This window comes from Haliotis cracherodii, unplaced genomic scaffold, assembly GCF_022045235.1.
Source record: "Haliotis cracherodii isolate W230 unplaced genomic scaffold, xgHalCrac1.p SCAF_2, whole genome shotgun sequence".
Lineage (NCBI taxonomy): Eukaryota > Metazoa > Mollusca > Gastropoda > Lepetellida > Haliotidae > Haliotis > Haliotis cracherodii.
The window spans coordinates 13,227,430-13,371,246 of NW_027266275.1; the positions used below are offsets into that span (position 1 = coordinate 13,227,430).

Below are 143,817 nucleotides of genomic sequence, written 5' to 3' on the forward strand. Positions count from 1 at the left end.
CGAGCACGGGTATGGTGCTGACAAACCTAGAAACATAATCGGGGCCAACCGAGATTCGAACCCACAATCATAGGTTTCTGGCGTGCCCAAGGGACGCAACTCTGCACAGTGAATCGCGGCGAATTAGACGATTGGGCCACCCGTGCCCCCTGTGTATAGCAGAGGGTAAAATGTAACAGCGCCAAGTCAATTACTCGAAATCCATTGCACAACCAGGGCCATGATTCACTCTGCAAAGTTGCCTCCCTTAGTCGTACCAGAAACCTATGACCGGGGGCTGGAATCCCAGAATAGCCCTGATTTCTTGGGTTGTAAGCAGCACCATGCTTGTGGGTTTCACCAAAGTGGTTAAGTCTAAGACCTTCATCACCTACACATTTGGGTCTCTCCTCCCGCATCTATTGCCACGCTGACATACCCTTTTATGTTGTTTGCTTGTTTGTTGTTTAACGTCGCACTCCGCAATATTCCAGCCATACGACGGTGGTCCGTAAGTAATCGAGTCTGGACCAGACAATCCAGTTATTCACATCATAAGCATCGATCCATGCAATTGGGATACGATGACATGCCTCAACCAAGTCAACGACCCAGACCACCCGATCCCGTTAGTCGCCTCTTAAGACAAGTATAATCGCCTTTTACGGCAAGCAAGGGTTGCTGAAGACCTATACTACCCCGGATCTTCACGGTTTTGATAACATCGTTAAACATAGCCAAAGATGGATGCCGACACCACAAACAGGTATTTTCATTCGCAAGTTCGTCTTGGGGTTCACATGAAAATATACAACAATTTAATGATGCTCGGCTGACAAAACTATTCGACCATTTAAGTTGATTTTCCAGCTGCCCCCCAAATATGTGCCACTAGTTATCATATCGTGGTCCAGTGGATTGATCCCGTACCCCGGCCTTTACACTACTTCTTTCCTTTATAGATACCCAACCAGCTTCTTAATACTGGAGGCTGGTGGGGTAGCCTAGTGGCTAACACGTCCACTCGTCAAGCCGAAGACCCAGGTTCGATTACCCAAACGGGTACAATGTGAGTCCAAGGGTACAAGGCGGCAAAGACCCGGGTTAGAAGTAGTCTTCAGCAATCCGTGCTTGTCGTAAAAGGCGATAAACGGGATCGGGTGGTCAGAATTGTTGACTCGGTGAATACATGTCATCGAATCCCAGTTGCGAAGCTCGATGCTCATGAAGTCTGTCACTGGATTGTTTAGTCCAGACTCGATTAATTACAGACCGCAGTCATATAGCTGGAATATTGCTGACATAACAGTGGTTTAAAAATGAAACCTTTTGGAACCAGAAAGTAGACAATGGAATGTAATCCGTATGAGCCCCACCTCGCTGTATTAAGGAACAGGGGCGGTCGGGTAGCTCGCTCACTCAATCACTCACTCACTCACTCACTCACTCAATCAAGCACCCACCCACCCACCCCCCACTCACTCACTCACTCACTCCAGCATTTTCGTGAACAGAATATGTTTTCATAAAGTTCCAGGACCTGTCCCACGAATATGAAATGGCCGCTAAAATGGGTATTAAAGCAATACAGAAAGTCTCATCTAACATTTCCTCTCACTTTAATATTGCTGTATCTCCAATAAAGGGGAAGGGAAATTACACGACCTTTCACCACACTTAAAGAACAGTTTAAAAGATGCTAGTTAGAATTTGAAAATTAAAAATAAGTTCTGAAAGTCTCTGGCGTCAGTCTTCAGCCCAATTAAACACCGTTTCACTTATAATCACCCAAGGCATCAACAGTTATGTGCTTCGGAAACACATTATATGATAAATACACAAATTATCACTGTTATACTTTTGCCTCTGGGATATATATAGAATACTAAACGAGCTCCCGTGTAATACCAATTTTATGAAACGAGTGAATAGTTGTGGTATCTGACGAGCGAAAGCGAGTCAGATACCATAACTATTCACGAGTTTCATAAAATTGGTTTTACACGGGAGCGAGTTTAGTATTTTATTTATTACTGGCCATTTATAACGTTTTTAGAATTATACTGTTGAGTGTGAATAGGCTGACACATACACGATCCACGGCATAATCCAACTGAGTTTAACACAGTAATACTTCAAATACGTCAAAAGTTGAAACGTATGAATTTAATACCACCCAACGGTCCACCTTTAGAATTCAGGCGTCCGTTCCACAAACATATCGTAGCGTTAAGGTTATCGCAACTCATATACTTTAACTTAGACCAACGACTGTCGTCGCGCTACCGCACGATCGCCTTGTGGAACGGGGCCTTGCGCCTCAAAGTTTACAATCACGTCACAATACCCGATGACGTAATTTGTGGAATTTTGTTGCAAGATCCTTCGGCGAAACAATGCCATGTGACGTCAACCTAGCAACAAGGTTGCTGGGGTCATCGAGTGTGCATAAGCTCCTATCAGTGATCTATCATCTCCACACGCAATGTTGTTGAATAAGCCAAGGGATGTTGAGAGCTTTCAATATTTGTTCGTGAAACGTGTTCCGAGAGTACATAAGCACGCATTTTGGTATTACACAATGTGTAATACAGCTGTATGTTTATTAAACGGGTGATCTCTTCACGGGCAAGTAATAAAAATATATATGAGGTGCACTAAATTAACCACGTGGAAGACAGCTCTGAGTGGGAAAGATACAGCGGGTACCGTATTCGACGTAATAAGCGCCCAGGGCGCTCTCAAAATTAGAAATAGCGGGCTCTTATTAGAGTATTATTTTAGTGAAAGAAACAAGTTAAAAGAAAAATTCTGTGGTTTATACTATATGCTGACAGCCTGAAATATTTATGTACGACAGATATATTTTTCCAGAATTTAATTGTCCATAATTAAGTATGTATATAACACATGAGTGCGTATTATACGCGAATAAATAAGTCGTGTGTACATTGATCAATCGGAAGGGGTGCTAATTAGGATTGTTCGTGGGCGCTTATTAGAGCGGGGCGCTTATTACGTCGAATACGGTATTTATATTTCTTTCGTCCTCTGTGGATATACATACTCCTACAAGGTTCTTGTTTGTTTGTTTGTTGTTTAACGCCGCAGGCAATATTTCAGCTACATGACGGCGGTCTGTAAATAATCGCGTGTTGACCAGACAATCCAGTGATTATTTTCATGAGCATGGGATACACGCAATTTGGATACGATGATATGCATCAACCAAGTCAGCGTGCCTGGCCACCCGATCCCGTTAGTCGCTTCTATATATATATGATTATCATTAATTACAGTACATGAATGTGTGGACTATTCTAAAAGGTGTATATTTGTTCCATGAACTACTTTGGTGAGCATCGTATGTGCATGCTTATTGTTTTGTTTGTTTATTTGTTGTTTATATATGTGATACCTCTGGCATCATGCACCCTCAAGTATCCATGGTGCCCAGTATTCCAATGCTGGTGTAAGATGCGACGAGATGCGACTAGATTGGATCGGCTGACTGTGTCAGTATACCCTGCTGACGTGGAATCACCGATTGACTCGATTCTTTATAGGCCGTTGTGGCATAGCATGAATATTGCGGACTGTGTCACTCACTCACTCACTCATGTTTTATTACAATGCTGAAGGTGTCATTGATCTTAATTACTTGGATCGATGCTCATGATGTCAATCACTGGATCATCTGGTCCAGACTCGATTATTTACAGACCGCCGTCATATAGCTGGAATATTGCTGAGTGCGGCGTCAAACAACAAACAAACAAAGCTGAAGGATAACCACTGGGCAAGGTTTACACTTTACTTATTGAAAACTTTACCTACTTCCAGGAAATTACAAGATGGGATTTTACAGCCGTTTCGTCAGGTGTAACGTCTTTTATACACATCAAATGCATGCTCATTCTGCATTTCCCGAACCTATTTATCTGTGAGTGTACATCAGTTTAAAGCTGGGGGATATTGGTTCACGTGTTGAATGGCCGAAACTTTAAATGTTCTACTTCTGAAGGATCTCATACCATTTCCCTCCTGTAAAGTATATGACGACCACTCATTCTAGGGCTCATACCATTTACCCCATGTTAAGTAAATGACGACCACTCCTTCTAGGGCTCATACCATTTACCCCATGTTAAGTAAATGACGGCAACTCCTTCTAGGGCTCATACCATTTACCCCATGTTAAGTAAATGACGGCCACTCCTTCTAGGGCTCATACCATTTCCCTCCTGTAAAGTATATGACGACCACTCCTTCTAGGGCTCATACCATTTACCCCATGTTAAGTAAATGACGGCAACTCCTTCTAGGGCTCATACCATTTACCCCATGTTAAGTAAATGACGGCAACTCCTTCTAGGGCTCATACCATTTACCCCATGTTAAGTATATGGCAGCAACTCCTTCTAGGGCTCATACCATTTACCTCATGTTAAGTATATGGCAGCAACTCCTTCTAGGGCTCATACCATTTACCCCATGTTAAGTATATGACAGCAACTCCTTCTAGGGCTCATACCATTTACCCCATGTTAAGTAAATGACGACCACTTCTAGGGCTCATACCATTTACCCCATGTTAAGTAAATGGCAGCAACTCCTTCTAGGGCTCATACCATTTACCCCATGTTTAGTAAATGACGACCACTCTTAGGGCTCATACCATTTACCCCATGTTAAGTATATGGCAGCAACTCCTTCTAGGGCTCATACCATTTACCCCATGTTAAGTATATGACAGCAACTCCTTCTAGGGCTCATACCATTTACCCCATGTTAAGTAAATGACGGAAACTCTTCTATTAAGGGGCCTATTTACCCTATGCTAATCAAATGACGGCAATTTCTTCAATAAAGAGGCTCATACCATTTATCCCATGTTCAGCAAGTGACTACAGCTTCTTGCATAAGAAGTGGCCCACACATTAATTTTTTACAATGAATGAAATGCTTTACAAAGTGGTTGTGAAGCCAGATTTAAAATCACACCACTCTCACAGAAACCGACTGTAGCACTCCCGGGAGATGACCTACACCAGACTGGCCTGTGAATGAACTGAACAAGATTGTTTTGCGAGACACGATTCCAGACAAAGTTACGAATTTCGCAAGAAAAGCAACACATTGAAAGGAAAAACCCACACGTGATATTACACTGCCTACACAGTGTTTATTTTATTTGATTTATTACGTAAACAAAGCATGATAACTTGTCCTTAGTTGGCAGACTAGCGAAACAGAGTTCCTGTGAAATGAAAGGCAGTTGTTCTCAGTATTTGATGGCATATCAGCTACCGTAATGTCTGTGCAAATTTGAAATAATAAATAAATCGGTATCATTTGATCAATGTTTCAATGGTTTGTTTGACACCCTGAGAACCCGTATCTTCTGATATAGTTGAAACATATCCATTGTTACCGAAACCCCTGGGAGACCACGAAAAGAAGCCTTAAAGTCGTTACTTTCCGGTAATCTGTTCGTTAATATACGCCTCTTTCCGTGAACTGCATCAAAAACTACTCTCCCATCGACCGACATCATTCCCGTATAATGTACCATTGGAATACATCGCAACCATTCGTCCATTTCCGTTAATCGTTGTCACTTGTCCTTGAGATAAACACGACCATTCGTTTTACCAGTAAGCATTCCAAGTCACGCTCGCCACAACCACACGAATAATGATATAAGTTAATAATGAAGCGGACACGAGGCCACGGCGATTATCCTATTGATATGTCAAAAGTAATGATCCTTGGTGAGCGATACAATGCCCAGGAAACATTACTTGAATCTGAGTTAGAGCGCCCTCATTTTAAAGCGCTTTCACAGCAGGGCAAGGAAGAACACGTACAAAAAAGAGTGAAGCTTCCTGAGGATTTGAAGTCTTTGACGCACGAGTGAGTGAGTGAACTGGGTTTAACGCCGCTTTTAACAGTATTCCAGTTATATCGCGCCGTGTCAGCTTAATGTGGGAGGAAAGCCCGAAGTGATGCAAGTCTCAGACGTTTACCACTTCGGTGAAACCCACGAGCACGGGTATGGTGCTGACAAACCTAGAAACATAATCGGGGCGAACCGGGATTCGAACCCACAATCATAGGTTTCTGTCGTGCCCAAGGGACGCAACTCTGCACAGCGAATCGCGGCGCCTTAGACGATTGGGCCACCCGTGCCCCTTTTGATGCACGAATACATGACACTTTTTAATGGACATCATAAGGTTTTGTTTTAGTGGGTGTATAGTTATACTTATGTTTTCTAAGACGCCAAAACTTTGACAAATAAAAAAATATATTAACCTGCATCTTTTAAGACATCGCGTATGAAACATCAGTATGTACTAGCTAACAATTCCACAATTCCATATACTATACCTAAGGTCGTACCAAATGACATATAGGTCGTGACTCGGAATGAAAACAGCCCCAGACAGGACATAATTGTAGTCAGTATCATCTACAAGTGTAGTTCTATGTTCCCTGGTTCGGAAATCCTCCGATGGCCCGAAATGAAACCGCCCAGACCGTATCAATTCTCTACACTACGAACAACGTCAGTGACACACTGCATTTTCATCCTCGAAGCGTGGAATTTGCTCGCCCATACTACCTACGGTCTATGAGCCATGATTAAGGGAAACCCCTGATGTTTTACGCCACTACAACCACCACAAGGAAACGTGAAGACCCGGGGTAGAATAGGTCTTCAGCAACCCATGCTATTTAGACTGCACTTTTCACTTTTCATCATCATCATCATCAGAGAGAGAGAGAGAGAGAGAGAGAGACAGAGAGAGAGAGAGAGAGAGAGAGAGAGACAGAGAGAGAGAGAGACAGAGAGAGAGAGAGAGAGAGAAAGAGAGAGAGAGAGATTCAGCCAGTGAAATTCACATTCTCTTGAAATCAACTTTAGTGCTTATTTCCATAAAAACAATTGAGTTAATAGCCACATAACGACGATATGGGTCATAATAGCTCGGCTCCAGCCGACAAACACTGCAGTCTTTTAAGTTTTTTATGCCCAAATCAAACATAGAAATAACAAATTAAATCAAGAAAAGGGTTACAAGCTTTATATGTATAAAACATCGACATCGACATCGACATCGACGCAACCTATACTTTTTGGAGTGAGTGTGTGAGTGAGCATGGCTTTATATCGATGTTAGAAATATCACGGGTCACTGTTACAGAAACGGACGCCTCCTGTGTTGGTATCGTCAAAATCGAATTTTCCTATAAATGAATAAAAATTCAAAGGTTTCAAAAGAATATTTAAGCCGAAAAACAACTGTATAAGGAATTACATAGATTTTCTTTGTGGGACTGTCAGAATGGGTTTGAAAGATTAAGTCCGATGTCAATCCGAAGTATGACATGGCCTTCTGAATCCTGCTTCTTGCCACTTGCAGGAGTCTTGCAATAGAACGTTTGTCATGAAACAAACACCAGTAGGCATAAGATGTATAAATATATATTTACATTTGGACTCGATGCACGGTTGACCCAGTTGTCTAAGGCGCCGCAATTCGCTGTGCAGAGTTGCGTCCCTTGGGAAACCACCAGAAAACTGTGATAGTGGGTTCGAATCCCGGTTCAACCCGATTATGTTTCTAGGTTTGTCAGCACCAAGATAATATGGCCCATGGCTGAAATCTTTATGAAAGATGAAATGGATTAGATCCGTGAAGATCCGGGATAGAATAGGTCTTCAGCAACCCATGCTTGTAAAAAGCGACTATGCTTTTCGTAAGAGACGACTGACGGGATCGGATGGTCAGGCTCGCTGACTTGGTTAATGCATGTCATCGTATCCCAATTGCGTGGATTGATGCTCACGATGTCAATCAATGGATTGTCTGATCCGGACTCCATTATTTACAGACCGCCGTCATATAGCTGGAATATTGCTGATTGCGGCGTTAAACAGCAAATAAACAAATAAACATGGTAACTTCGAGGAACTGATTTACCCCCATTTCACCTCTTGGACTTGGGACCGACTCCGTGGTTTAGTGGTAGAGCGTCCACCCATAGAATGAAAGGTCCAGGGTGGGATCCCCGGCCGTGTTATACAAAAAGATGGTACTTGTTGTTACCCTGCCCGGCGCTCGGCTTTATGGGGCTTAAACAAGAACTGGTTGGCTCGGAGTCGGTATACATGTTAAACTGCAGCATGAAAGCACTATAAACTCGGCATTAGTCCGGACTGGTAAAAGTAGCCACACACACACGGACATGCACGTCGCTATATAAGTCCAATAATCTTGAACGCGACGTTAAACCCCATTTCACCTCTAGGACATGAACTCATTATTTCACGGATCTTTTATACACTCGAAATTGCCAGATCTGTTGTCACACTTGCATATATCCTACTCTTATAAATTGTATAGCGTGGATGATCAACTTCCTTAACAACTGTAGCGACGTTCCGGGGTATATTCTGACATCGGACCGTGGGTAACTGGGTAGTATATCGATGCCGAGTCTCACCCCAACCCTCCCCTAAGGAATCCCCATACGGCCATGCTTGTCGTAAGATCCGACCTAACATATAGTCTCTGAAATAAACAGATTTTACAGAAAAAACAGCTTCTAAATTATCTTTAAAAAATATAAGATTTAAGGCTTTCTGCATCTATAGTCTCTGAAATAAAGATATTTACAGAACAAAACCATGTTAAATTATTTAAAAAATATAACAAAAAGGAGCCAAGAGACTTTCTTCATCCAGTCTCTGAAATGAACATATTTTACAGAAAAAAACAGTTGTCAAATTATCTGTAAAAAATTATTTAATAAAAAGGAGCTAAGAGATTTTCTTCAGTTTCAGAGGCCCTGAAACTGCAGTAATCTGGACTTGCCAAATATTATAGACTTGCATGGGCTGTATTGGCTATATTTGTTTCAGGGTCTGTGTGACAGACTACCCGACGCCGTTGACTGTCAGCTCTTCGTGCCATGAACCACTTGTCCCATATACAATTGGAGGATAAAGTTTTTTATTGCTGAATTTGTTCAAGTACACATTCTAGGTTATGAATCTGTCTGATGACAATCTGTCATCTTTGGGCATTGTCAAATATTCAAGATGGCCGCCAAGATGGCCGTTACGACATGAAAATATCTCTTCTGTGCTAATTTATGGAATATATGACTACTGATGATGCATATGACTATTGTTTTGCCTTCAACATATTAGAATATGTTATTCTTAATGAAATAGGTTCATTTGGAAATGTAATTAATCAAAATAATAAGCAACAGACTAATGTCTATGAAAAACCCCAAATCAGTATATATCAGTATATATACATTTATTATTATTTTATTCAGTGTAAACTGGGATGCTTGCGGATTTTCATAGGGTAATGAATGTAATACAGGTACAGAATAAGATACATTCACACTGCATGCTGAAATAGAATTATAAAAAAAAACACAATAATAATATAACCATTTGACAACAAAGCTCTGATCACGCGAATTAGATAGGAAGATATGCCAGTGCCCATTGACTATGGGCCTGTCATTACTCGCTATCATGATACTGAGAAGCCACCAATGCCTGAAATTGCAAGACTGAAGTCACCACTGCTTGTGAAGGTATTATGCCAAACGTGTTGTGTCATCAAATGAAGCGGAGGAGAAGGATTTCTCTTCCTAAAGGATGCAGTTATAACAGACCAATGCCCAGAATTCAATGTCGGGGAAGGGTGGAACCTTGAAACCAAGCACCTCAGCTACATACCAACCACTTCCAGACATGACTTCATCTCACCCTGATACTATGATGACTTAATTCCTTAGATGATGCTCAGAGTGTGACTCAAATGACAGGTCAAGAGATCACAGTATTCACCTGTGATCAGCAACTTAACAGAGTTGCCCTTCATGTGATGTGGGTGTATCCACAAATATTCTCCAACGTTGTTCTACGACTAGGAGGTATGCGCCTACTGATGAGTTTTGTAGGATCAGTAGGATCACTCATGGCAAATAGAGGTCTGGAAGAGGTAATGGGAAATGTCTTTGCTGGTTTGCCAAAGATGCTGTCAGGCAAGAACTATCCACAGAATGTCAGAGCTCTTCATATGGTGGCAGAAGAGATTTTGAGAAGTGTGTTTGGACCTGGTAGTAGCAGTGGCAGTCAACTTCAGCTTAAACTGCAACCTCTCTCTTCAGAAAGCAAGACCAGTAAGCTGTGGGTTGACGTTCTCATATCAAGCCTTTTTTTTATTATGATGATGTATGTGAGGGCAGAGAGGGAAAGTGACTTGTCTTTGCACCTTGAAGCAGTTAATAAATGATGGCATACTTCTTTGCTGCTGGACATACTCGTTTTGCCAGATATGTTCTGTTCCATCTTAGGACCAAGAACACTTTCTTGCAGGTGACCAAGTCCTGAGACACATACCTGGCTACTGGAACGGCATCTGGAGTGATATGGGCATTATGTCTCCCCATTTAGACGAAGATGTGTTATTGAGTGTCAACTCAATGTGGAAATACGACAGGATAAACACAAAGAAGAAAACAAATCAAGAATAGACTCGGATGCCAAGGACAGGGAGAACATTCGGCAGCATCTGCAACTTCTAATTGATCCAATGAAGCCAGAAAATCATCCTGAAGATCTTGCGAACCTCGTTTCCAGCAGGGTTTCTTCTTCTGCAGTTAACGTTCACGATGCAGTATCTATTGGAACAAAGCAGATGGAAAGCTTTGAGAGTGGATGGCCAAACAGCTTACATGAAACAATTCCAAAAACGATTGTTACAATGGGTACCGCAAAGAAGCGTATCAAGTGGATCAAGTAGAGTTTTCGACACAAGGTCTTGTGTTATAGGTCAGCTGGCCAGCTCTCGTGATGTTGAACAGTCTTAGATTATTTGCTAGGTTTCAAAGCTAACATTGAAACATTAAAATTGAAAGTTGGAGATGTGAACTTGGAATTTGACCGTTACAAGGAGTACAGCACTAAGGATGTCACAAGGCAGGGACGAACAACAAATGACAGCAGTAGAGTTCATCACGTGAAAGTGTCAACAATCTTACCTCCCAAGAAGGTTGTCCTTACAGTCAAAGAAAACAAACAAACCTCATTAATGACGATGATCTGCTTCATGTTCACACCAAAGAACACAAACTTGTCATTACAGGAGATAATAATGTTCCATGTTAAGTGTATGATGGTATCATATCCAGCAGACATGACATTGTCACAACGCCATGAGAAGCTGAAAACATAACTGTCCAACAAGCAATTTAAAGAAGCAGCAGATGGACTCCTTCCAGTGACTGTTCTGTCAGATGATACTGACGTATTCCTCCTGCTGTTACATTTCTACTACTTGCAGAAGATCAAGGATAGGTATTCATGGACATTGGAGCTTCTGTTTCCCCAAACGAACCTATTGTTCTCGACCTACTTGCATCACATGCATTGAGTGGTTGTGATACAACAGCATCATGTTTTGAGATTATTAAAGGAAAGTGTCCAAGGTATTAAAGGTCACTCTCTCTCACTGCTTGGGGATCCTACAGCAGATTTACTCGTTTATCCCTTTACAAGCAACTCAATTCATGGCAAACCAACTGCACATCTGTCACAAAAGCTCGCGTAAAAGTTTGGGCTACCAAAACTGGAAGAGGCTGTCCTCAAATTCCCAAGAACTCAACTTTAACGCCAACAGATGAAGCATTCTTTGGATAACGTGAAGCGGGCACATCTCCAAACCAGTGTGTGGAAGGCTGTGCGATGGTTCCAACCCAGTTTGGCTTCCATAATGAAATTACACCAAAGTGCCTACTTCCAGATGCTGTACCTGAAAGTGTTATTCTAGCACCTCAATATATTTTGAAACTTGTGAAATGCACATGTGGCAGTTGGTTGGTTGGTTTGTTGTTTAACGCCGCACTCAGCAATATTCCAGCTATATGACGGCGGTCTGTAAATAATCGAGTTCGGACCAGAGAATCCAGTGATTGATATCAGGTGCATCGATCCACGCAATTGAGATCGATGACATGCATCAACCAAGTCAGCGCGCCTGACCACCCGATCCCGTTAGTCGCCTTTCACGACAAGCATAGTCACCTTTTAGGGCAGCATGGGTTGCTGAAGACCTACTCTACCCTGGAATCATCACGGGTCACATGTGGCAGTGATGCAGGGTGTAAGACAAACCAATGTGGTTACAGTCACGCCCAGTTACCTTGCACAGTACTCCGCTCCTGTAGCTCCAGTGTATGCTTCAACCCACTCACTAACCCTGTTGTTGAATTGATGATGAGGAAGAAACCTAAACTGACTGTATGTATGTGAAGAAATCCTTGAACTAATATCCACCTTTTAAAGTTCAGAATAAACAGTAATCCTAAAAGAATCACGTATTTGTTGATTTTTATGATATTTCGGCAGCCATTTTGCCAATTATCTTGCTTATTTAAGAATCAAATTATATTTTAAATGACACCAGTTCAATTAGAATAACATATTCTAATTAGTTGAAGGCAAAATATTCGTGATATGCACCAAACGTAGTTCCATAGCCCATACTATTAGCAAAGTGGTGATATTTTCATGTTTCGGCGGCCATCTTGAATATTTCAGAATGCCCAGAGATGACAGAGTGTCATCAGTCAGTTTCATAATCTAGGGTACATCATTAAACAAATCCAGCTATAAAAAACCTTATCCCCTTATTCTGGGTTTGGGTAAAATATTCATTTCTCTGCCGGACTAATAGGTCCAGAATCGATTATTGACATGTCGCCGAGAGCAGTTGGCACATTTCGGACTGTTACGTAAAACAACATTCACATACTCACCCACCCTTACACCACTCGAAAAGCAAAAGAGCTTCTACTCACACATCTCACGGTTGTATAGACTGGTGAAGATCCGGAGTAGACTAGGTCTCCAGCAACCCATAGTTGCCGTAAAGGGGTGACAAGCATAGTGACTATGCTTGGCGTAAGAAGCGACTAACGGAATCGGCTGTTCGGCTCGCTATCCCAACTGCATGGATCGATGCTCATAATGTCAATCACTGGATTGTCTGGTCTATACTCGATTATTTCCAGACCGCCGTCACATGGCTCGAATATTGCCGAGTGTGGCGTTAAACAACAAGTAAACAAACAAATCCGAGTAGATATTTCATGTATATATACGGTAAATAAAGAGGAGGGGCAGCGCGGCACTGTGGGAGTAAGGTGTGGCCTCTGAGTGTTGCAAATAGTTCCACTGACGAACAAGGAGCGTCCAGTATAGATATCTTCTACCGCTCTTTTGATCGGCTGAAGTGCGAACATTAAACATGACTGTAAAACACCGACATTTGAGACGCCTTGTTCAAAACTGAAAAAAAAGACCCTGATAAACCTCGCTGTGTTTAATGACTTCAGACCCACTACGTAATTCCGGCAAAGTTTCAAGTGCGTCAGCGCTGTGCTTTACATGACATTAAAATGTGTTTCATTTGATTTTAAACGTTGAATTTTTAACTTCCATGTGGAAAGGATGTAGACTGTAATGGGCACATATCACCACGGTGGCAGCGTGCGGTGGAGGTGCAGTAAACATTGATTTACAGGAAGACCCTTTCACGATGTTGGAACGTTGAGACTTCTTATACACAGCAAAATGATATCTTGAGTATCAGCGTTCGTCGGAGCGTTTGGAGTCCATGACGAAAGTGGACTTTCGTGTTGCTCTCTACTCATACACAACAGGCGGCTGTTAGGTTCAGTCAGTGCTTGCCTTGTTGTAGTGATAGTAACAGTGATGTTATCGATGGTATACTCGTTGGCGATAAACACGTGTGCACGTTTTAAAACCACTAAAAACCCCATAGCGATTTGTTATTGAGATTTTTCATGTAATACTGGTTATATGTCCATGACACGCATACGCATAGTTGTGTAATAATACACAATTCCATTTAGAAAGTGGTCAAATGTAACCGATGTTATATTTGGGATAACACTTTCTTAGGAAAGTACAGATTCTCGTACTTTTTTGTGGTTGAGTCCCGCCCGGGATTCGAACCCACACTTGCCAGAGTGAGGCACCAAATATATAACATCGGTTACATTTGACTACTTTCTAAATGGCTTTGTGTATTATTACACAACTTTGCGTATGCGTGTCATGGACATATAACCAGTATTATCATAGATTTCGGCCAAGGGAGCCGTGCCAATTTACACTTGTCAGAGGGGTTCTCAAAGTACGTGATGTAGACCACCAGTTGTCGGACATTCATTTTTGTGGAAGCCTCGGTGGCTGAGTGGGTTAGATCGCTGACTTTGTGTGCTGGCGATTAGGTGCCTCACTCTGGCAAGGTCCCGGGCGGGACTCAACCCAAAAACGTACGAGAATCTGTACTTTACTAAGAAAGTGTTATCCCAAATATAACATCGGTTATAGTTGTGTAAGGTTCAGTCACGATATGACGTGTTTCAGCGTCCGGATTTTGAAACTCTTTGGTAAAAGTTAAGCGTTTTTATTTTCACTGTGCAAAAGATGGCATGAGAATGTATATATTGGTAAGCGCCTCAAAGTATATCGTATATAAAGATACATAATTATACAGTCGTTCAGTGCATGTACTACTGGTTTATGAGATGGCATATTGTACAGGTGCCGTTGTAGAAATATCTTAATGCTAAGGTGATTGTAACTCCAAGACCTTAACATAGACTTACGACAGTCTCAGCGCTAAGGTTGTGTTTGTACAACGGCGCCCAGTCCACGAAACAACCTTAACTAAGGTTAACTTTAAGTTGGGATCAAATCCTGAGTCTGATACGACCTAACCTTCAAACTAAGGTTGAAATAATGTAGGTATTAATTCGATGGATAATTTTTATAAAAGGGGTAAATTTTTGTTTGTTAATTATTTATGTTCGAGAAGCACGTAATTCTAATCACATATAACAGTTTTATGAGTAAATTATTTGGACCCAGATCTGTTTAATTTTACTAGAATATATAGATCTAGAGGATATTTGTATTAACGGCATAGAGGCATACGCTACGGACAACGATAAGAAAAATGGCAGGTTTCTTAGGGCAACAAGTCTTGACCATGATCGGTTTGGGCGGTAGTGTCGTGGTGTGGGGCGGTATCACAGATGACAGACCAACTCATTTCGTTATTGTGAATGAACATTTGACTGTCCAGCGATATGTTGACGAAATATTGCGTCCTGTCGTTGTTCCATTCGTTTGAATTATCGGCAGAAATATTGAACTGCAAGATGGCAATGCCCGACCACATCCCAGGTCGTCACCGATTATCTCTAAAGAGAAGGCTTACAGACATGTCCGCTAAGACTGACCATTCGATATTTGGGTGGTGTAATTGAAATAAAAGAAATAACGCTCGAAAATTCTTGAGTGAAAATTATTTGGCTTCCGACAGTAGAAAAAAAAGAAATAGCCTGTCTAAAAAATATCTAATAGCTAATCTGGACCAGACAATCCAGTAATTGACATCATGAGCATCGATCAACGCAGTTGGTGAGTGAATGACTATGGTTTTACGTCGCTTTTAGCAATATTCCAGCAATATCACGGCGGGGGACACCAGAAATGGGCTTCACACAATGTACCCATGTCGGGAATCGAACCCGGGTTTTCGGTGTGACGAGCGAACGCTTTAACCACTAGGCTACACGACCGCCCCTTCCACGCAATTGGGTTCGGTGACTTGCATCAACTAAGTCAGCGAGCCTGACCACCTGATCCCGTTAGTCGCCTCTTACTACAAACATAGTCGTCTTTTAACGGCAAGCATGGGTAGCTGACTCGGATCTTCACGGGTCAGGAGGATATGTTCTCCCTGATGACACGCACTGAAGAAGGTACTATGCAACATATCCCGTCGACCATGTTCCGCAGGTCAAAAGATGGAGCTGAAGCGATAAAATAACCAAATACTTTGTCTTCTATGCAATAATATTCACCCCCTGGTGGCTTTCGAAACAATCATGAGATGACAGTTAGCCATTGTTTCTCCGAAGTTTAAATACAGTAAACTACGGTTATAACGAACACGCTTATAACGAACTGACGGATATAACGAACTTACTTTTTTGGTCCCGACTATTTGCTGTAGTTATGCTGTATATATGCTTATAACGAACTACGGTTATAACGAACTAAAATTAGCAGTCCCTTTAAGTTCGTTATAACCGTAGTTTACATGTAATAATGTCACGCATACACATGGACTTGGGAAACGCTGGAAATCTTCATGGCGTATGGTTCTGAAAGTAAACAAATACTTCCCTGGCGCCGTCACGTCCACGTCACACACTGTATGATGTAAAGCGGATGACATTGACGACAAAAGAGACTGATTACACTTGAAATAGACAACGGTCACCTATCAACATGAAATCATGGCATTCCGAAAAGTGCGTTCTGACCCATAGTGTTAACAGAGGATATTTTCCTTCAGGCGGGGCTTTGAAATATGTTTGTTGATGCCGGAATATATTCTCTTCAATGTCATCTTTCATAATGACGAAGCGGCAGACCCGCCCAATCGTGATGAATGTGTAGAGTGTTCGTGTACAGATTTATTTTATATTGTGCAGATGTCATGCACCGATTATTAAAGTATTTATAGTTTCAAACCTTCACGGGCGTGTCATGTCAATGTCAGTACGTGGTCATATTTTACTGCCGCTTCTATGGGTAAGGCTGAATCGATCATTACTATCTCTTTTCTCCCGACATCGTCAATGGTTTTAGACAAGAGGCTAGTTTCAGAGCAGAACTAAACCCATGTCTAAGAAATGATAAATCAATATGCTTAATGATATGATAAAAGAAACGCAAGTAAATACTGAAAGATAGATTAAGTCTCAAAGAGTTAACTCCCTTATATCCCACCGAGGATGTTCATTTGAAAACAACAACATTCACACAAACGTCACTGTCTCATTTATGTGTTTCATTTTAATACTAATATATGCTTTCATTTATATCACTCAGGTAAATTCTGAATGATCAGACTATTGTATGAAATATGTTTACAAGTAAATGCTGACAATAATTCGCTTTATGAAAAATATGTAGTCAATGTAATTAGAATATCAATTGCTTTTCCTATCACTCGTGACTGACATGTGTCGTCACGTGGCTCTGTAGCATACCTGAATTATTAGATAATATAAAAATGTAATAAAATAAGGGTTTGGAAACATAAATAACGAGAGTTTATTTAAGAAATATACGACGAGTGGGAGTTGTTTATCGTACAATAAACACTGTAGGGAGAATAAACTCCCTGGAGTGTTTTATTGTACGATAAACAACGACCACGAGTCGAATATTTCTTATATGAGATATCAACATGATGTACAGTCTCTTGTAGGAGGATGACACAATATTTTGTCGTGAAATAAACCACGCTTTCTTCTTCATTGTTCTTTGCGATTTATCGCGTAGCTATCTTATAAAACAATGCAATGAAACACTGCAGGTAGAAAAAGTCACTAGGGTCTCCGCCAGCATGGTTCACACAATACCCACTCGTCGTTTATTTCTTAATAAAAAACGCATGTATATTGTTACGTGTTGATACCCAAGTTGAAACACGAATGCTAATCGAGAAAAGGAACTAAATTGTGAAATCAGTAACTAACCGCAAAAGATCAATCAATGATTTAGAAATTATATTGAAACACACATGATTATTTTACAATCATAAAAGGCAATACAACAACTAACAGGCCCTATTACATAAGTCTGTGCTGTCACGGATAGCCAGATTTTGTCAGTCGAATGGGGTACGTGCTCCGTTCTTGAATCCAGGAAACAGTATTGGAAGCGAGAGGAAAAATCGGTAATTGCAGGTAGATATCCAGTCAACACTGGACAGGTAGATATAAAATGCGTCCAATCGCCCTCGTCTCGCGTTAAGGGTACATTCAGCCTTTCAGTACCTTCTCGAACAACGTGGTCGATCCCAGTGTCGAAAAACAAAACCTCAATTGAATAATCTTGAACCACCGCTACTTTACATTTTACGAGCGCTTCAATCAGTCGCCTCTAACAAATCGTCAATATTTGTTTGTTTGTTTGTTTGTTCTTTGACGCCGCACTTAACAATACTTCAGCTACATGACGGCGGTATATAAATACTCGAGTCTGGTCCAGACAATCCAGTGACTGACATCATGAACATCGATCCACGCAATTGCGATACGATGACATGCATCAACCAAGTCAGCGAATCTGACCACCCGATCCCGTTAGTTGGCTCTTACATAATAAACGTACACTATGTATACTGCCACATAAAAATGTGACGTCATACACTCGGACATGGCTCCCTAATTATCAAAACGATACACCAGTAAATGAAATATGGTTGCTATGGTTGCAATGTTTAAACGCTGACTGGAAGTTTGTTTGCACATCATTGCTCGGACCAGGGGTTTCAAGGTTGCAAAAGTTGCAGTATACTTAGATGTGTCCAGGATCACGTCGGGTGAACTAAAAGTGATACCGAACACCGTCGGTAATGTCATCGTCATTTTGAGTTTAATCCTTATCATGATATTATATATGTGGCATATATTCGTTCTATAAAACAGACACATACATACATGAGTGATAAAAGTAACATATACCACGCGTCTTTTAACTTGACCCAGTTCAGCACCCAACATTTACTAGGACTAGATTCAGGGAGAATTGCCAGTAATAGCAAATATAAATTCAAACAACGTTTTACCGGCAGAAATAAATACACTGATGCAAGAATTTGTTTTACATAAAAAAATGTTTTAACTAATAGTTTCAATTAAAAAATATGTGGTTTTGCAGCTGCCAAAAATATCTAGCCTCCATACACAATCCACACACACAACACGAATAGCAAATGGACGTACCAAATCAAACCCGGGTCTAGTACTCTTTTAGTGTTGATTAGAGGACTGTGTCAAGTTTGAAGCTTGGGTCAATTATCAGTTTATGATGTACATGTAGATGACGGCTACCTTAATTACACATGGACAATGTCATATACAGTAAACTACGGTTATAACGAACACGCTTATAACAAACTAACGGATATAACGAACTAACCTTTTAGTCCCGACTACATGCTGTAGTTATGCTGTATATATGCCTATAACGAATTACGGTTATAACGAACTAAAATTAGTAGTTCCTTTGTACACAAAAAGCAGCACCAGACCGTTGGACATAGCCCCTCTTCCATATTCAAATAAATGACAGAAATTAATGGCTGCAAAATCACATTGCTGTGTCTACTGCTCCGCTTTTACATTAATGTATTCCACTAAGGTTTAGTCTATGAAAATATGTAATTTTGATAGAAACAAGCAGCTATTTTTTAATTGAACAGGCGCCCTAGAGAGATGGTAGAGTCATTACCGGTGGAGAATCTAGACTTGCTTCATTTAGAGCTGTAGCATTAGAGTGAGGGCTGTGTGGAAGGGAAACTAACATGGTTAAGGGACTGTGAGACTAACATCTAGTCTCTGAAACGAACATATCGTACAGAAAAAACAGTTGCGCAGTTATCTTAATAAAAATATAATAAAAAGGGAGCCCAGTGATTCTCTTCATTTCCTGATACTGCAGTAATCTAGACTTGCCAAACATTAGACTTGCATGGGCAGTATTTGATTTATATTTGTATCAGGGTCTGTAAGACAGACTAAGGGACTGTGAGACACTCTAATTAGTGTGTTAGCGACCAGTGGATGTCGGACAGAAAAGGCGGAGTAGTATATATAGCACACTAACAAATAGTCCCAGAAATAAAGTTGTTATGCTGTTAAAAACTATACTACAAAATATGAAATCAGATCCAAATGGAGCCCAGAACACTGCTTAAGTTAATGCAATCTAGACTTGCCAAATCATTCCAGATTTTAGTTGCATTACTTTATAAATGTATACTCTAGGGTCTGGGAGAAAGACTAACATATAGTTACGACTTGACTTTCATAATCCCATGTACCCTCTCTGGCTACCACTTCCAGGGAATAGATGTACAATCATCAGCACCATCTGTGAGAAAGATAAAACCTGATCATATAAAGTTATTTACTCCATGAGTATTTCCCAATAACATATTTAATATGTAATAATCGGGCTCTGTCTTTAAATTTAAACTATGATTCCTTACATTCAACACATTCAACTCATTCACAGAAATCCACATACTAAAAACATAATAAACAATTCTGTTGATAACTGTGAACTATGGTGCGACTGGGGTCAAATTCCGGGTCAAATCTCGTGCTCTCATCCTCTCCATCCAGGACCGGAGAGCCTCAGCCTCTTGCCTCTTGCGGCCCGTGCTGTCCATCTCAACCACTGTTCCTGGCAGAAGGCCTTCAGGCTCGAGGCTCCTTCCCTGAACCAGCATTTTGTGTTGGCTGCCCTGCGCCTTGATGGCCGAACATCCGGAATAGTGCATTGCGGGAGGGCGAGTATGTTTCGAAGAGTAGCAGACATCGCGGCCTTCAACGACATCAAAGTTTTTGATCTGCAATTATGATATTTAACATTATTGAACTGATTTGAGGTATCCTGCATCACGCCTTTCGCGAAAAGGGGGAGTCCCAACAGGGATATTGCCAAAGAATAGATTGGTCAAATAGATCGTAAAAAGAACACGAACAAATTTGGCAAGGCCTATCTCTCCATTTAACACTGTAAGGAATGCGATATAGCTCTGTGGAACTTAATTTGTATACAAAAAAAGTGACACGTCAAGGAAAGTGGTATGTCTGAGTACGTAATTACAACAAAAGGGGCAATAATCACTAAACCTATACAAACTTATCCTGTTTAATTGGCTTCATGTCCCATTGGCTTCCGCCTATGTGTTCTCTGTCCATCATATCGTGACAGTATTTTCCCTCTGTTGTCATTACTAACCCATGTTCTCCCACTCATGTATGCTATTGTTGATACTGTTATTCCTCATCTGTTAATCCCCCACCACTATATATATATTCTGTACGATGTTCCTCATTCAGTCTTGCTTGACAACGGTATAAGGATCCATACCGAAACGTCGCATTTACAGTATTAAAGAAGTTGTTGTCCATAAATTGTGTCTACTTTGTAAAATATTGTTGTTTACAACCAAAATGACCGAGAACCACAGGGGATGTAACATCTCAAAACGACTAAAACAACACGTTTAATTAGCTTCCTCGTTCAAAGTTAAAAAAAATAAAATAATAATATTATTATTTTTTTTTAATCAAAATGACCGAGAACCACAGGGGATTTTACATCTCAAAACGACTAAAACAACACGTTGAATTAGCTTCCTCGTTCAAAGTTAAAAATAAAAAAATATAATAATATTATTATTTTTTTAAAATCAAAATGACCGAGAACCACAGGGGATGTAACATCTCAAAACGACTAAAACAACATGTTGAATTAGCTTCCTCGTTCAAAGTTAAAAAATATAATATGAATGAACAAGAACATTTAAATATAAGCCACATAAAGAGACATACCCTGTTTTTCTTCTTCTTTGCTTTTGAAGAGGACTTTTTACCCAACTCCCTCTAATGGATAGTTTCATCCACAGCCTTACCCAGCGTCTTGCACTCAGATTCCCGCAGGGTTAACTTTCTCTTCAGTTCCTGGGGGATTAAAAAGGATAAGGGGTCTAATTTGAATCCTAATCTGGAGAAAATTTTAATGACTTCATTAAACATTTTTGAAATTGATCGTATAACTGACTAAGCGGCCAGGCAAAAGAAAGTATACACCCATGTTTGATGATAGCTGTAAATGAAACAAACAAGAAACGGCTATTCGCTGGGGATATTTGATACGGGTATCATAGCCGATATTGTATGCATCGTATCAATGAGTACCTCATAAGGAGACATGCTCGTGGCGTCTAAAGGAACATGGGGTCGCATTTACACAGTACACAATAATGAGCAGAGTGAAGTGTGACTTTTCAAAGGTATACTTACTTTTGCCCGGCAGTTTACTTTCTGTTTCCCACAGTAACTAAATAATTGTAGGTGTCAGGTTAACAACGGCATGTAATGGCAATTCACTGACGAACGCCGAGCAAGTCTTTGACCAAAGCTGATTTCAAACCATGTTGTTACTTACGTTTTTTAAGAAAACCAGAATACCTGCGGGTATTGAAATATTAGGAAACATATATGAAAACGCCCATCGAAAAACATTCGTCTGGACGCTTCTTAAAATGAGCTTTCTGCTGATTTATAAATATAATGGCGGCGTATTCGCATCCTGGTGCCTTGGTCATTTGTTTAGTTTGTTTGTTGTTTAACGCCACACTTAGAAATGTTTCGGCTAATTGACGGCGGTCTGTAAATAATCGAGTCCGGACAAGACAATCCACTGATTGACATCTTGAACATCGATCCACGCAGTTGGGATACGATGATATGCATCAACCCAGTCAGCGAGTCTGACCACCCGATCGCGTTAGTCGACTCTTACGAAAAGCATAGTCGCCTCTTACAGCAAGCATGGGTTGCTGAAGACCTATTCTTGCCCGGATCTTCGCGGGTCCATTCGTTTAGCAAGTATACCATTAGTAGCTTCGGTGGACTTGGAATAGATAGTGGACTTGGCTGGGTGAGTCAGATGAACAATGACTAGATAGATGGATCACTCGGATGGACAATGACTCGATAGAGTGGAGTCGGATGGTTGAGTTGGGTAGATCTTGATTAGCTAATGGACTTGGCTGGGTAAGACGGGTGGACGATGACTCGCAATCATGTACTTGGCTGGGTGAGTTGGGTGGACTTTGACTCAAAATAGTGAACTTGGATAAGTAAGTCAGGTGGACAATGACTCGATATAGTGGACTTGGATAAGTGAGTTGGGTGGACTTTGGCTAGATGGTGGACTTGGATAGGTGATTGACCGGAACGACCACCTCCTCATTGTCCAGTAAGGAAATTGTAGGAAATGGGGTAATTCATAAAGAGGGAATGTTTATCTGGATGGGGATGGTCACGTGCAATGGTCAAGGGGAAATTATGTCGGTTTTCCGATAAGAAGGAAGACCAAAAAGATTAGGGGGCCCTCTGGTCTTGTGATCGACACCCCGCATCCCGGGGATTGGAAGATCGTACATTAGGATATATACTAGTATACGGATTTATAGTTATTCTGTACGTCTTGCTGACAAGTAGGAACCGGAGGTGCATATTGATTTAAGGGTAAATGAAGCGGCAGTGAAATCACAAGGGTAAAAACGATGTTTTGGCATCAACTGCTGCGCAAAAAAATATACACCTGAAAATTGGATTTACAAATTACATACGTTATCAAAACGTTACTAGGCTGAAAACAGTCGCCGAAACATTGCAAACTTATGGCCCAAAACACAACTATGTACCCATATCAAATACATCACCATCGAATGACCATTTTAGTCACCATCAAACATGGATGTATACAGCCAAGTACGTAAATCCGACACTCGTTAATCCGACGATCGGCTTTATCCGACACTAATGATAGGAACCGAATATATCAGTGCTATTTAGACCCGTTAATCCGACAAGCTCGCACTTAGATTCCGGTACTTTCTTTTGCTCTACAGTTCATATTCTAACTGATCGACTCCCATATTGAACAAATTACCACTAAAACTTTGTCCCACGCGGTGTCGTCCACACTGCCGGGGATGCAGATCTCCGTCACGGCGTCCCTGTTGCGGATGGTTCTGACCCCCTTGGCCGCCTTCGGGCGCTGGGTATGACTTTGCGTTTCTCGGTGACATCTCCTGCTGTCTCTAGGAGCATCAGATGCATGGTTCTCTGTCGTCCTGGGGGAGGGCGGGGTGGACGTGCGGACCTCACCAACAATATTGCTGTCACATAGATTTGATCCTCGATTATTTGCCATCGTGGAACATATCTCATCGCCTTGAGTGACATCGGTTTTAAGTCCATGAACCTCAGAAGTATTGGGCGTGGGCCTCTTCACTTTCGACGACTTCACGCCCATGACGGCAGCGCCGAGGGAGACACGCCTTCTCCCGGCTACAACGGCGGACTTGTGTCGAGGGTGAGATGACGTCGCCCTTCTATGACGTCATACATTCCGCGAAGCGCTTACTCTCCCGTGACGTCATGCTAAACTCATTGAAGAGCTTAGAGCCATAAGGGCCAATGTCATGTGGAGTCTGTTGTGAGAAAAGTGATGAAAACACATAATATTATAATACAAGTGAGATTGATAAACTACTACTGAAAGTACAAATACATGCTATTGAAGTACTTTTAAATGATTTAAACTAATGCCAACTTTTTTTAAATAGTTGAAATATGATAATAAGGTTCCAAACTTACAGATCTCTCTCAGACAACCAGTCTCAACCACACACAGAAATGAGAGCTAAAAGGGTCAAAATCTAACAAAGTGACTTTGGCCCTTTTGAAACTTGACTTAGGCACTTTTATAGAATTTTAAGTGGCTATATTTAAAAAAAACGCATCAATGAAAACATACAATATCTTTTCTACAGGTAGACAAGAACTCATAGATGTTATTTATGCAATAATATGCAATAATATGTAAAAAGGGCTAAAGTGCATTTTGGCTCCTTTTATCTCTAAGCTCTTCAATTGTAATTGTGGCCGAATAGGCACATTTCAATCTCTTACGGAAACATATGGATATTAAAAAAGGAAACAGAAAACATTCGTACAATGTTTCGAAGGACGCAGTAAAAGCACAACAGTAGAGTCTGCGTTTTCAATTATCATATGACGACCCCCGTGGAATTCCTGATATTAGTCCCGTGAAGATCCGGGCTAGAATAGCTGTTCAGCAATCCTTGCTTGCCGTAAAAGGGGACTATGCTTGTCATAAGAGGCGACTCACGGGATCGGGTGGTCAGGATCGCTGACTTGGTTGATGCATGTCCTCGTATCCCAATTGCGTGGATCGATGCTCATGACGGCAATGACGTGATTGTCTGGTCCAGATTCGATTATTTACAGACCGCCCTCATATAGCAGGAATATTGCTGAGTTGGACGCTGGCGTTTGACATCAAACAAACAAACAAACAAACACACAAACAAACAAACAATGCAACAAGAAACCATTTTACGTATCCGGGTTTGTCATGTTACTACTACTACTACTACTTCTACTACTACTACTACTACTACTACTACTACTACTACTACTACTACTACTACTACTACTACTACGACGACGACGACGACGAAGACAAGAACAAAAAGAAACCATTTTACTTCGAATTACCCGGGTTTGTCATGTCACTACTACTACTTCTTCTACTACTACTACTACTACGATGACGAAGACGACGTCCATGACCACGACGACGACGACGACGACGATGAAGACATAAACAAACATGGCGATGTCACACAAGTGACCAGTGACCACGATGTTCGAGTACCGGATACACCGGATCCTAGATCTACAATGTACGTGACACCATGACAACTGGGTCAGGAAGCCACATCCCCAGGAGGAAGGATGGGGGTGGCGATAGAGAGCTGGGTCGGCCTGAATAATCTCACAGGAGTCCTTTAAATGTTGGTCAAAAGAATATTATGCTTGTCTCATGTATTTCTTAATTGAAATAACAAATATAATTCTATATGGATAGGTCTACGTGCGAAACGTTTTTGAAGAAATCAAAGAGCTTTGATTCAGAGTGAAAATTGCTTGGATTTCACTTGGAAGTCTCATATGTAAAACGCCGTGCTGTAATCCGGTCCTATTAGTTTTAATATGATCAGTATTAAAATAATATTACAATAGTGAAATCGATAATAGAATTACTGAGCAACTTTGTCGCAAGGTCACAGACACACAGAAAGATTCGTTTGGCCTTCGATATTAGCAAATCACTTTTTAGGGAAGGGAGACAACTGTACTGTTTGAGAATAATCGTTGAATATACTTCTGAAATTTATTGACACTGATTTTAAAACTACACAAATCGGTGTACTTTAGAAACGATGGCAGCATTTCATTCGCTGTTCGTTGTGTGCCTCGGAGTTGGTAAGTATTATAATAATTATTAGTTTATTGTGTGGTATCCCCGCGCTAACCATGCTGGGTGCGTACATTAGAAGCCTATAATCGAATGAGTGTTAATTCAAATTCTCAGCTTCTTTCGGAGTATGCATATTTGCTAAGCGTCACAATTTTTTTTCATTCACATGGCCGTCTTATCCTACCGGGTATCCATTCGCTGCTTTGTGAACAGAGACGTAATTCGAACAAAGTCACTTGTCTCCTACATGTTCTGTAACCTGTACTTCAAAAAAGAATAATAAGTCCAGATGGAAGTGTGCTATTTACTACTGAATTACATGTATGGTTAATATATGCGCATATTTGTATCCCGAAGCGGTGTAGAAGTAGTAACATATTTTTGTTGATGTTGTTGTTTTATGCCGCACACAGCAATATTGCAGCTATATCATGACGGTCTGTAAACAATCGAGTCTAGACCAGACAATCCAGTGATTTACATCATGAGCATCGATCCACTCATTGGGATACGATGGCATGCATCAACCAGGTCACTGGGTCAGGGAGCCAGACCACCCGATCCCGTTAGTCGACTCTTACGACAAGCATGGATTGCTGAAGACATATTCTACCCCGGATCTTCACGGGTCGTAACTTTGTGCTGCTCCTTATAAACGATTTTGATATTGGCGTGTCGCTACGCAGAGCTGCGGGCTGTACCCACGGTGTCTCCCTAACTGATTCCCGATTCGGAACATTCGGAGAACCCTCCTGTAATGTTCATGAATCGTCATCCCTTCCTAATCCTAAACACTTGCCTTCAAATATATGTACTTATATTTTAGTCCATGCAACATGCTATGTACTTGGGTTGGAATCGATAGGCTATGGATGCCATCGCTGAGTGCAATTGCGGATGCAAATCTTTTCCGGTTTAGTTACCAATACGATAAGTAAATATATTATTGCACGATCTAAAATATAACAGTTGAGGTGTAATGGGGTTTACGTCGCGTCCAAGGTTATTGCACTTATATAGCGACGTGTGTGGCTGCTTGTACTAGTCCGTACTGATGCCGATTTATAGTGTTAGCACACTGAGATACCATGCCGCAGTTTAACATGAATACCCAACTCAGACACAGTATACTGACTCCGAGCCAACCAGTCCTTGTTTTAGCCCCCAAATGCCGAGCGCCAGACAGGTTTACAACAAGTACCATCGGTTAACGTCTTTTTCGTATGACGCGGCCGGGGATCGAACGCTAACCTTGACCGTTTAAAATGGGATGCCGAAATGGATCGAGAATCTATTTGGACAACACGGTGGAACAGTCCTTAGCGACAAGGCAATATCAAAATCGTTTATATGTTTTAGAGTGAGTGAGTTGGGTTTAACGCCGCTTTTAACACTGTTCCAGTTATATCACGGCGTGTCAGCTTAATGTGGGAGGAAAGCCCGAAGTGTTTCAGGTCTCAGACGTTTACCACTTCGGTGAAACCCACGAGCATGGGTATGGTGCTGACAAACCTAGAAACATAATCGGGGCGAACCGGGATTCGAACCCACAATCATAGGTTTCTGGCGTGCCCAAGGGACGCAAATCCGCGGCGCCTTAGACGACTGGGCCACCCGTGCCCCCTATATAGTGAGAAGCATACAGGTACGGTTAACGCAGCTAGAAGAGGTATTGTTTGACCAATGTATGTGTTACTAGTTATACGGCGCCCGAAATATACTTACCGAAAGAAATATAGGAACGTACCTTAAGGCATTTGACGTTACGTAACTGAATAATATTCAAAGCGGCGGTAAACAACATTTCCTCATTCATTATTTTCAATGCAGAGAACATAGGAATAGTCTCAAGCTGTGTCTAATTTTGTTGATATGCAACATTTTAATATCCTCGTATCACGATCAGTTGAATTAAGTTGTTGAAGCAGTCATAAAAGGTACTTTGTATCATTCGAGATTCGCGATCAGTGGATGAATGTTTGTTTATCCTTTAACGCCGGAATATTCCAACTATATGACGGCGGTCTGTAAATAATCGAGTCAGGACGGGATAATCCAGTGATTGACATCATGAACATCGATCCTCGCAACTGGGATACGATGACATGCACCTAGGGCGACTAACGGGATCGGGTGGTCGCTTTGCTGGTTGATGCATGTCATCGTTCCTGATGCTCATGATGTCAATCACTGGATTGTCTGGTCAGGACTCAATTATTTACAGACCGCCGTCATATAGCTAGAATATTGCTGAGTGCGGCGTTAAACAAAAAATATTAAATAAAGATATTACTACTAGTTTCGTGTATAAACTATGCTTGCTTGACTGTCAAAAAAATCTTCTGATGAGAAACACTATTCTGGGTCAAAAATATTAAAATGGGATAGATGGGATCCAATAATCCAATAATATAATCATGTTTTACTTCAGTAATGTCAAGACAGATTGTTGAGGTTTCCTGAGAAACAAGTCTCATGTTTAAATATCTATTTGTACTGTCGCAATACTGTTTCTCTTCCTCCAGCAGTCCTAGGGCGCGTGGCGGAGGGCGTGGTGGGCGGCACCCCCCTGGAGCCTGGGCAGTGGCCGTTCCTTGTGTCCCTCCACTTCAAGCCGGACCACCCGTTCACCAACAAGACCCGTCAGAGACACCTGTGCACAGGCACCCTCATCAGGCCGCAGTGGGTACTCACCGCGGGGCATTGCTTCGAGTAAGTGAAACATGAAACATTACAAACACTCATTGAGTGAGTGAGTGAGTGAGTGTGGTTTCACGCCGCTTTTAGCAATATCACGGCGGGGGACACCAGAAATGGGCTTCACACATTGTATCCATATCGGGAATTGAACCCGGGTCTTCGGCGTGACGAGCGAACGCTTTAACCACTAGGCTACCCGACCGCCCCAATTCCGTATCTGAGAGACAGGTAACAGTCACGTGTTTGTATAGCATCGATTGATAAGAACGTTATCATCGCGCTGTTTCGCGCACTTTTTCTGTATATAACTTGTCAAATACTGACGAAACTAAACCACGGTGAATGAAAGTGTACACCTGTGTTCGATAGTGGCTGAAAATGAAACAAATGTTGCGTTGTGGGACCAGTCTTCTATAATTACTCTTGAAACTATTTTTTGAAACCACGGAAACGAAGCGGTGACGTCGTTTTCTTTCCGCCATTTTTATTCTTAAGGGCAGATAATCCCAAACGTCTTTTCATTTCAAACCACCAAAAAATAAATATAACATGCTTTTCCCTGTGTGAAATTTACATTTACTACAAAATGTACTTCATTTTGCTTCGCTACACAAACAAGAAATAATTATCCGATGATAAACATACGATTGTCAAGTGTATACTCTCTTTTGGGTGGCGGTTTATAATAAGCAGCCACTTCTTTCGGATCCCATGAAAAAAATTATTGTTTTTTCTGATATCTTAAATTAGTTTAACGAAATTTAGATGGACTATTTGGGCTGTTGTCACGCCCCAGATGAATAGATGCATCTGTTTTTTTCTCTGTGACCGCCTCCGTGGTCTAGTGGTAGAGCCACCCCCTCAATTCAGGTTCGTTGTATGTGCTGGGCATTTCTTGACATTTTGCATCTCCTACATTGACAGTGGAGAAGAATGGGACGGACTGCAGAAGAAGAGCAACTGGATCGTCATGATTGGCGAACACAACCAGTACAAGAACGAGGGGACGGAACAACGGATGAGGATACGGAAAGTCTTCCGGCACCAGAACTACACAGGTCTGTTGTTTTGTTGTTGTTTGTTGTTTTACGCCGCAGTCAGCAATATTCCAGCTATATGAGGGCGGTCTGTAAAAACTACACAGGTCTGTATGCCTGTCATACACTGTCGGGCAAAATGCGGTATACGGTGAGGTGAGGTGAGGTGAGGTGAGGTGAGGTGAGGTGAGGTGAAATGGGGTTTAACGTCGCGTCCAAGATTATTGCACTTATATAGCGACACGCATGTACATGTGTGTGTGTTTGTGTGGCTGCTTGTACTAGTCCGGACTGATGCCGATTTATAGTGCTAGCTCACTGAGATACAGTTTAACATGAATGCCCCACTCAGACACAGTATACTGACTCCGAGCCAACCAGTCCTTGTTTTAGCCCCTTCATGCCGAGCGCCAGACAGGGTAACAACAAGTACCATCTTTTAACGTCTTTTGGTATGACGCGGTCGGGGATCGAACCCCGGACCTCCCCCTCTCCGTGCGGACGCTCTACCACTAGACCACGGAGGCGGTCACAGTATAAACTTTCAACTTAGATTTGACCTAAAATTACAAATCTGTGTGGAAAAAAATATAGTATTTGTGCAACTTGACAATGACTGCAGCAGTAACTGTAATGTTGATATAATTTCATTGACCAGATTAATTATATCACACATCATGTACAAATGTTTTAAGATCTTAATGTCGTGAACCCGTCGTCTTTCCATTTGTCTATACAAGTCAAGAAAGCTCATGGGGTACAACCACCCCTCAAACCATCTTCACACTCTTCATCTATTCTTTGTAAATGAGATTTAGACTTCCGTTCCATGATGTCACGATTGTAAGGAAACAAAATGGCGACTACAGATAACAGGTTCTGTTATCTTTTCAGCCCGCCCTCTCCTGCAAGATCTGACCCTCCTGAAGTTGAAACGTCCGGCCGTCCTCTCCACCCACGTCCAACCCATCGCTCTGGACACGGAGGGGAGGTGCTCAGAGGTTGGGGCCAATGTGTCGGTGGCTGGCTGGGGGCAGATAGCATACAGTTAGTAACGCCATATCACAATGTTTGAAATATATCCCATGGCCATTGTGTTAGGGCTGGGACGAGTCCAAATTTACTACCCGGGTACCCACCCCGCTATTACCCGACCCTAGCAAAAGGTAGCAAGAGTTTGGTACAAAATGTCCGATTGGAAATAGTTTGAGCGTAGCCCTGGTAAAATGTATTTAGATACACGTATAAAACTATCTGATAATGCATACACTGAAGTTGACTGAAGTGTTATTTTTACTTAAACCTATAAAGGTCAGAAGCAATGGTACTTAGTCAGAAAGAAATGCGAACATTAGTGACTTGTACTGTAACCATCGAGTTTTAACCATTAAACAAAATATCACATGACTAACCACGGGTCAGGGTAGTCCTGTGGGTACCCGGGTCCTACTCAGTACCCATCCGACCCGAGTACCCGAGTTACCCGTCCCAGCCCTACATTGTGTGTTCATAGCTTTCGGCCATGGGCGCCGTGCCAATTAACACGTGTCAGAGGGGTACACAAGGTAACATCACCCCGAGGCAAGAGAGTTAACTGACTATAATTGTCCAGTGTCAAGTTTCCACCCTTGCCGAACTAGGCTGGTATTATGGAGTTAGCTGAACTAACGAGTCTATGCATAGTCCAATCAAATTCGCGCAATGAAGTCGAAATCCGGGTCATAAACTGTCACCCTGATTTTGGTCGATTGCAGGATTTGTAAAGCATGTGCACCACCAATGTTTTTAATCAAGGTGCTCACATTATTTAATGCGCTTCGCGATGTAGATATTGATTACACAATAGAGATATTAATTATAGATCAGATCATCTTGACTAGGCATTTTGTTTGACGCAAATGCAAGTGATACGAGAGGGGAATCTGATTGGTCCATAGGAGAGGCTTAGAAGGGACATAACTCGTAATAGCAACTGGTGGCGCTACGATCGAGCCCAGGAATTCCAGCCTAGTTCGCCAGGGGTGGAAACTGGACTTTAAAAGTCAGTTAACTCTCTTGCCACGGGAAGATGACAGACAACGTGATCTAGACTACCAGTTGTCGGACTTTCCTTTTTTCATGGAAGCCTCGGTGGCTGAGTGGGTAAGATCGCTGACTTTGTGTCCTGCCGACTCTGGCAGTGTGGGTTCGAATCCCGTATGTGACACTACCGCTAAAACTACTAGAATCTGTACTTTACTAAGAAAGTGTTATCCCAAACATAACATTTGTTATATTCCATTCCTGACCATATCCGTGAAAGTTTTAGCGGTACTGTAAGAAAAGGTATTCTCTCTTTTAGACATTAGATCCTGTTTAATAAATATTTCTTAATCCCACCATCATCCCACCCCTATTCCATACCCGCCCCCTTCTCACCTCATCCCTTACTTTAGCTCTGAACTAAGGTCACTTTGGAGAATGATTTTATTAAACCTTAAAAATGACTTTATTCTGGGGACTAATGTTGTGAACTGGAGAGAATCCCTGCTTTTGTGCGACAGATGTGCTTTCAAGGATATCCGAAACGCACAATGGGAGGAGGCGTAAACAAACCTGAAACGGAAGTCACAGTCTGGCGGCAAAATTTAGGCAAGGAAAGAAATCTGTTCGGTTTAAAACCCGGACAATCTTGACAATTCTAGAGCTTAAGTGGTGAGGTGAAATGGGGTTTCCGGATGCTTGTTTTATAGTGCTAGCCCACTGAGATACCATGCCGCAGTTTAACATGGATAATCCACTTAGACACAGTATACTGACTCCGAGCCGACCAGTCTTTGTTTTAGCCCCTTAATGTTGTGCACAAGGCAGGGTAACAACAAGTATAATATGTTAACGTATTTGGTATGACGCGGCCGGGGATCAAATCACCGACCTTTCGGAGAGGGAATCACGCTAAGATTGGGAGGTGTACTACTGTGTATGTGTGTGTATGTGTGACCCAAATCACAAAGTGAACACTACACCCACGATACAGGGTCTGCCACGTTAATGTTCCCGACATCCGTTGAGTTCGAGTTTGAGACGACTGGAATGAAAGCAACTTGTTTTCTTAAATTCTACCGGTAGTATACGGCTGGTTGAGTGAAGTCTGTTGATTGTTATAATGTTTTCATTGTATACTGTACAATTAATACGTACAAAACATCCACCTTTACAGGGCCCCTCGGTTGGAGCATGTACATTCCTCTGAGGGTGAACATCACAGTCATTGAGCAGGACCGGTGTAGTCGGGGATATGCTGCCGTACCAGACGATGACCCAGACAAAGCTTTCTACGCCCCAGAGGAAGACTCTGTCATCTGTGCTGGCAGCCCCTCAGGAGGTCGGGATGCTTGTTTGGTGAGAAAGTAACAGTTAAATATCAATATCGTAAAGTGGCTATGAAATACAGTGGGTGAGTGAGTGAATGAATTGGGTTTAACGCTGCCTTGAACAGTTTAGTTATATCACAAACAACGTAAATAAAGTATAGTACCGTTTATAAACATAACATGTTATTATTAGAGATAACGAATCTATGTTCAAATTTCATTCATATTTCATTCTCAACTCCATGGGAAATATGATTGCCACCGCTACCCATTCCATAGGGTACCCATTATCAACCAGGTGAACGTGTATCTTTTGTTATAAGGTAGAAATACATCCCCAAAACCTCAGAAAAGTATAACAAACTCAACCTTTAAATAGCTTTAATACGAGGGAGACGGAAAACCACCTAGTTGGCACAAACATGCAGGAATTCAATAGAGTGATGACATTTACAGGATATTTGGTCAATAGAGATCTTTAATCGGTTAATAGGTTATGATAGTTTCGGGGCACGGATGGCCCAGTCGTCTAAGGCGGCGCGATTCGCTGTGCAAAGTTGCGTCCCTTGGGCACGCCAGAAACCTATGATTGTGGGTTCGAATCCAGGTTCGCCCCCATTATGTTTCTAGGTTTTGTCAGCACAAAACCCGTGCTCGTGGGTTTCACCGAAGTGGTAAACGTCTGAGACCTGCATCACTTCGGGCTTTCCTCCCACATTAAGCTGACACGCCGTAATATTACTGGAATACTGTTAAAAGCGGCGTTAAACCCAACTCATTCACTCCGGTAGTTTTCCGATCACGACACAAACAAGAATTCATGGTAGATATTGTTCATGAATATCTATGAGTGTTAGTAACGTTAGACCTTGAGAAACTCCCCTGACCAGGCGGGTTGCACAGTCATGGATTAAATGAACACGACGACACGGAACGGCAATACGTTTAGGCAACTTTTGTAGGCACCCCCTTCCCCCCCCGCCCCCCCCCCCTTGACGCCCTAACGCAGTTACGACACTGTCATGTCATCGATCCCAATTGCGTGGATCGATGCTCATGATATCAATCACTGGAGTATCTGGTCCAGACTCGATTATTTACAGATCGCCGTCATATAGCTGGAATATTGCTGAGTGCGGCGTAAAACAACCAACCAACCAACCAACCAACCAACCAACGACACTGTCAACATCTCATTGGTTGGCATGGTTGACCTGTCAATAACGCACCTTTTTCTTTTTTTCTCAGGGTGATTCCGGTGGACCACTGGCGTGTTACTATGACAACGAGTGGCACGAGGGAGCTGTCGTCTCTACTGGCTACAACTGTGGCAAAGCGGAATACCCAGGGCTGTACACGAAGCTCAGTTCGTACCTCGACTGGATCGAACACACCATAGCCAGACATTAGGATCATGTTCTACTGAGCCAAATGTGCCGTTTAAAGGGGAGCTGGGCCCTTGAAAACTGGCAGTCCAAGCAGGTGGGATTCAAGTCGCCAAAACGTCACGTTGTTAGTCTTCTAAATCAAATATTTGATATAGATTAATCTAGCAGTTAATGATTATCCAACTTACGCAGTGACACATGCTGATCAACACTATTTCAATATCGTTATTTCTCAATAAGGGGGCACGATTGGCCCAGTCGTCTAAGGCGCCACTATTCGCTGTTCAGAGTTGCGTCCCTTGGGCACGCCAGAAACCTTTCATTGTGGGTTCGAATCCCGGTTCGCCCCGATGATGTTTCTAGGTTTGTCAGCACCATACCCGTGCTCGTGGCTTTCACCGAAGTGGTAAACATCCGAGACCTGCATCACTTCGGGCTGACACGCCGTGATATAACTGGACTACTGTTAAAAGCGGCGTTAACCCCAACTTACTCACTATTTTTTCATAAACCACCAACGATGGTACAAGAACTGATATAGCTTAAAAATATGTTTCCGCAAGAATAATTTAGTTCAATTATCTTATTATGACAAGAGGTAAATGCAGGTAACTTATTCAATGTGTTGAATAAAATTATGATAAACGTTTAAAGTGTCAGCGCCACATACTAGGGATATCATTGATTTTCAGTAAATTAGACGAACCTCATCAAAACTTGCTGGGGAACCACAAGTCCTTTCTTCTTCAGTAATGTTTCTCAAACTGCCTGATATAATTTGTCTTGAACGTATTCGATTTGAGATTGCTTGGATTTGGCCCAGTCGTCTAAGGTGCCGCGATTCACTGTGAAGAGTTGCGTCCCTTGAGCACCTATGATTGTGGGTTCGATTCCCGGTTCGCCCCGATTATGTTTCTAGGTTTGTCAGCACCATACCCGTGGGTTTCACCGAAGTGGTCAACGTCTGAGACCTGCATCACTTCGGGCTTTCCTCCCACATTAAGCTGACGCGCCGCGATATAACTGGAATACTCTTAAAACGGCGTTAAACCCATCTCACTCACTCACTCACTGTTTGAATTGTTGATAAGCCTTTGTTGCTTGAATGTTTGGATGTAGTCGGGAAGTGGACACACCTTAGTCTCACTTTGACCTTGAATTTCAAGAAAAGAATGTAATTGAAATAAACAGATTAAAATCTACTGAAACAAAATATTTTGTTTTCTTTAAACGTCGAGATGCTCCAACGATGCTGTAATTATCCTACGAGCACAAGATCACTAAGTATATTCGCGGACGTTGGTAAAAGAACTGCATTACAATTGTAAAGGGATAAGGGATTTAATTGTATTACTCGCCCGTTGAAGATAACACTGTTTAGACTTTCCAACAACACCCTGCACTCAAACGTGCAGGATGTGAAAGATGTCGCAGGGCATTGAAACTTTGCATGCGGGTAGACCTTGACCCTGAGGCCACGTTTTCACCGTGCTTGACCCGAAATGACCTCTGTGGGCGGGGCTATGGGTCATAAATGCTAACCCTAACACATGCTCCAAATCGAAAAATCTTTGGTTACGGTCGGTCAGGTGACCTAAAGAAGCGTCGTGCAAAGTCGAAGACCCGTACGACGATTTTTCATTTTTGGTCGAAAAAACGACTAAGTCCAACACCCTGCACTCAAACGCGACGAACAATTTGATTTTCTATCCTAGGCATATACAATAATACAGGTGATGAGACAATGCTAGTTTTTTTCATTTTTCATCTTTACACATAACGCATGAACAGTGTCCGACTCATCTCTAAAACATGACGTGATTGTCGTATTGGCAATACCAGTTTTATAGCCATGCTATCATTAAGAGGTCCTATAGCTGAATGTTTCAAATCTGGCAGTGTGGAATGCAATAAAGACAATACCCCTGCTAATGTGGCCTTCATTACTGATAAGGTATGGACTAAAGTATCCGCATTAATGTCAATACGTACAAAGGGGCCATTTGGCTCCAAATGAGAACCATAAATTGAAAAATAAATCAAAATCGGGAATAGTTTATTAAATATCTCAACGGTACACGACATTTAATACCCTGTACCCAACAATATCTGCTGTTTGTTATTTTTATTCCCATCATTGGAAAAAGTTGTTTAAGAAACTATCATGTTGTTACGTGTACAAGTGCACATCTTGAACGGAGGGGGAACAACGGTAAAAGGAACAGCGCAAAAACGTACTGCAAGTGCTACATAGCCAACGTCATTACGCTACTCAGCTGATCTGAAACAGTTGATTTATAAGGTGTATGGTTTCTTTCAATGTGAAGCAGAAAGAGGAAAACCATTTTATGTCGTTAATAAATACTTGAAACTATCTTCTAAAGATCTTGATGTGTCTCCTAACAAGCTGAATAAATGTCCGCCGACGGGACTAGCAATCAGGCACAGCAGGTGGGGTTGATAACTTAGACAGTTTTCAGAAAAGTCAAGTCTGACGTGCAGTTGTTAAACTGCATTTAGAAAATAAGTAGGATAGGATAGGGTAAGTTTTATTCCATACTGAAAGGCCTCAGGCCCATAGTACAATTCTGTTTTCGGGAGTGGTTACAGATCCCTTTAACAGGTCATATTCTAATTAACATAGCATGATAAATGAACATGGACAGATTTTTTAGAGTGTCTTTATCAGTTGTTGACATGATCGTTGTAATTTTTTGTAGAGTGGGATGTACATAACAAGGCGGATCAATGTATTTTCTTCTAAGGTGGTCGTATTTTGGACATGTCACTAAGACTCTGAAAGAAATACCCTGAAACTGAACATGATTTAATTGTTACAAAATACAAGCTGTCAACTTTTGCATACATTTGGGTACAGATACAAAAGGATAACTGGTTAGAATGGGGCTGTGTTATGTGAACGATCTGACATCCTTCGTCTCCGAAATCACTATCTGCGAACCGTGAAGCTGAAACGTCAAGAAGGATATGAGCCTGTTTTCCCAGATGAGACGTGGGTTAATGCCTCTCACACAGCCAGCAGTCAATGGGTACCCGGTGGGGATTGTAAGGAGTCTGGGAGAAAGTTACCACTAGGAAAAGGTGAAAGACTTAATCGTTGTCCACGTTGGCTGTGCTGGTCAAGGTTTTCCCCCAGGCTGTGACCTCGTCATTCGAGTGAAGGCCATGGACAACGGGGACTACCACACAGAAACGAACGGCAAAGTATTTCTTGAGTGGGTGAAAAATAAATTGGTCGCTGCTTTGCCTACCAAGTCCCTCATTAACATTGTCAATGCACCAATCAATCATAGACAATCACAGTATGCAAGACCCAGACAGCAAGGCCCCGACGTCTAATCGCCTTAAAGGAGATGTGGTGGCTTAGCTGCAACGGAGGAATATGACCTTTATTCAAGGGCTACAAAACCACAACTCTATGAAATCATGAAATCTAACAAACCTGAGCCTGGGTATATGGTTGACTATTACATCAAAGTTGTCTCAAAGGTCACGAAATACAAGGTCGGCAAACTAAGTATCACGATACAGCCCTTGTATGTGAAGTACTATGTCGGCATATGAGTATCACGATACAGCCCTTGTATGTGAAGTACTATGTCGGCAACTGAGTATCACGATACAGCCCTTGTGAGTGAAGTACTATGTCGGCAACTGAGTATCACGATACAGCCCTTGTATGTGAAGTACTATGTCGGCAACTGAGTATCACGATACAGCCCTTGTATGTGAAGTACTATGTCGGCAACTGAGTATCACGATACAGCCCTTGTGAGTGAAGTACTATGTCGGCAACTGAGTATCACGATACAGCCCTTGTATGTGAAGTACTATGTCGGCAACTGAGTATCACGATACAGCACATGTGTGTGAAGTACTATGTCGGCAACTGAGTATCACGATACAGCACATGTGTGTGAAGTACTATGTCGGCAACTGAGTATCACGATACAGCCCTTGTGAGTGAAGTACTATGTCGTCAACTGAGTATCACGATACAGCCCTTGTGAGTGAAGTACTATGTCGGCAACTGAGTATCACGATACAGCCCTTGTGAGTGAAGTACTATGTCGGCAACTGAGTATCACGATACAGCACATGTGTGTGAAGTACTATGTCGGCAACTGAGTATCACGATACAGCACATGTGTGTGAAGTACTATGTCGGCAACTGAGTATCACGATACAGCCCTTGTGAGTGAAGTACTATGTCGTCAACTGAGTATCACGATACAGCACATGTGTGTGAAGTACTATGTCGTCAACTGAGTATTACGATACAGCCCTTGTGAGTGAAGTACTATGTCGTCAACTGAGTATCACGATACAGCACATGTGTGTGAAGTATTATGTCGTCAACTGAGTATCACGATACAGCCCTTGTGTGTGTAGTATCATGTCGGCAACTAAGTATCACGATACAGCACATGTGTGTGAAGTATTATTTCGGCAACTGATTATAGCGTTCTGCTCTGAGTGGAAATGCCGTCAGATATCATTAAACGGATATCTTGAACTTAAACGAATAGAAATACAACCAAGCCAGTCCCAGTTTAGCTTGGCAATCGCAACAGTGGTGCCTTTATAACCTCAACAACTGAAGTCAACTGTGGCCTACAGATTTGAACAAAAGAAATAACAACAGGGTGCTTGTTTATGATAAACGAACATCCCGTTTAAATCCGAGTGACATTTTTTCATGAATATATATAAACACAACCTTCCTCCAAAGGAGAGTTTAACACGTAATTTACCGCATGGCTGAGGTCGTTATAGCCACGGCGTTGATATCCACTTATTCCCCGCTGGACGGAAGACGACTCTTTTGTTGAGGGACATGGTACTGACTAGGCTTCATGGGTGGACTTGTATATGTTGTAACAAAAGAATCCACTTTCGTGCAGGCAAACAGAAGGCCATTGTCATAAAGAAGAAAGGGTTTATTCAAAATCCGTTCGAATAATATATAATACATTTGCTCATAAACATCGTTAATAAAAGGACTTGTGTGGTTATTCCGAAAACGAATTTGAAAAATTCTGAGGATATATATCCAAAAAATATATCATTCTGCGTTCTTACTGATAGAGTGAATTGTGTACTATTCACCGTTAAATATAGGACACTATGACATCCAAAAGGTATGAAAATCGTGCTTCAATAATATGCTAAATTCATATACACTGCTGGGCAAAAGAAGGTATACACCCATGTCGGATGATGGCTGAAACGAAACAAAAAAAAGGATTATTCGATGGTGATGTGTTTGAGAGGGGCATTATAGTTTAGGACCATATGTTTGCAGTGTTTCGGCGACCGTTTTCAGCCTGGTAACATTTTAATAAAGTTTTGAATTTTCGGTCAAATCCAATTTTCAACTGTACACTTTCTTTTGCCCGGCAGTTTATATCGTTTACTGTTCAGGATTTTTAGAGAAAAGTGTTTCAAAGTATTCGTCTGTTTGCATGTGTGGTAAGGGTAAAGGGTAAACAAACCGTGAAATGTAACAGGTAATTGGTAAACACAATCGCCAAAGGGGACATATTAACTCCATGAACAAGTGAATACAACGTGCCCTCACAACTGCCACCCCGGGGGGACACACTTCCTCTTTGTGCAACAATCCCATGGGGACACCCCGGTTTAAACTACCCCGTCACACTTGATCGGGCACTGGGACACACTCGGCCTGTGTGTGTGTGTTGTCAACAAGGGACGTCTGTTCCACACGTTTCTACTGAGATGTTTGATGTATATATTTATTACACAGGCATCCGCTGTAACGTGTTGTTTAAGGATCTATCTGGATGCTACTGTGCTCCGACGTGAGGTGTCTGACGTCAGGAGGTAAGTATGTTGAATTTTATTGTTGTTGACGATTGTTATTGACGATTACCGTGAGAGGTGACGCACTGGAGTTGGGAGATTTACAACCCACAGTCCTCTATGCCCATTTCGGTCCGTGTGTATGTCAGTTGGTCGTCTGTCAATGTTTTCCTGCTCATTTCAATACAATTACAAAATGTATCCAAACATGTATATAGTCTTTTTGATATGAATAACGTTTCTGGTATTTTCTCCCAATGTCCTTGGAATAAACCCCCACCCCCCTCCAATAATACACTCCCACCCCCCTCCAACAATACACCCCCACCCCCCTCCAAAAATACACCCCCACCAACCACCCCCATCCCCCACCAGTCCCAACAGACCTGACACCGTCACCGTGCATATACATTTTCTTTGTGAATTGAACGCAAGCAATTACCTGTTCACATGTAATTAACCGTCGTCTGTTTGAAATCCATATACTACATGCACTTACAAAGTCACTCAACCAAAACTCCCTAACGACCTTTTGTGTGTGTTTCCTATATGTCCTATTCGTGACATATCATCAATACGACATCTAACACCCAATTACATCTTTCCCACGCTAAACATATATACCTTCCTATGTGATATTACAAACAACGAGTCTTCGTTATAACCCATGCTGTGTACATTATATACCGTTATTTATATCACAGCACCTTATCCAGTCATCTATCCTTATCCATAGTTTATCCTTATCCATATCACCTATCCCTCTGCGTATCACTTTTATATATTCGGCCATCATTCGTATAAGTTATCCTTATTCATAACACCTCTCGTTATATTTTTCATCTCTCATTATATATATGGTTGATTTAAAATCATATGCATATCACATCCTTATCCATATGATATTTTCCTACTCGCATTAGGTATCCTTATCAGTATAATCAATCACAATCCATATCATCCATCCGTATCCATATCATCTATATATATAATCCATATAATCAGTCCCTACTGCTGCAGTGTACTATATCCATACCATATATCCGTCATCAATAGATTTATCCATATCCATATCAGCTATCCTTATCTTTATCGTCTCTCATTATTTGCAACACTTATGTAAAATATAAAATAAAAATGTATAAATGTAAATACAATTCATGGACATCGCCTCCATGGTCTTAAAGGCAGAGCGTCCGCCAGGAGAGCGAAAGGTCCGGGGTTTGATCCCCGACCGCGTCATACCAAATGACGTTAAAAGATGGTACTTGTTGTTACCCTGTCTGGCGCTCGGCAATAAGGGGCTAAAACAAGGACTGGTCGGCTCGGAGTCAGTATACTGTGTCTGAGTGGGGTATTCATGTTAAACTGCGGCATGGTATCTCAGCGGGCTAGCACTATAAATCGGCATCAGTCCGGACTAGTACAAGCAGCCACACACACAAACACTCGCTATATAAGTGCAATAATCTTGGACGCGACGTTAAACCCCAGTTCACCTCACCTCACAGTCTATGGACAACCACTTCCCTATTATACTGCATCAGTAACGTTTCTCGACAGATCCTTATACCGTTATCAATTATGACCATCTTATCCATACAATCTATCCTCATTCATATCGTTTATTGATTATATACTTCATCAATATCGACATATCACAGTTTTCATGTGAACCTAGTTTTCAAGGACCAACACCACACACCGCCTAACGTTATGTGGTGATGGGGCCCGGCTCTAGCCTGTCTCCCGGACAGAATAAATTTATACTTTATAAATAAACCTGTCCAACTCATATCTAGAATGATTGGGCAAGTCTAGCCTGAAATTAAACATGCTCTAAGCTCCATTTGGATTTTTCTATTATATTTTGAAGGTATATATTTTTATATAAAATAATTTCTGAGACTTAAAGTTAGTCTAGTCCCGCACCTCAACATGTAGGGTATATTATGACTCATCCCCAAGCGCGAGGGATAAGGTAAAGCAGCTTGCAATAAATGCCTAATATGTATATAAATGCAACTGCTGGACCGAGCTACAGCTATAATAACAATAATCGACGCAAGTGCAAGCATCATCATAAACCAACACACCCAGCTATAAATCAAATTCAAATTTGGGCGTCGATCCCATTGACATCCAGATGCTACACTATGCATTATGGCTGTCGATTGTGGGATAAGCCTAAATGCTGGTGTGATATATGATCTAGATCTTAACAATGAACAACATAACCTATTTCTATGCTGCTGGTGTGGTTGTGTCTTCAGGACCAGAGCCATGTTTGTTACCTCGAGACAACTTCGTCTAGCAGTCTGCATGTTTACAATGCTGAGCGGCGCAAGTGCACACACTGGTACGTAATCTCATAATGTTGTGCAACATGCTCTTTGTAACAGGGTATAGTACTTAAAGTCTTTCTACCGTATCGGTATACAGAGAAATGAAATATAGAAAAGGCCACAGGCACAACATCAACATCATGTTATTCTTGTTATGTATATTCTGAAGCAAATGCCATTGAAACTACATAGATAATTAACACGAACGTTATTTTCTTAATTATAGGTTTGGAGAAGTTGTCTATTCTGAAGTAAATATTATAGAAACTGCAATAATAATATTAACACGAACGTTATTTTCTTAATTATAGGTTTTGAGAAGTTGTTTATTCCGAAATAAATGCTATAGAAACTGCACTTATAATATTAACACAAACGTTATTTTCTTAATTATAGGTTTTGAGAAGTTGTTTATTCTGAAGTAAATGCTATAGAAACTGCACTAATAATATTAACACGAACGTTATTTTCGTAATTATACGTTTTGAGAAGTTATTTATTCTGAAGTAAATGCTCTAGAAACTGCACTAAAGATATTAATAAGAACGTTATTTTCGTAATTCTGATTTGAATTATGCCAATTCATTTAAGATTTGTTCTATAAAGGTGTGGTCGGTCGTGTGGCTCTGTGGTAAATGCGTTGACTTGTCACGCAGACATCCGAGTTTCGGTTGGTCTCATGGGTAAAATGTGTGAGACCCATTCCTGGTGTTCTCCGCCTCTATGAAACTGGAACACTCTCTCACTCACTCACTCACTCACTCACTCCAAACAAATACATGTTGTAATTGATACAACTATGACTGATTCCATTCAGTTCGATTCAAACTAAATTGAATTAATTTATATTAAACTGGAAAATTGTTTCAGACCAAAATCCAGTAATCCTGTGGTGGGACCCTATGGGTAACATTGACCGACATACAACATGTGGGAACTGCACGTGCCAGGTCACTGCCAACAGAGCCCGGATGACGGAACAAAGTCACATGGTATAGCAAACGTTAATTCGGTGTGGCAGAATGGAATTGATAGAAGTATATTTTGGACCTGAACACTAAATCGAGGATATCAATTTTCACCAGTTATGAAACTTTATCAAGCTTTATCTTTAGACGTGCATTCACATTTACATATGTGAACTCACTCACTCACTCAAAAGGCTGTTTTTCTCCAGTATAGCGTTACGGTATGTTTTCTAACAGTCTTAAATGTTGTTCTACAAGTATTTGTGGTCACGGATGGCCCAAATGTCTTTAATAAAGGGCATGGTCCACTTATCGTGGGTTCGAATCCCAGAAGCGTCCAGACTCTGATCCTAGCCTATACATGTACTCGTTGTTTTTACGAAAGTTGTACAATTTTAAGATCTGCTTCATCGACTTTCCTTATAGACTAAGCTGACAGGCGGCGGTATAACTGAAATTATATAAACACATAACCTCTCCAAATAATTGTTGAAATACATTCTCTGGCAGAATATTAGCGTATGTAATTATCATATCTTGATAATCATCAAAAACATTCATGTGAGCAGTGCTCGGTCAATTATCATTGCACTACCTTTGATAATTTCAGGCATATATTTTTGATGGTACTGGCTTTGGAGAGACGGGATTTCCATTTCCAAGACAACGTGGGCATATATGGGGTCTGTTTATGAACGAATCGCCTAAAAATAATGAATGGCTTATGAGCCAAGATGAGGTTATCTCCCTTTTCAACTACACCTCGACCTTCCGAAGAGAAAGTCACTGTCCGTTTCCAACACAGTGGTTAGCAGATATTGACAATTTGATTGACGTAACCTATTTAGTGCGGACGTCAGAGAAAACAAGGCTGAGGAAAGAAGGACTAGCGCCAATTATATTTGTTCACACTGATTGTTGGACGCCATCTGATAGATCGAATTACATGAAAATGTTACAGAAATATGTTCCAGTTGATTCTTACGGACCCTGTGAACATAACAAAGATTTTCCAAACAGGTTAGTAAATGAATCATGTAATATTACCGCGCTGCCGTGGGGGCCCCCACGGCAAAAGTAGTGTATACATCGTTATAACAGCTGTTTCCATCAAGGGACAGGCTCGTGGTGATCTGGAGTTATTTCAAGTATGCCTGAGGGACTATTGATGTAAGATATTAGGACAACGGTTATTGGAACCTTCGATTCTGGACTTAGGGAGGGGACAAGGGTGCCCCCGCAAGGGTGGCGTCCATTGGGCAAGCCAGAAACCTTAGAATGAGGGTTCGAATCCCGTTTCGCCCCAATTATGTTTCTAGGACATCCGATCCCGTTAGTCGCCTCTTACGGCAAGTACAGTCGCCTCTTACAACAAGCATGGGTTGCGGAAGACCTATTCTACCCCGGAACTTTAGGGTAACCATGCTTGCCGTGAAAGGCGACTAACGGGACCGGGTGGTCAGGCTCGGGATATCAATAACTGAATTCTCTGGTCCTGATTCGATTATTTAAAGACCGCCGTCATATACATGTAGATGAAATTTTGCTGAGTGCGGTGTTAAAATCCAACAAACCAGACAGGCAGACAGACAAAACAAACAAACAAACAAACGAAATAACCCAACACTGTGCACCTGCTCTGTATTAGTCCTGCACCATGACCGTGGAATATATTTATTTTATGAAAAAATAATAATCTAGAAATGCATACAAAAGCAAGTCTAGCCAGTTCAAGCTAGCTCTATTCCACATTAGCATAGGGAATTTTTTTATTTTTAGAGTCAAGAAGGATATTGTGTAATATAAGATTTCAGAGACTAAATGTTAGTCTAGCTCTGTATTAGAAACCTGATATATCAAAAGCAATGTGTATGTGTAAACTTGGTATTATAATTTGCTACTGTTGTTATAAGAAGTATATATTTTTCTTTACAGTACCATCATTGGCAACATGGCCGGGATGCTTTCCCCCGAATTTTACAGATTCGTCGCACAGTACAAGTTCGCGTTTGCCTTCGAAAACGCCGTGTGTCATGATTACATAACGGAGAAACTGTGGCGCCCACTGATAGCGGGGACTGTGCCTATTGTGTTCGGGTCGCCCACTGTGAAGGTAATTACACGTTCTTCCTCCCTTGATTTTCTGCAATGAAAAGGGGGCACGGGTGGCCCTGTCGTCTAAGGCGCCGCGATTCGCTGTACAGAGTTTCATCCCTTGGGTACGCCAGAAAACCTATGATTGTGGGTTCGAATCCATGTTCACCCCAATTGTGTTTCCAGGTTTATCAGCATCATACCCGTGCTAGTGGGTTTCACCGAAATGGTAAACGTCTGAGACCTCTATCACTTCAGGCTTTCCTCCCACATTAAGCTGACACGCTGTGATATAACTGAAATACTGTTAAAAGCAGCGTTATCCTAACTCACTCACTCAGCAAAGGAAACATTCCATTGGCGGTTGGTTAGTTCATCCACTATGACAGATTATGTGTTTGTTGTTTACCTCCGCGCTGTGCAGTAGCTGCTCTGGGCTTTGTTTATACTGAAAAAGCAGTTTTGAAATCGCTAGTTCATGTTGTTTAACCCCGCACTCAGCAATATTCCAGCCTGAAAATAATCGAATCTGGACCAGACAATCCAGTGATTGATACTGTGAGCACGCCGTCGTGGTACGGTGCCACGTCATCAGCCAAGTCACCGAACCTGACTACCAAATCAATTTGGTCGCATCTTACGTTCGTTCGTTTGTTTGTTGATAACACGCAGCAATATTCCATCTGTGTGACGGCGGTCTGTAAATAATCGAGTTTGGAGCAGATAATCCAGTGATTAACATCATGAACATCGATATACGCAATTTGGGTACAACGACGTGCATCAACCAAGTCAGCGAGCCTGACCACCCGATCCCGTTATGGGTATCTTACGACAAGCATGGGTAGCTCGTTTCTTGTGATCAACATACATGTAGGTACCTGGGGATCAATTCTAACCCGGACAGCGGTAAAGTAAATATTACCTACAACCAACCAATTACATCAAGACAAAACTAATTGTGTAATAATATGCATACTCTATCAATGTATACTACTCAAAACAAGTTAAAGAACATCCACAATTGGAACGCCGTGTGCGGCTATACCCACCAGCTATGACAGATTAACAACAGTAATATGACAACATGGATTGTTTTATTATTATTGGATTATTATTATTATTATTATTATTATTATTATTATTATTATTATTATTATTATTATTATTATCATTGACTTCCTTTAAGTATAGTATATAACAAATATCAGTTGCGTAAGTATACAGAACCAATGACAAGGAAAATTACCATTCTATAATTTGTTCGTATCATTCCCTGGATCGAATGTTATGTTTTAAATTCAAGACGATTTCTAAATTACGGTTTTATACAACATCCAATGTGTTTTATATACATTTCTAAACGATTGAATTAAGAATTTTGCACAGTTACCGAGTGAATGTAGTTAAATGTCACAGTCGGCAATATTACATTTTGTAATACAGAGTTAAACCAGTGACTGAAAACATGAGCACCGATCATGTTATCCGGCTTACAATGACACACAGTTAGCCAAGGTAGCAGCACTTGAGACCCCGATCCATTTTGGTCGACTCTAACGATACGCAGACCCGTGAAGATCCGGGTTAAAATAGGTCTTCAGCAACCCATGCTTGTCGTAAGAGGCGACTAACGGGATCGGATGGTCAGACTCGCTGACTTGGTTGATGCATGTCAACGTATCCCAATTGCGTAGATCGATGCTCAATCACTGGATTGTGTGGTCCAGACTCGATTATTTACAGACCGCCGTCATATACCTGTACTATTGCTGAGTGCGGCGTTAAACAACACAGTAAGAAACAAACACACAAACAAACGATACGCCTAGATAACACGGGATCAATCCTAACCCGAAATCCCCACGGATTATTAATTATTAGCAGGGATTATTAATTATGATATATAACCTCGAACGCTTGCTTTTTCATTCCAGGATTACCTTCCTGCTGAAAAATCCGCCATTGTGATAACTGACTTCAAGAACATAGAGGATGTGGCTCGCCATATTAACTACCTGGACCAACACGACGAGGAATATGAAAAGTATTTACAATATAAAAAAACTGGAATTAAAAATAAATACCTGATGGAAGTCAACCGAAAGATGACACTGACTGAGGGGACAGGTATTTTCAGAAAGTTTGAATGTTTCCTTTGCCAAAAATTGCATGATGCCATCAGAAACCAAGATGAGGATGCGCCTGTTTCCAAAGGGGAGAGACGTCATTACGGTTGCCCTGCGCCGATGTCGTTTAATGTTAATGGACACTATGTTGTGCCGAGAAACTCTAGAAACAGTGCCTACGAGAAAGCAAGACACCGATCTAAAGCAATTAAATATTTTCATGACCGAAATATCAACGCTACCTTTGATGACATAGAAAATTATTCCAAAGATTTAAGAAAAACATGCCACTATGTGCACGACGAATTGTAATGCTTCCCCACACCATTAAACTGAATGTAGCGTTCGTCACTGATCGTTTTAGTAGGGTTATGTTGCTAATATTCAGGCAGTGTTTGTTTGATTGTTGTTTAACGCCGCACTCCATATATTCCAGCTACAGTTACAATACATAACAAAGAGTTCAGAAAAATCTAACATAAAAAAAGTTAAACACCCTCATTACAGACCAGCGGACATCCTAGAGTGGGCTAGACCCAACATCACATTACATCCTTAAGTACAAGAACTGTCACCCATGGTCACCCAGGTCATGACCAGTTCAACTTTTTCACCCTAAACTAAACTTTCCATAAGAAATGCTTACGCTACTGACAGGGCAGGACATGCTTGCTTGACATTATATATTTACATATGTTCTCAGAAAGTCTAAGTTCATCTGCAAGGTCATTGCATGCAAGGTTGGTTGGTTAGTTGGTTTGTTGCATAACGCCACACTCCAATATTCCAGCTATATGACGGCGGTCTGTAAATAATCGAGTCTGGACCAGTCAATCCAGTAATTGATATACTGAGCATCGATCCACGCAATTGGGATACGAGGACATGCATCAACCAAGTCAGCGATCCTGACCACCCGTTAGTCGCCTTTTACGACAAGCATAGTCCCTTTTACGGCAAGCATGGGTTGCTGAAGACCATTCTACCCCGGATCTTCACGGGTCTGAAACGAATGGAATAACTACAGGACACAAACTTTCGTCAACATATCGCTTGCCAATCAAATGCCCATTCACAATAACGAAATGAGTTCGCCTGTCATGTGTGATACCGCCCAACACCATGATACTACCGCACCCATACCGATCATAGTCAAGAACTGTTTCCTTGGCACACCCCTCGCTGCTCTATCGCCAACCAAAAACGTTTTCGTACATACCTGGGGGTGAAAAACCCATTTGAGATTCCTTGCATCATATGTTAGATCGAATTCCTGGTCCGTGATTGGCTACTCAATGTCGATGACCTGAAGTCAAATTATGACGGACTACTTTCCTGATTGTAATTAATTGATAAGTTACTCGCACTTCGGTCGAATTCACCTACGGCTGTGTCGGGACTTTATGGTTTTAGAGTTTTATCAATGTTCATTGATCTCATCTAGTTTGCATTATCACCATCGCTTGATAATACACAGATATTGCGGAACCTTATTTTGGAGATCACACTAGGTGTGGGTAGGAGGTAGTAGGCCGGAAAAGGTCACAAATGACCGTTGTCTTGTGTATTAATGCGCCACTGAGATTATGAATATGGACAAATTATGCATCGATTCTGCGCTAAAATGGTGCGATTTTATAGGGTGTGTAAGAAAGAGATAACTATACTTGTGCCTGTCAGATACCATTTAGCTTGTAACTCGTTTTTCAACGAAGGCCCGAGTTGTCCAAGCGGTGTGCCGTCGAGCAGAAATTTGTAAACTTGGATGTCTGTCATACAATAGTACAACCTCGGTCCTTAAAACCTGATCAATGTGCCTTTTACTGTCAGTCCATTACCTCTACCAGCGCCTTCATTTCGACAAAGGCAGTTTTCTGGTTATGCCCTTTTTATATTGGTTTGTTAACGGAGTTTTGTTTCAAAACTTGAAGGAAGGCGGTGGTTGAAAAAAAATATTTCAAAATCATTTATTTGTAAAAATATGTTCGGTAGGCATTGAAACAATATAATTCAATGTCATAAAGGGCCAAGATATCAAACAATTATTTAAACATCCTGTCGTACAAATATCAATTACAAGGGGCACAACTCGTGATCTACGCGAGTTGGCGCCACGATCGAGAAAAGTGGGCTTGATGTGGCAAGGGTAGAATTTAGGCGTTGATATAACCAAGAGATAACCAAGATGGCATTTGACAGTCTTCACGTGCGTTAGTGACCTGCCACTACCATGAGCAGGTTCCCCAGAGAAAGGTTGACCGACCAACGGCCTTTTATTTCCAATTGTCTGCCTTTTTCGTATCACACTTTGAGCGGCTGATGACTTGAAATATTGAAGTGTCCTTTGAAACACGTTGCTTGCAGGAACTTATACCCTGTCGCTTTAGAATTCCATGCCAGAATTCCCTGACTTCCCATAAGGCTTATACATGACGGCTTGCTTGAAACCATGTTGAATTGATTTTTCACGCGCACATGACCATTTCGTCAGAAAAGCTGCTTTAGCGAATGGTAACAGCATGTGGCTTGGAGACACCAGGCACCCAGATGGATTTGTATGGTGTAACCTATTTTGTCCTTCTGGCTTGTTTTATCGTTCAGCGTAAGGTAATGTTTCAAAATGTTATTGGTCACGAAAGGTCATGGTCAGTCATTTGAGTTGATTCTTCATGACACTGTCAGTGTTTTGGCCAACATTTAAAAGTGAGTCTATTTCTAAGTTCCAACACGGACCTAAATAACTGGATATTTATGTCCGTGGTTCAAATATCACATGATTTGCTAAATAGTGTGTGTGTGTGTGTGTGTGTGTGTGTGTGTGTGTGTGTGTGTGTGTGTGTGTGTGTATGTGTGTGCGTGCGCGCGCGTACGTGCGCTAGTGGGTGTGGGTGTGGTAAGACGTGTAATATTAAGGGTTAACTTCTGACCAAAATGTCAACATACTGAACGATCCAAGAAAAACAATGATTGAATATTCCTTAAATAATTAAGTAACCTCGTACGACAACCATTCAAATCACATTGAGATTCCAGGACAAGTGGATGTTTCATTGTGGTTCCAGATAGCGTTTCCTTCCAAGCATGGCCCAGGTGCATGTAGCGGTGTACATTTTAATAATCCTGAATTTCAAGGCAGTTGAAGGTTTGCATCAATATTTCAAATATCTTTTGCATTATTACGTCCAGAATACTGTCATTTATTTTGTAACATTGGGATAGTTGCCAAGATGGAAGTTTAACGTTGAACGGTTTAACATCGCGTTCAAGATTATTGCACTTACATGGCGACATGAATCCACGTGTATGTGTGCGTGTGTGTGTGTGCGTGCGTGTATGTATGTGTGCGTGCGTGCGTGCGTGCGTGTATGTGTGCGTGCGTGTATGTGTGCGTGCGTGCGTGCGTGTATGTGTGCGTGCGAGTGTGTGTGTGTGTGTGTGTGTGTGTGTGTGTGTGTGTGTGTGTGCTGGTTCTCGTACCAACCCGGACTGATACCGGTTTTATGGTGCTAGCCCACTGCCGCTTTTTTACATGAATATCCCACTCAGACACAGTATCCTGACTTCGAGCCGACCAGTCCTTGTTTAATCCCATTCATGCCAAGCGCCAGACAGGGTACAAAAAAATACATTCTTTTAACGTCTTAAGGAATGAAACTAAACGTGTAGACGTTCTTATCCACTAGACGACGGAGGCGGTCCATTTTGCAACTACATACCGCGACATGTAACCTGTATATGAGAGGAGCTTACACATCTGTTGCAGGTGAAGCGGTATCTCAGGTCATTGCTCAGGTTGGCATAGAGGCCTGTAAGAAGGGGTGCGCTGTAAATTCAGCTTGTCTGGCTGTAGCGTATGACGCTGCAGAGATGTCATGTGAGAGGTACTGGATGGGAAAAAGACGGTCGGTACAGAGAACATCGGGTTCTCTGACCTGGATGCAAATGGAAAGAGTGAGTACACATTTAATACCCGTCAAATATATTTCACAGGCCAAAATGGTACAACTCTACTGGTACATTTGCTCATTTTCAGACCGTGTCAGACATTTGCTAAAAGAAAGTATACACTAAATTTGATTTGACCGAAAAGCTTACTTGAGTTATCAAAATGTTACTAGGCCTAAAAAGCCGCTGTAAACCGGAGGGTCACAACACAACTATGATTTCCTGTTTGTTTGGCAGAGAATTTATCAATATGCATTCCGGGTCAGATCAGATCCCTAAAACCCGATGTGTGTCATAAACGCCCGTCTGAAACAGTGGTCGGGAGGTCGGCTTTGTTATTTGACTGATAGCATTGTCATCGTACCCCGAAGAAATAATGATACACTATTTAATGTCATGGGGTATGTTATTGCTAAAACAGAAGAAATGTCTGTGTGAACCGCAGGGGACGGCGTTCGGAGCAGGTTCAGAGCATCACTAAAAAACAAAACATCACAAGCATCTTTCCACCATTTATCACAGCTTTTACTTACGTCCTTGAACTTCATTTTGCAAATGAGATTCGGCCCTCTTGGACAGTCGTTAGAATATCAACTAATGCAATTCCACCTTGCGAATCTCAGATGAACCGTTATTTGTGTATGGTAATTTCAATCAGTTGTATAACATGCAAAGTGAACTTCCTACTGACTAGAGTAGCCTTCATGAAATGACTTATCGTCCCAATGTTTGTTTTGTTTATTTGTTGTTTAACGCCGCACTCAGCAATATTCCAGCTACGTGACGGCTGTCTGTAAATAATCGAGTCTGGACTAGACAATCTTGTGATTGGCATAATGAGCACGGATCCGTGCACACAATGGGGATACGATGACATGCATCAACCAAGTCAGCGAGCCTGACCAACCGATCCCGATAGTCGCATCCGTTAGTCGGGCTGAACAAAAGATGAGTTAAAGGGGGCATAATTCGGGGTTTTATGATTGTTATTTTACCCCGTAGAGTTCATTGTATTTTTTTGCTAAGAGGAACATATTTTCCTTGCTTTTCTCATCTGTATTTCGAAATTTATAGAAATCTTACCTTGTAGATTTGTCGAGAACATGATGCATAGAATTTTAAAATGTTCTTTTGACCAACGCAAAGGAATATGGGTACAGTTGACTTCTTATTAGAACTAATTCAAGTAGCCATACTCTTGTCACAATTGATTTTCAAATCTGAAGCAATAGCAAATCTTTCTTAGTATACTTATCAATTCTCTTCTTCTGATCTCTTTCTTCATATTGGAGTATTAAGTATTCTACTCCTTTATATCAATACCTTTTATGTTATTTTTAATTGAAATTGAAAGTAGCTCAGCACATATGATAAATGTATCTTGGGACAATGGATCGAGTATCAAATAGTTCGAAATATGTCTCGTGTTTATTGTTGCACTGCATCTATTTTTCTGGAAAGGTTTGACCCAGTATTGGAAAGTTGGACCAATGTTGAAAGCCTCTTTAGCTTCATATATAAAATCCCACTCAACGCTATCAAAAGCCTTTTCAAAATCTACAGTAACAAGTAAGCCTTGTATTTCATGTATTTCACAATGATTCAAAATGTCGTAAAATGTTCGTGTATTTTCCCAAATAAAACGACCCTTAAGAAAGCCAGTTTGTGTCTCGCTAATTATTTCTGGCAAGACATGTTTTCCCAAGACATTGCCCCAGATGCTATATTAAAGTCTACATTGAGTAGATTTATTGGACGCCAATTTTTCAAGAAACGTCGATCGCGACCTTCTTTGTGGATACAGGTAATAATGTCTTTGGAAGTTGGACAGGTTGCCGACTGCATATGTTAATACAATTGATACCCATACCACAATACCAATATCTCTCCAGAAGAACTTCGCCTGAAAAGCCATCTGGGCCTGGATGTTTTCCATTTTTCATCTATGCAATGTTTGTGCACATTCATTGAGAGAAATGTCACCTTCACAATGATCTCGTTTATCTTGCTCCAGTTTCACTTCTATGCTTGTGAAGGGTATTGAGAAATTTTCCCAATTGTCATCGTTATGACTAGTATATAAATTGTTGCAGTAGGATGATGCTTCATCAAGTTTATGAGACACGATACGTGGTATTCATCAAGTGTACTTTTAATCGTATTTTTCACGAAAGTAATGTATCTTAACTCATGTTATCTTTCCGAGGCAAGAGAGTTAAATGACTAAAAAGTTCAGTTTCCACCCTAGCCGAAACCTAGGCTGGTTTTATGGCGTTACATTTTGGCTGGATTAACGAGTTTATGCATAGTCAAATCAAAATCGCGCAACGAAATCGAAATCCGGTTCGTTAAGTGTCATGCAGATTTCGGTCGATTGCAGGATTTGCATAGCATGTGCACCGCAAACTTGTTGTCAACAGATATTTTCCAAATCTTTTCAAAGTTTTAATCAAGGTGCTCACGTGATTTGGTGCACTTCGCGATGTAAGGCCCGTTTTATCACAAAATTGATCTTGATTATCGATCAGATCATCTTGACTGGGCGCCGCCATTTTGTTTGAAGCAAATGCAAGTGATACGAGAGGTGGAATCTTATTGGTCCGTAGGAGAGGCGTAGAAGGGACCTAACTCGCAATAGCCACTGGTGGCGCCACGATCGAGCCAAAGAATTCCAGCCTAGCTCGGCAAGGGTGGAAACTGGACTTTTAAAGTCAGTTAATTCTCTTGCCTCGGGGAGATGGTTACAATGAGGATGGTTTCCAATAACCCGGTCTTTGTTCAATAGGATTTAATGTCAATTCAAGGGAAACAAATAAGTGGTCTGATCTATAACATATTCCTATACATGCAGATTTAACAAGTGACAACACCTTCAGAGACACGAACATAGTCTAATCTACTTTGTATGATAGAGTTGTTTTTTCGCCATGTTTATTTCTCGTTTGCTGGATTAAATATTGTCCAAGTCTAGTTTCTCTTTGATTTTCCTAATTTTGGTATGTGCTAGAGGGTTATTTCTACCTTTGAAATTATGTGTATCTTTTAAGTGATCTTGAACAACATTCCAATCTGCTCCCCATATAACTGAACCCTGAAGTTGTTTTTATTCAAATACAAGGTCTTGGAAGAAATTAGTGAGTTGTTGGGACCGTATATGTCTAAAATCGAGAATCGATAATCCTCAGTGGTAATATCTCAAATTTTAAAGCGACTATGGTCGTCGACAATCATTTCATAAATTTGATATTCAAAATAATTTTACATGAGGACCATTACTTCTGCACTATGTGTACTGCCATGAGATGCTTGCCGTAAGAGGCGACCATGCTTATCGTACAAGGAGACTATGCTTGTCGTAACAGGCGACTAACGGGATCGGGTGGACAGGCTCGCTAACTTGGTTGATGCATGTCATCGATCCCAAATGCGTGGATCGATGCTCATGATGTCAATCACTGGATTGTCTGGTCCAGACTCGATTATTTACAGACCGCCGTCACATAGCTGGAATATTGCTGAGATCGTCGTTAAACAACAAAATAAAATAAAAAAACCCATTCTATTATCAATACGTCAATTCCATTACAGTGCGGCGTTAAACAACAAACAAACAAACTACCATGAGAGAAATGGCCACTTTATCCCCATTCAGCTGCCCATGTATTTTCATTTTGTAAACTACCATGAGTTTCTTCCAAGAAGACAAAGGAAGCTTTTTTAACGAACAAAGTTAAATTTGTCATTGCGTTCAGCTTGGAGACCGCGTGCAGATTAAAAATAAAAAAGTGTTTAGGGGTGCTACTCATGCGGGAGTGTCCCGACAGAAATTAAACTGGCCCACGACAATGTGGAGAGAGATAATAGTTCAGGCAAAGTCCAAATATCAATGAAGCAGCAGTAATATAACTTTGCAGCTGTGGTCGTGATTGGTCCAGAGCACATGGTAAACACATGATGAAACAAATAATACTCGTAGTAATAACAAACAAACAAAGCGACTTCATGGCTTAAAAGTATTATCATCCTTGTTGAGCGTAACGCCGACTAAGAGAAACTAAAAATATATGTGAAGCTTGTGACGACAACAAATTGATCACAATGCATTGTCACTGTTCCAAGTATTTGTCTCCCCATTTTACTTGACGACGGGCCATTATCACGCCCGTTGTTAGGTGACGTCATAGGATAGGGGTTGTCGGGTTCTCGAATAAAGACATCAGTCTTCTTAGGCTTCATGATACTTTAATGTTGACAAGCGTCGGCATTGCATGTACAGCTTTCTACACGTGCTTCCAGCCAAGGGAGCTAATTCACTCTCACCCAGTTGCATACCGCTAAATACATATACGCCAAATAAGCTAACTCCACATCCTCCTTTCTGAGCTATTAAAGTTATTGGTAAGCCTATTGTTACAAACCAGAAAATAACTTGTGAATCTGAATGGCATATTAGAGTATTGCTAAACTAAGTTAACAATTTCATCTGTCAAATATTCATTCTCACATACAATACTTTTGACAAAAGAGTCTTTACTAAAGAGCAAATGAAGAAAGGTCAATGATTCAACATGACTGTTTAACCTTGTTACAGTCACATTGTTGAACACTTAACTAAAACAATAAAACTGGATTGATCAACAACTCAACATTTCACCCCAAAGTCTCATCAGAGATCAAGTCTCTGGGGAGGTCTGGAAATTCTTCCAACTCTGGTTTTAGTGTCTGAGTGTCTGTTTGGTGTTCCTGGTGGACACTGGGGTGTGATGTTGCAGTCCGTATTTCGGTTGACCTCAGAGTCACAAACTTTGTCTCTTGAGGTTTCCGGTGTAGGAATCTTGCGTAGATCTGATCGGTTCCTCCGTACTTCCCCACTTGGTGTGTTCACGATGTAGGATCTGGGGGTATCTGCTTTCCGAACAACTTTGCTCTCGGATTTGTTCAACCAGACAGAGTCGCCTGGATTCAACTGTGGGAGTGTTTTCACTCTGTGACGTAGATCATGGTTGTGTTTTGTCGCCAACTTCTGTTTTGAGTCGAGGTCTTGAAAGTGCTCGTGGTTAACACTTGTCGGCTGTAACTGAATCGGATGTTTTGGCAGACATGTTCGCAGTTTTCTGCCCATCAACAGTTCACTTGGAGATAATCTGCCTGTGAGAGGGGTTGTTCTATATTCCAACATAGCAAGATGAGGGTCTTCAGCTTTCCGCAAAATGTTTTTACATGATTGCACCGCACGCTCTGCTTCGCCGTTGCTTCTTGCGTACAATGGACTGCTGGTCATGTGACTGAAGTTGTACTTGCTGGCGAACTCTCGAAATTCTGTTGATGCATACTGAGGCCCGTTGTCAGAGATTACTGTTTCCGGTATTCCATGTCTTGAGAATATTGACTTCAGATTGTTGATGATGCTAGTTGAGGTTGTCGAGGACAGCTTAGCTATTTCAGCATATCTGGAGAAGTAATCGACCACAATCAGATACATGGTTTTGTTCAGTTCGAACAAATCGGTCCCTACTTTCTGCCAAGGCCTTTCAGGTAAGGGTGTGGGCATCAGAGGCTCTTTCCGGTTTGGTCTGTATTTCGAACATACCTTGCAATTCTCAACGACCGACTTTAACTCAGTACTCAGTCCTGGCCACCACACCGATGTCTGCGCTCGTTCCCTGCACTTTCGTATCCCTTGATGAGCTGCGTGGATTTTCCCCATCATTTCTGGGCGAAGTGTTTTGGGGATGACCAATCTGTTGTCCTTGAGAAGTAGGCCATTCACTACTGTCAGGTTGTTCCGAAACCTGTATAACCTCTTTTCCTCCCCCTGTAGAGAGTGATATGCAAGCCATCCATTTTGGACGAAACTGAAGATCCTAGAATATTCAGAATGCTGCTCTGTTGAGATTTGTTGCGGTTTTGCATCTGAAGCTGGTAAGTGTCTGATAACCATTTCAACATACATTTCAGTTTCCTCTTCCAGTTTCTTTTCCATTCTCGGTGGTATTTCCTCCACTGGAGCTCTGGAGAGGGTGTCAGCTACAGTCAAGTTCTTCCCAGGGGTGTGAAAAACTATGTAGCTGTATCTCATCAGTCGCATCCTAAACCGCTGTAGTCTAGGAGATAGGTCGTTGAGGCACTTGGATCCCAGGATTGCCACTAATGGCTTGTGATCCGTTTCCACTTGAAAGTGTTTGCCGAGAACGAAGTCATTGAAACGTTCTGTCGCCCAGGTTATGGCCAATGCTTCTTTTTCAATCTGGGCATATCGCTGTTCTGTGTCCGACAGCGATCTTGAAGCAAACATCACAGGACGCCATGACTCATCTTCCTGTTGCTGCTTTAGCTCAGCTCCTATGCCATAGCTTGATGCATCCGCTGAAATCCTTGTTTCTTTCACAGGGTCATACATCGCCAATGTAGGAGCTTGACATAGCTGTGACTTAATCCTGTCAAACGATATCTGTTGAGCTTCTCCCCACAGGAAAGCACTGTCCTTGTGCAGGAGGTCCCTCAGAGGCTTTGTGTTCTCTGCCAGGGAACTTGAGAATTTGGACATCTGGTTTACCATGCCAAGGAATCTCCTCAACTCAGTTAGATCCTTTGGTGGTTTCATGTTGTCGATCGCACTAACCTTTTGAGGATCTGCTTCGACACCTTTTTCACTGATGATCTGTCCCAGGAAACGAAGTTTGGTTTTACCAAATTCACATTTGGCCTTGTTTAGGGTGATTCCGTTGTCAGAGATCCTTTTCAGCACGTTGATCAGACGTTCATCATGTTCTTGTTGTGTTGTGGCGTAGATGAGAATATCATCAATCAGGCAGATGACACCTGGCAAGCCTTCAAGTATTTGTGACATCTTGCGTTGGAATATTTCTGGAGCACTCGATATTCCAAACGGCATCCTTCGGAATCTAAAGCGTCCGAATGGAGTGATGAAGGTTGTTAGTTCTGACGATTTTTCAGATAACTTAATTTGATAGAATCCGGAATTTGCGTCAAGACGAGAGAAGATCTTTGCATCTTTAATCTGCCCCAAGATGTGATCTACTGATGGCATTGCAAATATTTCCCTTTTGACACTGTTGTTCAGCTGTGTAAGGTCTACACATATGCGCACACCAGTCTTTCCCTTGGGTACCACAACCATTCCCGAGCACCAGTCAGTTGGTTCTGTGACAGGCTCAATGACAGCTGCATCCTGCATCTTCTGAAGTTCTTGTTTAACGTTTTCAAGTAGCGGGATTGCAACACGTCTTGGTGCGTTCAGTGAAAAAGGGTCAGCATCCTCTTTCAACTGGATGTCATACTCACCAGGAATCTCACCAAGTCCTTCAAATATTTTGGGAAATTGTCCAACCACTTCTTCAGTTGTGACTTTGTCAACGAACTTGATAAGTTCTAATGCGTTGATAGCAGGTCGTCCGAGGAGAGGGCGTTCTAGACCTTTCACAACGTAGATATCCTGGGTGGTAAGTTTCTCGCCCTTCTTCAACTGCGAGCTGAAAACTCCTAACACTTCCAGTCTGGATCTCGCTGGGCCTAACAAACGTTTGTTGGTATGTTTCAAGGTTGCACCTTTCAGTTGATAATATGATTGTTCCGGAATGGCAGTTACATCGGCCCCACAATCTACTTTCAGCCTCAGTGAAGTTCCGTTAACGGAAATGTTTGTCATCCATGGTCCATTTTTCGATGCAGGCTCATCTAGTTCTCCCACGAAAAATTCTTCAACATCATCTGTCACACATTCTTCTACCGTTTTACTATTAAGGCAGACTGAACTGTAATGTCCTTTTTTCTTGCACTTATGGCACTCTGCATCACGGGCTGGACATTCATTCCATTTGTGAGATGGTTTAGCACCACATTTCATGCAATAAGGCCTTTTAGGCTTCCACGGTTGTTCATTTGTCCTTTTCTTGTAGGAGTTCTGAGTTCTTGAGACCTTGTATCTGATAGACTTGTTTTGCTTCGAAAACTTGCGAGACTTGATAGCATCTACGGACGCATTTGACATCTCTGATTTCCTGAGCTCTGACTGCTGATTAGTGATCATTTCCTTCTGACGAGCTAACATGACAGCTTTAGCTAAAGTCAGTTTATTGTCACTCTGCAATTTAGCACTTAGTGAAGTATCCCTGATCCCAACTACAATGCGATCTCGGATGAGGTCATCATGCAAGTCACCGTATTCACAATGGCGGGCCAATACGTGAAGAGAGTTAATAAAGGAATCTACTGTTTCACCTTCTTCTTGAACTCTTCTATTGAAGACTGCACGTTCATATATCACATTTCGAGAGATTACAAAATGACTCTCAAATTTATCCAGCACAGTCTGATATGACTTAGATTCTTCAACAGTTAAGTGAAGTGCTGATAAAATGTCATCCCCTTCATCCCCCATGTGATAGATAAGAGAATTTACTTGGACCTCTTCTGGTTCTTTGTGTAACGCTGACGACTGTCTGAAACGTTCGAACCTTCTTGACCATTTCGGCCACGTTTCTGGTTTAGTAAAATCAAACTGTTCGGGAGGAGAAACCCTATACATCACTACAGGAACTTGTAACTGAGCTAGCCCTTGCCCTTCGTTATTAATTCCAACCTCAGCCATTTTACGCCAGTTTCAAACTTTCGGTTCATACGAGTCGAGATCAGTCTTGGTAATCAAACGTACATACTTTTGCTATTCGAGTTCATAGTGGGCTATCCGTGAGGAAAAGATCCCACTTCTGACACCATGTCGGGTTCTCGAATAAAGACATCAGTCTTCTTAGGCTTCATGATACTTTAATGTTGACAAGCGTCGGCATTGCATGTACAGCTTTCTACACGTGCTTCCAGCCAAGGGAGCTAATTCACTCTCACCCAGTTGCATACCGCTAAATACATATACGCCAAATAAGCTAACTCCACAGGGGTAGGTGACGCAACGTTCAATAGTGACGTTTCCATATTTGTAAAAGTGGGTCAGTAACATTCGTGTTGATTGCAGTAAATGTTTCAAAATCGATATTGTTGTTTCTTTTTATTTGATAACAAATTCCAAGGCATCCATTTTAGCTATAATAACGGTAACGCTATTTTTCAGGGCATTATCATTTGCAGAAGCCCTCGGTCTTTTCAACTGCCCTCCTTCGTCGGGCCGTTAATGGAAGACCTCGGGCTTCTGCAAATGATAATGCCCTGAAAAATAGCGTTACCCTTATACTACCCTGGACTATCTGCACAGGGCACAGAAGGGTTTGTCCTTGAAAGGGTATATAAGTTTGTTATTCAACCATGGCCAATGATAGCCTCAATGTCATCATAGGGGTAGAACTTGTACCGTTCACCCGCTCTTGTTTGTCCGTAGACCCTTCCATTCAAACACAAGCTTTGTCGATGTCGACATGGCTCTTCAGTCTGTCAATCAACATTACATTAGCCTTTGTGACATCATCAGCTGATCGCAGTGTGGATTTATCTCTGATCTGATTCCTAGCTTTTATGACTTTTGATTTTGCTTCGGTTGATGTAATCTTGACCAATACTGACTGTCTTATTTACGTGGTCAAGTCTGTGTATGACATACATATCTTCCTTCCTCACTGTGATATCGGCCTTTGATTTGCCAAATAAGTCTTTTCCCTCTGCCTCTGGCATGTTAAACACCTTAATATTGTTTTTTAAGAGTAGTGTTAATTTTGGTCAGACCATGTAGGCTGACTGACTGACATAGAAGATTTAACGTGCGCTTTCCGACTGTAGCGTATTTCGCACACGGACCATGTAGGCTGCAGTTGTTTGATTTTATAATGAATCAAACTTTGATGTCTGGTCATCAATTTGTACTTGCTGATCTTTCACTGCGACTTTAAGATTGTCGTTTTCAGTCTGCAGCTGAGAAATATCACCCTGCAGTTTGTCAAAATTTAACTCCGAAAGAATAGCTTCTTTTATGTCTCGTTTCATGTTTTCCTTGAGAGATTTTACAGCACCATCCATAGGCTGATTCGATTAAATCTTTCAAGTCACCTATTGAGGGAATATCAGACAAAATGATGAGTTCCAGCTAATTCGTGTGCTAGTTCATTGATTTCTGACATCTTGGCATTCTAATGTAAAGATGTCACAAAAAGTCACAAAATATAAAGCGTTCACAATCACGTAATTCTTGAGCTGACCTCTGACCTGCAGCTGTTGCAAGGGCCCTTTGCATTTTTTTCCGATCAGTGTGTCCACGCATTTAAAGCACCATAGACTCTGATCTCTCATACGATGTTTATTGTACCTTGTCCTAGGCAAGTACAGCAACAGATGCAAATTAGAAGCGGGTTTATTTAAAACAAGATATTTTCTTTCCCGAGCAAATTAGACAGGCCTCGTTTACGGGTATTAATCATCAACAACCTGCTCCTAAAGTAAGACGAGTTCTATGGATGAACAACTTCTTTATTACAATTAGTGCGGCGTTTCGGTGTAGATCCTAACACCTTTATCAAGCATGATAAAGGTGTTAGGATCTACACCGAAAACGTCGCACTTATTGTAATAAAGAAGTTGTTCATCCATAGAACTCGTCTTCCTTCATCACTCCAACTTCTAAATGCCACTCAAAGAAGTAACCTGCTCCTAAATAATTGGAATATCATTCAAACTTGCAGGAAAATGGACACAACAACAACAATTGCCACGTCAAGTTCCAGTCGCCCATCGTAACACATGCACAGCGGAAAGTCTGCCTTCTTAAACTGGGTATACAGCTCCTCATAAATTGAATGGAATTGACGTATGGATAATGTAATGTTTTTTTTTGTTTTATTTTGTTGTTTAACGACCATGTCAGCAATATTCCAGCGATATGACGCCGGTCTGTAATTAATCGAGTCTGGACCAGACAATCCAGTGATTGACTCCATGAGCATCGATTCACACAATTGGGATACGATGACATGCATCAACCGAGTAAGCGAGCCTGACCACCTGATCCCGTTAGTCGCCTCTTACGACAAGCATAGTCGCTTTTTACGGCAGCACGGTGTTGCTGAAGACCTATTCTACCTCGGATCATTATAGTGGCAAGACTTTTCGGGGAAGGTACCCTGGGATTTGTGGCTGAAGAAAAGAATTTAAGCACCCCCATATCAGAACACTCCCCAGAATATATAATGGCTGGTACTTTAAAAGTGGTTTTAATTTACTGTCCAAACTGATCCATCTGTCACAGGATGTGCTGCTTGTTTGGACCCACCTGAAGTAGCTAACGCTGATGTACGATTGACCCTTCTCCCAACTGAGGTGGTGGCTCTATACAGCTGTTGGAAACATTTCAAATCCTTCAGAGAGACATCTTTTACTGTCACGTGCAGTGCCGGTAATTCCTGGCCCAAACTTCAACGAGCCTGCACAAGCACTGCCCATATACTATGTGTAAGTTTTTTTTCAAGATTATTTACAATGTGTGGGAAGATACCAAAAATAGTATTGCGTTTGTCGGCGCATGGTGTGAACTTTTGTGTGATAAGTAAAAGCGGATATTCTGTGCAGATGCGTTTGATGTGCAGCTGTGTATGTGTAGCTGTGTATGTGTAGCTGTGTATGTGTAGCTGTGGATGATGTGTGGCTGAGTATGAAGTGTAGCTGTGTGTGTAGCTGTGTATGATCTTTAGCTGTGTATGTGTAGCTGTGTATGTGTAGCTGTGTATGTGTAGCTGTGTATGAAGTGTAGCTGTGTATGAAGTGTAGCTGTGTATGTGTAGCTGTTTGTCTTGCTGTGTATGTGTAGCTGTCTGTCTTACTGTGTATGTGTAGCTGTGTAATGATGTGTAGTTTTGTATGAGTAGCTGTGTAATGATGTGTAGCTGAGTATGGTGTGTAGCTGTGTATGATGTGTAGCTGTGTATGTGTAGCTGTGTAGGATGTGTAGCTGTGTTTGATGTGTATGTGTTTGATGTGTAGCTGTGTATGTGTAGCTGGGTATGGCGTGTAGCTGTGTGTGATTTTTAGCTGAGTATGATGTTTAGCTGTGTATGTGTAGCTGTGTATGTGTAGCTGAGTATGATGTGTAGCTGTGTGTGATTTTTAGCTGAGTATGATGTGTAGCTGTGTGTGATTTTTAGCTGAGTATGATGTGTAGCTGTGTGTGATTTTTAGCTGAGTATGATGTGTAGCTGTGTGTGATTTTTAGCTGAGTATGATGTGTAGCTGTGTGTGATTTTTAGCTGAGTATGATGTGTAGCTGTGTGTGATTTTTAGCTGAGTATGATGTGTAGCTGTGTTTGATGTGTATGTGTATGATGTGTAGCTGCGTATATGTAGCGGTCCTTTATGTGTAGCTACCAATGGTGTGAATTATATATCTCTCCATGGACTCTCTCACTTTCCTTCCTGCAGTCTGATATGAATATGTCGTATTGCTTGTATGATGTGTAGCTCTATGTGTAGCTGTGTATGATGTGTAGCTGTGTATGTGTAGCTGTGTATGGTGTGTAGCTGTGTATGATGCGTAGCTGAGTATGGTGTGTAGTTTAGTATGGTGGGTAGCTGTGTATGATGTGTAGCTGTGTATGTTTAGCTGTGTATGTTTAGCTGTGTATGTGTAGCTGTTTATGGTGTATGGTGTTTAGTGTGGTGTGTAGCTGTGTATGATGTATAGCTGTGTATATTTAGCTGAGTATGGTGTGTAGCTGAGGATGTGTAGCTGTGTATTATGTGTAGCTGTGTATGATGTGTAGCTGTGTAGCTGTGAATGATGTGTAGCTGCGTATGATGTGTAGCTGTGTATGATGTGTAGCTGCGTATGATGTGTAGCTGTGTATGGTGTGTAGCAAAGTATGGTGTGTAGCTGTGTATGATGTGTAGCTGTGTATGGTGTGTAGCTGTGTATGGTGTGTAGCTGTGTATGATGTGTAGCTGAGTATGATGTGTAGCTGTGTATGATGTGTAGCTGTGTATGATGTGTAGCTGTGTATGTGTAGCTGTGTATGATGTGTAGCTGTGTATGATGTGTAGCTGTGTATGGTGTGTAGCTGAGTATGATGTGTAGCTGTGTATGACGTGTAGCTGTGTATGTGTAGCAGTTTATGTGTAGCTGTTTGTGATGTGTAGCTGGGTATGATGTGTAGCTGTGTGTGATGTGTAGCTGTGCATGATGTGTAGCTATGTATGATGTGTAGCTGCGTATATGTAGCGGTCCTTTATGTGTAGCTACCTATGATGTGAATCATATTTATCTCCATGGACTCTCTCACTTTCCTTCCTGCAGTCTGATAAGAATATGTCGTATTGTTTGTAGGAAGACGATTATGTACTACCAAAGGACCTGAGGGGAAAGAGGAGAGTTAAATTCTGTGCTATCCCCGAAGACAGCCCTGTGTAGGTAGCAAGAGAGATGTTAAAAACTTATGTTTTACCAACAGTCCGCGAGTGAGTGAGTGAGTGAGTTTGGCTTAACGCCGCTTTGAACAGTATTTTAGTTATATCACGGCGCGTGAGCTGCTTGTTGGAGGAAAGCCTGAAGGTCTTTGACGTTTACATGAAACCCAAGTCAGCGCGACGACGTGAAGTATGCAAATTAATTAAGGGATATTCAGTTTTTAAGGCCCCTATATTTTTCATGGTTTAAATTTGGGGGGGGGGGGGGGGGGGCTGACATATGTTGCCTTTGTTGACATGTGTTCAGTGTAAGCTCACATCGTCGTTTGATCCGGGGTAGAATAGGTTCTTCAGCAACGAATGCTTGCCGTAAAATGCGACTATGCTTGTCGTGTAGGCAACTAACGGAATCGGGTGGTCAGGCTCGCTGACTTGGTTGATGCATGTCATCGATCCCAATCGCTCATGATGTCAGTCACTTGATTGCCTGGTCCAGACCCGATTATTTACAAACCGCCGTCACATAGCTGTGATATTGCTAAGTGTGGCGTTAAACAACAAACAAACAACCAATCAACCCACTGGCTTGTCATTTATGCTTTTGCGTATTCGTTTGTGCTGAACTCGTACTATTTTACTTGACAGAATAAAAAATAGCAAAGCATAAACCAATGTCTTAAAATATAGCGACAAGACCCTTTCCATATCAAATAGAAATCTCTGCATTAAGCAGAGTCGAGTGTACAATTCCAACTTTATCACGAGCATGTGTTTATGAATCACTATCAAATAGTAATGATACCCGGTGTTCACGAAAAGGTCAGCATACCCTTCCCCAGAGGTGGCACCCTTCACAAACACATGCAAAGACAAGTCAATTGTTCACTCGAAAAGATATGGGAATATATGCTACAATTCAAAATAGAAAATTACATCTGACATCATTTTTGTCACTGATGCGTCAAATTTGGAAAGCTTTTTGAAAGCTTTACTGAGGCCTTGGAAGTTGTAACCTTGATCAAACAACTTCTGAGCAAGAGTCGTATGACGCTCTTTGAAATCTTGGTAGAAAGACCATGCTCGATTGTATCTCAAAAGTTGCGAAATGTAAACACCGAAGGCTGGAACTGCTGGAATATTGCTCGACATGAAGGGAAAGTCATCCCTCTTATCATACCGTCGTCTTGTCACTCTGAAACGTTATGCATTGATATAAATATACTCAACAACAAAAGTTCCTGTGACATCAATATTTTATTGTATTTTTCAAACAAGTAAAGTTTGGTTTTCAATACTGTAGTACATGTATGGAATCAAGTCACAAAAAGGCAACTGCTACAGAAGTTGACTTTTATGCAAGCCCCATGCAATTTACTACCTAAGAATGGGTATAAAAACATGTGCGTTAACGGGATTCCATATGCATTGTTTAGCATATTGCTGACAACAACCACTCAGAAAAACAACAAAATTATTCAAAATTACGAAATGCCATGCCTGTCCGAAAATGAGCGTCTGCGAGCCATTGGTATGCTTGAAGCAGGATCGAGTCAACGTGATGTTGCAAGACAATTTATCGTCCACAGAAACACCATTTGGTGTTTATGGCAACGTTGACAACAGACGAATGGAGTCAGAGACCATTCTCGGAGTGGCAGGCCACGCGTAACCAATAATCGACAAGACAACTGGATTCGAACAACACGCCTCCGAAATCGATTCCAACCAGCAACAGTGACTGCAAAAACCATTCCTGGCCTTCGACGAAACTGTACGTCGCCGCCTCAGATGTGAAGGGATTGTCGTCAGAAGACCCACCAGACGTCCCATTTTGACAGGAAACCACCGTCAAGCACGTCCGCAGTGGTGCAGACAGCGTCTACGCTGGACGGCCATGCAGTGGGGAAAAGTTCTATTCACTGACGAGTCTCGTTTTCACCTCAGCCACAGCGATGGACGGATTCGAATGTACCGACGTCGAGGTGAACGCTAGTCAATCATTGTGTCATGGAGGAAGATCGGCTCGGGGGCGGCAGCGTTATGGTATGGGGTGGGGGACACACACGCTTTTGATTTGTAAATTGACATTTTGGCATGTTCACGTTTTCTATGAAGTCACGCATTTTCTGAAGTCAGTATGGCAAATAATACTATTTGAACACTTACATGAGTCTTTTATCTGTTGCAAACCGAAATTGTTTCAGATTTGGTAAAAAACATAACCTTGCATTAAATCTTATTCAATGTCACAGGAACTTTCGTTGTTCAGTATATGAAAGAGACGAGGCGATCTCACTGGTCTCCTTTAGTTCTAGTTCAGGTTGGTAAATCAGTGGAAAGTAATTGGCTATTTGATTGTTATTGAACGCTATCAGATCATCGATATGACAGAAGCATTAGGTTCAACTTCAAGGCCAAAATATTACCTTGTTTTGTTTGACTTTGCCAATCCGAACAGAAATTTCGATTTACATGCTTAAAGAAACAGATCCGCAAGAAGGGGAGTACAATTGGTTGGTTGCTTTGTTGTTTAACGCCGCCCTCAGCAATATTCCAGCTATATGACGGCGGTCTGTAAATAATCGAGTCTGGACCAGACAATCCAGTGATTAATATCATGTGCATCGATCCACGCAATTGGGATCGATGACATGGATCAACCAAGTCAGTGAGCCTGACCACCCGATCGCGTTAGTCGACTCTTACGACAAGCAGAGTCACCTTTTACGGCAAGCATGGGTTGCTGAAGACCTATTCCATCCCGGAATCTTCACGGGTCGGTACCCATGGGAATGCTTACTTCTTGCCTGAATGTCTTATCCCCAAATTTTACGTAGATGTTATCAATGAGGAAGTCCAGCATTTCAAAATACTGTTTTCTCAGTAAACTTCAGATGGCGTTGGCTTTCATTTATCACAAATTGTCCTGAACCTCTGAATATAGATGCGTAACTGTATCTGTGTACACCACGTCTTGTAACAAAAGCCACATGGATCAAGGAATGAAGTTTTTTCCTTAAGTTTGTCATGTAAGATAGTGGTGTACAAATCTGAAAAATATCAAATGTTTTGACCGAATGGAACTTGGTGTGAGTTTTTGAGAATCCACATGGTATTAATTCCACTTGTCTCAAATACTTTCTGTGAATATAAAGAAAGTCATTCCTTGATTGTATTAAGGATTATGGTCAGTCTTTGAGACAGGGATTTGGTGGTACATTTGCTGGACCCAGCAATATTATCTCTCTTTGTACGGATTTTTATGGGGTTTTGGAATCCAGTACAAAAGAGGAATGGACATGTCTTCAGGTTTTAGAGTCAAGTCGAAGGCTGACAGTACTGATTTATGGTTTGGGCAGATTTCATCCTCAGTTAACATACTAGCCTTACATGTGGCATTATGTGACGTATCATTTATGCCCCAAAACATTATCAAACAATTAATGTTGTGATGCTTACATATAATAGTTTATTTGAGGCCTTGTCAGTGGGAACAACTAAAACCTTTTCATGTAGAGCAGCCAGACTTTGGGCGACAGCTGTCTGGGACAAAATGGGTTTATTCCAATTCCGTTTCCTCTTTATCCGTTTGTGCATTCTACTTGTGACATTCAACAGGTTCCTCTTCTCTTTTGACCCATTTTTGGCATATTTTTCGACAGCATCCATAATGATTTTAAAGTTATGATCCCATTTGGTAGGAGTTTGCTCACGGTATTTTGGTCCATATTTGAATAACTGAGGAAGGTTGTTATTGTACAATAGAGAAGTCACCTGTGATTATATGACCTGCAGTGATTATATGACCTACAGGTTGATAGCAATATGATGAGTCTTAGCTGCCACAGTAGCTTAAAACCTTGTAGAAAACGAGTAGAATTTAAACCAAGAGCTGCCAACACGTTTCTATAATTGAACAACCTGGATGAAATTGTGTTTGTATTCGAACATTAAATTGACCTTTGTCTGAGAATATTACTTAAATTTAAGGCATCGATTCCCTTGTTTTCAAATTTCAAAATCAAGGAATTGCGGTCTTTGTCTGATTTAGTGAAATTTGTTTCTGGTTTGGTCAAACGTTTCAAAGTGATATCAAGATCTATACTCTCTGATCGATACTGAGTGCTCTTACTGTTTGTAGATCCACCTATCAGCTAAAATTGCTTGTGTCGTTTAATTTCTTTCAACGACACAGAGTATAGTCTTGTTCTTACTTGGTGCAGTCCCAATGGTTCCTGAAGGATAGGCAACGATTCTTCAATGGAATCATTTGGTCTTCAACAGGAATGAGAAGCTGACTTATTTGAGATAATTTACACATAAGCAGATGCTATTCTGGACAATAAAACCCGTATTTTAAATGTAACAGATTTAATTTTCAATGTTATTATAATAATTCCATTTATTGATGAGTTCCATTTACTTGCATGTGAAAACGATGAGGTTTCCAAATGTATTTATATTTATGTCTATTTTATATCTATTGAGGAAGGTCTGCACGTTGAATTACAACATACAGTTTGTGCACCAGTTTCGAAGGCTCCGCAATTCACCGTGTAGCGTTGCGTCACTTGAGCACATCAGATACCCGGTTCGCCCCGATCATGTTGTCAGCACCATATCATAACTCGTGGACTTCACCAAATTGGTAAAGGGGGCACGGGTGGCCCAGTCATCTAAGGTGCCGCGATTCGCTGTGCAGAGTAGCGTCCTTTGGGCACGCCAGAAACCTATGATTGTGGGTTCGAATCCCGGTTCGCTCCGATTATGTTTCCAGGTTTGTCAGCACCATACCCGTGCTCGTGGGTTTCACCGAAGTGGTAAACGTCTGAAACCTGCATCACTTCTGGCTTTCGCGATATAACTGGAATAATGTTAAAAACGGCGTTAAACCCAACTCACTCACTCACCCAAAGTTGTAAACTTCGGGCTTGACCCCAAACATCAAGCTGACACGCCGTCATATAACTGGAATCCTGTTCCAAGCGGCGTTAAACCCAACTCACTCAATCATTCAGTAAATGCATGGAAATGAAACCGATATCTTATGACGATTCTTAAATTTCCAATTTCAGCTTTGCCATCAATTTCATGAGAGGGAAGGACGTTCTGCTTCATATCAAGCCAACTTTCGACGCCCTCCATGGGAAACAGCACCATGTAATTATTTTCAATGCATTCGTCAACAACCAATGGCAGCACGATGTCGTTAAAGGTGGCTACTTCCCATTTAAGTTAAACGAGGAATTCTGTTTGCAAGTTTTCCGAAAAAGAAGAAAATATATCGTAAGTATATGATCGCCATACGATTTTCCCCGTACAAAATATCAGCTGTTCAGTGTCAGTCATATGATCGTGTTCGGATGGAAATATCACGTGTTCATTACACGACATACAGGGTTAAACCTGTAACAAAGGCGGAACTGGAACAGATAAACAACCACATTACTACTTTGTTGGCTCCGGTTCTGTTAATTATAACAATATACATAACGTTTGTTTGTTGTTTAACGCCGCACTCAGTAATTTACGACTAAATGAACTGACATCATGAGCATCAATCCAGACATTTGGGATACGATGACATGCAACCATGTCAGCGAACCTGACCCCCGATCGCGTGAGTCGCCGCTTACGACTTGCATAGTCGCCTCTTATGGCAAGCATGAGTTGCTGAAGACCTACTTTCTACCCGGATTTTCACAGGGCATGTAAATAAGCAGTCAACTGAGAGTTATGTCCTGCGTCATTGCCTGTGTAAAATATTGTCTTCACCATTTCTAGCACATGATTTAGCACGACTTGAAACATTTGACACTGAGGACTGTTGGCTGAGTGGGTCACGTTTAACGTCATTTGGAACAGTATTTCAGTAACATGACGACTTGTCAGTTTAATGTTATGTAGGATGAAATCCAGAAATGATGCAGGTCTGAGCCGTTTTCGACTTCCAGGAGCATGGGTATAGTGCTGACAAACCCGGAATCATAATCAGGACGAATGTAGGATTCGAACTCAAGATCATAGGATTCTGTCACGCCTAAGGGAGGCAAATCTGGCAGCAAATTTCTGCACTTAAGAAGGCTTAGCAACCCTTGCTCTCAGAAACAATTCAGATTACAAAAAAACATGTTTTGTGCCATTATTTATACGCAAATTGGACGATATTAATATTTATTTTGACGTAATTTCATTCCAGTCTTGAAATGTAATTGATGCATGTGATAGCCTTTTGGTGCACCTTTACAGGGAACGTAATTAGTAGAGAGAAGAAAAATATAGAATCTCACAATCTGTTTCAACTTTGTATATATGTACAATAAACAATTCACGCAAATCTTATTCTCCCTTTTGCACCATACGCAAAGAGATGGCAACAGGCGATCTGCCGTCCCCAAATATAATCCCTCGGAGACAAAAGACAACTTTGCTTAATGCTGGAAAACTTCATTTACGAGTCATAAGACCAGTGATCGATTTTATAAGTAACACCCGACGCCATCTTGGTACGCAATAAACCAAGTCACCGAACATGACCACCCGACCTCATAAGCTTCCATCTGTAACTCCGATGCCAGGGAAGATCCGTTGACCGCCGAATCAAAATGGCGGATGCATGGGTTTCTAAAGTAATATGGTTTCATTTCGTTACCGTCCGTATTCGAAACTTTCGATCTCTGCCAAAGAAAGTCAACAGAACACAAATATACCCTCCATCGTAACCATTTTGGATGTGGAGGGTGCATGCCATAATGCTCACAAATGAAGGATTTAATTATATCCACAACACTTAGAGCGTGGCATTAGAGTTTCGCATTCGGATTTCTTCGGGTATATTCGTTTTCGAGATCCAGAACTCAGATATTGTTGTCTGAAGGCTTCGTTCACTTTTACCGCTCGTCGTGATATGGCTGTAATAATGCGGATGTGACGTTAAATTTTAACTCACTCACTCTTACCGGGAATTTACATTGTAGAAGCATTGACGCTGATTAGATGAACAGAAAAGTTCACATGACTGGAGTGTCCCCAGATCTTTACAGATAGATGTATCGGATTAAATGCTCGGATTTCAATGTGATTGCTCATACGAATGCATGGTTTACTCGGATATTAATTGTGTTCATCCTTCCCGATCCATTATTCTGATTCGGTATATGCTTCATATACTTTTCCTTTCAACAATTTTAACATTAAACTGTTTTGTTACAGATGAAACTCGGCGGAAGGAAATTCTCTTTAAAAGATAACGCACCTCGGAAGTCGCCAAATGTGGTTCGACTGGGGAAGGGAATAATACCAACCAAGATAGCGATGACGTATTAACGGCCGACCGTCATGGACAGGTGTGGGGTAGCCTTGTGGTTAAAGCCTTGGCTCATCGTGACGAAAATCCGTTTTCGATTCCCACATGGATACAAATTGTTATGTGGATGAAGAATTGTTAACAATGGCGAAAATCATACTCATTCTATCAGTTAACACATGCTGAAGTGCTGAAATTCTGGAGGGACTACATATTAACAATTCTGGGAACAAAGCCAACCTGTTTTCTTCGTGATGTCTGAATATCTGGAGGTGTTTTGAAAATGTATGGAAAATATAAAAGAATTAATTTGTCCTCAGGTGTTTCAAAAATAGATAAACGTTCATTGGACAAGCTGGGCGTGAAATTCTGAAAACATGATGTGTTGTGGTATACCCGCGTTGTAGGGTTTATCCTCTCAAACAAAAAATGTGAGGTTTGAAGCGCTAAGAAAATATTCTGTCGCAAAAAAAAACCACACAAAGAAAAGCAACTCCCTAAGAAAAACAAACAGAACAAACAAAAAACAACAACAACAACATAAAACAAACCAGAACAAAAAACATACCAAAAATACACCAACACCATAAAGACCAAAAAACACCAAAAAACCTTAAGTAAATTTGCAATGCTGTTGTATCTCGTTAATCGATGTACATAAGAAAGGGTCCTGATACGTGTAAGGCCCTGATGGAGGGACGTCAAGCACTCGCCAGGGACTGGTTTGATGTAATAGAACGAGGTACTATCCGGCAATGACCCCGTCGTATCCCTTTAACGCGATCGGTAGTATGTGAAGGGGACTTTATCTAAAACGAGCCAAAGATGTGGGACAAAATCTCAATGTCGGTGTTGATTATGTCGATGGTTCTGTACTGCTGGACGGTACAGAAATGAGTGTCAACCAAGCGAAGTGCCATATCAAATCGGCCCAGTTTTTCAAGGAGAGGCTTTCTGAACGACCACTGCATCGAGTCTATGTGCAGTGTGTTGCGAAGATCAGCAATCCTGCAGAGTCCTGCGCTTGGATGAAGTCGTCTGGCCTGAAAAGTGAAACAGAAGGCTTTCTGTTTGCTGCTCATGAGCACGATCATGACCAGTCACTTCCAACTCGAAACCGTCAATGTATGATTTTGCATTAAAATGTGAATATGAAATGTAGATTATGTAATGAATTTAATGAGACTGTCCTAGACATTGTGAGTGAGCTTTGGTACAGACACAGTATCTTAAGCGACATGATGGGTTGGCTCGATAATTTTATTACCGTATTCGCCTTGCTTGTGGTTTTGACACAGAGGTCCATCCATGGTACCAGCCGGAATATGTAGAGGGCGTCATGGAATATGATAAATACAAAATCCTTTGGAATAGGCCCGTATACAGCCTCAGACATATCCAAGCCAACAAACCTAATCTTGTCCTTTTTGATAAATCCAATGAAATCATTTATATCATTGAATTTCGGTCCCTTTTGACAGTAATGTGATTGACAAGATTGAGGAAAAACATGGCAAATATGCAGACCTCGCTTTTGAAATGTCACTCTTGCATCCCAAGTACCAAGTTGTCCGACTCCAAATTGTTCCCGGTGCCTTAGGTTTGGTACCTCCCAATATGTTGACTGACATCGGGAGAGTACCCGGGTTTGCTACCAGGAATACAGCCCTTCTGACAATCTGGGTAATGCAGAAGGCTGCAGTGTTGAGGAGTCTTCACATTCTCCGAAAAGTTCTGGGTGGGTTTCCTGGGAGAAGACCCATTCGCTGTCTGGGCTGCGTGTAGAGGGGACAAGGGCACTGAGCTGATGATAAGCCTAACCAGCCTGACTGTGCCAGGATCACCCAAACCCTCTTTGCTGCTTTTTTATATTTCACTATGTAACTACTACCACTACTACTACTACTTCTACTACTACTACTACTACTACTACTACTACTACTACTACTACTACCACCACTACTACTACTACTACTACTACTACTACTTACTACTAATACTACTAATAAAAAAAACCCATAATAATAACACCAATGATGATGATAATCGTCGTCATCATCATCATCACGGTGTGTCTGTCACCTGAAAGTGATGAAAAACCTGAATCGGGGCGAATCGGGAATCGGGAATTCTAACCGTTTCACTTAGTATCCTCCCACGCCTCTGCGCAGTGAAATGCAGTGTTTTAGACTCATCAAGACTCCACAGTGGGGCGTGCTCAAACCGTGTGCCATCAGTGCTCCTGTCTGCGGGTTTGTGTTTCAATCTACATTTTAAGCTCCCCTGACCCTATACAGACAACGCTGATATTAGGAGCTAGAAGGTTTAAGTAAACATGAGTGAGTGAGTGAGTGAGTTGGGTTTAACGCCGCTTTTAACATTATTCCAGTTATATCACGGCGTGTCAGCTTAATGTGGGAGGATTGCCCGAAGTGATGCAGGTCTCAGACGTTTACCACTTCGGTGAAACCCATGAGCACGGGTATGGTGCTGACAAACCTAGAAACATAATTGGGGCGAACCGGGATTCGAACCCACAATCATAGGTTTCTGGCGGGCCCAAGGGACCCAAACGCTGCACAGCGAATCGCGGCGCCTTAGACGACTGGGCCACCCGTGCCCCCTAGTAAACATGAAAAACATTCACTGGAAAAGAGACAAATATACGTTTCACATCCTGTATTTCAGCTACCCTCATGGCTACCTGTTTGCATATCTTCGTCTGATGGTGACAGCCAACACAATGTCGTCTATCACGACTAGCGACTATCATGGCTGCAGAATATACTCTAGTCAGGGTGAAGCAACCCATTGGTTGATACTATGAACAACGCCAGATAGTGAGGCGCGATAACGTCAGGCAGGCCATACATTGCAACCTCACATGTCGACACATGCGACAGACGTGAATATAGTCACGTGCCAAAACCACGATACATCAAGGAACAATTTGAAAAATGAATTTTATTAAATGTTTATTAACTTGTGATACTTTTGTACATATTGAAATTATTTTCGAAGTTAAACCTTTTTTAAACAATGAAGTTGACGTAAAAAATAATAAGCGAAATTGTTGAATGTAAACTAACCTGATGTGGTTTCGGGATCGGCATAAGGCACGCTTGCATCTGAATATAACAGTACAGTTCCAGTGAAGGTGTTTTCAATGGTATACACTGTATTTATTATATATAACTTTTGAAAGTCACGATATGGCTGAAATATTGCCGATGTGACTTAAAATCTTAACTCACTCACTCACTCATTGGTATACACAGTCTACGCACCACAGCAAGCAACATATGTTCATTTTGGGACCTTGTGATCAATTGTTTCTATAGAGCAGACTTGTTTGTATCATGGACTTGTATTGTATTTACTGTTACTTCAACCAAGTATGATCCATTTTTCTGAAACGAGAATATATACTTCTCAAAAGAAAAACGCAAAGCCATATTTGTATGAGGTAGGAAAGTATATTTATACGAGGAACCGTTCAAGGTATTGAGCCAAGATGTTGTGGAGAGAATACTTGGTGATTCTAGTCATCGGTACATAGGAAAAGTCCAAGGTGAAGGTCAGCTACCATCAATAACGCGTATGCCCCCCGTTGGAATCAATAGCGGCCTGACATATCTTGCCCATGGAAGAGACGAGTATGCGATTCACATCCTGGGGAATGGTTGCCCACTCGGCCTGCAACGCAAAAGCAATTTGCTGCAACGTCTGCGGTTGTGGTTGACGTCGGCGTAGACGTCTATCCAATTCATCTCACAGGTGCTCTATCGGGTCCAAATCCGGGGATCTGGAGGACCAGGGGAGACCACCAACGTTGGTGTTGTGTAGACAGGCTCTTGTGATCCGTGCTGAATGTGGCCGAGCGTTGTCCAGCTGGAATACACCGTTGCCGCTGGCTGCCTTTGGGAGGACGTCGACGAAGGAGAAATCTTGATTCGTCCCTGAACCAGACATCTATCCATCGCAGTTGAGGCCATACCCTGTGTTGACGACACTAATGCAGGCGCTGTTGACGGTGTTGTCGACTCAATATGTCGCGTCGAACAGGGTGTTTTGCTCGTAGACCTGCGGCTCTTAAACGGTTTCGTACGGTCTGATCGGAGATTCTACGCAGTCTGGGTATTTAAGATGCGGTTGAGGTGGCTGTTGTCGTCCTTTCACGTAGGTGACACAGTCGGATGTAGCGATCGTGGGCGGGGTGGTTACTCTTGGTCGTCCCGACCATGGCCAATCGCGTGTTGACCCGTGCTGTTGAAACCGATCCCATAGCCTTGTGATGATGCTGGGCGCTACAGTGAAAACTCTGGCTACAGCATCGGGATTCCGCTGCCTGCAAGCGGCCTATAACGTTGTTTCTTTGCCCTACTCTTAATCTTGGCATGTTGTCAATCAATCAAAAACCCTGCACTTTGATACCGTTCATAGTACTGGTGCCCGGGCAGTACGTGCAGCTCCATGGCCCTTTTGTTAATGCACAGGTAGTGTATTTGAAAAGCCAGCAAGTACAATAGATGGAACAATGACACATTTCCGCATTTCTTGGAATCTGGAAAGAAAAGACGCATGATATCAAAGTATAATGTTGATGTATTCTCTTTACATTATTCTGGCATTTGAAAGATACATTTATGGCAAGAATGATGCATTCCCACAAAAGTCCGTGACGCTCCTTCGAGCTAACATTGCATAATTATGTAATACCTTCTACTCTAATCAACTTGTGATTAGGTTAAAGAAGGGTGAATAAACTAAACCTTCTGAGAACTGTTTGGAATTGAACATTGCCTGACGTGGGAAGGCCGATACAGCATTGACCCGATGTGGTCAATAAGACTTCTAGCCCTTGAGTATTCAACATTGAATGATATGATTTAATGCCGAGTTTAGGAGAATTTCAGTTATATCACGGCATGTCAGCTGTATTTGAGATGGAAATGGTAATGTTTTACAGCAAACATTTTGAATTTCACCTCAGAAATTTTTTTTACCGCAGAATTCTGATACTCGTGACTATATGTTTCTATACGATAAGATTGAAAGGTTTCAAGGAATGTCAGAGAACAACCATCTTCCGAAACAGATTCCCTTGGGCGCAAAAAGACAAAACTACATGACAGGTATCCTGTTCTACCAGTAAAACCCGCCACTTACATAAAAACTCGGATTTGTTTCAGATAAATAGGGAAGAAAATAACCCGTGCTGAGGTTTTACCCAAAGAAGAATTGACGTGTTGGATAAAAAAAGTCCTGTTTTAAAAAAAACAAAAGGAGTGTTAGGTTTCAAATTCAATTTAGCGCGGTTAAATCTACAGCTCATCTAACTGTACCTTGAAAACACAGAATGTTTATATCCAAATTTTACAGCAAATAATACGTTACCAATTTTAACAAAGAAATCCATACCTCATCAATACCACATCGGCGCGGAGACAATGCTTCAATAGCTGTCTACGTTTGTCGTGGCGATATGCTGCTGCTAAATATTGTCCATGACAGAGTGGTCTTTGAACTACCTATTCACGGGCGACATGTGCAAGTAAATCAATAGTATTTAGAGGTGAGTAGAAAAGGTGTAAAACGTCGCGTTTAAGATTAATTCACTCGCATTGCGACGTGTATGCACGTGTGTGTGGCGGTTTGTACTAGCAGATTCAGTGAGCAGACGCATTGGTTTACTTGGTTCATTCGCAGGACGGTGGCCAATTGAGTCTTCACTGATCCCCTGCTGGGCCGTAGTGCGAATATTTGTCAAAATCAGTCTTGTAGGTTTCTTGATTGATCAGGATAATGAGGGGGTTTGAGGCCAAAGCAAAGAGTAAATATTTAAGTGATCATCACATTAGATGATGTATGGCAGCAGCAGCAGCTATGAAGAATAAGAAGAAATTTGTGTTACGCATTATACAGTATAAACATAATAGATATTTTGGGAGGATATTAAAACACCTGGCCTATGAGACACTAGAGTCTTTCAGAAATATATAACGTGTATAGAATAAACTATAAGCGCACCCACTCACACGACCCCAAGTCTGCATGTCCTCCCGGACCCAGGACAATTACCACCAGATTATTCCCACCCATTTAAAAAAATTCATTATCATGTTTGTGATTACTTTAATCAGTAAACAATGGGATACATTGTGGATAAAAGTTAGTGTTCAAAAGTTCAAGTAAAACTTAAACTGTCACAAGTACAACCTGATTATTCAGGGCTTGTATCCTCCTTTGGACATACAGGAAACCATCCAGATGCTATAATTTAATATCAAATGCCATCAAGGAACACCTACTACGATTATGAATAAATATGTTCAAAACATAAAAATGAATCAAACACAGTTTAATACAACTTTATGAACGATTATTCTTCATAAACAATTACTATATCTACCATCAAGGGATCAAGAACTTCCCTATATATTTATATTCAGTAAATCACCTCTAACAGTAACACTATCACTCACAGGATATATGTCATCATGGAGTCATTGAGCGGGAGTTGTGTGCTTACCAATCATATGTTATTTTAAGTTACATACAACTCTGACCCAATACTCAGCCTCTCCTCTGAAAACATAATGGTTTAACAAAAACATTAACACTGCTTACATCTTACTTTCAAGAACGCGTGTTATTTATCTAACTGTCAGCAATAGTGAGACACTTTTCATTTAATAACAAAAACACATTTTAGGTTGGAATAGTCCTATCGGTTGTAGTACCATTTACTTGGTGGCAGTTGTCCCAGGTGGCAATCTGTCGGGTGGTAATTGACCGTAGGGAATAGTCTGGGTGGCAATTGTCCTGGTCCCGTCCTCCCATGTATCCATACTCATGTACCGCATACATGCATCCCCCTCCCCCTACCTAAGATACATAAACATCATTCACACTATATCTACGCCTATCCTCGTGTACCCTACACCTACTCACATACCAGCACAACGCACCACATCCAAGTCTTCACACTATATCTACGCCTATCCTCGTGTATCCTACACCTACTCACATACCAACACAACCCACCACATCCAACAGTCATCACACTATATCTACGCCTACCCTCGTGTATCTTACACCTACTCACATACCAACACAACGCACCACATCCAAGTTTTCACACTATATCTACGCCTATCCTCGTGTATCCTATACCTACTCACATACCAACACAACCCACCACATCCAACAGTCATCACACTATATCTACGCCTACCCTCGTGTTTCCTACACCTTCTAACATACCAACACAACCCACCACATCCAACAGACTTCACGCTATTTCTACGCCTACCCTCGTGTTTCCTACACCTACTCACATACCAACACAACCCACCACATCCAACAGTCATCACACTATATCTATGCCTATCCTCGTGTATCTTTCACCTAATGACATACCGACACAACCCACCACATCCCTAGAGGGATAAACTCACCAACGTAGAGACGTTTGAATAAACCAATTTTCACGGGATAAATGCTTAACCATGACGTGAAACAACTGAATGTAAAACTTTTTTCTTTTTATTCGGAAAAATACACACAACAAAATCCGCCAGCAATTATAGTATACTTATATCCATGAACGTGTTCAATCTCATCTGGTCGTAAAGTCGGTGTATGCTCACTTGCTTATCTCTGTACAGCCATATCTCGGTCAAGAATGTACTCTGCTCTGCACAGAAAACTCTTTCCACAACGAACATGTTCTTTTGAAATCTCCCCTTCGTCACCTTTATAGTTTGTATAGTATCATTTAAGAAACAAATGTGACATGGCATTTAATCTTATATAATATATTAATTGTATACTTGCGTTCATACGAGACGTATACACGCAGCACCATTACATATGTACTCCTAAAGCCCCGTGTGATACCAGTTATTCAAATATGTCCATATGCCGTACTTCCGTGTGTCCGTTACACGTGTGCCAGATATCTTTGCTCCACCTAAAAAGGTTTTAGGCACAGGACGACTTTCTGCCCAAAACGTAAACCCGGACACATGGTACAACGTGGCATTGCAGACAGAGGACATCATCCCAGTGATGAAGACATCCTCTATGAATATGTATTGATAGTACTTGGCGTTTTCAAGAATACATTTTCCATAATCCATTGACAGCACGTAGGTATTGCCCGAAACATAGTTAGGAAATAGTGGGAAAGGGTAGACGGATTCACTTATACTCCATTTGCCATTCCTTTTAACATATGGTTTCTCGTAAACATGTCCTAGAACTGAATTCACGGGTTGTAGTGTCTTCAGCAATCTCACAACAAGATCAACGTCCGTAAAAGTGTCTTCATCCGCCTTTAAAACATACTGTGTCCCTGGATGGTACTCCGCGACGTAATGCAATCCTGCTAAAACTTTCAACGTTAGGTTTTCATAAGAGTCGATAAAATTCCCTTGCAATATGTCTCCGTGGATGTTGCTTTCTGCATGAAGATTAGCCTGGTGACGAAAATCTGAGGTTCGTCCCAAAAGAAATATCACCTTTGTATTCAGAGTAAGGTTACTACCGGGCCACATTAGACCACGGCTAACACTACCATATGTCTTCCTTATTGCTGTTCTCGGATGGTGTGCAACTGATAAAACCATGATTATAAGGTACGGTTGGTCATCTGTTTTCATGGATTCAGGTAGTATGTCAAATGAATCAAATGAATATTTAGTCAATATCTTATTTCTCTTTTTGGTGAAATATGACCAATTTATTAATGATGTATATTCTTTGATAACTGATCGATATTGGAATGGTTGTACTTTTCTTGTTCTGGTTTGGTCTGCCTTTCTTCTTTCGTTTTGTACATTTGTTTTGTCCCGTTTGTATTTTGGAAGTGGTAACAGGTTGCCATGGTTGAAGAGGCTGTCTGCCAGGGTTTCAGATACACCAGAAGTTTTCGTCCTGTTATAGTCAACTGGTTTCGTCTGGACAGCTGTCATGTCCTGTTGAATCTTTACGTCATTTCTGTTCTTTGAAATATGTCTCTCTTGGGCGTGCGTGAACAGGTAGTGTATTTGAAAAAATAGACCGCCAGCAAGAACAATACATGGAACAATGACACATTTCCGCATTTCTTGGAATCTGGAAAGAGGAGAAACATGACGTCAAGGTATAATGTTGATGTATTCTCTTTACGTTATTCTGGCATTTGAACGATAATTTATGGCAAGAATAATGCTTTCCCACAAGGGTCCGTGACGCTCCTTCGAGCTAACATTGCATATGTAATAACTTCTACTCTAATCAACTTGTGATTAGGTTAAAGAAGGGCGAATAAACTATACTGAACCTTTTGAGAGCTGTTTTGAATTGAACATTGCCTGGCGTAGGAAAGTCGATACAGCATTTTCCCAACGCGGTTAATAAGACTTAGTCTACTAATCTGTGAGGATTCAACATTGAGTGACATGGTTTAATGTCGCTTTGAACAATATTTTAGTTATATCACGGCGTGTCAGCGGGTTGTTGGAAGTCTCAGACGTTTACATGCATGCGAAGGGTGTGGAATTAATTAGGGGATATTAAGTTTTTATGGTATATATTTTATGGTTTAAGTTTGGTGGGTTAAAAGGCAGTGCCCAGATGATATTATTTTATTCGCTTAGGATACGAACGTCGGTCAGTTTATTTGTCAATTGCAAGCCACAGGCATTCCAACTCATCCACCGGGAATGAGTGATGGAAGAAATATTTGAAAGTGAGGAATGCTATATCCGTGTGTGTGTTAAATCCGGGTAAAAGTAAGTCGTTACCATACTTTCCCCGCTGCATCGGCCAATTCATCAACAAGTTCGTAACGTCTCAGCGGTCCACGACGAAAATGGAGGTAGAAAAGTATGGTTATACCCCCGCCTTCTTTATCCCTCTAACATACTGATAAAATACTAAAGTAATTGAGGTCGGTCGGGTAGCCTCGTGGTTAAAACGTTCGCTCGTCACGCTGAAGACCCGGGTTCGATTCCCGACATGGGTACAATGTGTGAAGCCCATTTCTGGTGTCCCCCGCCGTAATATTGCTGGAATATTGCTAAAATCGATGTAAAACCAAACTCACTCACTCACTAATGTAATTGAACAAAAATATCGAAGTAATGGCCAAGTGACAGTAAAGGTGCTTGCATTCATGTCTGGAGGAAGACTTAAACTAATTCAGGTATCCGTATTTATACTTATGGACATCACTGTACGCTATTTCCAAATACGGAGCTGAAACTATTTCAGATAGACATTTCGTTGCCTCCATGACGTCCGTGACTGCACCACAGTTATAACGTATCCACATATTTTAAGGTCAAGTATTGTTTTCCCCCAATTATTTTGTTGCCTGTAAATCATCAGTTGAACAAATATATGATGAAATGGACTGAGATTTTTGTATTTCCACAGATGAAGGTTTTAATAAAGCCCGTTTTCTAAAAAGTCGTCAACTATTTTGATAACTTAAAAAAATCAATGTAAACTAAATCTAAATGATTAAATATGTCGCACGATGACAACCGAATGTAAAGTAGAAACGTCAATAAGTCAGTCACAGTGACATCACGTCGTAATTCATTTACACCAAATACGTGGGCGATCGGGTAGCCTCGTGGTTAAAACGTTCGCTCGTCACGCTGAAGACCCGGGTTCGATTCCCGACATGGGTACAATGTGTGAAGCCCATTTCTGGTGTCCCCCGCCGTAATATTGCTGGAATATTGCTAAAATCGATGTAAAACCAAACTCACTCACTCACTAATGTAATTGAACAAAAATATCGAAGTAATGGCCAAGTGACAGTAAAGGTGCTTGCATTCATGTCTGGAGGAAGACTTAAACTAATTCAGGTATCCGTATTTATACTTATGGACATCACTGTACGCTATTTCCAAATACGGAGCTGAAACTATTTCAGATAGACATTTCGTTGCCTCCATGACGTCCGTGACTGCACCACAGTTATAACGTATCCACATATTTTAAGGTCAAGTATTGTTTTCCCCCAATTATTTTGTTGCCTGTAAATCATCAGTTGAACAAATATATGATGAAATGGACTGAGATTTTTGTATTTCCACAGATGAAGGTTTTAATAAAGCCCGTTTTCTAAAAAGTCGTCAACTATTTTGATAACTTAAAAAAATCAATGTAAACTAAATCTAAATGATTAAATATGTCGCACGATGACAACCGAATGTAAAGTAGAAACGTCAATAAGTCAGTCACAGTGACATCACGTCGTAATTCATTTACACCAAATACGTGGGCGATCGGGTAGCCTCGTGGTTAAAACGTTCGCTCGTCACGCTGAAGACCCGGGTTCGATTCCCGACATGGGTACAATGTGTGAAGCCCATTTCTGGTGTCCCCCGCCGTAATATTGCTGGAATATTGCTAAAATCGATGTAAAACCAAACTCACTCACTCACTAATGTAATTGAACAAAAATATCGAAGTAATGGCCAAGTGACAGTAAAGGTGCTTGCATTCATGTCTGGAGGAAGACTTAAACTAATTCAGGTATCCGTATTTATACTTATGGACATCACTGTACGCTATTTCCAAATACGGAGCTGAAACTATTTCAGATAGACATTTCGTTGCCTCCATGACGTCCGTGACTGCACCACAGTTATAACGTATCCACATATTTTAAGGTCAAGTATTGTTTTCCCCCAATTATTTTGTTGCCTGTAAATCATCAGTTGAACAAATATATGATGAAATGGACTGAGATTTTTGTATTTCCACAGATGAAGGTTTTAATAAAGCCCGTTTTCTAAAAAGTCGTCAACTATTTTGATAACTTAAAAAAATCAATGTAAACTAAATCTAAATGATTAAATATGTCGCACGATGACAACCGAATGTAAAGTAGAAACGTCAATAAGTCAGTCACAGTGACATCACGTCGTAATTCATTTACACCAAATACGTGGGCGATCGGGTAGCCTCGTGGTTAAAACGTTCGCTCGTCACGCTGAAGACCCGGGTTCGATTCCCGACATGGGTACAATGTGTGAAGCCCATTTCTGGTGTCCCCCGCCGTAATATTGCTGGAATATTGCTAAAATCGATGTAAAACCAAACTCACTCACTCACTAATGTAATTGAACAAAAATATCGAAGTAATGGCCAAGTGACAGTAAAGGTGCTTGCATTCATGTCTGGAGGAAGACTTAAACTAATTCAGGTATCCGTATTTATACTTATGGACATCACTGTACGCTATTTCCAAATACGGAGCTGAAACTATTTCAGATAGACATTTCGTTGCCTCCATGACGTCCGTGACTGCACCACAGTTATAACGTATCCACATATTTTAAGGTCAAGTATTGTTTTCCCCCAATTATTTTGTTGCCTGTAAATCATCAGTTGAACAAATATATGATGAAATGGACTGAGATTTTTGTATTTCCACAGATGAAGGTTTTAATAAAGCCCGTTTTCTAAAAAGTCGTCAACTATTTTGATAACTTAAAAAAATCAATGTAAACTAAATCTAAATGATTAAATATGTCGCACGATGACAACCGAATGTAAAGTAGAAACGTCAATAAGTCAGTCACAGTGACATCACGTCGTAATTCATTTACACCAAATACGTGGGCGATCGGGTAGCCTCGTGGTTAAAACGTTCGCTCGTCACGCTGAAGACCCGGGTTCGATTCCCGACATGGGTACAATGTGTGAAGCCCATTTCTGGTGTCCCCCGCCGTGATATTGCTGGAATATTGCTAAACGCGGTGTAAAACAATACTCACTCACTGCATCAAATACGGAACGTCAAAATGGCCGGGAGAGATTCCCGAAATGGTTCATGAACCTGTGGCGATCACATGAGTTAATCAGCATTGATCAGAAAGGTAATTATAGAGAGGAGTCAAAAAGATACTAATGTAAAGTCATAGATTGCTGCAGACTGTCACTTGTCAATCTAGACATGGATCGAGTCCATAGTTTGGATGTGCATTTCTTCGTTTGTTCACAAGGATGGCTCGTAGCGAGGGTATTCTGGAATGAGCATTCAGGGAAACTCCCTGACTTTTCCCAACGTATGAAAAACGCGAACTTCAAGGTTAAAGGATCTAAATGATCAGAAACAGCGCTTCTATATTGATCCGTGATGGAGAAGTAGTGTGTCAGTGGTGTCGTTATTACAAGAAGAGTCCCGTGAAAAATGAATGAACGTCAACATGAACGTCAGTTTGGCGGTAATGTGACCGACCTAGCTTTCATTCAATGGAAAAGCTTTAGATCGTACTTTAGCCGTGCTTAACATTAAAAAAAGAATTAAAACATGCGACTCAGACATGTAAAATATGAATCCTACCAAAAAACAAACGAAACGAAATTTGAAATAAATATTTCTCACTTTTATACGTTCTTGTGGAATTATGACGACATAAAGTTGCCACGTAAAATCAGACCTGAAATGTCTAAATACAGGAGATTAAATTGTGCACAGCGTACTTTTCGTGTTTTTATCTCAGAATTTTGATAATCCTGACTACATGCTTCCATACGATAAGATTAAATGATGTCAAGGAACGCCATAGAACGACCTGTCTCGACCGTCTGCCGAAACAGTTTCTATTAGGCGCAAAAAGTCAAAACAACGAATAAAACTACACGACAGGTGTCCTGTTCTACCGGTAAAACCCGCCAGTTACATACAAAACTTGGGCGGTCGGGTAGCCTAGTGGTTAAAGCGTTCGCTCGTGACGCCGAAGACCCGGGTTCGATTCCCGACATGGGTACAATGTGTGAAGCCCATTTCTGGTGTCCCCCGCCGTGATATTGCTGGAATATTGCTAAAAACGGCGTAAAACCATACTCACTCACTGACTCACTCACATACAAAACTTGGATTTGTTTCAGATAAATAGGGAAGAAAATAAACCGTGCTAAGGGTTACCCAAAGAAAAATTGCTCAGTGACATGTTGGTAAAAAAGACAACAAATTCAATTCAGCGCGGTTAAATCTACAGCTCACCAAGCTGTACATTGAATGTTTATATCTAAACAGCTAGTAGCTAATAATACGTTACCAATTTCACAAAGAAATCGACCGCCTCCGTGGTCCTGTGGTAGAGCGTCCGCCCGGAGAGCGGAAGGTCCAGGGTTCGATCCCGGGCCGCGTCATACAAAAAGACGTTAAAAGATTGTACTTGTTGTTACCCTGTCTGGCGCTCGGCATTAAGGGGCTAAAACAAGGACTGGTCGGCTCGGAGTCAGTATACTGTGTCTGAGTGGGGTATTCATGTTAAACTGCGGCATGGTATCTCAGTGAGCTAGCACTATAAATCGGCATCAGTCCGGACTAGTACAAGCAGCCACACACACACATACACGTGCATGCACGTGGCTATATAAGTGCAATAATCTTGGACGCGACGTTAAACCAAATTTCACCTCACCTTCACAAAGAAATCCATACATCATCAATACTATACCAGCGCGGAGACAATGCTTCAAAAGCTGTGTCCGTTTGTCGCGGCGATATGCTGCTGTTAAATATTGTCCGAGACACAGTATGAAGTACTTTTTCTTGGGCTGCATGAAGCGACATGTGCAAGTAAATCAATAGTATTTAGAGGCGAGGAGAACGAGTGTAAAACGTCGCGTTTAAGATTAATTCACTCATATTGCGTGTGTCGGTTTGTACTAGCAGTTTCAGCGAGCAGACCCCTTGGTTTTCTTGGTTCATTCGCAGGACGGTAGCCAACTGAATCTTTACTGATCCCCTGCTGGGCCGTAGTGAAGAAGAAGTTGAAGAAGAAGAAGAAAAATAGTGTATTTAAGTGTCCAGCGGTGTATACATAAAATTACATCAATTTATACAAGAGGTAAAATATATTAAAAGATATACATCGCCCGGCCAGCGTGGACCAATTAGACACTAATGTTCTTAAAAGCACTGCAAGTGCTAAACTAGTTATAGTGGACAGTGATTTATTTGTTAATGGTGCACAAAATACGAGATAAAAGTATAATGCTCGTACATTTATGACAAGCATTGCCATACAATGACATGTTTTATACACCATAAAATATACAGAGGCATACAATACTGGAATGGGTTTATGACACGTTGTTATATAGCCTACGTTTGTACATGGATTTAATTAGTGCAGCTACAGAATAGGATAAATAATCGCACTTCATAAGGAATGTGGTCTGATCTATTGGGGTCATGAGACAAAAATAAGTAGTGCGAATATTTGTCAAAATCAGTCATGTAGGTGTCTTGATTGATCAGGATAATGTGGGGATTTGTCGACAAAGCAAAGAGTAAATATTTAAGTGTTTATCAAATTAGATGATGCATTACAGCAGCAGCAGAAGAGAAGAAGAAGAAGTAGAAGAAGAATGTTGTTTAAGTTTCACGCAATGTGCAGTATATAAATACTTAATATTTTGGGAGGATATGTATAACACCTGGCCTATGAGACAGTAAAATCTTTCAGAAACATATAACCGGAGTAGAAACAAATACAAGCGCACCCACTCAGACCAACCCAAGTCCACATATCCCCCCGAAAACAGGACAGTTGCCACCCGAACAATTGTCAACCAGACAATTACCACCGGACAATTACCACCCATAAAAAAACAACATTCAACTAAAATGTTTATTATTCCTTTTTTTCCGTAAATAACGGGGTCATTGTGGATAAAAGTCACTGTTGAACGTTCAAAAGTTCAAGTAAAACTTCAACTGTCACAAGTACCACCTGACCATCAAGGACATTCAGGAAAACATCCAGATGTTATAATTTGATATCAAATGCCATCAAGTAAACTCCTCTACCAGTATGATTAAATATGTTCAAAACATAAAAATGAATGAAAAAACAGTTTCATGCAACTTTATGCGCTATTATTCTTCATTACAAGTAATGTATCTACCATCAAATGATCAAGAACTTCCCTATATATTTATATACAGTAAATCACCTCTAACAGTAACACTATCACAGCATATAAGTCATCATGGAGTCATTGAGCAGGAGTTGTGTGCTTTCCAATGTTATTTTAAGTTACATACAACTCTGACCCAATACTCAGCCTCTCCTCTGAAAACATAATGGTTTTACAAAAACATTAACACTGCTTACATCTTACTTTCAAGAACGCGTGTATATTTATCTAAGTGTCAACAATAGTGAGACACTTTTCATTTAATAACAAAAACATATTTTAGCTTGGAATAGTCCTATCTATCGGTTGTAGTACCATTTACTTGGAGTTATTAAACAATAGTTGGTTCCTCACCAATGCTATTTTAAGTAACATACAACTCTGCCCCCAATACTCCACCTCTCCTCTCTAAACACACTGGTTTTACAAAGAAAACTCCTTTCATCTTACTTTCAAGAACATGTGTTTGTTTATCTCACTGTCAACGATAGTGAGACACTTTTAATTTTATAATATTTTATTTCAAGTGGGAATTGTCCTATGAGTTGTAGTAAATGTACTTGGTAGCAGTTGTCCCAGGTGGCAATTCGCCGGGTGATAATTGACCGAAGGGAATTGCGCGGTCGCAAGGGGGGGCGCGGTCGGGTAGCCTAGTGGTTAAAGCGTTCGCTCGTCACGCTGAGGACCCGGGTTCGAATCCCAACATGGGTACAATGTGTGAAGCCCATTTCTGGTGTCCCCCGCCGTGATATTGCTGGAATATTGCTAAAAGCGGCGTAAGACCAAACTCACTCACTCACTCACTCCCATCCCCCGGGTATCCTATACCTACTCACATACACAAACACAAACCACCATATCCCTGTTGTTGTTGCATGAAGTGTTTAGGAGGTCGTCTTCTGACTAGGCAATTTCGGCTGACCAGTCCCTTTTTGGGACTCCTGTGTGTGAGTAGGGTACACATATCAATTGTGAGTTTGGTGTTCACATAATTTCTGTTTTTGTATTGATATGATATCTATTTTCTTATATTAATATGATTTCATTTTTATCCTTGGCTGCTCTGTTTATATACGTTCGAGTAGCTGTCCATCTCTCAGAAATAGAGTTAGTTTGGCCTTCGCTATTGCATCTCTTCGCTTTAAGAGATCTATGACAGATAGCGGATCTAACTGCAATTCTTGTTTTAACCTAGCCCGGGCTGGGGCATGGTCTTGACATTCTAGTAACACGTGATCAGTGGTTTCAGCCTGATTGCAAGATGAACAAACCTTGTCATAGTGCTTTTTGTGACCGAGTCTGAGGCGTGAGATAGCAATTTAAATTTTCCTTTCATTTGAGTATGTGTTTGGCTTTTGTTGGACCTTGGGTTGAATTTGGTATAGCCATCTGCCGATCTTACGTGCGTCCCATTGGGCTTGCCATCTTTCTGCTATGGAGGCTTTGATTTTGCTTTTTATCTCTAGTTTACTAAAGGGAATAGGCTGTATATCCGCTTTGTCTAGAGCTAGCTTCGCCATTGAGTCTGCATTTTCATTTCCATGAATATCTATGTGAGAGGGGATCCAACACAGCTCCACCTGTTGCCCTTGGTCCGATAGTTTTGTATATTCGTATATAATATTGTTGACTGTGTTTGGCCTGGAGTTTGAGTTTCTGCCACTGATGGCCTGAAGTGCACTTAGCGAGTCTGATAGGACGACTGCCTTTGCTTCCGGAAGTTCCGGAATGAGTTTGAGTGCATGATGAATTGCCTCCAATTCAGCCGTGAATACTGACTGACAGTCAGGCAAGCGAACTGAATGTGCTTGGGTTTGGAGCTGTGGATATGGATCCCGTAACCAGCACTGTTGTTGATAGGATTCTTGGATCCATCAGTGTATATGTGGGCCCAGCTGTCCCAGGTAGTTTGAATTTTAGTGATAGCTACTTATCGTAGTAGGGTTGGGTTTTCTTTTTTAGTGACTTCTGGTGTTAAAGCAGTGTCAACTTTGGGAGTTTTTAAAGTCCAGGGAGGGTGTAACCCTTTGTAGTGACTTTCTGGAGGCTGAATGTCATCACAATTGTGACTTCGAATGAGTTCATGTACTAATATTCCAGATGGCTTTAGTGAGGGATTTTTTCGAGCTAGGGCTTCATCTCGAGTGTTTTTGTCTTGCCATATCTTTTTAACCAAAGGGTTTGATGTTCGTCCCCAGAACGATAAAATTGCCTGCTCTCTTCTTAGTTTCAGTGGGAGTTCTCCCGTTTCTACTTGTAGTGCTTCTAGTGAGGTGCGTGTTGCTGCGCCTGGGGCCAGCATGAGGGCTTTGTATTGTATTCTGTCTAGGCGCCTCAAGAGAGTATTTGATGCTGAATGAAAAGCCTCACAACCATAGTCAATTTTTGATCTGATAAGAGATTTGTAGAGGTCCAGATGAGTGTCCCTCGATCCCATATCCCTACATCCATATCACTATATCTACACCCCCTGTGTATCCTACACCTACTCACATACACACGCAACCCACCATATCCCTACATCCATCTCACAATATCTCCGGCTACACTCGTGTATCTATACACCGCCTACTCACATACATACACAACCCAAAATATCCCTACATACACCTCACTGTATCATCCAACTGGACTTGTTGACAGAAACTCGTGACCGATTGTATTCCTACAACAACTAAACAACAAAGTACAAATTACCATTATAATAAACAAATATGTTCAAAATTGCTTTTGGGGGTGGTGTGTTCAGCTTCCTGTACTCGGAAAAGGAGCTGGCTAAGTCATTTGTTTTGTTTTTATTGCTGCTCTAAGACCAAACTGTGCACACACGTAAAGGTAATAGCTGTTGAATGCTTAATTATTAAAAAAATGTAACGTTACTATAGAAGTCTATGGGAAACCAATTGGTTTTGTGTAACCTAGGGACAGACGCTCTGTCCACTACACCAAGAAGGCAATACCAGGGTATTTTGAAATTCAAGAAAAAAGAAATATGATTTTGAGGTATGAATCAAATGATGGTAGAGTCCCTTTTTTGAAATTTTTATCTTATGTTCACCAGCATAGTTCTCCTTATATTTTTATCGACAATATTATTTATTGATTCGAGCTGCGTTTTTCCTTATATGTTTCTGCAGCTGTAAGAATAATCAGTCGGCAGTAGTGCAGTTTAAAAACAATACAGCCATTTTCAGCCATTAGATAGAATAGGGGCATAAGAAAGTATTCCAAGTGTGTTATTTATTTAATTGAAAGAATTCTAGTTAAATTTGATTATTAAAGCATCACTTATTGCTGCAATAGTTTATAAAAATAAGGTGTGGCTGAGTAATTCTGTGTGGTAGAAAATAATTTGGTTCAATGAAGAACGTCAGTTTCGCGGTCATGTGACCGACCACTCATTCAATGGAAAAGCTTTATACCGTACTGTAGCCGTACTTAACATAAAATCTTTATTTGACATGCGACTCAGACATGCAAAATATGAATCTTACAATTAAACGAAATTTGAAATAAATATTTCTTACTTATCACGTTCTTGTGATATTAAGACGGCAAGCAAATGACACGTTAAACAAGACGTGAAATGGCTAAATACAAGAGATTAAAATGTGCAAAAATGTGTATCAATTGTTGAGGCGGAAATGGTGATGTTTTTACAGCATACTTTTGGTAAATGTACCCTAGAATGTTGGCAATTTTACCAACTTGGGCTAGCTAGCGTTTATTTTGAATTTGTATTATTTGCTGGGCGAAATCGCTAACTAATAATAAGATTTACACATTTATTATAAATAGCAGAATGTTTATAAGTTGAGAAATAGGTTAGTTCACGTATTTGATCTATTTCTACAATCTGTCACCTCTACAATGAAAGATACACATTCGATTTCCAAGAAATGACTTCAGTCCAAACTGGTTACAAAGAAATTAACAGATATATCTTTTGACTCTGTTTGGAGGGTTATTTTTCAACTCCTTTTTTAAAAACTATGAGTTTTGAACCCGTATTTTAAACAACCCAAGACCATTGGTATATTAATGGTGAACTTTAGTAATATTTGTTACATTTATAACTACCTGACCCCTGGCCCTTTTCGAAATGTTCAAAGCCAGCCGACCCTTATGCCCTGTGTATTTAAGCGTTGCAAAAAGGAGCACACTTTTCGTCACTTGTCGTCATTGTAGAATGGAGATAAACCTACTGTTCTAAAGCAGTTCCATATCAAAATAAGAGGTATCTACTCACCAGTGGGACTATATCCAATTCAAAACAGAGTGGGTTTATCTCCTAATTGAAAATCAAACATACATGTTGAAATCAACTGAGAGGAAAAGCTTGCTTTGCCCCTAAGTTTATATGTGCATGTATCAAGTAATTTAAATTACCTTTGCAATGCCGTGGGGATTCAGGGTTAGAATTCGTCCTTATAGCGGGGACTTAATCGACCGGCATTTAATTATAACAGCATTTCATTATAACATGGTGGGTACCTTTACGTCTGGGAAATGTAGACGTCATATACCGGACATAACCCATATGGTTGGTGAAATTAACAACTGAAAAAATCGAATTCATCCTTCTAGTTTTGCAATAAATTTGCCCGGTCCCTGGAATATATTAAAACTCATGAAAATAGATTGATACTACGTAATTGGATACTATACAGGATGTTCAAATATTTCATCATAAGATATACAATAGAGTAAATCCTGTACTAATATATAGCTGTGTATGGAAAAATAAATAACGAAATATATTTCTTTTACTTTTGTAAAACGGAATTACAAAACAGGTTACTGATAACAAGGTATTACCTTTACACTATATATGTATTATCGGCAATGACATCCTAGCATTAAGGTGTGGCATAGCGATTTTAATCAACTTACCAGATAATCGTCACTATAACTAGAAAGATGTAGATAGGTAGATACGAACTGTTGAACCGTGCGCGCTGAGACTGATGCAAGCTGACTCTCTGGTATACGAGGGAGTGTATTTTACCCATAATGCCCTTCCCGTGGAGGTTGCATCTGTTGCCTTCATTACGATGTTATATCAATAACATACCACAATAGTGGGAAAGTCATTAAATTATGTCTCTAACATACACTTGAACAGAACATAATCAATGGTATATTTTCTACAACTTGCAACAGGTAAGATTCAGTGCGCAGCATAAATAAAAGAATATTAATGTGCAAAATATACAACAGATATTATAATACTATAGCCATATATACTTATAGCCACTATCAATTTATGATTATGAATTTATTGCGCTTTTATTTCACGATGTTTTCTCGGGTATTTCGTGGAAAGTTGTACAGCGACCATGGCAGATATTACACGGTATCACCAGACCCAAAGGCAACCAAAGGTAGTAACAGTATTCCAGTTAAATCACCGCATGTCAGCTTGAAGTGAGGAAAGTGATGCAGATCTTAGATGTTCTCAACTTATAGGATCCTGCCAAACCAAGAAACATAATTAGGGCGCATCGGGATTCAAACCCAAGATCATAGGTTTCTGGAAAGCCTAAAGGACGAAAGAAAGTCTGCACAAAGAATTTCGGCAACTCAGAACGACTGGGTTACCCCGCTAACAAGTTTGTTGAAATTGAACCTCTGTTTGTATTATATCAATATGAGGATCCTCACCAGAAAAAATCTTCAACCAGTCAAAACGAATATAAATGCAAATAGAAAAAATATCCCGGTGTAGTAACCTCAAATCACTGCCCTCGACTAGGCCCAAAACACTCCCTCAATCCTCTGATCAATCACAGGGGCGGTCTGGTAGCCTAGTGGTTACATCGTTCGCTCGTCACGCCGAAGACCCGGGTTTGATTCCCGACATGGGCACAATGTGTGAAGCCTTTTCTCTGGCGTCCCCTGTCTTGATATTGCTGGAATATTGCTAAAAGCGGAGTAAAACCTTACTCACTAACTCACTCATTCACTCAATCAAATCAATCCCCCACATTTTTTACAGTATTTTACTTTTTTTTTCGGATTTTGCATACAGTTCAAAAGCGTTCAGATGTTCATGTGACCCTCTTCTTAGCCGAAAAGGATTCTTTAGTTGTTGTAGTGGTCAAAATTTCATCGTTTTCATTTAGCTTCTAAAAGGGTATATTCATTTTCCGTTTTTTTTGCAATTTGTAATATTCCCATTCCGTTTTAAGTTCTAAAATTTGTATTAACTGGTCTTAAGCCACTGCCCTTCTAAATATATAACAAGGGGAGGTAAATGCTCTGGAGTAAGTTTTTCAAGCCATGTGGTAGCCAGAAGTCACATGTCCAAGTCACCAAGTCACCAAGTCACCAAGTCAAATTTATGGTCTGAAACAATGGTAAGCCAGTTTCACAATTTCACACCAAGCCTCCAACAATTCATGTAAATGCAATGTAACATTACATATGTAATGCTAAACTTTTAGTAATTCTCTAGAGTTTAGAACTGATTCACCCTGTGTGTGTTAGTTCTTCTGTAGAAGCTCACTTTGCCTTACTTGCCCATGAAGTTCAAATGTGAGCCTAGTTCTCTTGAAGTTAATTATTGTTTAATATGTATAGACATTTAATTGTCTGTTTTTGTTAAGCACTGAGACAGCTTCTCATCTGTTTCAGTCAATCTGTATGCGCAAAAGAGCAAAAGAAAATAGATAAGAAAGAATGAAAGAAATCAGAATAAAAAATTAAGAGCAAAAGAGACTTGGTCATTACAGTTGTCGACATTGTAGGTGTGGTATATACTTCACACCTTACTGTTACACTTCTGCATATCTCGCCAATAGTCTGGTTGAAAGTCACTCCGATTCCAATTTAGTATTTTCTAATCATCATTTATCATGTCAGGGTTACGTCCAACTTGAGCGCCTGAAAATAATAAGACGCGCCTACACAGCTGTGTGTACCCATATATAACATCTTAAGTTACATTTCTCCTGGTCCTTCTTTTTGAGAATGTATTTTTTCATTTGGGTTTCATAATATTAGAAATCAGAGGATATGATAATTGAACACTGTATGCCCTTTACATAACATATACATGTACAATCAACACACTTCTGTCGTGTTTACCCATCAACTGGGCCGCCTGTAGTTTCAAGCTCATGCTGAACCCGGTTTCACTCACTGTCTTACAGTTACAGTGAGTGAGTGAATATGGTTTTACGCTGCTTTTAGCAATATTCCAGCAATATCACGGCGGGGGACACCAGAAATGGGCTCCACACATTGTACCCATGTCGGGATTCGAACCCGGGTCTTTGGTACAACGAGCGAACGCTTCAACCACTAGGCTACCCGACCGCCTCCTTACAGTTACATATGTCGTCTATCAAAAGTATTCATGTTTCTGATGAAGTGCTTAGTATGACTTGAAGGCAAGTACGAGTATAACGGTAAAAATCACATGTTGTGTACTAAAACACGTGTTATTTTAAAGGAAATTAAATATACATAGTTGTCTGTTCAGGAAACCAATTCTAAGTATTGTTTCGTGATAAAACGTTAATCCACAATAGCTTGTCTCTTGCTGAAATGATGTTTTGTTTGTTTGTTGTTTAACGCCGCACTCAGCAATATTCCAGCTATATGACGGCGGTCTGTAAAAAATCGAGTCTGGACCAGACAATCTAGTGATTGACACAATTAGCATCGATCTACGCAAATAGGATCGATGACATGCATCAACAAAGTCAGCGAGCCTGACCACCCGATCCCGTGAGTCGCCTCTTACGACAAGCATAGTCGCCATTTACGGCAAGCATGGGTTGCTGAATTCTACCCCGGATCTTCACGGGTACTGTAATGATGTAGTAATGCGTAATGCATATCGACCAATACTCATGTCGTAGACAACCATTGTTATAGAAATATATCACATAGAGGCTGGAGCATGACCTAAATTTTCCAATGAAACCTATTCCATTGAGCGTCTTTGCCTCAGATGAAGTTATTGTCTGCAAGATGGGACTTTGTCATTGTCCCAATTGCAAAATGAATGCACATCTAGAACGAATTGAGAGTATTGATATCTGAAACGGTTTCTTCACACGAAGTAGCGTTTAGGGTTCCAATCATAAACACACAGATGTCTTTTTTTGAAAGAGAGAGATACTTTAATCTTTCCTTACATTAAATTGATTCAAGACGCGTTCAATGGGTAAAACATGGTCTGGGCTCAATGATTACTTTGGATTCTGTGGATGGTGTGCTGCTGGAGATAAACATTGAAGACAAAACGTCGACCAACATGCCTTGTGAACGGGACAACATCCAAAAATCTAAGTTCGTAATATCCGTCAGTTCGTTGTAGTGAGTGAGTTGGGTTTAACGCTGCTTTCAACAGTATTCCAGTTATATCACGGCGTGTCAGCTTAATGTGGGAGGAAAGCCCCAAGTGATGCAGGTCTCAGACGTTTACCACTTCGGTGAAACCCACGAGCACGGGTATGGTGCTGACAAACCTAGAAACATAATTTGGGCGAACCGGGATTTGAACCCATAAATCATAGGTTTCTGGCATACCCAAGGGACGCAACTCCGCACAGCGAATAGCGGCGCCTTAGACGACAGGGCCACCCGTGCCCCCTAGTTCGTTCTAAGCGTGTTCGTTATAAACGTATTTTACTGTAGTGGAAAGAGATTCCAATCGTCGATTTGATTCGCCGCTTGAGCTTGATTTCGAAGGGCCTTGCTACAAGCCAATCGATCCGATACTCTTGACCCGTGAAGCCCTTGTTCATTTTGTAATACATTTGTTAATTGTATACCATTTGACGGATTGGAATCGGCAGTTGGAAAGATGCAACAAGACTAGCTACACTTCATTGCATCTGACGAACTGGAATTTATTTACTCAGCATTATTTGGTATTGTTGCCGCTGATATTTCAAAAGTTTACATGACACTCACATTATACTTCAAACAATAAGTTGGTATAGATAGATATTATTTGTCAATATTCATTTTGCGAATATTGACGGGATAAACAGCATTATTTGTGAATGAAGCCTTCTTCCACGACACAATCAGTAAAGGCAGTAACTTAACTTAAAAACATATTGGGTGCCTACCGTAGTAATCAGATATACTTTCAATGCTAGCTACTGTTTCCTTTGTGAGATAACTGATACAACAAAAAACATATATGAACAGACCCTCTTGATTTGTAGTCCTTCCCGCTACCACTCACGCTACATGACTGAGTGACATCCGTTTTACGCTGCTTTGAACTCTATTTCTAAATGTCTGAATGTTTCAATAGCCTCAGAGTAAGTGAGTGTGTGAGTTGAGTTTAACGCCGTGTGAACAGTGTTCTTGTTTCATCACAGTGTGTCAACTTGATGTGTGAAGAAAGACCGAAGTGATTCTTGTCTCAGACGTATACCTCTTATATTAGTGAAACCCACGAGCACGGGTATGGCGCTGACAAACCCAGAAACATAATCATGGCAAACCGGGATTCGAACCCACGATCGTATTTTTCTGGCCCAAGGGACGAAAACCTGCACAACAAAGGGCGGCAGTTTAGACGACTGGGCCACCCGTGCCATATCAATAGTATCAGCACTATTTGATGGGTATTAACTAATTTAGTGTGATTGAGCAGAATGCGCCACTTTCTAAAGTTCATAAGAACAGTTAAAGTTAACATTAATGTGTAAAAAGTACTCTTACTACCAGAAATGGTGCAAGTGACTACCAGAAAGCGGATTGTGTCTATAAACTACAGTAACACTTAACTACTAATGGCTTTAATGGAAGATGAAGACGCGACATAACTGAAACGACGAAACGCAGTGATGGTACCGATTAACGATGCTCACAACTTTGTATCGTCGCATCATCGAATCGTACCATTGTGTCATCGTCTCGTGTCATCGAATCGTGCCATCGCATCATCGAACTGTATCATCGAATCATACTCTCGTGTCATCGTCTCATGATCTCGAACCGTCGTACCATCCTGTCATATCATCTTGCCTTCGTGTCATTGCATCGTGCCTTCGTGTTATGACATCGTGACTTCGTGTCATCGCATCGTTCCTTCGTGTCATGACATTATGACTTCGTGTCATCGCATCGTGCATTCTTGTCATCGCATCGTACCGTCGTGTCATCGCATCGTTCCGTCGTGTCGTGACCTCATGCCTTCGTGTTAGGACATCGTGCCTTCGTGTCATGCCCTCATGCATTCGTGACATCGTATCGTACCATCGTGTCATCGCATCTTACCTTACTGTCCTCCGAGTCAACTTAGAGGCTGAAGTGTTTATATATATCCCGTACGTACAATCTCTCTCAGTTCGACCACAAATTCAACGTATTTGATACTTTGGATATATATGGGAAACATAATGCAGTACGAATCTATTTATAGACTCCTGTTATTGATAATCTTCTCGTGGAGTAAGAACAGTTATAGAGAATTAAAGTAATTCACTTCACGTGACTACTGTCAGACAAGGATCCCGTAGGCGAATGGTGCTCCCGTGTCGAAGGTCTGTCAACTTTTGTCGTTCTCCCACTGACTTCCATGCTGCCAAAAAAAAATTCAAACAGTTATTAGATTTTGTGAACCAAAATATCAAAATTGGTTTTCTGATAAGTATGTTAGTTGTGGATTCATCGAAGAAACGTTCAAGTAATTTATGAAAAAAAGGCTTGGAACATTTTGCGCAAAATCGAAAAGCCAACTGGGTTTTGACACAAACACTTACTTTTGTATGCAAATTGTGTCGGTGGTGGGTGCTGCAGGTCATCACAGATTTTCAGTGATCCATTCATGTCGTTTTTATCACTATTTTGCTATTATATGATTGTTGAGAAAGTTCAAAGCAACAAAGTCTATCAACATTCATATCAACCAAATTTTCATGACGAATTTTAAACATTTCCCCACTTCAAGGATGGCTGCTGCTGATGGGTCACTGAAAGCGCCCTGATGAAGCGGAATGTACTCACTAGCAGTGTAGACCCACGAAGGTCCGGGTGAAAATAGGTCTTCAGCAACCCTTGCTTGATGTAAAGCGACTGTGCTTGGCTTGCTGACTTGGTTGATGCATGTCATCGTATCTCAATTGCGTAGATCGATACTCATGATGTCACTGGATTGTCAGGTCCAGACTCGATTATTGACAGACCGCCGTCATTGCTGAGTGCGGCGGTAAACAACAAACAAACAAAACAAACACTTGCAGTGTTAGGCTGTTTATAATCAAAAGCCGCCCGTCTCGTATCTATTACTTTTAGCAGTTCAGTTGAGTAACGGGTTAAGGAATGGTGTCGGGGAATATGGTGACGTATTGGAAGGGGGGGGGGGGGAGGGAATTATTAAAGTATAATTGGGGGTAAATGGGGGTTACACCCCCCTTTTTTCAAATACATCGCAAGACGGTAAGTTCATTCTGTTACTTGAACAATGTATTTTGTTGGGCGTACAACACAGCGGGGTTCAAGGCAGGTACAATCCCACCTTTATGACATTTTTAAAGCAAAATCGCAAAGTAAAATAAAAGCATGTGAATCTTCATAGGAAAATGATCATCGATAGATACTTTCTCATTCAAACAAATCATTTGAAACGTTGAATTCGTATTGACTGTCATATAGGCCCTAAGTCTGTGGATCCATCTAGACATAGTTCAATTTCTTTTTCTGCTTCTTTTTCATCTTTTTCTTAAACGATCATTTTGCTTCCTAAGTTTAATAAATGTAAACACGGCTGGTGAACTTAGAAACTGATCAATTGAACAACTGAAATATTTCTTTTCTGATCATGTTTTGAACAAAATAATTGTCATACATTCCCGCATTCGTCCTATACCTATGCAAAGATGTCTTCACTGTATTCCAAATCGACTCTGTTTTATTTGTACAAGCCACAGTTTATGAATTTACAAGTTATGAGCGAAGTTGCATTCGTAGTAACGAGTCCATATGTGGAAAGTCACATGATCAGGCACGTGACGTCTTACGTCATTTATGTCCCGCCCACAAACAACAAGAAGTCCACAGTACGATAATTCGGCTTCACTTTCTATCGTAAAACTCTCGGCCCCCACAGGGGCGGAGTTTTAGACCATACTTTTCACGTCTAGCTCATTTTTTTGGGGTCCTTTTTGCTAAACAATGCCTCCTAACGGATTTCGGCACGCTTGCGCGTGCGCGCTTATATATAAGCGAAGCTGCCGATAGCAGCGGTTTCCTTACGGAAACCCCCGAAGTGGGGACCCAAATACTGCAGTTGACCCGAAACCCGGTCCCAATTATGTTTCGTGATTTGTCAGCACCATACCTGTGCTCGTGGGTTTCACCGAAGTGGTAAGCGTCTGAGACCTGCATCACTTCGGGCTTTCCTCCAACCTTAAGCTGACACGCCATGATATAACTGGAATACTGTTAAAGCGGCGTTAAACCAAACTCACTCACTCACTACTAGAAACCCGTGAAAATCCGGGTAAGAATTAGTGCTTGTTGTAAGAGGCAACTTTCGGGATCGGGTGGTCAGACTTCCTGACTTGGTTGAAGCATGTCACCCGAAGGCGTATCCCATTTGCGTAGATCGATGCTCATGAAGTCAGTTGTACTTAGTACTCGATTATTCACAGATTTCCTTCAAATAGATGGAATATTGCTGAGTGCGGCGTTAAACAACAAACAAACAAACAAACAAAATGTTCTCCAAATCTGGCTCCAAGTGACTTTTCAAGTGTGCGGGGTCGGCGATATAACCAGGATCAGAATTTGACTTTATACAAAACAGGGATAACTAACCTTGAGAAGAGAGGGACTGCAAGGATAGTACTACCATGTTGAAAGATCATGACAGTATTTCAGCTCTATGTATCATGGACTCGAAACCGTTCGACAAGACCTCGTTCTTGTTGATGCAATGAGACAAAATTCTTACTCGCAGGATGCTCATGAACTTATGCTTCAAAGACCTTTGTATCCTGATAGTCTATACTCGTCACTGTCAGGTTATCTATTGGGAATTGGAAGCTTTAGTTTATGTGGTTTACTTACAGACGTACTCGTCGACCTTGACGTTGCACTGGGAAAGGACCAAACAATCGAAGACAACAGAAAGGAAACAATAGGTGTGCTGAGACGTTTCCCCAAACTCAAGAATGTTACCGAGAGGGATGTGGTGGACACTTGCATCCTTCTTCAAGAGGCAAAAGAAAAGGTAGTCCTATGACCGTGGAATATATTTATTTTATCAAAAATAAATAAATCGAGAAATGCATACAAAAGCAAGTCTAGCCAGCTCAAGCTAGCTCTATTCCACACAACATAGGGAATAACTTTTTATTTTTAGAGTGAAGAAGGATATTGTGTAATATAAGATTTCAGAGACTAAATGTTAGTCTAAAGAAAAGGTAAAAGAATCACAACGATCTTAGCTTAGACCAACAGATAAAGTTATTAATCTTTGTCATCTGTCGCCAATCGTTACATTATTTCATAGTACAGTGACACACTGAATAGCTGGGGTATACAATTCAAGTAATCAGTAATCTTCTGGTTGTCGAAGGTTCAAGTAGCGCAAGTAACAGGCTATATCGCCACCAGATTGACGCAGAAAGAGATATATGACCAGATACGTATTTACAACAGTAAGTATATGTTACAAGATTCACTCTAACGTCTCTTGCCATTATGTTGATGATGATGACGCATGTATATATAGCGCATAAAAGGTGCAAAACGTTGTGTTCAGTGCGCTTAGCATTGACAGTGTTTGTTTCATAGGTGGGCTTTGAGGTGTGATTTAAGAGACTGAAAGAGATAATTTCACATTATTTGAAAGAGAGTCCCATGGAATCGCTGCGGAATATTAGAATGTTTTTTCGCCGTACGTGGATGTTCTTATTTTCGGAATAGAAAATAGTTTCTGTTGTTGAGATCGGAGAGTTCTCTGTGCAGAATAGACTGGAAAGAGTTCAGTGAGATATTTTGGGGCAATGTTGTTGAAACATTCATATGCAAATGTTCGAGTTGATATAAACCTTATTTCAAATTTGGCTTTAAAACTGAGATGTACAATAGCGATGGCACTACGGTATGATGACGTGACAGAGTCACGTTCATATGTTTTCAATATTTCCAATCTACCGTAAAGATTAAATACATTTCATCCACCTACAGTAAACACTATGCTCCAGTAACTTCTTTGTGGGGCATTTAGAAATTGGATTACTAAGTAAGGATAAGCTATGTGGATGAACAACTTCTTTTTACAATTAGGAGCGACCATTATCAAGCAAGTGACGATCAGTGTTGAATCCATACAGGACGGGTATAGTGCACATTTAAGCTGCTCCTTTGAACAAGGGCGGCATATGTGTATTTGTATACTGACAACATAATGTGAGTAAATGAGAGCTCTTTAGTCAGCAGTCCTGTCATGGATGGCACAACATCACCAAAGTCATCAAGCATGACTAGCCTATAGTCATTACTCGGCTCTACGATCAGCATGGGACATTGGGAGAAAGTTCAACAGAGATATTCCAACGGGGATTTAAAGTACGTGGTGATGTCTCATTAAGATGGGTCCCTGGTTTCCAGCAGGAATTAGTAATTACATGCTTACATGCATGTCTTCCGATACATTATTGCATTCTAATGATTCTTGTTTTTATTACAGCCGAGAGGGTGTGTGTAGTCATTGATCATGGGATCAGAAGACTCTATGAGGACGACTCCTGGATTACGGGACTAACATCTGGAAAATTAAAAAACGTGGAAGTGGGCACTCATGAACTGAATTTTGCTCAAGAATACATGGACGAATTCCGGAAAAGGAGACCTGAAAAGCAGGACAAGGTTAGGCCAAACCAAAGTTACTGGGTTTCTTTATTATAAAAAGATTCAGGGCCGGTGTTGCAGGCTCAAATCAATCCCCTATAAATTCACTCTGGAGCGATTTGAGCCTAGGCTCAGGTCTCTCCCCCTACTAAGCCCAAAACACTCACTCACTCACTCAGATCTCTGCCCGTTGGGTTCAAATCAGTCCCTTACATTTAACAGGATCCCATTTCTACTGTTTTGGCATACAGTTCTGAAACGTTCAGGTGTTCATGAGACCTTCTTCTTACCTGAAAAGATAGTAGATGATTGTCGACAAACATTATATTTAAAAACCCAACAAAAAAATCAACTGTGATACTTGGCAACACATAAAATGTATGTAGACAAGTATATGTCTATGTTTATTTTAGGAAAAGACTGAAGAACTCGCAAACATCTTCTGTCGACGAATGAACATCCAAGAAATCCAAGATGCTATTAATCATGTAAACAGTAAGTACTATTATCGTTGTTACAGAAGAAGAAGAAGAAAATTATTTTATCATAGTGCCACCTGGTGTTTAAAAACAGTAAAAAACATTACACGTATACATACGTATGATATATAAAAACATCAGCCGACCCATGGATCTATGAGGCACTTAAAATCATTAAATTATCCATTATATAAATTGGCAAGAATAATACACGAACATAATCGAAAGTACACACACACACACACCCACGCACGCACGCACGCACGAACACACACACACACATAAATATTACACACATTTCATTTTCAATCACACATGCAGTTCACCACATCCACTCAATATCACGTGCGCATACATCACATACAAACACTACCCACATACTCATCTATCACTCACAAAAACATACACATTATATACATCACTGCCCGGCACGTTGTCGCCGGAGAAACATTGACGTCACTGTTGCGGCCAGAGGTTTACACAAGCTGACACACTGCATAAGGAAGCGAAGTTGATCACAAGGGTGGAAACTCAGAAACTGTGAATTGGCAATGCAGGCTTTCCTCCATAGGTCGTAGTGGATATCCGAGAAGAGGGTACAGTTGATCAGGAAATGGGTCTCGTCTTCAACTTGATGTTCATCACAGAACTGACATATACGGTCATTAAGTGGGGTAATCGGTCGCCGGAATCTGCCGAGCTCAAATTCTAAAGGTAAAGTCGCACATGTCAATTTTGCAAGAACACTACGCTCTTGTCTGTTCAGAATATTCCGGACATAAGACTCGACGTGTGCGGATGCCTTGAATAGCCTGTAGGTCCGCAGTTTGTTCCCATTGGCTAATCCCCTGTCATTCCATAGATCCATCCACCAAGAGTCAGCGTCGGCGGCAATGATACGGTCCTTAAGAACTTTGAAATCATTTTCAGCAATATAATACATGTCCAGATTACTTGAATCAAACCTTTTCAACAAGACACAGCAGAATTTACCCATGATTTCCGGAAGCGTTTAGACCAGTTCACTATCACAGTAATCTTTCGATCAGATTCAAGAGATATTATTTTCTTCCACAGTCGTAATATAATGTTTTCTAAGTGTTACATTGTTGTAGTTTAGATAAGTAAACACTGAGTGATCGTTATGGGGATTACGGGTAAGAATACATCTCCAGCAATATCATGGATCGGGAGGTCAAGTCAACGGACGCGACGACCGATGGTCAGAATCAATCAATCTATTATTACAAAGTAGACACGAATTATGGATAACAACTTCTTTAATACTGTAAAAAGCGACGTTTCGGTATAGATCCTTATAACGTTGTCAAGCAAGACTGAATGAGGGACATTGTACAGAATGTATATAGTAGGTGGAGGATTAACAGTAGAGGATAAACAGTAACAACAATTGCATACATGACTGGGATAACATGAGTAGGTAATGACAACAGAAGGATAATCCTGTCACAGCATGATGGACGAAGAACACATAGGTGGAAGCCAAATAAACAGAATAAGTTGTATAGGTGCGGTGATTATTGCTTAATGAGCCATAGATTGTGTCTACTTTGTCATCCGTCAACTTCTAAGTAATGCAAATCAAACAATTCAATCTATTATATACAGAGTACGTTTATTTTGTGTGTATTTGTACCTATATGTCCTAAATTGTCGTATATAGGGAGAGTTTATTGCAACAATGACATACTTGCAAAGACATATTGATATATATACATGCATGTAGTAATGAGGTGACATTAATTTGCAACAATTGCACAAATTGTTCACTGTCGTAATATAAGTTTTACAGTGCCATTGACTCTCATCAAAATGTAATAGGCCATTGTAAGCTGGTAAATTGAAACCGACCTAAAGATAATTTACATTAATGTTTTTTTTTGCCTTTTATGATAAAATGGATACACATGCTAACTAATATTGCATCCTCCTGTGTAATACAAAACGGTCATATGTCTTCTTTCTTTATCAATGAAAGAGGATGCAGACAAAGAGACCCAATATCGCCATATCTTTTTCTTTTTGCTGTAGAAGTCTTAGGTTGTATCATAAGAGACAATAAAAATATTAAAGGAATTGTATTGAATGATAAAGAGTATAAATTAGGTCAGTACGCAGACGACACACAATTATTCTTAAACGGAGAGGCAGAAAGCCTGTATGCAGCAATACATATATTTGATTGTTTCTTCAAAATGCCTGGTCGAAAGCAGGTAGCTCAACAAATATTTGTGAAGATTAGACTGGCATGTAGGCAATTTTGAAGTGTTAGGAATTACTCTCAACCCTCATTTGCAAGATCTATGGGTTATCAATACCCGAAAAAGACTTGAAACAATAAATAGGCTATTGTCAAACTGGTGAAGAAGAAACTTGCCTCTTAAAGGTAAAATTACTGTTATCAAGTCATTGGCTCTCTCAACTCTTGTCCATATCTTTATGGCACTGCCACTCCCCCCCCCCCCCCCCCCCCCCCCAAAAAAAAGATTTTATTACACAGTTAAATAAAATTCTGTTTAGATTTTTATGGAATGATAAACCAGATAAAATTAAAAGACAAAATCTGAAAAACATTTATGCTGATGGTGGGCTTAGAATGGTGGACATTAAAATATTCATAGAATCACTAAAATTATCTACATTAAGAAGGTATTTAAAAAAGAGTCCATATGATAATCCTTCAGTTTCATTAATATAATTAAATTAGGAGTTAATGCTGATAAATATTTATGTGTGAAAACCCCTTTTTGGAGAGACGTTTTAAATGTTTGGGGAAATCATGGCAGAAAATTTCCGAAATTCTATCACAGGCCCTATGGCTAAATCACCAATTTAAACATGAAAACTACATAAAAGTACGTTATGATATACAGGGCACAATACTAGATTATAATAAGGTTAAACTTAGTATACCTAAAGAATGGAGAGACACTGTCAATCACTATATCCAAATACCAATATATGACTTAAATCTAAGTCCACAATTGAGGGATATATCTTTACCTGTTCCAGGATCTAGGTACTTTTATGATATACTAATTACAATAACAAAACCACCCTTAGTAAATGGAAAATGGTAGTCTCTTTTGGACGATGATATTCCATGGAAAGAAGTTTATTCAAACTTCAGAAACAGTACTAAAGATACTAAATTGATTGATTTTCAGTTGAAGTTTATCCATAGAATAATTTACACCAAAAAGGAATCATTAAAAATGAAACTAGTTGACAATTATATTTGCTCCTTTTGTGATTTAAATGGTGAAAACCTTATACATGTATACTGGGAATTTGAATATGTTAAACACTTTTGGAGCAATCTGGAAACCTTTTTAAACCTTGATATCAATACTAGGATCTCACTTACCAAATACTCAGTTATATCTGGATTTGACAAAATAAACTTTTACTAAATCATATTATAATATCAAGTAAAAGATAAAAAAGAAGAAGATAAAAACTCATTGCCACAAAAAACAATGGTCTGTTACAATTTTAACGAAAATGGGGAAAAGTCCTGCACAAATTAAAATAATAATCATGCCCTGTACAATAATGCTATTGGTCAGTACCGCCTCAAATAGCAATCCATTCAAAAAAGCTAATACCTGACTATCGGTACAACGTTTCATGCTCTTCATGAAACATATCATATAGCAGTTATGCATGCTATGTATTTATATCACAAGAAATGTACATCCATGTAACGTATGTTCACTACAATTGATTAAACCTACTGTACAACATTAATGTAATCGTTATCAATCTAAATTTAAAGAAAAAATACAATGATGTAATTGAAATATATATAATCACACAAGCACAAATCAATGAACCCTCTTCTAATGTCATACAATGCGTCTTACCCAAAGTACAATGCATATGACGAACACATCAATACCAACTACAGTCCACGTGGTAACTTATGAGAAAGCTCTAATTGTGTTGTATACAGCGAGAGAAGCGTATTTTCTCTATATTGAATTCTCCTTTTATGGGACCACCGATGAGAATAGTTGCAAATTCCTGACACGACAAGAAATAAAGGACATTGTCAAAGGTATGGTAATTAGAGAGATTTCACTTACCGTCTATATTGAACTACCTATAACACGAAGAGCATTGTGGCGCGCTTAAAATGCACATTAGAATCGCTTCCAAAGATACAACCCGTAAACTTTAATTCTTCAGACTTTTAACTGTGGTTTTCAATGAATAATGTAACAACATAAGAAATGTAATTAATGTGCAGCGATGGAACGCCTCGTGTATGCAACACAAGGGAAAATTCCAATATATACAAAATATAAAATTTCTATATATGGTATATCCAAAAATATACAATTTTGTATATATATGGATAGATTTTGCCACTGCTTCACTCAGTTTCTTCTGAGCATGTGACAAATTTACTTTAAAACTATGTTCATTATGACAACTATATTTGGAGTGCTATGAAATAATTGGCATTTATTCATTTTGACAGCATTTTACATAATAAAGAAATAGAAGATTTCAGCAGACTTTTGTAACAGTTAGATATATAATACGTTCGCCTACTGTTTAGAAATAAGATGATCTATATATACAAGTAGTTCAGAGTAGTTTTAAACAGTGACGGTAAAATAAATTTATCGTGAATAGCAGCAAATATGAATATATACAATTTAATATTTCTGTTTGTGTTGTCATGGTATAGTGATTCTGAATCTAAAATATTGCTTGATATTGTTTGACAAACAGTTGTATGCACTGTCCATCGTGATACTTCTACTTAAGTATATAAAAAAGGATGTTTGGCTGGTCATTTGACATGCGTTCATTGTAAACAAGGATTAGTGTGACAGGATAACTAAGTTTGTCATCTGGTATAATGCACTTCCTCGATTAGCATAATTAGAACAGAGTTTGTAATTAGTTATATCCGGACTCCAGTTAACCAAGACAGTTAGCATCATTGGAGAGTGTGAGCAACTGGAGAAGAGGCGAGCAACTCAATGTGATTTAGGAATTTGTGGAATTTTGATAAATAAACCTGTCGGAAAGTGCAGTCGAATAGAATCGCAGATTTTTCTATCGTACATTTGAGGGTAAACGTGAACGAAACCGTGCAGGATGCCTAACAGAGATTTGACTTCAGAACACACAGTGAGCTCAGGTAAGTTTATTAATGGGGATATGTTCATTCATTCGTGCAATAGATATGGCAATCACGAGCGCGGACTCAAAATGTGTTCGCAATAAAACATTTGGAAGAAATATAATTTACTTACAAGACTAGTACACAACAAAGTCATTAAGTGAATATTAAATAAATTGATTCACGATATGACAACATCAAATCCTATATTTGTTTGCTGAAACAGGTTTAAAGCAATCCAAATTGTACAATCATTATTATAAAATACAGCATGTGTCGCTACCCCTCTCACGTCAACTACATAAATGTATAAAAATGTTTTGATATAATTCAAAATCACTATTTTTTTACATTATAACTAAAACTATGGAGCTTAGCATGTCGAGCCAACAAACTATTGTATATATTTTCACCCTCAGAATCAAACCCAGAAAGTTTACACTTAGATTCATTACGGACTATTTGTGGGGCGACAAGGGGTACAAATCATGAGGAACCTTAAAAAGAAACTAACATAGCCAAAAGAAAACACTATTTCACAGAGTTTGAAAACATCTCTTCTGTTAGTGATTACTTTTAAAGAAATCGAACCAATTTACAGGCTACAAGTTGCTGAACAGAATGCTATGCCAAGTCATTCCTTCCTGATACCATTAATAATTAATAATTGGAATAGTCACCTAATATAGAGGATTACTAAACTATTATTATAATTGGACAATGTTACTAACATTCAGTTATACCAGGTTTTGTCACATAATCATTTATCGCCCCCGACTCGGTTGTAGTGATAAACTTCCACCGGCTTGAAAGACACATCTCAGATAACGCATCATGCATGCTCCCATATTCTGCATTTATTTCACATGCCCTTACTACAATATTTTAAGAAAGGATTCATCGTACTAATCTAAAGGTTAGAGTTTGAATTCAGTGCTTTATGGGAAACAAAATCTGTCAATTTAGCTATTTTGAATTTAGTCCATATGTACATCCTACCATTTCATGTACTCAACCATCTCCCCTTTTATTTTTTACAAAAGATCTAAGATTAAAAACAGTTATCAAGCAATATTGTACATAGCTTCAGAAATACATAACCTTCACATGGAAAGTGCATCCTTGATGTACTATTCTGTATTGTAAGACATTAGATATATGCTCCAGTACCGCCGCTGGTGGTTTAATTTATGAGAAATAAACAAGTCATAATTTGGTTTGCATCCAACCATGCAAGTGCTAAATTATAAAGACCAACGAAGCTTTTTAAAGTAGAAATTAAGCAAACCGTATATTTATCAAATTGATTATTGCTAGAAAATATGTATGAACAACAAGTACTATAATCGGAAATATATTTACATGTCATACATGCAGCCGGATGCTACAAATCACAATACAATGCTAATCCAATATTTGTGTTCCAGCGAATGACTACCAAATAGACAAGGACCAAACCAGCTCTACAGACAAAGACTCTCTCAAAGGCAACAAGGTGCAGGCTATATAATTTGGATATTACTTATTCTGTTTAGCAATTGGCAAAATCAGCAAATACAGCTCTTGGTGTTCTTGTCTGTAAATTTAAATTAGCGGGTGGTATGACATTTTCAGTTTTTAATAAACTGTATGATAATCTTGTTCAGCCTATACTATCGTACGGTTCGGCTATCAGGGGCCTCAAGCAATTCAGCTGTATTAATTTTGTTCAAAACAGAGCTGCTCGTTTCTTCCTTGCGGTTTATAACAAAACTCCAAATCTATCAGTCCGTGGCGACTTAGGATGGACAAGCCCACTTACAAAACAGCATATTGAAATATTTCGTTTTTGGCGGCGAATTCAAGCGGTCGATCCCGATAGACTTCTTTGTTGGATTAGTAAATCGTCTACAAAATTCCGTAAGTCCTGCCTGGGTAAAAACAATGTTTTGGATTTGCTTGATAGTTAAGATCTAACTGTCTCTGACGGTCTGCATTTAACCCAACTCGATTTTACCCGTCTAAAATATAAGTTATAAGCGTTAGATGAGCATAATTGGTATTCAGAATTGTGGAATGATAGAGGTTTACAAAATGGAAATAAGCTTCGTACTTATCAATTGTTCAAACACTCGCTGTCTGCTGAACCCTATTTGAACATGTATTATGAACAGGTCTCATGGTAGTATCCTAAGCAAGTTACGCTGCGGCACATTACCCTTACCCTTGTATGTATGTATGTATGTATGTATGTATGTATGTATGTATGTATGTATGTATGTATGTATGTATGTATGTATGTATGTATGTATGTATGTATGTATGTATGTATGTATGTATGTATGTATGTATGTATGTATTGTGTTGCAGTGTGGAATGTTAATTTAATGTGACTTAGGCTAATCCCTTACTTTCAGACATTAATTGACATGTCTCACCAACAACTCACAAGGGATCAATCCTTGTTTAAACGCGAAAAGAAACAGTATACTGCAGGTTAACTATACTAATTAACTAATTGAGGGTTAAATGACATTGTTTACTTAGTGCTTGAATGGTTGGATGCTTAAATAGTGACACATAAATAAACTATTCTTCTTCTTTTCGTTCATTTACAAGATGCTTTTTTCCAACTGCTAACATAAGCAATTTCTGAATTCTGTTGGAACTATAATTTAATATCTAATTTAGAAAACATTATATAAATTATCTTCCCTCACGCAGAAAACAAGCATGGGATTCTCCGTTCGTTTTCGATAATTGGGTTTGCATCAAGAGGCGATTAATAAAATTAGAAACGAGCCTATGTGTAATACCATGTTTTATGAACCTTGCGTAACCAAACAGTTGATACCAAACTGTTTCCTAGAAATGGTACGACACAGGGATCATTTAGCGATACTGTTGTTCTCTCTTTTAATCATACACAATATATATATATATATATATATATATATATATATATATACCGATTTTAATTAGAACAGACATAGACGGATCATTAAGAAAGACGACAAAGGAAACAGGAATACCACACAGTAATTACATTTACGTCATCAGTGTAAGGAAGACACATAGGGTTAAAATGAAAAGTCAATATCTGGTATGTCCGCCATTGGCAGCAACACAGGCCATGCAACGTCTTCTCATTGATCGAATAAGTCTGCGAAAAGTGTTCTGGGGAATTCCACTCTTGACGTAGTGTGTCTTCAAGTTCTCTCAGGTTCTGTACTTGCGGACGACGTGAGAGGCGTTGACCCAGGTAATCCCATAGATGTTCAATTGGCGATAGATCGGGTGACAGGGCTGGCCATGGAAGCAGAGACACATTATTGTTCGCTGGGGACTGTGTTGAAACACGTGCTGTGTGCGCTCTTGCATTATCTGTCTGGAAGGTGTGCATATCCTGGTGCTGATGAAAGAATGGGATGACGTGATTTGCCAATATGTTATTCCTGTAGTAGAGGGCATTAACTCTTCCACGACAAACATGGAGCTCTGTTCGATGGTTATGACTGATGCCGCCCCACAGCATGACACTCCCTCCCCCCCCCATCCCCCTACCCCCATCGATCTGTCTGTACAACGCAGTCATTGTGATAACGTTTTCCACGTCGACGCCACACTCGCAGTCGACCGTCAGCATTCAGTAAATGAAAACAGGACTCATCAGAGAACAGCACACCATGCCACTGACGCAATCTCCAATGACGATGCCTTTCTGCCCAACGCAGACGATCATTTCAATGTCGATCAGTGAGTATGGGTCCAACATATGGAAGTCGAGCACGTAGCCCTGCTGAGCGGAGACGTCGACGTACGGTGTCAGCGCTGATCAAACCCCGTCGGCCTTGTACGGTTGCTGCAGTTCTCCCAAACGCCGGTAGACACGTTGGCGCCCGTCACTGTGGGAAATGTTGACCCTCGATTCATCTGTAAAGACAACATTCTCCACCATATTCGAGGTTGGCGAACATGATTTCGACACCATCTTAGACGGTTGACTCGATGACGGTATGCCAGGATGGGACGTATGGCATGCGCAGGGCGTCGTGGTCGAATCCCTTACTGACGTAAACGATTCCTGACAGTGTTGGGATGGATACGGCGCAGTCCTGGAATTGTCTGGGACGTCGTTACTGCCGTTTAGAACCTGTGTCGGAGATGTGTAACTCGAATCCATCTGTCCTGTCTTGGCGTCGTTACTCGGGGACGTCCTGAACGTGGGTGGTCGGCAACGTCATTTGTGTTCTGATAACGCCTCAACAATGCCGATATCGTGTAACGATGGCATTGGAAATGTGTTGCCACCTGTTGTTGCCTCATTCCCGCTCGGGTCATTCCAATGGCTTCATGACGCTGTGCAGCTGTCAATCTTGGCATGATTTGCTTGTGATATGCTTGTGTCTGCGCCTGAGAAGTTTTGAATTTTTGAATGACCACAGATCATGCTTTCCAAAGTGACAGCGAATTTTGAGTTGCACATGCTGTGTACAGCTGCACAGGATGCTTGTGCAGTAACACATTGCACGTCCATAGGCCCCCATCAATGACGTCATATCGCATGGCACGTGCATGAGCGTTTGAATGTCTCCAATAATTGCTGTGTTCAAACCTATATTTCATATGGACGGTGTGCCCTTATATCTATATTTTCTCCGTGCACAGTTTCTTTATGTGGCTAGTATATATATATATATATATATATATATATATATATATATATATATATATATATATATATATATATATATAGCTGCCAATGAAAGCATGAACTCAATTACTGTACAAATATATGAGTTCATTTTGTATGAGTATAAATATGAAGTTATCATTTTTTAACTTCAAATACTACGATGTGCCTACTAATACCGTCATTATGTTGATTGTTAACAACCATGAGTTGCGATATGTTATATGATTGCTTTGGTACTTTCATTGGTACTGAATTTTCTTTGCGCAATAACCAGAGTAATTTTTGTTTTAAATTTAAGCAAGTTTTATGCCTTGTGGAATTGTAGATGAAGAAACACAATAAATACAATTCGCATTTATATAAGTAAAGCAAAATATCAATTAAATCTGAATACGTCAATGTGTAAATTTCTTGTTCTAAAAAGTACAGGCATTAGTATTCATATTCCACTTGTTAATAATTTGGATTGTAACATTTTTTCTAATTTTCTTGCATCGGTTGTACAATACATTTACGGTCGTAGTTTGTTGACTTAGCCCCCAGAAATATTTTAAACATTGCATTTTTAGCAATTTCGTGCCGTTTGGACAATATTCATCCCAACAAATGTAATAAGTCAGTGGCAAAAGTAAAGTCAAATAAACAAAGATGGCGGATGCAGTAAAATATCGAAGTCATATCAGTACTTTAAAAAATTTGGGAATAGCTTCAGCTACCCGCTAGGTCTGCGCGCAATACTGCTACAAACATGCAATGTCTGACCCTTTCCCATGTTAAAGCACATTGAGAAAAGCTTACATTGTACTTACTTACCTTTTGTAAAACATAAGACATTAATACAACTGTTTACATATATATCTGTGTTATGAGTTTTCGGACGCTGAATAAACATTCATAGTTTTTTTTCACATGAACAACTGTAAAACATCTCATTCATTTATAAAAGACAACGTTATCATAAAAACAAGCTATGATCGGAGTATTTACAATTTCTGTGTGATGCCACGCCCCTCGTTATAGTGCAAGTATTCGTGATAGAAAACGTATGATGTCCGGAAACTTAAGATCAGACAATAATAGTATTGTGTTATGAATAATAATAAAGGCATGTTTGGTGCTGAAAGCTCTGATCAAAAACAGGACAATCCGCGACGGTTTTTCAGAGTATTTTCTTTTAAATTTTTACGCGGAAGATGATTTTCCGAGGTCTACTGTTTTAAAAAACGCGATTTTCCGCGGAGATTTCACATTATAACAATGTATACCGTACAATTAAACCGTACAAACCAAATTCAACACATTTAAGTAATAATGATATATCTTTCATCCTCTGTGCAATCCACTCAGTTGGCTAATCTGCTATGCACAAATCATATTACAAATCACTTCGCGGCATCCCGTACAAACCAATCTGAGCTCAGCACAATTCGATTTCAACACTTTCAAGTGATTATAATAAAGAAGTCACCGCCAATGCAATCACCTCCGACTGCTAATCCGCTCTGGGCATTTGAACATAAAGTCTGTTTTTTGCAGTGTATCTAATATACTACAAGCAGGAATAAGAGACATGTAATATGGTATGATGTATGTGTTTTGTTTTATTTGTTCCAAATATATTTTATTGTCCAAGGAGACAAAGGGATGGGGCACAAGTGCCATACTTATTGCCATTTCCACGCTATATACAATTAAACATAATATCTCGCATCGGAAATGAACACTTTACACTTGAATTTATTGTGGAAACATAGTGCACAATACATATATACATATACCTATTTGAATATTACTAATATTACATAATGTTACTGAACAGTCAGTGAGAGTTTACATCTTTGCGCTTAATCAGCAACATCAGCAACGTATATTACAACTTTGTAAGTAACTTTCCTTTCCAGAAATAGGGGGCAGGGGTGGCCCAGTCGTCTAAGGCGCCGCGATTCGCTGCGCAGAGTTGCGTCCCTTGGGCACGCCAGAAACCTATGATTGTGGGTTCGAATCCCGGTTCGCCCCAATTATGTTTCTAGGTTTGTCAGCACCATACCCGTGCTGATGGGTTTCTGAGACCTGCATCACCTCGGGCTTTCCCCCCACATTAAGCTGACACGCCGTGATATAACTGGAATAATGTTAAAAGCGGCGTTAAACCCAACTCACTCACTCACTCACTTTCCAGAAATACCATAGAATGGTGACAGAGATGAACCTCTACCCCAAGAGATGTGTCTTTGACTAAAATCTGCTTTGTTATTTTGATTTCAAATTATAGGCTTAACCTGGAAGGAATTTATATTAATTTGTTTTATTTCAATTTTTCTTTTCAGAAATATCACTCTGAATTTTGGGTTTTAAAATAGCATGTCGCAATTATAACATAGAAACGCCGTTAAGATACTAGGGAGAGCGGCAGATACAGAATATGATTTAAACAGATTTATTTTCACAAAAATGTGAACATGGATTGTAAACAAGCGAAGCGCTTATGGTAATACCGCTCCATTTCACATGAGACATAATACACTAAATACATCAATGGAGGTGAGATGTATCAAGTGAATTGCACATGCCAAGCTAGATGTGTATATATAATGAATATGTTTGCAGTTTTTATTAAACAATCATTTATTTAATTGAACATCTGTCTTAAATCCGTTTTAATATGACGTTTTGAATAGAATCTTTTGTTTGGATTTGCTTTTTCTTACTCAAATGCGAATTTCCGCATAGCACTGTTTGTAAAGAATAACAGTGTTGGTAAAAATACATTTAATTTCGAAGAATATAGTAAATTAAATGTGTACACACAAAAAAGAAGTGAAAAGCATCTTCGGTATGACATCAAAAGGAACAAGTTTTAATATCCCAAATATATCTATCGTACTGCTCTGCGTAAAGATCGCCGCAGCCATGCCTGAGGCGTCTGTGAATAATTTGACATATTAAACCTGTCTCCATAATTTAAATCCCAGTGTATACCATTATCTCCCCTTACATGGAGCAAATTCTTAAATTGTGTAACGGTCTCTGCCCCCGTTAGGTCTTCTGGTAACATATTGTGAAGTTGTGTTGTAGCTGGTATAAATGAATCTGCATACGCTTTTGTTTTACACTTCACTTTGAAGATTAGTTTTATCCCTTAAGTTATAATTTGTGTTTTCCGAAACTGTATTAGGAATAAGCCATTAAAGATACTGAATATTAATTGGTCAATGCCTGTCATATTCGGATAGCAAAATATGGTGTTAAAGTGTAAATTGAAATATGTTTACATTTGCCAAACGCCTGATAATATCGTAACATATATTGAGGTGTACACTGATAAGCTAGATCATGACACATATTCAAAGTACTTGAGGGAACTTCGCATGGAAGGAATGTGTATCAACCTGTAGTATTAAACGTGGCTAAAACATTCACATTGCATATTTGTCGCTTAAAATATCTGAAGGTGAAAATAAACGCCCTGATCACATACATGTAGTCATCACTGACTCTACCATTCAGACCGCCTCCGTGGTCTAGAGGTAGAGCGTCCGCCTGGAGAGCGGAAGGTCCGGTGTTCGATCCCCGGCCGCGTCATACTAAAAGACGTTGAAAGATGGCACTTGTTGTTACCCTGTCTGGCGCTCGGCATTAAGGGGCTAAAACAAGGACTGGTCGGCTCGGAGTCAGTATACTGTGTCTGAGTAGGGTATTCATGTTAAACTGCGGCATGGTATCTCAGTGTGCTAGCACTATAAATCGGCATCAGTACGGACCAGTACAAGCAGCCACACGCTATATAGGTCCAATAATCTTGGACGCGACGTTAACCCCATTTCACCTTACATTTACCATTCATATACTTAATCATGCCTGTTGACCTTGCACTTTGTACTTTAAAGGAAACCAAATGTTAAAATATACTCACACTAAAACCATCAAATCACGCTTTAATTAAGAATTCAAGGCAGTTTCGAATATACAGAAAGGAAATCCACAGGAATTGAAAAGACATTGGGATACAGTGCTCTGCGATGCCAAAGTTCTTCCAGATGGCGCAAAGAGCCGGAAAGAAGCAGAATTTGAAAAGTTAGAGGGCTATCGTAAGCTGTTCAAAGGCGAAGTTGAACATCAGGTATAGCGTGAAATTATTCTGATGATATACATTCTTCCATATATATAACGTCGCCTAAAACATGCATTTTAGTGTTCGGGTTTGCATCCATTGAGAGTTCGAGAATCCTGTGGGCGTGGGTTCAAATTTCAGATCTGTAGTTAATTTGATTCTTCGTTTGTCCGGAAAATATCTGTGCTGGTTGGTTTCAACAGGGTGGTAAACACAATATACCTACATCACGTCAGTCTTTCCGGACACAGTAACCTATGGTGGCTGATTAGGGCCATCGCCATATCGCCTTAAGATATCCAAGCGACATGGCGACAAAGCGATAGTACGACACGACATTGCGATATGGCGATATTATATAGCGATAACACACAAGGCCATGGCGATAACAAGACTCGCCATGGCAATAATACGACGCTACATGGCGATAATATCGCTAAGATATCGCTCCTACACGTAGCCCTACTGAACACACATGATGCATGTGAATCGCACCCATCAACAGCAATTGTAAACAGGTGCCTTAAAATGTTCGATAAGAAAACAATAAAATGTTTATACTGAATAAGTACCCCCAATATCCAGCCTGAGGGACCGGCATGTCTCTGAATAAGTGAGTGAGTTTGGCTTAATTCCGCTTTGAACAGTATTTATATATCAGTTATACCCTGCCGTGTCAGCTTGAAATGGGACGAAACCCACCATCATAAGTTTCTGGCACGCCCAAGGAACGCAACTCTGCACAGCGAATTGCGACGGCTCAGACGACAGAGACACTAGATGACTGTATAGGTAATTGGCAGAAGAACGCGAAATCACGACATTGGTCAAATTTCGCAATCTCGCGTTCTCGCGTTTTTGAAAATAGTTGCAAATGACTGTATAGGCAATTGACACAAAAGCACGAGAACGCGAGATCGCGACATTGGTCAAGTGTCGCAATCTCGCATTTTCGCGTTTTTGAAAATAGTTGCAAATGACTGTATAGGTAATTGACACAAAAGCACGAGAACGCGTTATCGCGAGATTGCGACATTCGTCAAGTGTCGCGATCTCGTATTCTCGCGTATATTACGGTTTGAGTCGAAACATGCAGCGCTAGCCAATCAGAATTCGCGTAGTAATTGTGGTATTTTAATAAACATTTTCTCGCAAATAATCAGTTTAATACTCATTTTGATAATATACTTTGAGTTGAAAGTGAAATTACTCACCACTAACAATATATTAGGTACCTCTCTCAATATAAAACCCAATGAGTTCAGGTCACTTGTGATATTTACACATTTGTCTGTAATGTACAAAACTAAATGTTCACGAAATACAACTATTTGTCTATTTGTAATAGTTGTCTGAAGGGTCTATGGTTCTTACTGGTAATCCAGTATAGGTTGGACCAACTCACAAAACGCATTTGGGACAAGTAGGCGGTGCACAGAATTTCGGCAAACATGTTTGGTGTGTTACAGTTGGAGAGGTGTGCGCATGTTGTACACGTGCAGACCATGACGATGAAATTGACTACGCTCGCGTGGACACACGAGTTGCTATTAAGAGTGAGTGAGTGAGTTGGGTTTAACGCCGCTTTTAACACTATTTCAGTCACATCACGGCGTGTCAGCTTAATGTGGGAGGAAAGCCCGAAGTGATGCAGGTCTCAGACGTTTACCACTTCGGTGAAACCCACGAGCACGGGTATGGTGCTGACAAACCTAGAAACATAATCGGGGCGAACCGGGATTCGAACCCACAATCATAGGTTTCTGGCGTGCCAAAGGGACGCAACTCTGCTGAGCGAATCGCGGCGCCTTGGACGACTGGGCCACCCGTGCCCACAGACTATAAAGAGGTCAGTGTGACGATAACAGGATTCTCTTAAAGTCGTTTGACAGAAGACTTAGTTAATTACGAAAAAAACATGTCAAAGCTTAGTAAGCACATCTTCCCGAGGCAAGAGAGTTAACTGACTATAAAAGTCCAGTTTCCACCATTGCCGAACTAGGCTGGTATTATGGAGTTACATTTTGGCTGGACTAACGAGTCTATGCATAGTCCAATCAAAATCGCGCTCCGAAATCGAAATCCGGTTTGTAAACCGTCGTGCAGATTTCGTTCGATTGCAGGATTTGCAAAACATGTGCACCACTACCTCGTTGTCAGCAGATATTTTCCCAATCTTTCGCGTGATTTGATGCATTTCGCGAGTAAGACCCGTTTTATCACAATATAGATTTTGATTATCGATTAGATCGTCCTGATTGGGCGCCACCATTTTGTGTGAAGCAAATGCAAGTGATACGAGAGGTGGAATCTGATTGGTCCATAGGAGAGGCTTAGAAGGGACATAGCTGGTAATAGCCACTGGTGGCGCTACGATCGAGCCCGAGTAATCCCAGCCTAGTTCGGCAAGGGTGGAAACTGGACTTTTAAAGTCAGTTAACTTTCTTGCCTCGGGAAGATGAGTGAGCATGGCCAAATCATACATTCTGCCCCCGTTTTCACATCCCCTAGCACATCCCCTAGGGATCAGAAAAGACAGAAAAGGGGGTGGGGGTGGGGGTGTGTTTGGGGTGGTGGTGATGTGTGCATAGCATAATATTTATTATATTTTATTTTCCTACTTCTTGAATGCAGAAAAAAACCGTTTGATTGTGTAAGGCACCTGGGACTCTTTTTCAAATGTAGCTCATTAGGATCCCTGTTCAGATTCTTAGAACTATACTATCCATATATGTAGAACTGAACAGTTTAGACAGCTTACTGACTGCCCTCGCGGTGCCATGATTCCTGATCTGAACATCTCCTCCCTAACACAAGCAGATGACATCACTCTGTTTTCTTAGAGAACGTCTGGCTCGACCAGATGGTGATGACCTGTCAGGAATGTATTTGTAAATGTGGTTTCGGAACGCTGCCAATAAACGTAAAATGATTGTTGTTTCAGACAACTCGTGACACAATGACATCATATTCATGTTTTACATACAAAGGTTGCTATTACATTATCCACACGCTGTCACACACACACGCACGCTGTCACACACACACACACACACACACACAAACAGTAGATACAGTATCGCAATATTGTCTTTTCGCGTGACCATATCGCAGTGTCGCTATATCGCCTTATTGCAATCTCGTGTGGTGTTTTGGCCATGTCGTGTCGTGTTAATGTCATGTCGTGTCATTGAAGTACTGTTCAAAGCAGTTGACAGCAGTCCATTCATGGAAAGACTTTTGAGGAATCCCCCTATTTATACTTATTTATGTGAACAGTTCACTTAATCTGAAGAAAGGGAGTGAATAAAAGTCTTCCTTTGCACTTTGCAAAATATACCTTTCACGATTTAAAATGTAAAGAAAAACCCACATATTTACATATCTTAATGATCAAAAGTGGTATTTAACCCTGCACTTCCGAAGATTACTTAGAGGGCATTGATATCTGTCATTTTAGGGAAGAGTAGAAGCAATCCCTTAAAAAAATATATTTGATTCAAAACCAGAAATTCACAGAAAGGTTTGAGTATGAAAATCAAACATCACAAGAACTGCTTTTGAGAATATATTACTTTCTTCTTTAATTATGTTTCAGAGCTCATATTGTACCGAAATCAATATCTCGTTAGCCAAATAAATTCCTTTATTATATAGTTTTGTTTTGATGGGTCATCATAGTTTTATGCTGTGCAGCAGCAAGGGGAAAAGGCTCTCACAGAGACGAAACGTGGATTTGAAAATCTTCTGAGACGGAAAGATGTTCAACGCATAATGTTTGAGTGTAAGTACTTCATTTTCTCGGAATTTGACATATATTCCTTAGAATTACAACATAATGCATTTGTAGGGGTTTTGATTTGTTTGTTGTTCAACGCCGCACTCATCAATATTCCACCTATATGACGGCGGTCTGTAAATAATCGAATGTGGACCAGACAATCCAGTGATTGACATCATGAGCATCGATTCACGCAATTGGGATACGATGACAATCATCAACCAAATCAGCGAGCCTGACCACCCGATCCCGTTAGTCGACTCCTACGACAAGCATGGGTTGCTGAAGACCGGATCTTCACGGTCGCATTTGTAGAGATATGCATAATCTCCAAATATGTCCAGGGGATCAGCTATCGAGTTCATCGTTTCAATACGATGTAAATCGATACCTATATTAAAATCTCTTGACATACAACAGCATCCGTGGTCAGAGGATAGAGCGTCTGCCCTGAGAGGGAAAGATCGGTGGTTCGATCCTCCACCACTTCATACCAAAATACGTTAAAAGACGGTGCCCTGGTAATGGGCATTAAGAAGATAAAACAAAGGCTGTCGACTCGGAGTCAGTATAGGGTGTGACTGGAGTATCCTACACGCCCGTTGCTATAAGTGCAAAAATCCTGGACGCGACGTTACACCCCATTTCACGTCACCTCACCTAACATTTCAGTATGTGTGAATTTTTGGGGGGTTACGTTCATTTATTGTTACTTACTGTATCAATGGATTACCCTTTGCAAACGTTGATGAGGAAAAGCTGTATATCGTGTTTTGTTTGAGTTGTATCGGCAAGATGCAATGGTTGTTTTACTATTGTCATGATGCAGTTATTTGATTTGAATTTAAGACTTTAGTCATTTTGGCCCCTGTCGCTTCTGACGGACATGTTTGGCATTTCTCGTGTTGAAACTAACCAAACATGATCTCTATCGAGAGTCCCTTTCTTACTTTACATACACTGCTCAATATCGCAGTATTGGCTAAGGTATGCTAATCGGTGAGAGGTGAGAGAGTGAGTTTGGTTTAATGCCGCTTTGAACAGTATTTCAGTTATGTTACGGCGTGTCAGTTTGATAAGAGAAAACAGTCCGAGAGCTAGCAGATTTTATTACTTGAAACCCACATGCGCGGGTAAGGAGTTAAGAAAACCAGAAACGTGTCTGGAATGCCAGCTGATGCTCATTGGGTTCTGTCATGACAAAGCGACGCCAGTCCACACAGCGATATGCGGCGAACGAAATGACTGGGCCACTCCTGGACAATATTAGGAACGTGTCATTATGAGTCCATGAAAAATGACATGGCCAAAATTCGTATCATGTATACAGTAAACTACGGTTATAACGAACCACTAATTTTAGTTCGTTATAACCGTAGTTCGTTATAAGCATATATACAGCATATACAAACAAATGGCCGGAACTAAAAAAATTTCGTTATATCAGTCAGTTCGTTATAAGTGTGTTCGTTATAACCGTAGTTACTGTATATTGCTTGACAAAACATCTTTTGTTGGTTTAAATGTGGCATACTCTGTGGCATCGAAATATAGAAACACAAATCGATTCTGTAATCATGGCAACAGAATTTGACTACCCCTGGCTATAGCGTCCTTTGAATCTTCCCATCTAAAGATGAGACCAAGTTATTGTGACCATCTGGAAGAATATAATGTAAAGTGTTCTTTCTTAAACCAACTTTTCATCGTTGATCATTTTTAAAATGAGGTCAGCTTCATATAAAGATAATACCAAAGGTATCATTGTAAAGTGAGTGAGTTGGGTTTAAGGCCGCTTTTAACAGTATTCCAGTTATATCAAGGTGTGTCAGCTTAATGTGGGAGGAAAGCCCGAAGTGATGCAGGTCTCGGACATTTACCACTTCGGTGAAACCCTCGAGCACGGGTATGGTGCTGACAAACCTAGAAACATAATCGGGGGGAACCGGGATTCGAACTAACAATCATAGGTTTCTGGCGTGCCCATCATTATAAAGTCCCAAATGTACCAGTATATGAAAATAATAGAGTGATGTTTAACTCTTTCCAGGTGTAGTCATATAGCATTTCTCATAAGTCATCAGGATGTAGTCGCCCTCGGTTGCTATAAACTTTTGTGTAATAAGTAACCCCTTCGCACTGCAAGTATTCAAATATTTCAAACGTCTACTGGCTTAAAGAACGGACGGAAACGTATATTGAATAATGTACTATTTACGTACAGCAACTTTATTTCGTTTGAACGAGTTATTATTGTAAATCTAACTAAACTTCTGTGTATTGTGGTATATAATGTACATGTATAAGTAATACGATCTGTTCGATATAGTGTACCCTGCCATCATCTCCATCAATAAAGTCATAGAATTGTTCATCGATGCCAAAACGCAAGGAAAGAATGAACAGCAGGACGAGGATAAGGATAGGCAGAGGAAGAAGGTCATCGATGATCTCGAGAAGAAATGTCTCACAGCCATAAGTGAAAAGTCCGCCAATCTGGTGAAAGGAATCCTTGTAGACAACAAGAACAAAGGCTTTCTGACATTGCTCTCTGGAAAACGAGAAGGAAACAAACAAGAAAAAAGGAACCAAATAGACAAGGTTAGCTAAAAAACTTACTATAACTGAAGCTGTTCCTTTTGCCTCAATGGGATCTGTTTCGTCGTATATTCGAAACTAATTATTCTCCGGCGTTGACGTTTTCAATATGATGCACACGACCTGTTAATTGTTCCTCTCTTAGCGTCTCTGTACTTAGAGACCGACCATTCGAGAGGTGTGAAGAGGGGTTCTGTAGAAAATATACTGAACAAAAAAGTTAGCGATCATGAATATTTGGGATTTCTTTTATGAAATAGTGAGCTCAGTCTACACGACTAAAATACCCCCATCAATATTCCTCATCCCTCATTTTTCTGTTCAGTTTATTTATATACTTCAACTCCTCCATTCTTATTCTATGTGTATGTACTGATGCAGTGACCAAACAATTAATAAAATAATGTTAATAACAAAAGTCCCTGGACCTCCATCGTCGTACGGTAAAGGAATGTGGCAGCCACTTAAACATACCCATATCATATGGTAACATAAAAGTTTACTTTTACTAAAAACGTATTCACTTTAAGCATCAAGTTGTCAAGTTTCTATAAAGAAATATTAAAATATTATAAATATGTATGTTCTTAATTGAAAATCTGAGAAAGAAAATATTTTGATTATTACACGAAACGCAATTTAATGACATTGTGCATACATGCATGTTGACCTAGGTTATGAATACACAATGCCAACATTAGTGAAATTTGACCTAGGTCGCTGAAGACAAGTGTTTCAAAGAGCGTCTGACATGGAAGCAAATACAGGAAACTCTTTCTGGTAAGTACATATGTTGTTGAAGAGGCCATTTTGAATTCATAACACGAATCAATGAATTACATGAATAAACATTTATTCCAGAACAACTGTTACTAATATCAAGCTTCAGAAAGAATATTCATATACACAATCATTGTGTTCAAAAACACACCTACATTCATGTTTGTGTATTTATCATATAGAAGAAGATGTTAGACATTAGCCCAACACACTCGACACAGTTCTTTAAATAGCAAAACAAACGTTTTGTTTTATTACATATTTGGAAAGGCAGTGTTTATGTTTGACAAAAAGATAGCTCGGGTTTACTTAGGGCATAATTATATAATGTACTTTGGAAAGAATGAATATGAATGCATATTTAATGTTTTTTTCCAGATTGGAAAGACTTTGAATGTTTTGTGGTGAAGATTATCTCCAGGAAAGTAACTGATACCGAATGTCTTGATTATTACAAAAAGGAATTAAAAGAAAAGGCAGATATGATAAAATATTACCGATACAGAAGAAGGGGAGAGAATAAAGATGGACATGAAGGGGAAAACTATGAAGAACTTTGGGGCCACACAATTCTATATCTGGCACTGTGCTTTGACAAAACAGAAACAGCTTCAGCTATTTTAGAAGGTACTCCGGATCTTATCAACACTGACATTGGAACATGGCCTGATAATAAGGACACATATAAAGGACTGACACCCTTCCACATTGCAGTGGCCCATGGTCAGGTTGGCCTGGTAAAACGCATGCATGAAAGGTTTGTGAGGAAGAAAGCTGACAGGATTGGTCGAAGGATGAATGGAACAGTGTTCATGGGCCAGTTGCCGTTTCACACGGCTGTCCTGTGTTACTTGAACGACCCTAACAAAGACGATACATGCAGGGACCCAGAAAATAGATTTGTGAAGATTATCCAATTGCTTGTGGAAAAAGATGACGTTTTTGAAGAGCAAAACTACAGAGGAGATACAGTTCTTCACAGCATCATGCGATTTGTAAGATGTTTTCCTTCGCTGGAGCGACGTACAGTAGACATGATGTCATGGTTGGAGTCCTTAATGGATAAAAGAGCAATGAATGCTTGTGAAGATGTTATTGACTATAAAAAAACACTTTTTTTTACAAAACACAAAACGCACATGACAGCTCTTCAACTTGCAACAGAAAGCGGTCACATTAATCTGTTTGCCTACTTTATGAAAGTTAAAGGAGTGTATCTCATTGAATATCCCCATGATAACATCTATGAGATACGACGATGTGATGTTACCGAGATGGACAAGTTTGCTTTCATCACAGCTCAACCATATCCAACACAGGACAAAAATGGTCACCCAAAAGAGACACATGCGGCGCGACAAAACGATCAAACTACCCCAACCCCAGACTTTAGTAACCAATCTGTTGCTGAACTTCTCTGCTGTCAGAATCTACCAGTCGCAACTGAACTGGTTCGCGCAGACGTGTTTGAAGAAATGGTCCGGCGCAAACTGAATACATATTGGGTTCCCTTTTGGATGTTGAGTGTATTCCACGTCTCGCTGATTTGTTTGTTGTGTGTGTGTATGTCGTTGCGAGGGCTGGTGCTACTGAAGGCATATTCTGGTCACCACGAGTATTTCTTGAATTGTGTAACATTGTTACATTTCTCTGTTCTATTCTGTACTTTGTACAGGAATTCCCACTTCGGTATTGTTTGGCAAAACAACCATTTGCTTGGACAGCGGTACACTGATATTTAGTGGATCCAAAAATGACTTAAAGTTTTATAATTGGAGATACCATCTTAAACAATGTTGGTTCTCACCATTACCTTGGTGTTTCATATAGTCGCAAATGTACACTCGACTCTGCTTTATGCAGAGATTTCTTTTTGATATGGAAAGGGTTTTGTCGATTTATTTATAAAATAAAAATAAATTCATCCAAACCAAACGTAGCTTAGCTAGATAAGCAACATAGGCCATTTTCTTTGTCTTAAGCCAAGGTCGAAAATTAAAATTGTCAATTGATTGTCACTTAAGACCTTTTGTACTATATGGTTACCCCCATACTCCTTTGCGGGTGCAAAATGTGTGGTTTTGAAAATATGTCTTGTTTCGAAAATGTACACTTACGCTTTCTTAAATATTTGATATCACTTAGGATAAATGCCACTACCTTTATGGTTTCTGGAGAGTTTGGTAGCTTGTTAACCTAGTTAAAGGCAGAATGATATGAAATTGTCTCTGGTTATTTTCAAACCAATTTTTAATGACCACTTTCTTTTAATCATATGACCATAAATGGATAATTCGCATTAAGAGAACATTCGATAATTCAAAAATATCCATAGGCTAAAAATTGTCATCAAAACTAAATTGAATGATATTCATCAGCAAACATGGGTAAAAAATAACTCTTCTGGAATTACAACATTGTTAAAAAACTTCATTTTGAATCGTATCTAAGTATTCTGCAAGAGAATAACTGGAGAATATTGCTTGCATTTAGAACCTCAGATCATTATCTCCCACTTGAGACAGTTAGATTGAACAAAATCCCATTAAATGAAAGAAAGTGTAGATCATGTCATCTTACATATGTCAGTGATGAATTTCATTATCTTTTTATTTGTCCAAACTTCGAAACTGATAGGAGAAAGCTTATTCAAAAACATTTTTACTCAAAACCAAATATATAAAAAATGAATATTCTTTTTGATAATCATAAAGCATGATCAAAAGGGAAATACTCAATTCTTGTAAGATTATGTATGCCTTTAGAAAGTAAGTTTATTTCATGTGAGTAGCTAACAATCTTTACTGTTTGACTTGTACCTAATCTTTCCTTTCTTTCTCTTTTTTTGATTTAAGGTGTTACAAACCCAAGTTCAACATCAATGTTTATACTGTATACACCATGTGCATATAACATGATGCAGATTGCAGCCTGAGTGTAATAAACTTCAGTTCAGTCGATATATTGTCAAAGTGGTGTTTTAGCTTCTCTTATTTTACTACTGTATCCTTTATAATGTCGTCCATTGATACAATTAGCGGATAGTAATAAAACTGTGAACTTTTACCACGTATTCAATAATTACTTTATTCTTGTTAAGTTACACCCTGGTCCCAGGAGCAAAGCGCCGTGACACTGAGCAACATAGGGTGGCGCATACTGAGTTCTGAAGGGTACTAACTGTAATAATTAAATGGATCTTCTTGGTCATCTAGACCACCCGTACCTCCTCTCATCCTTTACTACCACCTTGCGTGTCTGCACAAAGTATGTTTTTCATTTTCGTCACACGATAGTCGTATGATCTCAAGATGTGTAGGGTATTCAATCATAAAATAACTCCTTCTTGAGTTAATGTGTTCAGGAATACCTTGTGTACCTAAACGGTAGGGTTCGGATTATATCCAGTGTTGGTTGTTATAGCTGCAGTCACGACATGTATACAAACATTAATACATACTTGATAAACTACGTCAGTAATCGTTCAACCAATCGACACCACTGTGGGGTGTTAGGACTTCCTGGTCGATATGGTAAAGTGTCAAGGACAAGTTTTTCAAAATGATAAAATGATTTAGAGGAAGATAAACTCTGATAAACACACTATTGACCGTCAATTGTCAACTTCACAGATCCCACATTGCACTGGAGATAACATGGACGATTTCATGGATTACATTCAGGACATGTGTGCTGACATGATCATTAATGTCACAAACTGAATGCCAATGCGTCAATAATGTGTATGGCCTCCACGTGTAAACATACAGGCGTGTATTCGTCGGACATAGTTCATTAGACGCTCATGTCATCATCAGGAATTGCCCTACATTCTTCTCGAAGTCCTTGCCCATCTTATTTCTGTTCATAGGGACCGACTCCGTGGTCGCCCGGAGAGCGGAAGGTCCGGGGTTCGATCCTCGACCGCGTCATACCAAAATACGTTTAAAGATGGTACTTGTTGTTACCCTGTCTGGCGCTCGGCATTATGGGGCTAAAACAAGGACTGGTCGGCTCGGAGTCCGTATACTGTGTCTGAGTGGGGTATTAATGTTAAACTGCGGCATGGTATCTCAGTGAGCTAGTACTATAAATCGGCATCAGTCCGGACTAGTACAAGCAGCCACATAAACACACACACGTACATGCACGTCGCTATATGAGTGCAATTATCTTGGACGCGACGTTGAACCCAATTTCACCTCACCTCACCTGATAAACTACGTCAGTAATCGTTCAACCAATCGACACCACTGTGGCGTGTTGGGACTTCTTTGTCGATATGGTTAAGTGTCAAGGACAAGTTTGTCAAAATGAAAAAATGATTTAGAGGTAGATAAACACACTATTGACCGGCAGTTGTCAACATCACAGATCCCACATAGCACTGGGGATAACCTGGACAATTTCATAGATTACATTCGGACATGTGTGCTGACATGATCCCAAAATGAATGCCAATGCGTCAATAATGTGTATGGCCTCGGACATAGTTCGTTAGACGTTTATGTCGTCATCGGGAATTAACCTACATTCTTCCCCAAGTCCTTGCCCATCTAATTTCTGTTCATGGGAGGATTGGGACGGCGTTATTGGTTCTGCTCAAATGATCTCAAAGATGTTCTATCGGTGACTAGTCTTGTGAAAGGGCTTGCCATGGCAAAACATTGAGGATGTTCGTGGTCAGAAGCTGTTGCACAACATTGTCCTATTTCAACAAGACTTGCAAGAATGGTAACACGACGGGACATGACACGAAGTCAATGTATTAAAATTTCCATCAATAACGACCGGTTGTATTCTCTGTCGACCACATATACATGTACCACTCCAAACCATCACCATACCAAAACGCTACAGTTAAGCGGCAACAGGGGTTCGTTCCTTCTCCCTTTCGTCGGTAGATCCGTGTTCTCCCGTCGGCTCTACACGACGGGTCAAAACACGAGGTCAATAACGACCGGTTGTGTTTTCTGTCGACCACATATACATGTACCACTCCACACCATCACTATGCCAAAGAGGCCACAGGAGTTCGTTCTTTCTCCCTGTCGTCAGTAGATCCGTGTTCTCCCGTCGGCTCTCAAAAGCTGGAACCTGAAACTAACACACGTTGCCAGTTACGACATTACCAACTTTGAAGTTACAGTATCAGGTGCACTGTACGAAAAACATTCATGGCATAATATATAACACCCCATTCTTGGCCATAACAGGTAACTCTAGGATAGGGTGGTGGGGCTATGTTTCACGGCTGAGCGCATGACCCAATAGAGTTTTTTGTTGAACAGATGGAACTGCTTAGAGGCCAAAAATATGTTGATGGAAATTGGCTTGCTGTGGCGTTAATCAACATTCACTAACTCAGTATATCTAAAACGTCAACACCAGAGAATAACGAGTCTAGATTATCTGCCATTCAGATTCCATGGGGCGTAAAAGTCAAAATAGCTGTGAAAAATATATGAATGGATCACTGAACACCATTGCCTGACGCCGCACATCAGTATTCCTTCCACGACAATCCTATTCCATTATATAAAAGAAGAAACACACGAGCAAACATGAAATAATAATTACCGTATTCGACGTAATACGCGATCAGGGCGCTCTCAAAATTAGAAATAGGGGGCTCTTATTAGAATATTATTTTGGTGACAAAAAAGAGTTGAAAGATAAATTTCGTGGTTGATGCTGACAGCCTGAAATGTTTATATACGACAGATATATTTCTCCAGAATTTAATTGGCCATATTTGAGGGTGCATATTACACACGAGTGCGTATTATTCACGAATAAATAGGTCTTGTGTACATTGATCAATCGGTAGGGGTGTTAATTGGGATCGTTCACTAGCCAATATATTTTATTTAGCAAATATCGCCGTGGGCGCTTATTAGATCGGGGCGCTTATTACGTCGAATACGGTTAATGTCAGAGAGGTGGAACATTACTGGCAATGACGTGAAACAGCATTACACACTCACACCCCTATCACATCATCCTAGCGTAATATGTCATCACTGTTAAAAGGGAGACTAGGTTTCACATTCCAGACACCATTATCAATCTTAGAAATTGGAGTATGTGTCATGAATCATTTATTTGTTTGTTTGTTTGTTTGTTGTTTAACGCCGCACCTAGCAATATTCCACCTATATGACGGCGGTCTGTAAATAATCTAATGTGGACCAGACAATCTAGTGATTGACATCATGAGCATCGATTCACGCAATTGGGATACGATGACATTCATCAACCAAGTCACCGAGCCTGACCACCCGATCCCGTTAGTCGCCTCTTATAAGCATATAGTCGCCTTTCATGACACGCATGGGTTGCTGAAGACCTATTCTACCCCGGCACTTCACGGTTTTATTGTGAAATTAGTGTAATCATTAACGTTTAGGGTGAGGTATCATATAATTATTGTGACATACAAAGTGGACTGCCAATTTGAACGGGCACTGTGTCCCGATCTCAAACGTGTCTTCACTGGTATCACACACTCAACGATCACTGTAGGGCCACGTGGGGTGTGAAGATGGTATGAAATTGAAGTGAGGCACCCGTTGGGGGCTGCAAGAGGCTTAAAATATTTCACAGTACATACAGCATAAATAGGTAAAAAAAAAAGAGTTTAACATAATAAATATAATACCGACCACTAGCCATATAAAAGATATTTTCTTCGTTTGAGAATAAAATGCAGTTTTGGCTGTAAAACATACTTAATAATTAAAAAGTAAAATAAGCTTATCAGTATCACTTAACTCTAGGAAGTTGGGATAGCTAAAACTGACCTTTTCGAATTAACTTTCACGCAAATCATCGTACAAGGAAAATCCAGCAATACATGACGTTCATCCTAAATTCTTTTATTACACTGAAAACGCTCTTTCATTCACATTCATATTCATATGTCTGCCTGTTTCCAACTATAGAGGAGCAGTAACTGATCTAAATTTGGAAAAGGAAGAGCTTTAAGAACGAGACATATGTATACTTACATAACTGTTACAACCATACACATTTTTAAACATTATATACGTATGTAATATATTTCCACCCGTTCTTCCGCCAGGCTTGAATAACAGTTCAATCCAATCAGACACATACTTTCCCAAGGACATATCCTGCACACGTGCATCTACACTTTTAACGCTTACATTCTCTGAAATACTCAAACCCATGGCCAATTTGTTCAGCTTTGCCCTCATACGAAAATTCCAATTTTGCACTCGTCCATACGCATACCGTTCAGATCACATAAACACACTATTTTAATCTAAAGAACGTTTTAGTAAAACGCCAATACTGTCTAACAAGACACATCCACTGTCTAACTATCGCTGGAATTCATCCCATATCTCCATTAATGACAACATTTGGAACATATTTACCCAACCCTAAGACAAATCCCAAAGCACGATGGTGAACGGCATTTACAGAAGGAATGTAACGATGACCCCAGATAGATGCCCAACAACTCAGGACTGACCAAACCATCTTATCATTTCACTTGGAATAAGTAGAGGAGTGCATACCTCCAATTGCCTCATATTTACAGATAGGAGGATCTAAGGCTCTGTTACCCGATTTAGCTACTGCTTTTGCCCAAACAACTGATTTCCCGATTTCTGATTTTTGTATACATAATCCCCTACTGGGCGTCGTGCGAATGTTCCAAATAAGCCATACGGGTGTCTTGGATAATCCGGAACAAGATGGGGTCGTCTCAGAAGCATAGAGTAAATAATTCAAGGTTCACCAAATTTAGATGCGTTGTCACATAGCCTACACGAGCGTATTCATTGACATACACCACAGTTTATTTTCTTTATTTGTTTTTACAATATCCATATACAAATACACACTCAAATTTTCAAGGTGTATTTAGTTACCTAGTTCGTCATAGAACTGTCAATAAACATGTCCTTTATAATGTTCAGAGTGTTCAGGTAGCTTGATGTGCGTTCTAAACTGGTGGCTTATATAAATAAAAGCAACAAAACCCTTTCCATATTCATAAGCATATTCCATATTCAACGATGTACGATTCAGACCTCATCAGCATGTGTTTATAAATCATTATCAAATGGTGATGAAATCAGGCATTCGTTAAAAAAAGAATCAGCGTATCCTGCCCCGCCGATGGCCCCCGTCGCAAACACATGGAAAATACAAAGTCAAATGTTCACCTGAAAAACTGCACTCTCAATGATGCGTCAAATCTGGAAATGTCCTTTACATGTCTTTTATACATTTTTTAAAAAGTTTTGCTGAGGCATTGCATGTTTTAGACTTGATCAAACAACTTTTGAGTAAAAAACAGTGTTAAAAATATTTATGTAACTTTACATATTGCTTGTAACTGAGAAACATTTGGTTTTGAATGGAATAGTAAACTTTTGAGAGAAATGTTAATGAAATCTTATTTCAATAATAACATATCCAAAAATAATAAATGAAACGTACAATTCGTCGTTTTGTGTTCACAGTTATCTTATTTACAAAGAAATATATTCGTTACAACAGTGATAATTGCCGTTCTAAGTTTCAGTAGGGAAAAATATACGGCAGATTGGTGACTCGATCCTTGATCGGATATCTTTATCAGAATTGTTTGCCCAACTTCAAGTGTCAGGTGTGGCTTCGTAGTTACCTCCCTTGGGTGTATCAGGGAGCAAGGTCCTTCCTAGCGCGTGACAACTTCGTTTCATATCGGTATTGAGAGCTCCGCGGATGGAGCTTTATATGGGCGGTGTGTGTCAATGTGGGGAAGTTTCGCGGACGATGTTCCCAAACTGGTCAAGACGGAGAATCAGTCAACAGATGAAGTAGTATTGAAAACATCACCTGTGGGTTGAGGGTATGTATTCTGTTGTGTATTAAACAGTGTACTGTGTTTGTCTTGATTCATGATTGTTGTCAGTCTAGACGCAAGTGAGACTCTATGTCTTCAGCTGAAGAGAAACCGAAAGTAGAAATACACTGCTGAGGAACAGTTCTTGTAGACGTCGGTAATGTAAGAAGTTGACACCAAAGTGACTACATGTACATACTTATGTTTACTTTGTTAATGCATATTAAATAACAATAATTCAGAATCATACATTTCCTCATTCAGTTTCTGTAAATAGGACAGATATTGTTATTATGATGTAGGCTACTACTATATGTAGGATGTCAGATGCCCTACACAAACGTGTTACATTTGTTAAAGAGTGGGTTGTGGGGTCATTTATACTAGTATATGTTGTCTTTCTACACGTGCATGTACATGTATGTAGTAATAGACTTGAACTATTCCATAGACGGAAATAATCAAATCCAACCAGGAAATAGCTGTCACACCCATCTGTTTGTACATACTGTAACCTCAATGTAAAGAGAGTAACAACAGTTGCATGTACGACATGTTGTCATGTCATCAGCATTATGAAGAATGTGAAATTAAATACGGAACATACATACGGCCGGAATATATAAACCCACTTGACTGTTTGTTTGAATTGCTATAGACCTGTATATGTTATGTGAGGGAAGTACCTCCGAAGTCATTTTTCCTGAAAAACAAAATATGATTTGTGTGATATCAGTATTTTAGTATTATATTTGTATGAGGCTATCAGCACACATTAAACAAAGTCTTACTGTAGCAAAAGAAAGAACGATGAGGTATACACAACTGGAGAGATAAGAGACAGCCTCAAGTAACAATAGGCAGGTCACATTAGCGGGCTTGGAATTCAGCAACTGCTAATATTAACATCACCAGAAGACAGGACGTTGTCCTTGTCTTATCTCTTTATAAGACTAGTAGGAGCCTTTACAGAACTTGAACTATTCAAATTGTAAGACATGTTCCAGTTATGGTGACACAAATCTAGAAAGTACTACACACATGGCATGTGTGGATATTTCATGTTTTTCAGATGGCGACATCCCAGATGGAGAAAGTGAGAGAATTCCTCACCTGTGTGATCTGCCAGGAACTGTACACAGACCCCTGTACACTGAGGTGTGATCATACATTCTGCAGGAAATGTGTCACAGGATACATCCAAACCAGACCAGATGCTATACAGTCCAAGACGATCCCCTGTGCCTTCTGTCGACAAGATACCAAGGTCCCCCACCCCAGCCGGCCAGTGGAGGAGTGGGCGGGGCAGATCAAACCCAGCATTATTATACAGGGTCTGATCTACACACAGGAATCTGCTACCACAACGGCAGGTGCGACAACGTCTTTGTTAATCCACACAATAAGCTAGTGGAAATAATAATAATGACTGTGGAGGTTATAATAAAGTAATCTGTAGACATATAAAGAGAGTTCTCTCTCATGTAAGTGCTTGGGGTGATTATGAAATGGGTTTAATGGAATAATCTTCCCTTTCCTCACATTAATTGTAATATGTTACATGTTAATAAGATGTCTGTTGTAGTATAATTCGAGGTATTTTGTTATATTATTACATGCTAATGTAATATGAAGGACACATATACGCTCTTGACGATTTCATTCGCAGCTGATGACACCAACAAAAACGGCTCCTTGTGTGACGGAATAGGGGAGACAACTCCGGGGACCTCCTGGTGTCCTGAATGTGAAGAGACCCTCTGTGGTAGATGTGCCAAAATACACCGTATTAGCTCTCGTGACCATGGATTGTGTGACTTGTCTGGAGAGGTCAAGGTTAAGAAGAGGCGCAAGGTCATGTGTCAGGAACACAGGTCTGAGAAAGTCAAATATCTCTGTCTGGACTGCAACAAGTCACTGTGTCAGTCATGCTGTGTGGTCTACCACAGGAAATGTGACTCTGTCGTCACAATTAGCTCTCAGATGACGAGGATAAAGCTTGGGTTATCTCGTAAAGTCAATGGTCTGAAGAAAAAGCTTTTTGGTAAAACCAAAAAGATAGAAAAACAAAAATCAAGAGTAAGTGAAATTAAAGCCAATAAAGCGTCCGTAACAGAACACATCAGATCAACTACTAACAGACTCGTCGAACACATCAAGCACAAGGAAAAGAAGCGGTTAGATGAATTGGATGCAAACACAGATACTCATATTTCCAGGTTCGCGCAGCTATAAAGCTTGAAGAGATTGAGATGCAGATGTACAGACAACATTGTGAGTTCATTGACCAGGCCTTGATATCAGACTGTGAGATGGACCTGTATGACGCGTATCAGGCCTGGGAGTCGGGGGCTGTAGAGTTGGAGGATCTCAGGGACACAGACACAGCAGACACACGGAGAATAGATGACATCAGGTTTACACCTGACACTGACAACGTCCAGCACATCCTAGATGACCTACAGCTGGGGAAGATTGACGTCACATATCAGACTGGACACTGCCTGAAATCTTATCCGGTTATGGTTGACACGACTGACGGCAGGGTGGAGGGAGATCTGGGGAAACCTGATCTACGTGACGTCACAGTCCTAGTTGTAAATTGTATACAGGCGTGTGTTGTCACTGACTTCAATAACACGTGTGTGAAGTCTTTCTATACTAGAAACAATCAAGCATGTCATAGTAGACTTCCCCTGGTTAACTCTCCATGGGGTGCAACACAGTTGAAGGAGAACGAGGTGATGGTTGTTGTCCCTGACTACAGTCAGATTGTAACAGTAGAAGTGACCCCTGACCTGGTGCTGCTCTCAACCATCAGAACAAGCAGGTGGTACTACAGTCTCGCTGTTCTCGAGTCCTTCATCTCTAGCAGCAGGTACATATCACTGTGTTGATATCCTGGACATGGCGGGACACGTGCTGAGGTCAGTCGACAATCAGATACAGTTTACACGCCCCTTCTGCATGTGTGTCAACAGCAAGGGCAACATACTCGTGTCTGACTGTGAGAAGAAGTCTGTGACATGTCTCACGTCAGAGGGTGATGTTGTGTGGAGATACGCCCCTACCGGAGACAGAGCACTCAGCTACCCTTGTGTCATCACAACTACCAGCACAGGGGACATCCTGCTTGCAGACAGGTACACCAACAAGGTGATACAGCTGACAGAGTCGGGGGAGTATGTCAGTGATGTTCTCACTTCACAGGATAGTGTGCCCTCTCCACGAGGTCTTTGGTCGGACAATCATGGCTCCATATTTGTGACTGGCAATGGGAAGATCAAGGAATTTATCAACACATAGGGACTGAATGCATATGGAGACCTCTCTAACTGCTTGTTCGTTACATCCGCCTGTCATTATTACCCCCATACACATCCCACCTCGATAGATGAAATATGTACACATGATAAATAATATGAATTTCGAAATCAGATACAATTCATGGACGACCGTCAAATAAATCAATAACCTAACACTCTTGTTTGATTGTTGTTTTGTTGGATGTTGCCTGTGATAAGTACTATATATGTATCTGCATGACAAGTCAAACTCGTAAAATGGTTTCGTCGTGACATATCTGAATGTTTTAAAGTATTCCACCAATTAGGGATTCGGCCTTACAAATTCGACCCTGAATCAAATGATATGAACCGACAAACTACTTTATGTTCAGTATAGCTGTAAGTGTAAAATATTTCATTACAATTCTGAATTAACCCTTTACAATATGGGACACTCACATGAAACCTACGATTGTGGATTCGAATCCCCGATTTGCACTGGTGATGTTTCTTGGTTTCTCTGCTCCGCACCATATCCGTGTTCGTGGATTTCACCAAAGTAGTAAACGTCCAAGACCTACATCACTTCAGTTCTCCTCCAACGTCAAACTGACACTCCGTAATACACAATGAGACACTATTCACAGTGGTGTTAAACTTAACTCACTCATTCATTTTACAATATGACGTGTTGGATAAACTCTTTACAATATGACATTGTGGATATTCTCTTATAATACGATATTATAAATTGACCTTTCCGATTTTTGACATATTTTAATTATTTTCTCTTCCCTCCGGTGTGACATTAGCACATCGGCTACCGTTCAGGCCTGCTTTCTGTTAATTATTCTAATTTGTGAAAGCCATTATGAAACAAATTTGTTTACGTGGGAGGTTAGGCACACTACCACAGTTCAGTCCCTTAGACCAGTTTGTCTTGGTAATCGTAAACCGATCACGTGACTCGACTGCATCAAGCCTCTTTCCGCGAACACCAGCAAGCAGCCAAACGTGTATCTCATCGGCAACTTATTATTTATCTCTTCTCTCCCAGCCCAATTGTGCCTCTTGTTCCTCGTGTTAATCTTGTAGTGTAAACATGTGTTTTCATCTGGACCAAGTTTGGTAAATCAATACTTCTTGCATCATACTTCTCGCATTATAAGTATACATATCTGTTCATTTGCAATGATTTTCATGATTCCATGAATGCATAAGAATGTGTCTCTTGCTCTAATTTTCTTGGTGTTTCAGTGCCTCTCACCAGCATACTATATAATTTGGTGCAGCGATAGTCGTTGGAGGTCGTGGCAGGCAACTCAATTTTCTCATTAACACTCATTAACTGTCAGTAAGTTCAGCACCTCATGTTGTGTACCCAAACCACAGAGGATGACGGTGTATGTAATGACACAGGATGGACTACAGGTCACGCCTCACGTTGTATTTAGCCACGGAGGATGAACTGAACTGTCACCTCTATTCGGGCCAAAGTCAAAGTCAAAGAAGTTTATTGTACAAAAGGCCACCGGCCCATATACAAGAAAGAGTTACGCATATAGATACAATTACATTTGTTACACATTGGGATATACACGTTGTTTGATTAATTCATTTCTTTTGGCTAATGCATGCTTAATATAAAGAGAAAGATTTAATATATTTGATTCGTTCTTTGTCGTCAGCATAACTACAAAGGCGTTTATCGGTGACATTGCTATTAAATAATCTTTTATATATTTCTTTCGGAGATCATTGTAAAATGGACAGACAAACACAAAATGAATTTCATTTTCTATCTCTAGCTTACACAATGGACAAATTCTTTTCACTTTTTCAATGGACAGTTTTCTTCCTTCATTTACAAATAGGTCTAGCAAACCAAGTCGATATTTAATTAACTGTTTTCTTAAGTTTTCCGTAGTGAGTACTGATAAATATATTTCTGGTTGAAGTAAAGTCTTGAAAGTTTTGTAATATTCATAACGCGAACTATCCTCTAAAGTGGAGTGCCATTCTTGGTAGAACATATTTATAGACCGATTCCGAAATTCATTAAGAAACATATTTACATTTCCAACTGACTGACATAGCCATATAAAACCAAAACCATGCGAAAATAAAAGATTTCTTATATGCGATGTCCAAGTATTCTTTCCCATGTTATCTAAATGTAGATGCATGTTATAGGCTAATTTGGGGAGACGTTGTTCATGCATATGAAGAATTTTAAACCAGTATTTTAAACATCTGATCTGAGAATTAATATATAATGGGTATCTACCACATTCACCATAAACCATGCAATTTGGTGTAGAAGATCCGACACAAAGAAACTTTTTACATGCTAATAAATGAACCTTCTCTAAACAGTCATAACGTTGAAATCCCCATACTTCAGAACCATACAATAAAATTGGTTGTATCTGGGTATCGAAAAGCTTAAAGAAGATATTAGGTGACATCGATCCCACTTTATGAGAAATAGACATTACACTTATTAAAGCTTTCATTGCACGCAAGGACAAGTCAAGGGCACATTTTTTCCAATTCATTGTGTGTGAGAACCAGATTCCTAAATAAGTGTAGTGATCTACTATATTGACTAACTGACCATCGAATGACCATCTCTCTTTCGACGCTATTGGACCACCTTTTCTGAAGATCACAATTTTAGTTTTTTCCAAGTTTACGGATAATTTCCATTCTTTGGTGTACGTACTTAAAATATTTAATTGCCTTTGAAGGCCGACAACAGTATCTGACACTAAAATGACATCATCTGCGAAAAGTAGCATTAGTATTTCTATCCAATCTGGGAACATTTGGATACCATGTTTACCACTGGCAGCTATTTCGTAATATAATTCATTAATGAAAAATGAAAATAAGATCGGACTCAAAATACAGCCTTGTCTTAGGCCCAAAGGACAATCAAAGAAATCTGTTAAACTATCCCCACAACGAACACATGATCTCACATTAGAATACATTGATTTTAGAATAGTAAACATTTTCCCACGTAAACCAGTTTTTCGTAGACATGTCCATAGCTTAAAGCGATTGACAGAATCAAAAGCCTTTTTAAAATCTACAAATGCTACATACAGTTTATGCTTACGCCGTGACAAGGTTTTTTGAATAAGTGCATATAGTGTAAATACATGATCTACGGTGGAATAACTTTTTCTGAAGCCAGCTTGAAATTCAGGAATCTTATCACGCATGGTCGCCCATTTTGAAATTCTATTGTTTAATATTGTAGTAAATACTTTTCCTAAAATGCTCATTAATGAAATGCCTCTATAGTTATCTGGGTCACTCCTGTCTCCTTTTTTATGCAGGGGGATTATTATAGAACATGACCAATTGCTTGGGAAAACACCATTTTCAAATAGCTTATTAAAACATTTGCAAAGAAAAGGCATAACTTCAAACTTAGAACACTTCAACATTTCGATAACTACATCATCAGGACCAGCTGCTTTTCCCTTCTTGAGGTGATTTATCGCATCTAATATTTCGTTTTCAACAATGGGTGAATCTAGCAGAACTTCATCAACATCCGTGTAGCTTTCACTAAAATCATTTTGCATATCATCAGTTGCCATAGTGAATATTGCATCATTTGAAAAAACCTTCTTAAAATGACTAAGCCACTGCGACTTTGTTATGTCATCTGTAGCAGAAGATCTATTCTTAAGAGATCGTACTTGTTTCCAGAACGCTGAAGGGTCGTTAATAGACTTTTTCAGTTTGTCTTGTCTATGTCTACGCATATCGAATTTGTATTTCCGACAACAACCTTTATATTTATTCCTGCTTTCGCAATATTTTTTTCTGTCAAGACTAGTACGGGTTGTTCTAAATCTTCGCAGCGCTTTGCGGGCGTTACGCCTTGCGATTCTACATCCAGTATTAAAAGTTTTAGTTTTATCCATGTTCAGTTTTAATTCTTTTCTCATACAAGCTGCTGAAGTTAGCATAATTTCAACAAAGTCATCAATTGCCCCCTCAATATTGTTATCAAGTTTATCTAGAAGTAACTGTTTAGAATATGTTATACTTTCTTGTAGTTTGCTTAGAAAGTTGTTCGAAAGTTCTTCATTCCATATTAGTTTCTTCTTAGTGACACCCTCATATATTAATTTGGTATGTGTTTGATTCATATGAGGGAACTTACAGGTCAATTCCAAAGGTAAATGATCAGATTCTAGACGATCGCCAATATTCAACATCTTAATATAATCGAAGAAATCGGGGGAACATATAAAATAATCATTAACGCTCGCACCTTGGTTTCCACAATAGGTAAATTCTCCAAGGGTATCCCCATACACTCTCCCATTGACAATGAACAACTGAAATGTATACAACATATCTAGCAGTATCTGACCAAATTTATTTATAACGGTGTCATGGGATTTCCGATCTCCAACACATACGTTTTCATCTTCTGGGTATGAACAGTTACTATGAACAAAATCGTTTTGTATATCGACTAGAGGATTGTTTTGTTGACCAGTACGAGCATTCATATCTCCACAGACTACACTGATAGAATCTTTAAGCTGCGACTGATTATCTAACATAAACTCTTCAAGATGATCAATACAACAATTTGAGACCGCATGGTTATAATACGGCGAACCAGCTGGTGGTATGTATGTACATAGCAAGTTTACGTTCTTGTCAATTGTAAGTAACACTTTTGATATGTTCAAGCACAGGAGATTATCTACATCTGATTTAATTAACTTACAAAATTTACTGACGGATTGATGGACACATACACAAATACCACCTGACAGCCTTCCGTAGTCAGATAATTTTATTGCTGGACTATAATAGATATCATAACCAACTAACCAGCTATTATCAAAACTACAGTCGACAAAAGTTTCCACAAGACATGCTATTTTAAATTGTTGTAAGTATGATATAAAATCAGCATCATCAATTTTGTTTCGAAGTCCATTAATATTCCAACTTAGAAAGGTGAATGTTTCGCTTGGACAATCAGCGTTTAACGTAACACCGGTGTTGATAGTGTTAGGATCTTGCGAAAAACTATCCGGGCCTCGGCCGATATCCTAGCTGATAGAAGCATGTGACACTGTTGTTCCATCCGTTCTTCTATGAGAAGATCGGCTTCCTCGTGTCGTGTTTGAAGTGCTAAACGTTGTTGATGTTGTTTCCATGGTGCGGGGTTTTGTTACCAAACGACCATCTTTGAAATACCCGAAAGTGTTTGTTCCCTTAAGTGCCTGAAGCTGTTGACGCTGACGTGACGTTAGGTCACTAGAAATTCCGAGTCCCCCTTCCTTGAATGTGGGTCTCGCTTTCAATGTACGAACTTTGTCGTCAGACGAGTGTAGCTTAGCAATCATTGGGCGAGGGCGATTTGCATTTACACGTTTAACGCCAAGTCTGTGCGCACGTATTATGTCCAATGGTTGCCACGTTTTGAATTTAGCATGTTCATTGAGGACGGATAACACAGTATCTTTGCATACCATTGATTTTTCATCGCCTGCAGCTTCCGGTATTCCGTGGATGAGGATATTATCACGTCTGCTATAGGACTCAAGTCTATCTAGTTCGTGATCAATTTTTGACATCTGATCAAACACTGTATCCACCTTGCCTGAAAGTGCATCAATGGCCTATTTGGTCATGTGTACTTTCCGGCCTATTTGGTCATGTGTATATTCCGGCCCATTTGGTCATGATGTATATGTTCCGGCCCATTTGGTCATGATGTGTATATTCCGTCCATTTTGGTCATGATGTGTATATTCCGGCAATTTTGGTCATGATTTTGTAGTTACTCCATTGCGTCACGATGTGTACCCAGCTAAACCGCCTGTACTTTTATATAATATAGCTGCGCCCGTTTTTTGGCCACTTAAGCATCGTGTTATCTTTAAATTACTTCAGTGATATCAAAGGAAGCCAACCGGATTGTCTTACTCTTCCATAAACCACCGATCTGTCTGACGTTTTCACATTGTCCAGGTACATGGTAATTAATAGTAAAGTCAGGTTTACTCACGGTGGTTGTTTTCATAGTTATACGCCGTGTTCTGAATTATTCCAGCAATATGACGTAATCGAAGCAGGGTTTTCGGCGTGAGGAGCGAACGCTTTAATCATGAGGCCATCCGACCGCCCTTCTTGCAGATGAGTTGCAGACACGACTGAAGCGGGATCTTTGATTGGACGTCCAAAAGTTAAATGAGCTCATCTGTAAAACAAAATTTCAAATGCTGAATGTCGATGTATTTGATTCTTAGCGTCCCTTATTTAATGCTCATACAATCAAACACCGTTTTGTCGAAGATGAATATAAATACCTCGAATTATCCGATGCTCGACACAACCAAAATCGACAAATCGGTGTTTACTTTTTCAGCTAAATGCGAATTGGGTCTTTGTAATGATGCTGACTGTGTTTGATGACACTCCATCGTCGTGCATCGCTGCTCTAACTATCAACCACTGGTTTGCCTTCTTCTGATTCAGTTACTAGCATGGTATGGTGATATCCCTATAGTATTTCTGGGACAGTCGTGTGGTTAATGTGTTCATTTGTGATCAAAGACCCCATATTGCTTGAATAGTGCTAAATGCAGCGTAATATGATACTCACTCACTGCATTATTTCTGACACGAACATTATTACATACTGATGACACAGGTAACCTATTGCCAGGGCTGAGTTACCTGCACCCCTTTCAACCAGTGAGACAATACACATTTA

The 143,817-nt window shown here is 40.3% G+C and overlaps 4 protein-coding genes and 2 pseudogenes across 5 annotated transcripts; 5 read left to right on the forward strand and 1 right to left on the reverse strand.

The window, feature by feature from the left end:
• Positions 1-25,977: 25,977 nt before the first annotated feature.
• On the forward strand, positions 25,978-35,741 carry LOC139468710 (trypsin-like). The gene is made up of 6 exons (XM_071250831.1): positions 25,978-26,076; positions 28,597-28,783; positions 29,696-29,829; positions 30,703-30,855; positions 33,008-33,189; positions 34,410-35,741. Exons 1-6 carry the CDS (start codon positions 26,034-26,036, stop codon positions 34,569-34,571), a joined length of 861 nt encoding a protein of 286 aa, XP_071106932.1. The 5' UTR covers positions 25,978-26,033; the 3' UTR covers positions 34,572-35,741.
• A 6,894-nt stretch (positions 35,742-42,635) lies between these two features.
• LOC139469816 (alpha-(1,3)-fucosyltransferase 10-like) lies at positions 42,636-48,441 on the forward strand. The gene is made up of 5 exons (XM_071252114.1): positions 42,636-42,755; positions 43,612-43,733; positions 44,320-44,729; positions 45,645-45,822; positions 47,741-48,441. Exons 1-5 carry the CDS (start codon positions 42,680-42,682, stop codon positions 48,242-48,244), a joined length of 1,290 nt encoding a protein of 429 aa, XP_071108215.1. The 5' UTR covers positions 42,636-42,679; the 3' UTR covers positions 48,245-48,441.
• Positions 48,442-51,008: 2,567 nt separating this feature from the next.
• LOC139469817 (uncharacterized) lies at positions 51,009-73,650 on the forward strand. Its single transcript, XM_071252115.1, has 7 exons — positions 51,009-51,074; positions 51,696-51,883; positions 62,521-62,611; positions 63,084-63,286; positions 65,151-65,230; positions 70,306-70,516; positions 72,443-73,650. Exons 1-7 carry the CDS (start codon positions 51,014-51,016, stop codon positions 72,554-72,556), a joined length of 948 nt encoding a protein of 315 aa, XP_071108216.1. The 5' UTR covers positions 51,009-51,013; the 3' UTR covers positions 72,557-73,650.
• A 6,470-nt stretch (positions 73,651-80,120) lies between these two features.
• On the reverse strand, positions 80,121-93,451 carry LOC139468829 (beta-1,3-galactosyltransferase 5-like). 2 transcript variants are annotated; one of them, XM_071250966.1, is made up of 2 exons: positions 93,375-93,451; positions 80,121-81,656 (listed from the first exon to the last, which is right to left on the reverse strand). In XM_071250966.1, the coding sequence occupies exon 2, from the start codon at positions 81,644-81,646 to the stop codon at positions 80,420-80,422; it is 1,227 nt and encodes a 408-aa protein (XP_071107067.1). In that variant the 5' UTR covers positions 81,647-81,656; positions 93,375-93,451; the 3' UTR covers positions 80,121-80,419. The 2 variants fall into 2 exon arrangements, with proteins under 2 accessions (XP_071107067.1, XP_071107068.1); XM_071250967.1 differs by lacking the exon at positions 93,375-93,451 and adding an exon at positions 86,609-86,660.
• Positions 93,452-101,308: 7,857 nt separating this feature from the next.
• LOC139467457 (uncharacterized) lies at positions 101,309-126,633 on the forward strand (annotated as a pseudogene).
• A 6,931-nt stretch (positions 126,634-133,564) lies between these two features.
• Positions 133,565-137,227, forward strand: LOC139469815 (tripartite motif-containing protein 2-like; annotated as a pseudogene).
• The last annotated feature ends 6,590 nt before the right edge of the window (positions 137,228-143,817 follow it).

Excerpts from the sequence above, each read along its gene's own strand:
- LOC139468710 (XM_071250831.1), top strand. The coding sequence starts at position 26,034 with ATGGCAGCATTTCATTCGCTGTTCGTTGTGTGCCTCGGAGTTG. Across the intron at positions 26,077-28,596 it reads CGTTGTGTGCCTCGGAGTTG|CAGTCCTAGGGCGCGTGGCG; the intron begins GTAAGTATTATA and ends CTCTTCCTCCAG. Across the intron at positions 33,190-34,409 it reads GAGGTCGGGATGCTTGTTTG|GGTGATTCCGGTGGACCACT; the intron begins GTGAGAAAGTAA and ends TTTTTTTCTCAG.
- LOC139469816 (XM_071252114.1), top strand. The coding sequence starts at position 42,680 with ATGTTTGTTACCTCGAGACAACTTCGTCTAGCAGTCTGCATGTTTACA. Across the intron at positions 44,730-45,644 it reads AACAAAGATTTTCCAAACAG|TACCATCATTGGCAACATGG; the intron begins GTTAGTAAATGA and ends TTTTCTTTACAG. Across the intron at positions 45,823-47,740 it reads TCGGGTCGCCCACTGTGAAG|GATTACCTTCCTGCTGAAAA; the intron begins GTAATTACACGT and ends TTTTCATTCCAG.
- LOC139469817 (XM_071252115.1), top strand. The coding sequence starts at position 51,014 with ATGGCCCAGGTGCATGTAGCGGTGTACATTTTAATAATCCTGAATTTC. Across the intron at positions 62,612-63,083 it reads AGTCTGCCTTCTTAAACTGG|GATGTGCTGCTTGTTTGGAC; the intron begins GTATACAGCTCC and ends CATCTGTCACAG. Across the intron at positions 63,287-65,150 it reads GCACTGCCCATATACTATGT|GAAGACGATTATGTACTACC; the intron begins GTAAGTTTTTTT and ends TATTGTTTGTAG.
- LOC139468829 (XM_071250966.1), bottom strand. The coding sequence starts at position 81,646 with ATGCGGAAATGTGTCATTGTTCCATGTATTGTTCTTGCTGGCGGTCTA.